Here is a 144,179-nt window from a genome sequence, read left to right as displayed (position 1 = left end):
CTGTGCTTGCTGCGTTACTCACCAGCCAAAGCTAGTCCTGCTAAGAAATGCCAGGCACCCAAGGGATGCCTCAACATCTTTTAACATGGCAGTAGGGACTGGATGTCCACCAGTATTTGCTCCTTAATGCAAGGGTCTTGGGGTTTCGGGTCCCTCCCCCCCCATTTTTTCCTTGCCTCTGAAACAGGAACAAATTTCTAGAGGTCACTGAACAGTTTCACGTATTCAGGAATACAGACCTTCACAGTTAGTATTTGCAGATACACACGCACCCCTGGGTCACTGAGGGCTGGCTCCGGGGCTCTGCCTCCCTTACGGCACACGGTCCCAGCTCCTGTTGATGCACCCCAGGTCCCTCAGGTGCGAGCCGTTCTGGCACAGGCAACCCAACAAAGGCAATCGGCCCCGAGACAAAAATGGGACACGAAGGCCTTCACCTGCAATTCATACACAGGTTGCCACAATCACATTTCCGACTTTACCCTTAGTTGTTTTCCAATTAGGTTTTCCAGTTTTGCTACTTAACGTGGGGTGAGGGCGACTGTGGGTTCGGCTTTTATTTCATTTGAGATTTTGCAGATGGGATTTTCCAAAGAAACCAGGCTCTTCTACCAAAAAAAAAAAGTAGTAAAAAATAGTAAAAAAAAAAACCAAACCCAGTCTAATTTTGATTTCAAGACTGCCTTCAGACTGTTTTTACATAGGTTGGATGATGCATCATTGAATTTTGTTTGGACGAGATTCCTATCCTTGCAGTAACAAAGAACTATGCACTGGACTCTAAGTGGTCTTCCCTGTGGAAATGTTTCACCCGGACAGTTTCACCCTGATCATTTGGTTTTCTTTCTGCTTTCCAATATACCAGCACGTTGTGAAAAGTACACAGGAATCTGCCTTCTTGCCAGTAGCTGAATGAATCATAATCGCCCTCAACAAATAAAGCAGGCTAACTTTAGGTGCATAAACACAAACTTGCAGTGAATTAATTTACTTGCACGTTACACAAGATTAAACAACAAACAGAAGAGAATACATGGAAGTGACAATGATTCTTTAAAAGCTTAAAAAGGATTTGGGCCGAGTCCTGTATCGTAGTTGGAAACAACACTGATTCTCATGTGAACATCTTACTTATTTTGCAAAAATGTCCTTATTTTGACTTGCTATAACCCAAGAACTTCTTGTTACGATTTTTTTTTTTTTAAACTAGACACAATTAAGTGATAATTTTTTACAATGGTGTGGAAGATTCAGATAACTGTTCTATATCTGCACTCTCTTTGGCTGGATAAATAGTTTTCCATCTCTACAGGATATTTTTTTTCCCCTCCTTATAAAAAGACGTCTCCCCAGTTGAAACAGGGTAAATGTAATTAATCTCCTGCAAGGCTACGTATTTCAAGATTTTTTTTAAAGTTGCCTATTTTTATAAAAATGTATCAGAATTATGAACCTATTACCAGACTGGTTTTTTCCCCTAGAGCTAAAAGTGTGAACAAAGTATATGTATATGCGAGGCTTCATTATTGGTTTTCCATGCTAACTAGATTAGAACGGATGAAAGTCTTGATCCTAAGATGAGACAGTTAGGAGTGTCTAGGTGAATCAGAGCTGATCTTTAGCTGGAAGGTTCAGGTGAGTGATTACTTTTTACGAATTCTCTGATTACTGAGCTACCCGAGGTACAGATCAGCGTCCTGGATTATTTATCAGTAACAGCAGAAGCACAGGAGAAAATCACCCACTTCTGTCTGAGCTAAGGAAAAGAAATAAGGTTCCTGCCAAAGCCACCTCCAAGTCAATGCAGAATGGCTGGCAGTTCTTTAAAACACTATTGGATGTAACTTGAGTTCAGATGGAGGCAGGAGAGGAAAAAAAAATCCAAAGATGAAATAGCAAGCACCTTTCTTCACAGAGTTATTTTGTCTTGTGTATGTATATGGCTTTTCCCCTGTCAGTCTTTTGTTACCTCCCTGTTTTGTTACCTACCTCCCTGTTCCTTGCATTGTCTGGTTGGAATTATGTTCAAAAGGTTTTGAACCAAACACTGCACATGAGTCAAAATTAGTAAAGCCTCTGTATCCTTGCTACTTATACTATATATGAGCATGATATGTCAGCTAAAAGGAAAAAATGTCTTGTCTTTGCACAGAATAAGTTCTTTATACAACCTAACATCTCAATGATTCAGAGGCAGGGCCTGGGTTGTCCAAATAATGATGGGCCAAGCCCTAGCTTTCATGTCACCGCTACACGTTAGCTGATACAGGCTGTAGCACTGTGTGTCGGATTTGCAGCTTATTCGTATGAACCCCATGGAGCTAAACCAATTTATAAGCTGACAGTCTCGGTCCATGTTATTTTTTTCCTTCACGTGAATACTACAGTATGGAAACATGACATGCTTAACTTACAGAGTGGTAGTACTGAATTATATCCTTTCCTGCTTAATATTGAGCAGCAAGGGACTGGTGTTAACCACAATACCACGTGACGAGGATGTGCGATGCTTATAGCGAGTGCTTGCTGGTGTCTTAACCTAACATAGCACTGAGGAGATGCAATACTCTTTAACCACCTTGTGTTAATAAACGAGTTAACCAGAAACACTAAAGAAAAATGAATGCCTGGCCTAGCCAAAGCAAGCAAAAGGAGCACCGTGGTCTGAGCAGACATAAGGAATCTAAATACCCCATGTGCAAAAGTTCTGCCCTCTGGCTATGTTACAGGGATGACAGATTCACACTGAGTGCCTGAGTTAGAAGCCCGACTCTCCTTAGTCAATGGGGAGAGACGGGCAGCTGCACAGGGTGATGCAGACCTGAGTCACACTCTGGAGCCGCTTGCTCTCTCCCTCAACTGTATCTGGGACCTAGGAATCTGCGCTCCAAACTTTAGCACCTCCTTTAAGCCAACTAAGGGAGTTCTCCTTCCCCGTATGCAGAGACACTCAAATGAACTTGTTCAGAGCCAGCTCAGACACAGTTTCACTGCAGCTCTGTTGGTGCAGAGCTCTGTCCTGGCTAATTTACTTTGCATTATGCAGATCCCAAAGATATCCAAGAAGCCAAAATACAAGATTTTTAACCCTTTCAACCTTTCTGCCGAGGAACCATGTAAGTGGAAATATCCAACTCTGCACAGAGCAGTGTAGACAAACATAACCATTAACAGATACCTTATCTGTTAGCATAGATCCCTTGCCCTGAGTACCAGGTAGGGGTGAGGAGTACTGTACAGCAGAGCACCCGCAGCAGGGGGGCACGGTACTGGGACCCTCAGCTACTTCCTGCCCAAAGCAAATCATAGATGTGGTCACAGAGGCTACAGATGCTTTTATTAACCATGATAAGACCCCCCCCCCTAAATATATTAAAGCATCCTCTGTGCTTAGAGAGCACAGCTTTGAATTTCTAAGTTCCAGCTGCTGGACATACTCCGGGGAGTAGTGTCACACAGACTTCTGCAGCAACTGATTCTCAGCGCAGTTTTCTGTCCCGGGCTCGTCCCAGGATGACTGACCAGTTTAAAAGCAGTCAAGACGCAAGGTCCCACACAGCAGCGTGGAAAGGGGTACTTGTCACCTGACAGGTGTCTTCCTGCAAGACATCTGATGGTACGAAGCAGTGTTCTCTGTATAAACAGAGTGGGATAATGGAGGTGGGACATTGGGGAGGGGAAGAGAAAGCTGCAGCTCACGATCAAGTCTTTGTAAATCACTGCTTCACACTGAGAAAATAACTGAATGGATTATAACAAGTCAATATTTTGTCGTAAGTTATCGGACTAGCGTAATATCAGAGCTCTGTGGCAAAGACACAGTCCTCTTTCTCTGAAATGCCTGTGCCTTCTCTTCCCCCGCTTCTCACTTCCTTCTGATGCTCTTTCCAACGCGTGCAACAAACCAGAGAGGCATCCACGGAGAGCCTGCTTGCTACATAAACTGCTTATCTCTAAGCCTGGCTGTCTTCTGCACAGAACGATACCAGAGCCCTACAGAAATCCCTGTGGCAGCTGTGGAACAGAGCATCTAGAGGCGTCAGCACAGGGAGGTGAATCGAGGTTGCATAGACCTCGTTATAAGAAATGAGAGTATTCAGAAATTGTTGATAGTATTCAAGAAATAAGTGCCAATATTTAATCATAAAATTATTGCCTAACTTTCATCTTACTTTCTACTTGTAAAACTCACCACACTTTTCAGAGAAGGGAAATAGCATTAGTCCATTTTATTGTGGGGAAACTGAGAAACAAAGCAATAAAAAGATTTGTCTATAGTAATCCAAAAGACCCATGACAGAGCTGGGCATCATCCCATCATCCTTTGGACATCAAGTCTAGACTGGGCGCCCCAAGAACGCTCCGAGTCTCTGGGTGTTAATGCTCGGCCAGCTGCATCCCGACCCCATGTCGGCGCAAGACCTGCGGACACACCAGCCACCCCACGGTATCCTCATTTCCACCAGAGAAGGAGGTACTCAGTTCCTTGGGAGCTGCAGGGCAACCATGAGGTGAAGATCTCCAACACAACACACCCCAAGTAAGCAAATATTGTCAATAGTCTCAAAATTAGAAGTAGAAGAAAGCAACAAAATCCTTACTCGGGGCCGGGGGGGAGGGGGGGGAAGTGTGAGTGAAATTTTCACCCACATGTTGACAGCCAAGTCCTGCTGGTCACCCAGGTAAAAATATTACTGTTGTGTACAGGAAGGTAGAAATATACTTTATTATTAGCAGTTGCTGAGAGGCAGCTGTGTAAACTTTCTCCCGATTACTGATGGTGGGTTGAGCAACAGTTTGATTTACAGCATTCAAATTTCCACAGGAAAATTCTGGCCTGTCTTCACTTAAACTATTAGTGTAATACTTTGACTCATACATCTCTCACACTATAAATGTTTTGTTAATGTGATACAACGTTCAAGATGAGGATAAATCGTGGCTGTAAGAAGAATTTGCATTCCACTTCCAGAATCACCCTTTGAGTACCCAGACAGCTTTTGTTGTGTCATAGGTCAATATTCATAGTAAAAACTAATTTAATAAATGCAAATCTATTATTAAAACTGGGCAAAATGTAGTATGAGCATGTTCACCTTCTCCTTAGTTTTTTCATTGCGCCAGGGACAGAACCGAGGATTAAGGCTATGATTACTTTGCTGCTGCTCTCTACACCAGTTCATTTCACACGCTGGGACACTGGGACTTTGAACACCCGTGGAACAGTAATCATCAACAGATCATCAGTGATTTAAGCACAAAATTGAGGCAGTCGCAAACAGCTGAAAAGCTCAAGCTACTATTCAAAGCTCAGTCTTTGTCCATTCTGATCTGAACCAAAAAAAGACAGCTGGTTCTGGGATCAATTCAGAATAGTTTGGCCTAGAATGGTGCTGGAAGCAGGAGCTGGCTTGCTAACAAAACTTGTTTTTCCACAGAAAAAATAAATTGTAGAAAATTTTCCAAAGCTTCTGCATGCATTGCTAGAATAGCTGGATTACTTTAAACCCTTTCTCTTATTAACAAACTGTTTCATTAGCTTCAGAAACCAAGACACATTCTAAAGTAGTTATTTAAAAACCATATATATATGAAAGGGGGGGGGGGGGGGGAATCTTCCCTACTTAACTATTTACTATCCAAACATAAGCTTAATTTCCCTCCCTGAGTAGTATAATTTTTCTGCAAGATAGGAAAACACTGGTGGCTGGTCACAAGTTGGGATCTTGGTAACAGCAGAAGTCAGCATTAAATCATCTGAAAGCAGCTCAACTGACCCAGGTTCAACACATTCATTAAAGACTTATATAAAACTATCTGCATTCAAAACATGAGCCAAAGTTTCAGTTAAACTGGGTAAAACCAAAATGTAAGTTTACTGAAAGTTCTTGCAGAAAAGCAATTTGACTGATGGCGTATATAGGGTGAATGTGGCTCCTTTCGGACGCAGGGTAACCACACTGAACTAGAAGAGGAGTACCTGCAGTATTCGCAGCCTGCAGCAAATCAAAAGAACCTGGCTTGGATTCTTCAGGCATCTTGGATTAATTTTAGGAATGTTTATATTCCTACAAAATTGTGACTGCGTCCATTTATTACAAAAATATTCACATATATAAATTTGCCTAAACAATGTGTTGGACGTTTAAGAACTCTGCAATGGTTTTAGCTCTTCAGAAGAAACACTCTTCCAGTTGTGTTATGCTTCAAGCCACTATAGGGTAGTAAAGCACGTCCGGCAAATTCCACAGCCCATAGCGGATGTGCTGAATCAGTATTTTCCAAACCGTCAAAGTCTTCACTGGAAAGCCTTGGTCCTGGAACAAGTTGACCTTACCCACAGCAGAGGTTTTGAGGGAACTTTGCGCCCCACGGATCACCTCAAATTGTGCTTTCAATCAGAGGCTGAAAAGGAGCCTTTGCTCTAAGTAGGAGAAAAGCAAACTCAGTCCTATCCCTGGAAATTTTTTTCCAGTAATATTGGGTTCCTTGTGCCCCCTAAAAAAGGGCAAAAATACTTAATCTGTGTTTAAAGAGTGCAGAGTACAGCATTTTGGAACGGCCTCTTTAAGCGGGTGCACTTTCAGACGCACTAAATATCCACAGATGTAGCTGAAGAGAAACCCCATCTTCTTGCGACCCCACGTTCTGCTTCACATCCACCGATTGATCCTTCACCTTTAGGTAGGTGAAGAAAGTTTAGAGAAACTTTTTTTTTTCCCCCAAAAAAGTAGTGGTAATGATACGTTTTGTGCTTCGTACGAGCTTTGTAGGTTTTACAGTGTTCTCATAAACCAAAGCTCCTGAGCTCTGTCATCCTGGCTGGCAGACGGGGGAAGAGCGGTCAGGGAGCAGCGGGACCTCCTGGCCCTGGGGACCGTAGGCATCTACCCTCTCAGGACCCCGAATCCTTCTCGGCTAGCCTAGCAATCCTCCAGGTGAATTGTGTCAGAACGAGAAACCTTGGAAACTTAGGAGATTGGAAACAGGAGGTAACGGGCCTCCTATGATCTTATCTCCATGTCAAACCTCTTATTTTTAGTTTCAGGACAATTTGGTTTCCCATCTGTGCAGCACAGAGCCTCAGGCAAACTGGCAGGAGCCTGGGCATGCTTCCAGCAGAAGATAGGTTTCCACTGTAGTTGGCCTCTTACTATTGCTAAATGCTTTGGTTTTGATGAATCAGCATTTTCCTATGGAAAAACATTCCTTTGGAGAATTTCCAGTCAGAATGAAACCAAGATTCAACATATTGCAAAATCCCTCCAGAACAGGATTTATTCTGTGTAGCTGTACTTAAGCAATTTTACTCTTCCTTGCTTTCTCTGTATAATAAAAAAAAAATAAACAGATGCAAATATAATTGCTATAGGTATTTATAATGAGGATGTCTATTTTTGCCTCTGGAAAGATTATGAAGGGTATAGACATTTAAATATAGCACCTGGAAAGGAGGTGAAATTCTTTCAGGTTCCTGTGTGGTGAAATGGTGAATTTTGAGACCTTATTTTGCAGTGCAGCAATATCAGAGGTCATGGAAAATAAAAATAGGTTAAACAATTCAGTATTTGCGTTGCAATTTCCCTGTAAAACAGACTTAAAACTAAGCACATCTTAATGAAAATCATAAATTTGATTAGACATTTGTGAACACATGTTTCTATCCAGCTTTGGTTGATTCTGACTTCATGTTTCTTCTGGCTATCTATCCTGGACCAAAACATAGCTCAAGCTGTTGGAAGAAGCATAACCGTAAATCAGTGTGTGCGTGAGTAACATTCAGAGCGATAAATACAGCCCTTCTCTCTTGTGCCTCCGTGAACACGGTAGGTGTGCAGCCAGCCATTATCTCGGGCTTATAATCGTGGGATGGCAGCTAAACACTTGTCATGCAAATTCACATCCTTACTTTCACAAATTAGTCATTCCCTTAAAACGAGCATAGTCATATTAAGTTTGATTGCATGTGTAACCAGCGTAGTCCCTTCCTCTTTGTTGGATTATCAGTTTAATGCTTTTGAAAGCCCCTGCTCCTCCAGGATTTGCACAGCGTCTTTTCCAGTCCATGTCAGCTGCCTACCTAGAATTTGTTTAAGCCATAGCTAATCCTTTTGCCTTAAGGTGAGGTAGCAAGTTAAGGGTGATGCAGTGAGCTTTGACATCTCTTTTTAAGCAGCTGAAGCTGACAGAGGAGCTCCACGCACAGCCTCATCTGGGAAGATCCTCTCTCCGAATAGAATCGAGGAAGGAAAAAGTTTTCATTTAAACAAGTTGCAATTCAGAGACCAGCTCTTGCTTCTGTCATTCTTACTGCAGGCAGAGGAGGCAATGCAACTTGATAAGCTCCCGTGGAGAGAGGTCCTCAAGTTGAGCCTGCAGTAGAGATGTCCCTGCAAGAGGCATGGTCTACGTCTGAGGAGTCTGGAATTACAGACAGACTGGAACTGGGGTGAGTTGATCTATGACTACGCAGGCTCTGCCGCTCGGAAATAAGGGTTTTTCAATGGCAGCACAGTTAATGGGTGGCTGCAAGACTGCTGAGTGCATCTTCTAGAGGTGCAAGAAGATTTCATTCCCTCTCCAACCAGCAGTCCCTTGAGACAAGACTTTTGTGGCATGTAAGACTTTATCCCTTCGCACACTTGAAATAGCTTGTTGCTCAATACCGTTTTATTCCTCCGTATCGCTCCTGTTGGGCCTGCCCTGTTGTTCATGCTGTGTGGAGGCAGAAGAGGAACACTCTAGTTAATTGTGGTGGGATCAGGGACGTGTCTGAAAATGAGCAGTAGCAACAGCAAGATAAAATCCCTTTATTTAACATGTGCCAAACAGAGAGAAAAAAATTGAAAACGGGAAAAGGAAAAAAATTTGCATTATACCTTTTATGGTTCTGAGCCGCAGTAGACAATCATAAACATACCACAGCTACTTGGAATTGTTTAAAGTAGCTGTTTGCTACGCTGTACATAGACCTGGAAAGAATAAACACAGGGAACTGTGGAATACAATTAGCCTTACTTTAATTGGAAATAAATCGGAGGCATTAATTTCCAATTAGAGTTACCCAAAGTCCAAGCGTGTTTAGATTCAGAATAAATGATTCAAGTCTTTTTTTAATTGGAGGCTCATCTACTTAGAAGGTTGCACGCTGAGAGCGCTAAAACTGACTTTGTCCCTATGTAGCAGTCACATAGACTATAATTTAAAGAACTTATTTTCAGCACCAAAACCAGTACTCGGGTTTCCTAAAAGACTCAGCATTTGTAGCATCAAAGAAGCTGACTCAACTTGATCTGTTCAGTTCTGAGCCCGAAAGTCACCAAGTTGACTATATGACTGTTGGGTGTCTTCTTTAGACCTTGGTTAGGAAGACAACATGTCACGAGACAGGCTGACAGTAAAACCTACTGGTAAACAACCTACCTAGCGCCAGCTGCCCGCTAGCCTTGGTGCGACAGGAGAAGTTTAAACTTTCAAAATAAAAAGAAAAAGTTAAATTCAAATACCAACTAAGGACAGCATGCTATTGACTTAACTGAAATTTCCTACAAAAATTGCAGTTTCTGGCTTTGTTTTGCAATTAGATCATGTTTTATCATTTTGATGCGCTAAAAGATGCAATAATGGGAATTACTGTAATGGAGTTATATATAGTTAATAATCCACTGGCCTGTATCTGGGAAAGCATCCCACAAATGTGCAACTCAGCATGCAGCTGAGAGGTAGGCTAGGAAGTACTAATAAGTCTGTTATGTATCTGAAAATTGCCATATGCCGTATCAAACAACTCATAGTTGCCTGTCCTAGCAATAGGACCTGCAACTTCTAACGTGGCATTCAAAATACAGTGGCTTAATTGACAGTTCCTCCTTTTCCTTTTTATCTCTTTCTTGAGGTAGGCTTTCATGCTTGCCCTTTTCCAGTATTCTGGATCCTTGCCTTTCCTCCCAGACCTCAAAGACATTCCCTTATGGCTATCTCAGAGGGGCTGGAGCAAAATATTTTGGAGCTCTTAAGACACTGTGAAACTTCAGACCCACAGGATGACCGTTACGCGAAGAATCACAGTCTGACCGTAACAAAGAAAAGCACCACTGCAATGGCATGAATCCCTTCCAGTCAATATTAGACTCCCTCTACGGCCAAAAGAGATTCCTCTAGAAGAGCCTTTTCCTCTCCGTCTTAGCCATGCAGTTTCCTACTGAAAAAAACTTCTCTCTTTACTGACTGGAGAATGAGGGAACCCCTATATTCGCTCAGCTGTAGTTATTCTTTGTGAAACTCCTCAAATGGAAGCTAAAAGGATAATGGGGGGTTATAGAGATAAGGAACATTTCAGAGATTCACGGAATCTTATCAGAATTTTGTGCAGCCAGAACCATACAGTGAAAACTACAGATTTCAGTTTTCAGAAAACTACAGTACCTTTCATGAGTTACTTGCCACTGATGTCTACTAAGGACACTACTGAGCACAAAATGCTGGGAGGTGAAAGGGACAACAGAATCTAATAAAATCATAATGTAGGATTTCCACTGCTCTCTTCTAAACTTGTCTTATATCAGAAAGTTTGACCTTTGGAGGATTGTTTCTTAGAACAACTCGTTCTGGCGCTCACAGGGGAGAGGACGTTCTGACCCTTGTCCTGAAAACATCTGAGCCTGGCTTGGCGCAGCTCAAGAAGCAGCTCTAGTGGAGCTGCTAATGAACAGTTACCACCATACAATCAAATGCAATGTCCTTGAGGAAGAAATCACGGGGGTTGGGGGCAGAATATATCAAAGGAACGTTCAATCTAGCGGAGTGACACTAAACTCTAGAAAGAGGAATTTTTTCGAAACTTAATTTTGTTGAAGACAACCTGAAGTGTAAATATACAACTTGAGGTACTTAGCAAAGATGTTGCTCTTGATTTGTTTGAATCAAAAATCCATCCATTAGAAAAGAGAAAGCCAACCCCAGCTGCACAGTAACCTTAAGTAAACTAGAAACAAGAAATAAATTGTCTGATAATTAAGGCCAAAGTATTCCACATGACTCGCAGGCAGTGATCCAGAAGAACATGATTATCATAAAACTTCAATATTAAATGAGGTTCCCTCTAATCCTGTAAAGTCCCAAGTGCTAATGTCTCCTTTGCTTGTTCAGCTAGATTGTCCAGGGTGTGATAGAGCGGAGCTCAGTTTTACCACTCATATACTGACATAGCCAAAAATAGTCTAGCAGGTACTTTAAGGCATACATGAACTTGAAAAGGACATAAAAATGAGACAGTTATCAATAAGTTCATGAACTCGACTCTCAGGCGTACAATTTGAAAATTGTGTAGACTGTTTGAAAATAGTTTAGTGTATAAGAAAAGGGTTTATTTTCTAAAGCAACGGAAAGTTTGTGCAAAAAGTAACGGAAAAGAAGGGAACTTGCTCAGTAAATAAAACTATATTATAGCCATCTACTAGAGGCTTCCTTATGTCTTCCTTTGAAGACACTCAGATGGTCCTACCATTTGAGACAGGGAGCTAATTAGGTGTGACTACAACTGTCTCTTTATGCGTAGAGGTAAAGATGTGCCCCTAGCACAAATGCTTACAAGGACAGCAGAAGGCCAAAAAGCCACACTATCTTGCAAATTTTTGCAGGACGTTACAGGACTAAGTTCCAGATTTCTCAAGGCTGCAAAGTATCTCTCTCTGTTGAGTACAAGATACGCTGATGTCTTGAGATGTCTCCATAATCACCTTCCTCTACAATCCTCTTCTACAACCTCTTCCCTTGTTTACAGGTTCATTTGCTTATGTCCAAAGTCTGCTCTGACACCACCCAGCTGTATAACCTTGGATCAGAGTTCCGTAAAAACAGGGAAGGTGCGAGAAGCAGGGCTGTGCAAAGTCTCACCTGGGCTTTCCACTCAGGCACCCTCTGCCCATTGGACTGAGAGATGCATTTGGTCCTTCTCTGAACTATGTAACAGGTACACGGTACCTGGCTTTGCACCTTGCTGAACTTTCACTTTGCCTTGACTTCTTCACTTGACCTTGGACCCGTCTTGTCACCAGACTTGTCTGGCGATCACTGGACTCTTGTCTAGACCTGGCCATTCTCACTGAACCTGCTGTGCCCTCGTTCAGGTGCTGTGGGACTGGACCCTTGCCAGAGGGGTTTCTGCCTGCTTGCCACACTGTCACCCCTGGCTCCCCTTCCCTCGCCAGGCGCCCGGCTCCCTGACACAGACGACATTTCACCATGGCCGTTCCAAGCGTCTGCTGAACAGCACCTGTGTACTAGCTCATGCAAACAGCCCAGCATTAAACATCTGCTAGATCGATATTTTAAATGAACTGCTAAGAGTGTCAATGCTGTGGTTGCCTCATCTTGGGAAAACTAGAGAGAGTTGGACTAATATTCATGTTGTGATGGAAAGTTCTTTGGCTGCCTTTGTGGGGGGTGGTTTCCATCCCTTTGTGGAGCCATGGTTTATTTTGTTTCTTGTTTTGTTTCTTGATAGCTTGCCAGCATCCTCTGGGATAGATTATTCCTCAGCATTTTCTGAATCTCTGTCAGTACAGTCCAACGCTTCCTCCTCCCAGCTCTCATCCATGCAATGACTCAGCCCTGGCTCTCACTTTCCCTTTGTTGAACTTTGTGACAATTTTTTCAGCTGCATTGCTATGTGGCCAAAAGAAGTATGTATACACTGTGCCAAAAAGGAATTTCAAACAACAGAAAGAAAAAGCAAGAAAGCTATTTGTTTGCTTCGTATTAGAAGATCTCTGTGTTTTATGTCTGAAAACAATATGCGTAGGGACGCTTGCATTTATCTACCCAGGACTGGTGTGACACATAAGATGCTCAAAAGTTGCTAAATCTGCAGAAAGATTTAGCTGAGAAAGGTTTTGAATAATGGTCTCTTGTTTCATAGGCCTCACATCACGTTATCATCAGAGGGCACGAACAAGACACATTGGAGACGTGAAAAAGTTAAGTGATGGAGTGAGCTGCAGAGATGGAGTCGTGGACATACAAAATGGGTTAAGACACAAGTCTCTTTGAATTACAGGCCTAGAATTAGGTTGCAAGCAAAATAACCCATTATTGTTACTAAAGGCATGGACGACAGAATTAATGACTAGAACTTCGTGGAGAAAGACCACAAGGAACCGGTGATGTCCCCAGTTGAAAGAAAAGGATAGGATGGCTGGAGAAATTGGGAGCCACCCTAAGGTGATTTTCAATTTGCCTTTAAATGGATGGAAGTGGATAATAAAGTCCTTGTCCAGCTAAGCTTGATCCTCTTTTCACAGTTCAATTCCAATTAAAAACATACAAGGAAGGAAAACCCTTAACTAACATGGAATGATGCATGGTATCTTGAGGGGCAGGGAAAGCAACACAGGTGCTGTGGTAAGAGAAATCCTTAATCTCCCCAAATCAATGAAAACTCACGATTTAAAAAAACTTCTATACCGCACCATGTCACTGCATAGTTATTAAAAGCTTGATGCACCAGTGTTTCCTAACTTACAGAATAATTAATTCCTCTGTGAAAGGGGTCTGCGGCACAATTACATTCCAAACTGAAGTCTTGACACAGGCTTGCTAGAATAGCCTGAACTTTTTCCAAGTTTCAAAGTTTAGGGAAAAACTTATAAATTAACCAGAAGGATTTGATAAGCTGTACATGCTTTTTACCTAATGATTCTATGATTCTACCTCCTCTTTCTCAGACTAGTTTTGTTAGAGTTGTGCTCTGCTACAGTATTTTACGCCAGTTGCTGAGTAGCAATAACTTATATTGATCTCTCAGGCAAAGCTCTGGCTCTATTGATTTTGTAAGAACTCACAAAGCATAAGAGCTGGGGGGGGGTTGTTTACTTAGAATTATTCGTACCAGTTGCTGCTGGCCAAGGGGTACACGAGACACCCCCCCCTTTGCTGTATTCTTTTAGACTTAGTTCTCTTGTAAAACTTCACCAGTATTCAGATTCCTAATTCAACGAAGACTTGTTGTAAACAACTCCTCCTATCAGCATCTTTTCTAGGTCACAGTCAGGCTTTCACAGACATCTTCCCCGAGAGGGATGTGTCGTTGCCATGGCCTTTCCTTAGGATATCACTTATATAACAGCGCGGTCTCTGCGGTGACGCAAGCCTCTCTCATTCCCGGCCACAGCAGGACAGTGTGTGAAACGTGCACCCTCCAGGAAATAATGGTTCAAGTTATGATAATGCTCCACTTGGGATCTCGATCTGGAGATGAGCCTGAGCTAAAGCAGTGGACAGATGCATGTGTTCTCTGAAGATCATGCTCATTTATATGTACACGAAGAATTGCCAGGGTTACTACAAGGGTTTTCTTCTACCTCCAAAACAATCTGCTCCCAGCTTGACAGAATCCATTTCTGTGCCACGGTTTAGGCTGCTCAGCCTTGAAAACAAGAACTTTTCCATTGGTACAAAATTTATCTATCCTTCAGGTTGGCTGTGGGGAAGGGCTGGAACTGTGGAGACAGAAATGTCTGTGATCCATTATTTCACTGTCAAATTCTTTAGGAACCAATAAATATGGATTCTGTTCCTGCCGTCTAGCATTCAAAAACAAGTTAAACTGTTTAAAGTAAATGAAGTGAAGGAGGAAAATAGAGGCAACTCCTTCCCATTCTAGAAGCTAGCTAGCAGACAAGCTCATGTTGTACTTACTGTGACTAAATGGTATGGTTTCTGTCCGCTTCCTATAAACATTAATAGTCTCGAGTGGAACAGAAAAAAGCGGTTCAAGAAACTATGATGTTTATACCAAAATGCCTTGCTCTTGGTAAAGCATGTAGATTTTGATAAACAGAGTAGTTTCAATAAACTCCAACATCATACAGAAGCTTTTCTTTTCTGACTTTTTTAAAATTATGATTTGTAGCACTCTATACAGTCATATTATAGCACCGTATGCTATGGCTTAATAGAGATCAAATTTAAGGAAGATAGATTTGTGTTTGTTAAGCTATGGATGGGCTCATCCACATTAGGCAGGATTCTCTACGTCTTGTCTGATTTTAGGAGTTTAATAATATTCGGCTGGGAGACTCCCAAAATCCTGGATACCCCATGCACAAGCCAAGCAGGTCAGCAGTTGGCAAACATAAGACCCCGGGAGTCAGATGAGCTGGTGAACTCCGCTCTGCCTCACTGCCAGTCCTGAGCTAATGGATGGGGTGGAGGCGGGGAAGGAGAAGGAAGACGACAGTGAGTAAAGGAATGCGTTATTTATACAGGCTGCACAAAAAAAAAAAAAAAAAAAGGAAAGAAAGATGTTTGTGGTGTGACATCAGAGACGCAGAAATGGTACTTAGCACTCAGTGTGGGAACTTCTTGTCTTCACATAAAGGATTAATTCTGGCTCCCAGTTTACCCATTAGGAGCATTTGGGGATATTATTAGCTGCAGTTTTGAGGGAGCTGGTTTGTTTGGTTTTTAAGAAATTCTAATGCATCTTTACAATTTCTATTAGATGATATGAAGGGAAAGCAGAACAAGAAAAGGGAAACTAGAGAGATGTTAGATTACAAAATGGTGCTGTGTCAGGGAAATGATTTATCTTCATCTGATGGAATAAGTTATTCCCATTTAGCTTGAGGCTAATTTTCCTCCTAGTTCTGCATAAAAGAGCTGAACTACATTTTAGGTGTATTAGGTGTATTCCCCTATTCCAGGGCAGAGTGACATCAGTTTTAGGCACAACAAAAGCGAGAAAGACAATTCTGTCCTATTCAGGCATGAAAAAAAGTTAGAAAACGAAATCCACTAAAAATTTACAATTTGCTATATAAGATGAATAAACCACCAAGTAACATGAAGACAGATCTATTATTTTTCTAGGGCAAGTCCGGAGCAACTTCAACGACTTTTTACTGAGGAAAGGGAAGCTTTTTGCAATACAGCCTTGCATGGTGAGCCATTTCTATTCCACTCCACGGATTTCTATAAGAAATCAGTGAAGCTGCAACAGGTTGTCTCCAGTACAATGGAGAGCAGAACCTGTCCTGACTGTTTTTGCTATTCTGTTCATTAGCTTTATACTAATTTTATTTCAGAAGTGACAAACAGCCTCTAAGACTTTCACATAGGCAATGCATAGCTGGTACATCATTCCATTCTGCAATGGGGCAGCTCAAGTTTTCACATATGTATATCTGAATCTGCCCTGCTTACACATAAGCATTGAGTTTTGAACATAATTCTTATCGCATACAAGCCAGGAGACCCTTTTCAGTGGTCTGCAAGCTACAGAAATTCAAAGAACATTTGAAAATACAAATGGCAGCGTTTCTCTTCTGGTTCTGAAAGTGAGTTTTAAAAACTAAGCAGTATAGAGAACATACAAGTGGTTGGTTTTTCCAGCTCTTGCCAGTTCACAAGAGGGAGCGTGATGCATCAAAGGAAGCCTTCCTCAGAGGCCTGTATGGATATAAAGTGAGGTACTGATTCCAGGTGATCTAGAGAGGCACCTTCCCATCTAATGCTTATTGCAACCGATGGCAAGGATTGCACGGCCACAGAAACAACCAAAGCATTTTGCATTTATTTGCAAAGCCTCCCTCAAGAGAGGCCTTTCTCTGGTCTTAAGTTTCCCTCTCATCATCTCCTTCGCCACAGCAAGATTACAGAGCTCCCCACTAGAGGGTCTCACATAAAAATTTGTTCTGAGGACTACAGCCCACCATAAACTTGCCTATGTTGAGTGACTTTGATGACTGACAAAGCCAGGAAAAATGGAATAAATCACTACGATGACTTGCCATCCTCTTTTAGTAACAAAGAGCCAGAGATTTTACTTTGTTGGTTGCCAGTTCTCATGTTAGCTACCCAAGTTGCAGTGGCCCTGGAAACCCTCTCTAGATACAGTGGGCCCCACTGCGATGGGCACGGTCAATAGGGAAGGCTGTAGAAACCACAATGAGAAACTCTTCTGGAAAGTTCAAGTTACAGCAAATATGGGAGCCCAGGGAACTCTTACTACATTGCCAAAGATGTAATTGAATGTTCAGACTGAATTCATTGCACTGTGCATTGGGGAGACAATGTGGTCTGGAGGTTATAGAAGAGGGCTGGGAACCACAAGTATCGTCTTGGGATCCTATCCAAAATGAGCTGCTCGCTGCGTGACTTGAAGGAAGTCACTTAATCCGATTTCTGTATGCCTTAGTCAATTTAGATATAAAACTGGATAGAAAGCAGAGCAAAGCTAAAATTTCCTGGTGCTGCAGTCAGACCTTATCTATGCAGAGTAAATAAGCCCTTTTGACCCAATTCATTATGGGAGGGAATACCAGAGAAGGGGACCCAGAAACAGTCTGGTTTCTTAACAAGAAGCAAAACCAGGCACAAAGAGGGGCAGCATTTTCAAATATTGAAGAAATGTATACGAGTAGTACGGGAAACACTGCGATGCTCACAGTGCCTGCAGAGAGTGGCTTTCTAGAGAGAGAAAAAAAAAATGTCTCAGAAGTCTCATTGGCATCATATCACCCGTTCATTAAAAAGATGGTATCTGAAGCAATCAGATTGGCTTTGCTGGTGCTGAGATGAGGGTGCACATTTGGAGTAATTTGATCAACAGTTTGCAGCATCCACTTGTGAGAGAGAAGCAGAGAACATCAAAGCTGTAAGAAGATGCGCTGCTCCGCTGATGATCTATGGAAGTGGACAGAATAGTCCTACAGGGTCATATGCCTACACAGTGTCCAAAGCCACTTTGCAGCTAAGTGAAGCGGATCTCTTTTTACACTACTGCCAGTTGGAATGTCCAGGATTTTCTTACTATAGTTGGAATCAGATCATTAAAGGCCTGGGTTTACCACACTCAGGGCTTCCTGGAAGCTGTTTCAGCTCTGAACTTAGAAGATCATGAAAGAAAAGCGGTCTCCCCTCAGGATGGGGGGAGAGCTAGATAACTGTATGATTTTAAAGCAAACAAACAAAGCAACCAACCCCAATCACCCACAAAGCGGCCTACGTACTGAAACTTCGAGTCTGGATCCACATCTCAAACTATTTTGAAAAAGTTTAAAGGGTTTTGGACTGGAAAACTGCTGACAAGAGACACACGTGGAGCCATCACTCCACATACAAATTCAAGAAGTGGAGTCAAGCAGAGGAATTTGGTTCAGGTCCCTATTTTGTACGGGAAGCACTCTGAACGTATCAAAATATACTGACAGCTCATCACCAGATGGAGATTTTAGCCCTGGAATTTCGTTTGTGCTATATTCTAGCCCCATTTTCTTTCTCCTGAGTACAGGCTCCTCAGCAGAGTAACGTGTGCCTGCCTGTGAACAGAGAACAGTACAGGAAAGCTGTGGTGACTGGCAGGCAGATGTTCAATTTGGAAGGTGTGCAGGAGCCCAGGCATCATCCAAGGACATTTTACTCAAGTAAAGAATCCGGGACAGAGCTTGAAACACACCGAACCATTCAGTTCATCTAGCCCAATATTCTCCGAGAACTGCACCAGGATCCAACCAAATAAACTGGCTATACGTTGAGCCAAAGAAAGAAAAGTCTCAGCTACAGCAAGATTTTCCCCTCTCGGTTTAATATGGAACATATCGTCACCTAAAAACCTGTATAATATATTTTAATTGCATTTTTATTATTTCGATGTTATTTTAATTTCTTTAAGAATACTTTTTAATATTTCCTTTAAAAGGCATGTCAAATTAATACGATGGGAAAAAATTCTGCAATAAGTATGCATTCTCTCTCTGCTCACAAATGGCTTATAAAATTCAACAGTAACATTTTGGCAATCAGAACTATTTACATAGGAGACGGATGACTAGGCATGGGAAAGCAGCTTTTTGTTCACATCAAAGGACTACATACAAATTCTCACATGGTACATATACTCATTTTTATTTACAGACAAGAAAGATTGAGCAACTTGATATAAGCACGAATGGGGAGAAGTACAGTAGGTTGAAAGGGGGAAAATGCTGCATTACTTGCACAGCACAAGGAAAAGTTGTCTTATTGCATCATATAGGAAAGTGTTGGCTCAGAGTTCAACCCCGGGGGATGAAAGCATGGCCCCTGCACCCTCTGCTCTCTTTAAATGTCCTGCAGCACAAAGGAAGTTGCTAACTGACGTTTCTCACTTCGACTACCTCAAAAATAGGTCCCACTATACTACTAAGGATTTCAGAACAAAACAAAAGCCACAAAACAAACCAACCTTTAAATCGGAGACCTCCACATTGCTTAAAAACAATAAACCAAAGAGTTAGCCTGAAACAGGAGGCTGGCTACAAGCTACCTCCTATAAACGCTCCCTCATAGCAATCGTCTTTCTCATTACAAAAAAACCAGTTTATTCAAGGAACAAAATCGGGCTTAGAAACCCACTTTTGAAGGTTTGGAAAGAGGTATCTCAACAGGGTATTTTGGGTTTAAGAATTGAATTCTGCAGCAGCACTGAGCACAATAAGCTAACAGCTCCAAACTTACTAGTTCACACCTCAAAGGCAACCTCAGCTCGACTGAAGAATTTTCAGGAACCTGGTTTTGAATACATGTTGTAGCACATTAGTGATTTTAGTGATCAATAAAAGGACCAATAATATACTAGCTGATAATACAAATGTTGTACATGCTACTCATCATTACTACTACTACTATTCTTTTCTTTAAACTCTGCCATTTTTTATTTTTTTTCTCCCCTCAAATGGTTGCTGTTGTCTTTGAAAAACGTCGGCCCTCCCACCTCCAACAAGAATTGCATCAATTTCTAAACAGCTGAACCAATTCTTTCATGGCAACAGAATGTAGCGTGAACACATATGTGGGGTTTTTTTCAAAAAAAAAACTGAAAAACTGAAAGTTACACTGGCAATTAGTGAGCAATGACAGTTCAAAATCCACGGTATTTCAACAGTAAATTACCATCTCTGCATGTGCGTGCATGTACACATTAGTGTGATGTTTAACTGAGAAACATGCATTGGGGGTCTTATAGTCTCAATACTTGCCTTCAGACCCTCCACAGTTTTCACCCAGAATGTCTAAAAGGTTATTTAGCTCTTGTAAGAGGGACCGTGGTCAACACATTCATTCCTCGGGCATGGTGGAGCTCTCTAAAGTAAAGGCTAGAGTTCATCTTCTCTGGAGTCAGAAGTCTGTCGGGGACAGTTAGAGACCATGGAGAAAATTCCCCTAGGAATGCAGGATCATCACAAGGCTCACTCCTTTTTATTTTCACCGCTTTTCTCATTACGCCTTTTTTAACGCAAACGTGTAGCGACGTGTATTTAATAAGGACAAACACAGCCAAGACACTTCACATCGTAGATGTCTCCCTTTAGGAAGAGGATAACAGACACACTATCGTGTGGCATATGGCAGTCATATTATTTAACACGCTACTGGAAGACGCTGAGCTATTCCTGCCTATGGTAGGATAAGCTATGAAGGGAAGCTTGGCTACCATGTGAAACGAAAACGGCAGACGCCATTACTTCCTGCAAGACCATTCATTTTTTCCTCCCTAGATCTGGTGTAGTCCCACGCGCTCTTTCCCACTGACAAACCAGCACACGTCAACCCCAGTCCGGAGAACTGACTTTAAGGGAGTGATAGCTCAGACTGCTTGCCCACTGAATTGCCAAATTCTCTGTAGCCGTTATTTGCCTGCTGTGGATCTTTCCCAGCTACTCAAGCACAGTCCGAGACTACTGAACTCCAGACAGGTACATAGGCTGCTTGATGACAGCACTTCTAATCACTGACCACCCGCTGTATGCGGACTAGAAAGCTACAGCCTATTTTCTAACTTGCTGGCAATAGTAATTTTTACCTATTATTTTTACTTATTTTACCAACTGTAAACCAACTTCTCAAAATAAGGTTAAAAATAACCCGTGGCTTTAAATTCCACTTAGATAATACGTCAATATTGTTTCAGATAGTTTGACCTTCTCTGAGCAGGGATGAGTGACTTGTGGATGGGAGGAGCATTTTAAAGCTAAACATGCATTTAGAAGTAATTCATACAAATTGTTTACTGATGAGATGTGTTTACTGTACAGTCGATACCACTTGATCTTCTTAGAGGAAAACAGCTTGTAAGGAAGGAGATTAAATGATTCATTAAAAGTTGCAGTATGCATTTTTTCTATTCCCAGGGAATAAAAATTTCTCTTATTTTATAACTGATACACAAAGTTCTGGACATGGATACTTCTTTCTTTGTTGCTAAATTTTTTTTTTTTTTTTTTAAATGCAAGCTACTGATGTAGGAAATGAACTTTCTATCTTTACTGCATAGACATAAGCATCTGGAAACAGTCAAACAGTATCTCAATTTCTGATAAAGAAAGCCCTCAAAAGTAGAGCTTTTATCCAGGTATCAACTGCAGTAATAAGGTACAACCGTTGCTATAGAATCTCTTCTATCAGATTGAAGATGCTGCTTTATATGCAGGTCACTTCTTTGCAGAAGAGTTTTGACTGGAAAAACGTTTGGAGAAGGTGGAATGCTAAACTTGCTTTTCTCACATTGGTGATGGCTGGAAGTTCAAGGGTTAGCTAGACCGTTCTGCCACCTCATAAGGGACCCAATGTTTAACTTCTTCAGCTGACTGAGGAGATCTGTACTTCCAAAAAAGTTTCCCAGACATTACAAAGTATTCTACGCCTCCTTCAGCCCTTCCCGTAGGAGCCATGTTGCTTTGTATAACATACTTAGAAAAACAAAGAGCATAATTCTCTTGGTGGTCAAGGAGGTGTGATGTATGATTTGAGCTCAACTCCTCCAGAAGAGTTGTGAACTGAACCGGAGTGGGTTGGACAAAAAGGGGAATAGCAGCTCCTTTTAAGATCTCCACAACCATCATGGGGAGACAATTATCTTAACTTAGTCCTTATTTCAGAAATGTTTTCATTTGAGACCTTTGATTCAAAAGGAAAAATTTTAATTATTGTTTTGGCAAATAAAAATCAAGATATTTTAAGTCTAATTTGATCTATATAAGAATTCTTTCCAGCTGTCAAACTTCAATGATTGTTCACACAAACAAGAACGTCCTTTACCCCTTTGAGATTGTCCTGCTACTGGGGAAACCCAGGCACGTGTTAAACAAACTTTTCTTAGACCTCAGCAGTTGTTCAACATGAGTAAACAATGCCTTTCCTCTAGCTTTACAAGGAACCTAAATTTGTTCCTCTCTTTGCTTGGCCTACATGGTCAATACCTTTGTCTTCAAAGACCAGGATTTGAGCACTCTGGGCTGTTGCAAGTCTGGGTAAATTCGTAACAGTCAGTGGAGTTAGGCTTGTTCAAACCAGCTGGAAGCCTGATCCTTTCTCTGCACTAGTAATTTGAAATGAGTTTAGGTGGTGAAGGTTGAGAAGTTTTAAGTCCAGAAATAACACCTGATGCAATTTGAAACCGAGGCGTTATGACTCGGTGCATTACTGGAAAAAAGAGATTTGGAGATGCATCCAAATTCAGTGTGGGAGGATGATTAGGTCCAAGATTCTTTTTTTCCCCTAAAATTTCGTAAACCTCAGCTTTTGGCATGACACTCTTCGATAGTGCCGTGCTTCAGCCTGCTTGCCCTAAGTAACGCCATTGGCTTCCATACAGGTGGAGTAAGGTACTTTTTGGCAGCGAAAAACATTTTCCTGGCTGAGATAGATAAGTTTGTGACAAAGCAATCTCCTCTTCTTTACCTTCTGTTAAGGAGTTTTATGTAACAAATTACAATGCAAACGTTTTCCTAAACCAAGAGAAAGGTTTCACAATTTTGACAGTGAAAAATGTTATCACTTACTTTCTCTTGCTCAGTGAAAACATTTTATGCAAGAACCAATCAAGATAAAAAACTACAGCCAGGAAATCAAATGTTAAATCATGCTGACAATTTAGTCAATTTTACATATTTTCACTGAAAACAAAGACAGCAGCTAGTGATTTAATTCCACTTAAAAATATATTAGTATGCTAAATAAAAAATGCAGCCTAAGATAAATAAGATATAAATAGAATTTCTAGGATAGCCCAGCCATTTTTTTTTTGCATCATTTAGTATTTTTATTGATTTTTTTTTTTCCTGCCAGCTATTTAGTTCTGTTGTTTCTTCAGACAAACACTTCTTTCTTTCTTTCTTCTTAAGAAGAAAGACTTCTTAGGTAACTGCAAACAGGGATTTGAAGAATTTTGCTGACGATTGGATACCAGTAGACCTTATGTGAAAATCATTACTCACTTCCACCTTAAAAAATATAAAATAATGTGAAAACATGTATGTACACGATCAAGAAACTTGGAAGTTGAACCTTGTTATTGATTCAGAGTTGGACAGTAGTGCAGTGTTCTTGCCTAAACTGTATTTAGTACTAGTTTTAGCTAAGCCTGAAAGCACAGATAATGTGACTGTTACGAGCACTCTTTCCATAGTGCTACCCCATGCAACCGTTCCCCTTAGTTAAATTCCCTCTTTCACATGCCCAAGCCCATGCACTGTTGCCAAAGAAAATATTCAGAAATCAGCTGCAGTAATTTCTCAATGGAGATAAAGTTTCCTTTGCTGTTTGAGCAGTGAAGTTTTGCTACCTTCTCCTTAATTTTTAAGATATCGTCTATGTCTATATTATAGAGGAAAAAAAGGTACAAAAGAGGGTATATCATCCTAGTTAGCTCCTCTGAGTATACAGTAACCCAACTAACTCAAGCTAAATATTAGTTAAGACAAAATACCTGAGTTAGTGGATTACATTCAAGGTAAGAGGGAGGCAGATTTTAAACACAGGCAGTCTTGTCTCCTCTGCTAGTTTATAAAAAATTTTTTTCCCTGTGCAATGCGGATATACCTTTTCATTCAGACTCCAAGCCAACAGAAAATATGCAAGTTCATTCACTGTGGACCAGCTCTTTTTACATTATTTTTTATTTTATTACTAATTAATCTTATAGTTAGTCATAGACCATGACTCCAGATGGGTTAGCTACCACTGACTAGGAAAAAAAAAAGCCTACCCGAAGAGTTCCAAATGGACAATCAAGTCAAGATCCAACAGCAGGGTCCCGAGAACCAGGCACAGAGCAACAACTGAACAGCTTTGGGAACAACACCCACAGGCAACGGTAAGACACAGAAAATGGAAGAGAAGGCACGTGCAAAACAACTGGTTTCCAAGTCTACAGACTATATTGATTTCCTGCCATACAGAAGTTTGATGACTAGCCTAATTCAAGGTAATATAAAAATAATTCTGCTTTCCTGCAGAGCAGCAGATTAGCTCATTTCACACCTGGAAATGGGAGAAAGACAGGAGTATGTAACACGTGCTTGCCGCAGTTCCTGATTAGGTTGTGTTGCTGACCTGCCAGACCAAGTTTCAAATCTGGTAAGCAGGCTGACCTCCAAGGAACACCCAACACTGTACCAGGGCAATTACTGCAAACGACTGACTACTTAACAACTCCTCCGAATGACAAAATGTCAGTCTTGGGGTAACCACGGTTATGTGACGCTTTCTGAACGCATAGAAGGTGCTTATCTTGCCTCCTATTCCAACTTCACCTTGAGTACGTGCATTCAGCCTCCGTAACACCTCTCTGCTGTTGAATTTTAGGACTCTAGTCATCCTAGTCATAAATCTAGCCATACTGTTGAGAGGTCACAGTTTTGGAAAATAAATCTCAGGGTTTTCCTCCATAAATTAAACAAAAGGAAGCTGTTCTTCACATGAAGAACAGTTAAGCTGAGGAACACTACTGTGGGATATAGTGGATGCTAAAAGTTTACAAGTGTTTAAGGAAAAAGTGGACATGTTCATGAGAGAGAGATTTATTGAATGTTACTAAATGGATAGAAGCTCTGTCTGGCTCGGGAAGTCTCTGAGCTGAAAATGGTGGGAGCCTGGGAAAGCGCTCGCAGGGAAATTGTACACGTTCATTTTGCTCCCACACTCTTCCCTAGACAGTCATCTGTGTCTCTGAAACTCTGACAGTTTTCAGTCACTGTCAGAAACAAGATGCTGGACCGGGTAGGTCTTTGGAGTGAAATGAAGGTTCTCATATTCTTGTTTCTCATAGACTGGGATTTCTTCACCTGCTGTTTTCTTAAGCTGCTGTTTACTGCCATTATATACTAAAAAAAAACCCATGCTCCTCTCAGAGGCTTCTGCATTTAACTGTTGGATACATGATGACCACTGGGTATATAATCACTACAGTATATTATCAAACTATTTTACAGACCTATATGCAAGGCCCAATCAGGAAATAATGAAAAGCAGGATCTACAGATGTTATTCCTGGACTCTACTTCAGACGCTATACATAATACAAAATTATGCATGTGCCTTTCCAAGATTGTAGAAAATTGAGCTAGCTAATAATGAACAATTCAGCTACACAATGTCTACCATAAAAGCTAGCTGTGTTTCATGTTTTGCACAGTATAGTTCATTATGCAATTTCCATTACTATCACTGTAATTCTGCCTAAGAAGTGTCAAAGTTCAGTCTAGTTATCCCTGGCAAAAGACACTGTTCAATTCATTTCACAACAACAATTGTTTATTTCTCCTTCTTCCTAATAACATCAGCTGCTTTCAGCTCTGTTGAATGATGTAAATTAGTTATTCCATGCTAGAAAGTCAGCAAGCAAATTGGCCTTTGTTTGCAACAGCCTCTCCAGCAGGAACCATTTGCCAGAGATCATAAGACGAGCAGCTAATTGTGGCTTTCTAAAATGCCTTTCGTATTCTCCACTAAAGAAGTTCTATTTCTGCTTTATTTAACTGATAAACAGTAGCAGAACTGTCCCCGTGGAGACAGGGTTAGCTTCAATGCATTGATCTGAGCTTTCTCAAAAGCTCGGGCATTTTCCAATCTGAGATTTTGGGGTTTTTCCTTTGCAGATATTGAAGTCAGCTTCAAAACTTCAAACTTGATATGCAATATTTATCGTATTTAAAGCAGGACATTATATTTCAGAAGCATTTTGGGAGACTATAATATTAAGGTGACATATTTTCTAAGGATGACGACAAATCTTCCTAGTGGAAGAGGTCACAATATATTTTAAACATTTACAGAAATCAGAAAATGGATGCTTCCATCCATGCCACAGGGTATCTCTTCTTTGAAACACTATTCCTATATAGACTTTGCCTACAGCGTCTAACTAAAGTATAAGTCATAGAATCATAGAATCATTGAGGTTGGAAAAGACCTCTAAGATCATCGAGTCCAACCATCAACCCAACACCCCCATGCCCACTAAACCATGTCCCTAAGCGCCTCATCCACACGTCTTTTAAATACCTCCAGGGATGGGGACTCCACCACTTCCCTGGGCAGCCTGTTCCAATGTTTCACCACTCTTTCAGTAAAGAAATTTTTCCTTACATCCAATCTAAACCTCCCCTGGCACAACTTGAGGCCATTTCCTCTCGTCCTATCGCTTGTTACTTGGGAGAAGAGACCGACCCCCACCTCGCTACAACCTCCTTTCAGGGAGTTGTAGAGAGCGATGAGGTCTCCCCTCAGCCTCCTTTTCTCCAGGCTAAACAACCCAGGTCAAACCCAGTCAGGATGGCAAAAGTGACCACAGAATGCTGCTGAGGTTTGGAGAGGCCACAAAGACTGACAAGATCGGGAAACTTCAGGTACCTCCATACTGACTGGATAAAACTCATGTGGCGGCATGGTTCAGAGCTTTGAATAAGCTTAGAAAGAACCTTTTAAATAACCTCAGAAAACTCACCGAAAGCGATTCTCAAATCAGCACAAGGTCTGGTTCCAGCTGATTCACAGAAAAATTGCTGTTTGATGACCACAATATAATCAATTCCAATAACATTATAAGAGAGAAAACACTTCAGAATTCCACCACAGGAACGTTAAAGTTTATAAAGAAAATTACAGAAAAAAATGGAAACAATAGTTAAAAGAAAATTCAGAAGAGCATTTACAAGAGTAGGGTGATTGCACGCAGCAGAGAGGCTATTCAGAAGTATTTCATAAAGGCGCTCAGTTCACAGCCACTTGACAGGAAAAAAAAAAGACTCCAAAAGTAGCAGTAAGAAGAGAGTCGGTGTGGTTAAACATCTGAGTAAGGACTGTATTAGAAGTAAAAAAGACATTTCAAAATGTGGAGGATACGGCTAGATGGAGAACACAGAAAAAGGAATTCTGTCAACTTAAAAGTAAAAGCGTATTAAAAATCTTTTCTTCGTTGGCATAAAGTACAACTTGCTATAGGTATAAAGATTACTAATAAAAACTTTTTCAAACATACTGGAAGCCAGAAGCCTGCCAGAAAGTTTCTGAAATGAACAGATCATAAAGATATAAACACTTAAGAAGATAAGCCCATTTCAGAAAAGCTAACGAATTCTTTCCATTTGTGTGCAGTACAGAGGAGGTCAGGCAGGTTCACCCACTAAGCCAGCCTTCCCGAGGAACGAGTCTGAGAAACTGCCTCAAATCAAAGTGTTAAAGAGGCGGCTTTTTCCCAGCTCTGTAAAATGAACAGCCATAAATTGCCAAGACCAGAGAGTATTCACCCAGGAGCTGTAAGGGAACTCTAATACGAAAATTTGCCGAGCTACTACAGCGCGTAACTTGTCACGTAAATCTCCCTCACTTGCAGACGAGTGCAGGGGGCAAATGTCTCGCAAATCTTGTAAAATGGCTCAAGGGTCTTCTTGCAAATAAAAGACCAAGGAGTTTAACTTCTGCTTTTGTAGGCCGGTAAAATAGACAGGAAAGATGAGAATCAATAACTACTTGGATAAACATGATTTAATGAGGAAGAGTCGATGAGCTTTCCTAACACAGTGATGCCTAGTAAATCTTTCGGAATGCTTTGAAGAATTCATCCCTATGTTAATAAAGGTAACCCACAGTATATGGTGTACTAGGATTTTCCCCCAAAGATGCTGACTTAGGTTTCTGAATGGCTTTGACAGCCACTACCTTTCTGTGGGCCCTCTGACTTTGCTCTAGGATAAAGCAGTGTCTTTCAAGAATTAATAAGTTGTTAAATGACAGAAACAAAGATACAGTTTTCAGAATTGAAAGACGTTATAAGAGGGGTCCTCCAAGAATCTATCCTGGGACCTGTGCTACTCAACATTCTCTTAAACAATCTGAAAAGGTGAAATGGGGAGAGAAACACAGACCAAGAGAGTTTGCTGATCAAAAAAAAAAAAAAGAAGAAGAAATCCTCATTCTGGATAGTTAAAACCTAAGCCTAACTATGAAGGATCACAAGTTTCCCAGTATTAGCTAATTAGGTCATTAAATGGAAGATAGAATTTATTGTCAATAAAAAGAAAGGAATGCACATGGGGAAAAGCAGCCTTAACTGTTCTGTGCAGCAATGATCTCTGTTTTTGCTGTTCGTATTCACATCCATTATCCAAATTTTGCTGCAGGTATCACCTAAAATAGCAGATAGATTGTCAGAAAGTAGCTAAAATACCCAATCAGGTGTTAGGCATTTTTTTGAAATAAAGAGGTAGAAAACATGTTCTATTCAAAACCCACTGTTCACATGTTGCACATTATATTTAATTCAGTATTCTCTTTCCTTTTTACTCTCCCCTATCTCAAAAAGGAGACAGAAGAATCAGAAAAGGAATTGGAGAGCATTTCAGGCGAAGGATCACCTGATTTATGCCGGGGGGGGAAAGAGTGTTTTGTTGTTGTTTTGGTTTTTTGATTTTTCTTTGTTGTTGGTGGTGGTTTGGTGTGTTTTAAAATACTACTTCCACAGACATTTATTCCCTCCAGTCATCAGAAGATACCAGGCAAGGCAGACTGGTTCTGGTTTTCATGGCAGTTCCTATGCCCTGCTTTTGTTTTCTGGATCGTGCACACAGGTATGGCCAGGTCCACACAGCCCTGGTTCGGCCAGATACATCTTCCAGGAGGAGGTGGGGGGTGGCAAGAAAGGAATTCCTCCTTTTTCCTCTAATGAATGCATTTTTGTTATTTATCAGATTCTTATGTTAAGGGTGACTGAGCAAACTGAAATACGAGTTTCAGTACAAGGCCCCTCTCTGACTCAACGCACTTTTGAGCAAATAAATATGCCTCATCTACTGTGAGATTAATAGGTTCCACTTGCACTGCATTTAAGTAAGTACTTGCTGCTCTTTGATGTAATCTGTGAATTCAATTATTTCTCAAAAAAAAAAGCCAACAAGAGGCGAATTCTCTCAGCAGACACTAAGCTTGCACAGGTTAAAAACCTCTTTTCACCATACCAAAATGTTACTTATGACTAGGGCAGACAGCCAGTCTCTGTAGCCTCGTGAAAACATCTCTTAACATCTTTCTCTGGTGGCTGCACTGTTGACTTCACTGAGACACTCAGATTTTTTTTTTTTTTTTTGGGGGGGGGGGGGGGGGCAGGGGGTGTTGTCTTCATATATAAACAGACATTTTCCGAGAGGTCCTCAGCAATGTCAGAAACAGTGCATTTCAAAGGTTACCATCTTTTATACACAAACTGCAACTCACACAGCACAGAGCCAAAAGCAGTTACCACCATCTCTGTGGCAGCAGTTGCCACCATGTCCAAACAAACCAACTCCTGGAGCATTTTGGTGTAAATAAACAAAGCAGCACAAGATACCAGCCAAAAAAATCTTGGAAATCACAAAAGCACTGTCCACAAAAGCTCTGTTTCCCTGAACGAGCTCAGCATTTCTAATTCATAAGCATCTTTGGACAAGGAACAAACATGAAAATCTTAAATAGGGGAAAGGGAACACAGCCTTAATTTTGGAAAACCGCAGTAGTACAACAGATACACAGATAGCTTGCGCTTTCCTCAAATAACTTGGCAGCAGGCTTTCTAGCTGTCAACAAGCAACTATCCCTGAGCCACAGCACAGCCCCACCAAACCCCACTTAGAGAAGTACCAATCCAGGCATCTCTTCCCAGCCCCAAGACAGCTGTTTGACCACCACCAAACCTAGCTGAGAAAAAAAATCAGGTTTATTATGGGCCTCAGAGACAATTACAGCTTCATTCCTGCCCCGTGAGCTCTCTCACACTGGAGCCAGAAGCACTCAGAAATTTGAGCAAAACCTCAAGTGCTTGGAGCCAACTCCTTTCTTCTCCCAAGTCTCTCCAAAAGCCCCCAGCCCAGCCGGGTCCAAGCCACAGCATGGGTGCAGCAACTCTCCCCGTGACTGTCCCTCTTCAAATGAAGTTCTCTAAAGCATCACTTTTCCACACCACCAATAGAGAGTCAAAATACAGCGGAGCTTCTCAAGTGACTCCTATTAACAGAAATATCTGTTAAGGAGACTGCATTTTTATTTAATCTGCAAATACTACTATAACAGAGGTACAGTAACTAAGAACACACCCAGCTTAGCTCCCTCCCTCTGCATACCAAAACCAAGAGCAACAGAGATGGCAAATACGAGTCGTATTGCTGAAGTACACCATCAAAGCCATGATGACTGGGATACAGAAGTCAGAACAGATTTGAACCATGAACCTGTGTGTTCAGGCATCTCATCAAGGGTCTGGTGCGACAGTACACGAGATGGATGGGGAGGGAGTAACACACGACGAGAAGCTTTTTGCTGGGAAACTTTTGTTCACCTTTCATGCAATCCCTAGACCTGGAGGACTAAACGTGGCCTTTTGCCAGCTCTTTTGCACAGTTGTGTTTACCTGCTGCCCAAACGCGATTACAGCCAGCTCTCTTGCACCACCATGCTTACCTACCGGCAAAGCGGGATCACAGATCAGTCGCCTCTCGCATCCTTTGGAGAGGTACTCGCTCCCCCTTTCATCTAGCCAAATGCAGGAGGGAGGGCTACCAAGCAGCAGCAGCAAGCCAGGGGCTGCAGTTCTTGAGTTTAAGACACACAAATATAAAATGGGAGTGCCTGGCAAACAAAGGAAACCAATATCTTTTCCCTTTACCTTCAAGCGTACAGCTAGGACGACAGGCACAAGGAAGGCAAGGCTGTCTGTGTGCTTTGGGGGAAATGTCTGCAGACCGTGTCTCGGTACAGCAGAAGTTTCATGCATAAATACACCTCACTAGGGAAGACAACCTGCAATTTAGATATCTTCTTAAATAAGCATCATTCTTTACAAAACCCTGTCAAACAACCAGTGAGGAACTATCTCTTAGAGATGCTGTATAAACAAAAACTATACAAAGTAAAAACGTTTAAAGTTGGTTTTGCTTCCAAAAGAAAACCCTGCTCTGCTTGATTCATTTCCCCTTAAGCTCCAAACCCGTGATATTTATAATTTCAGTTGGAAACGGGGAAGTAGAGCCTTTCAGTGCTAAGTCGGTTGATTTCTGCGGTGGGTGATACAGTCAGGCTTCCCGAGTTTATAGCTGCCCAGAGTTTCCACGGCCTCCCACCCAAGAGGCGGGCACAGCACCTACGGCTTCGCGTGCCCATTCCAGCTCGAGACCCCAAGCACAGAATTTGCCCTTTGCAGGAAGAACACCACAGCTTCCAGGCAACAGCGCCCGAAAGCTGCCATCTGAAGGCACGGTCACGTACTGAGCTAGCCCACACGCAAGCAATCAGAAAGATATTCTCTTCCTGTCGGCTAATATTCTTTGGAAATTTGGGGTATTTGCCCAGGGGAACTTCAGAAAGAACAGCGGTAGTACAGATTTCCTCAGCCCAACTCCGACCAACGTACCGAAGACTACCTGGGAGGGACGCCACCAGCCTGGGAAGGCGGCACAACTACCACACTCATCAAAACTCCTGCTCGTTGTCTTCGCTGCATTCCCATCAACACCACGCTGAGCATCCAAATGCATAGTAAATTAAAACCGTGTATTGGATTCTGTTCCCAAAGATAGCAGATCCAATTACTCATCTGGTTTTGATTTCCACAGCTGTTCACCGAGTTTCTAACCACAGCACAGATGAATTTTAAGCTACCAACTTAAACATTTTCCATATGGTATCCAACTGCGCAGCTTGGATTCTTTTAGTTTGAAGCTGGGATATTTGAATATTATTAGGGCTTTTTAGGAATAGCACATGGGAAGCAAAAGCTAATCTCCTCAAAAGTCAGGGACAAAAAGCAGTCTAATTAGTCACCTGCCTCAACGAATCCGCATAACTATCACTAGTGCGCACGAAAACATCATGGCTCTCAGAAGTCCCCGCTGTGCTACACGCTGCTATCATATCTATAAAAACACCATTACTATATGAAGATTGCAAAATCCCCGTGTTCATCCATGCTTAACTTTGCTCAAACAACCCTTTTTGCTGAAATTTTCCATTTTTGGATGTTGAGGCAGAACTTTTTCGGGAAAGTCTGAGAAAACTCCTTTCAGCTGTTTCCGAAACACATGGGAATTAAATTCCCCCATTTAAAAAAAAAAACAAACAAGAAAAACCAAAACCAAAACAACCCCACACACACTCAACTGCCCACAAAAATACCCCTTTTAAATTATGCTGGACAAAACAGCAGCATCATAACCAAGTGAAATAGCTTGCATACCCTTCAGTTAATAGTTTGACTTTATTATTAAGACAGATAATAAACTTTTGCCATGATTATTGTGCTGGGCCTCACCCCTAGGATATATATCTCAGCAAATCTATAATTTGGGGATAAATAAATTAAAAAATCAGCTGGCAGCATAACCTCTCTTAAAAGGGTACGTTACTGAAGTAATCAGACATGCTGCAGGAGCAAACTGAGAAGCAAACAGGTTGGCTGTGCAGCTACTGGACTAAGGGAAATTCCACCGGTGTGGAACACCAATGTGTTTTATCACATTGTATTAAGAAACCAAGAGGTGAGATGAGCTGCCTTCTTTTGTCCTGATGTGTGAGGAGACCTGGCAGAGGACGCTGAAAATCTCTTGCGGGAAATAAGAAAATTGCATTTACTCTCTTGCCTTTACATACGTCCACGGGAACCAGACTTTCACAGGGCAGAAATCTGGAGGACGACAGAGGCTTCCTTGGAATATACCAGGGAGATTCCCCAGCAACACTGCACGTACAGGGTCGGGTCAAAGATCCATCTAATCTGCCGATTTTCCCTCGCAGCAGCTGGGATGCCTAGAGAAAGTAGCGCAAGTATACAATAATATTTCCCTAGTGTATCCTCCCAGCTCTGAACTTCCTCAACCAGAGACTGTATCTACTGTTCGGGAGCCCTTCACGGATTTTTTTCTGCCATTGATTTGTGTAATCATGGTTTGAATCGTTTGGCCTTCAAAACATCCTGTGGCAAGGCATGCCATCGTTTAATTATGTTTCTATGGAAAAAGTAAGGGGTTTTTTGTTTGCTTTAAACTTGTCAGCTGATTATTTCATTATGTACTTATAGTCCTCGTGTCATGAGAAATATTGATTATGCCTTCACTAGTCACCTTTTCCATACCTCCTCCGATTCTATAAACTGCCATGATCTGCCTTTCCCACCCTCTAGCTCACGTCGTATCTTCCGAGTTTAAGAATTGCATGTCACTGCTTCCTACATCTTCACATAAAATTCTGAACGCTGTGAGAGGACCAAAACCACACCGACTAAGCGAGACAAGAACAAGCTATGAAGTTAGTGGCATGATGATGCTTTCTCTTTTATTTTCCCAGTATTTTTCCTAATTTTTTTTTTTTTTTTTTTTTTTTTTTTTTTTTGCCTTTTTTATTACTGCCAACCGCTCCACTGTGAAAAACTAATGCTTTACTCCCAACTCAATCTCGGTAAGGAACTTTGAGTGTGTGTTTTGGGGCTTTTTGCTTGTTTGTTTTGGGTTTTGTTTTGTTTTTTTTAAGAAGTTCTAGTACTCTAACGTAAGTCAGACCAAGGCCTAGTCACTTAATTATTGGGACCTTACAAAAATATGATAGATGCGAGGCATGATGGCTTCTTTGTGTAAATGCTGTGTGAACATCTCCTCTTCAGCGTATCCGTATGTCTGCTAATTCTGTTATTTACTATAATTGCCTAATAGCTTTCCCCTGTAGAAAGTCATCCTTACCCAACTTAAGCTTCCCAGGTCCCCTTAAGAACCGGCATCCGTTTGCTCTCTGCTATTCCTTTGGCATCAAGGCTAATTTAAGCCATATATTATGCACCACAGTTAACAGCTCAGTAATTTCATATCTGAATTCCTTCAAAACACCTGGGTTATACCATTTGGCCTTGACAGTTTGTTACCGCTCATTTTTATGGAGTTGTTCCAAAAACTTGTGCTGACATCTCAATTTGAAAGCATCGCAAAACCTTTGCGAGAAACAGTTCGAGTCAGTTAGACCACGTCACACCAGCACACACGCAAGAAGGAGCGGAGATTGTCCCACAGGGAAGGATACGCAGAGAGGGCTTGGAGCCATCGCGATGTGTCATGCAATTAAAAGACAGCATTAACCGTAGACGTGTAAATGCCACATTCGGAGAGAGTCAAAGATCTTTCCCTTCACCCACGCAAATATTAATGCCGACACCATTTATAACTCACCAGAGGAAATTTTCAAGCTGAATGGTAAAACTTTTTGCTAGTCCTACGTACTACAAGAGTTTGAAGACTAGACATTACCTTTAGCTATAAGCAATACCTAGTAGGATCACATTACTTGCGGCTAGGGAAAGTACAGAACATCAAGATTGGATGCAATACCTCTCCAAAGGTAAGCAAACTGGTTTGTCATCGAGGGTTTTTTTTGGTTGGTTGGTTTTAAAAGATTGCTATGCTTAAACGGTGTGTTACCCGAAACAACATAGCAAAGCCAAAGATCACACGTTTTCAGGTCTAAGCTTATGTTGTAATATAAATGCCTTTTAATACGAAAGCAAAGTTTCTTAAGGTTATATAATGAAGAGTATTTCAGACAAGAAAAAAAAATTGAGCTCTGTTCCCACGGGCATCTTTCTTTTCCTGACACCCCATTCTTTCCACCTCCCTCTGTTTTTCGTTTAAGTTCCTCCTGCTTACAAACATATCTCAAGATTGTTTCTTTTGCTTAGTCATGGGGTTTGGACAGAAAGAACCAGCGCAAGCAGAGCAACGGCCATGCTTATTGCAGAGTTTTAATTAATGGAACGGTTCCTGCTAGAGCCCCTGTTTTCCCAACGGATCCTCTAGTGTAACACTCCAGTTTAGCGTTGTTGCTGCCTTTTAACTGATGTTTTAGTCCATTGCTGAAACTGATGTTGTAGTTACTTACTGTGGTAGCTGTCACGCTCCTCATCAACAGGTGTGGCCCTTAGCTCTGTCTTTGTATGAGACTAAGGAAAAAAAAAAACTAATGAGGGCAACCTAGCTAACAGGTAATAGTTAAATATCTAGAAGCAAAAAGAGCAGTGGGGTTTATCCCTTGACCTACATATTTGTTCTCCAAATGTCATAGTATCCCTGCCCGAAGCAAAACCACTTTCAAGCACTGCCGCTCTGCCTGATGCCATGGACAGCGATGCCTAGTCTTCAGAGGAAGGTGACTGCCAGGAAGGGCAGGAAAGAATGAGTTGCCAGCACTGAATAATCCCTTCTTAAGGGATTCCACCTTAAGGATCACAAGTAGATCTATGCAAGAAAAACAAACCAAACAAAACCACCCTAACACAAACCCCAGAACTATCTCCACATGCAGAAAACTGCGTAGTTTCACTAAATCTAAAAGTCTCAATCCTTAGCAAAATAACTTTTCACTAAGGTGAAATGGCATTTGTTTGCCCACAGGGGAGGCTGGGAAAAGGGAGAATTTCACATCCTCTGACTTATTTTGTCAGGTTGAATTTGATCTTACCCACATCATCAATTCAGACAGTGAACACGGAGAGCTCCAAGGGAAAGGGAGCCAGACAGTTCACGAGAAGAAAAAGTATCTTTTAAACATGAATACCACTGAATATCCCATCCTATCAGGCACGTACATATGCTAAAGGTATATATAAAATATATACCTTTATTAAAAAAATATAAAATATAAAATATATACCTATATAAAAAAAGGTATATATAAAGCTCCATCCTCAGCCTGATGGAGCTTCTTCTAAATCGCTGCTGCTTAAAAAGCACCATCTCCTCCCCTAGTCCATACACTCTCATTGTCTTCCCTGGTGGGTTTCTAAAACCCCGAGCCCCAAATGAATTGCTTCATATAAGGGTTCACAGAACCCAGGGCTAAAGCTACAGCAGCTCAACACTAACCAACATCCCACTCCCAAACAGAATCCATCTCCTCTATCAGAGGGGCTGTAAAAAGAGACCAAGCAGGGAGTACAGAGTGCAACAAACCAACCAGACTTACTCCTTCTCATTGCGCTCATGTACCAGGCCTGGCGAGCGGAAGGCTCAAGTTTGACTCTACGAGCATTACGACAACCTGAAGAGCTGCCATCTTACAGCTCTACAGGGACTAGCTGGCAGTGAACGGGTGATCGGGCCATTGTATCAGCAATGTGCATTCCCATGGCACGCACAACGCACTTCTCCTTCCCCCCCTTGGGAATTCAGCAGTCAGGGCAGGAACTGAGCGAGCGAGGGAAAGCTCAGAATACCTTTCTATTCCAACCTGGAGATAAAAAAGCATCATCCAGCTCCTTTCATTAGCAAAGTCTCAGACCTTCAAATACCTTAGCGTGCTTAACTCCTGTTGAATTCTTTATAGGTTAGGCATTTAAATACCTACAATCCAGTCTTGATTGACTTAGGTGATCTATAGGTTTTCTTTAGACATTTAATCGAGTCTGAGTCATAATACAATAGAATAAAGAAAGAAAAACATATTTGCAGAGACAGTTCAATTTTAAAAGGAAGCAGGAACTAGCAATCCTAAAAGCCAATGACATAAGGCAGCAGTGTCTCTGCACCTATTAACACACTCTTCTTTTCCACCCTGAAAGATAAAGTTAGTGGGGTTTTTTTAGTTATTTTTGCTCAGACTTTCTGCTCAGCTAAAAAAAAAGTCAGATAGGCATAAGTTACAAGAATCTTTAAATTATAGCCATAAAATACACCAGAAGTGCAGCTTTGTGTCAGGACACACAAATCATATCACACAGGTTAGCAGGATATAAAGTCTCTATATACATAGTCTACTATGTGACCGCACAATCAGGCCGTGTGGGCCATTATGAAGAATAAAATGAACTGAAGGATTTTGCATAGTCAGAGAAGAAATGATAGAAGTGTAAGGAGCTTTAACAGACTGGAATTCAAATTTAGAGTGCTTTGGGATTGAACCAGAATTTTAAGATTAGAACTACATTTTTAAGACCTGATAGGACTGCAGAAAATGCCTGTTAGTGTTCCCTATCATTGGAGAAAACGGAGCACCAGGAAACCAAAAAAGAGTTGCTTTCTCAACATCATTCTTACATTTCATAGATCTGGGCTCTCAATACCACCTTTTTTTAGAGAGAATACTAGAGACATCTTAAGAGGGCAGGGGGCCCTGACATCCACAGTCACATACCTGACAAGTCAGAAGGGTCCTTTTCACTGTGTGTGCAGTGAACCTGATTGCTCTCCACGAGCACTGGATGTCTGAAGAGCCTGCTTTTGCGACTCACGCGCAGTGACCCCATCCCACAAGAGCAGGGAAACCTGGTGTTTGTCACGTGCATGTAATAATCAGAGCCACTCTCGTCAGGCCCAGCAAATTGAATTCTTCAGGACTGCTGCACATGAGCAGAGCAATTTCACAAACACTGGCTTTGGGGCAAATTTAGAAGTACTAAACCAGTACACCAGGGACCTATAGCATAAGCTTTAAGTTACTATGAGTGAATACCACTTTGAGTAGCCCTTTCCCAATTCTGCCTTGTGCTTACACAGTGCACAGTCAGTGCATCCTGCTTGTTCGGCACCGTTTATACCCACAGAACAATAAACTGTTTGGAGGTATCCAGAGCTTGGAGAGGTCATGGCCACCTAAATTCAGCCCCTTTGCTCACCTGAGAGCCTTCCCAGAGGACCACCCAGAACCTCTCTCAGCATGCCATGGTTTGCAGCGGTGCTAGGACACACCAAGCACTTGGCAAACAGACCCAGACGACATAAGAGTTGTGACAGAGGGCAGATTTTAGCAGTCCTCATTGCTATGGTAGTCTGAGCAAGCCAAGATCTTCTAAAAATAACCTGACCAGCAATTTCAGAGCCTTTGTGGAGGCAGAGCTCTTTAAATTCTGTCCTTAAGCAGACCTGAAGGTTTTCACTGTAGTGATATAAACCCCTTTTATAGCAAAAATAGATATCTAGGTCCTTTATTTACATGCACATGTGATACACAAACCCAAACCCAAACAATCCTTCTTCTTCACTTTTAAACAATGATTTCAATCATGCTGAGGGCAATAAGCTTCAGCTACTCCTTATGACTTGCATCTCTGGGAACTGATTTCTATTTTTGAAGGTGGCACATCACAAGGAACCGCATCCCTTTTTGGAAACAAGTGACTAAAAAGGAACATAACAGTTTAGGCAATCTTCATAATATAGACAAGCTAAAAATCAGTTCTTAATTCAGACAGTACTCTTCCCACTTCTAAAGCTCTTTATCTAAAAATCCTTTATCCACTGGCCTACCAGTGGGCTAAACTCTAGCAGTGTCACAGCCTACCTGCTTTTGCTACAAATGCGACCAGCTTTTTTTCTCCCCATGACCTGTTTATTGTTGCATCTGCATTTCTGTATACCTGCAAAAGGTCAAACTGTTTGAAAGTCATGGTTTACTCACGTAAGCGCTCATTTGCAAAGCCAGTAACAGCTTGTGGGTCTCTGGCTCATGCACAGCAGTGCTTGCACGAGCTACTTTCTTCTCATGGAGATACAATTTTACTGTCTCACATGTGCTGAACCTTCAGCCTTTTTGAGAGTGACTCAAAAGGTTGTCATTCTGTGTTTCCATGCATATCAGCTCAAGAATTTCAGCCACCAAGTTCTGCTCAGCCTGGCAGTACAACGTGAAGAATAAATGTTTCCTTCTACTTTCGCAGAATAGAAGGATGCAAACTGCACTAGCGGAGAACAACCCCTTTCGAGTCTAAGTGTAATACCATAACATGAGTATCCAAGAAATTTTAGCAGCTTACAACATCAATAACACAGTATCTTGGTCCATTATTGTAAATATTTTAATAAGCTTTTTCTGTGTAAGTAGGTTTTTTCCCCCCCTAGATAAGGTATGTCTGTAAAGCTTAAGAAGATAAAAATGGCTATTACTTGATAGACCAAAAGAGCCATCTCGCACAGTATCTCCAAGAATACCCTATAATGGATGCGTAAGGAAGACAATAAAAGCAAGAGAAGCACAGAACAATACTTGCCCAAAATAGTCCCTCAGCATCCTGATATTTGTTGCTCAGCATCTTTCTCAGCCAGAGACCACAGTGTTCAGTTTAATAACTTCAAACTTTAATAAAAATCTGATTACAAGAATAAAAACAGGGAACGTGCCCCTAGCAAACTGGGATTTCAGCTGTGATTATGGTTCCCAGAAACTACACAGTGCCTGAAAACAAGAGGAAAACCATGAATGCAAGTCAGTAGGAGCACCAGGACCCGCGTAGCGCCTGGCCTCTGTGAGAAGCAATAGTTTCCCAGACTGGAGAGTCTTGGTGGCAGCTCCTACTCCAGACAGGGACAAAATGCCAGCCAGGGCTGTGCTGCCATTAGACAGTGAAAGGGACAGGGAACAGGGAGGTTACAAGAGCAGCAGCCAATTTTACTAAATCGTCTCTAGCACACCTCGATGCCAGCTTATACCTGCGTGAAGCCACAGCTCTCCTGTCTGCAGGGACTCCGGGGGAACGCGGTGGGACTCTGCTTGCCTGCCTCAGCAAGGGCAGTACAGCGTATCGCTTTTACCTCCACATACTGCTCTAGCGCTATGGCAACACGAACAGCACATAAAAAGCAAGACAATATGAACTTTGAGCAGAATTTGCCATTTTTATAATTTATGATGAAAAATAGCTTTGGGAAATTTTTAGTTAATTTCCCCATTTCCTCGAGCCTCTTTTGCCAGTAATTCAATAGTTCCCGAGACTTGGTCTCTGCCTGTGCATTGCTTTTCACGGGCAGATCCCCAGGTAATAATTATGCTTTGGCAGTTCTTTCCAGGCAACTTTTCATATATCTTTTATAAAAAGAGTGCCCAAAGGCCAATCCACTGCTGATGACTGTTCTTTGCAATTTCTCCCTCCAGTTCCAGGTGGCAGCTGCTGCCCTGAGACAGCAAGCAACGCGAAGGACCCATTAATATGCCCCGCAGCTTCCAAGGAACAGATACTTGAAAATAAAGCTATGTGTTCTTTCCACCTTCAGTTTGCCATGTCTCAGTGCCTCTGCTCATTGTGCTCCAGAAGACTTTTACTTCCAATGCCTCCTAAAGGCAGTATGTACTAGAGACTCAAAAAATTTGCACTCTGCCCCAGAACTACCATTCTCACAAACACTGATATTCCACATGAAATATCAGAACAAAGCAGCGTACTTCACTTGCCACCCTGGTTCTCGGATCACCCTTCAGCTTTTTGGTGCAACCTTCCCTGCTATCAAACAGAGGTTTTATTCTTGCCCCATACGACCATACATACATATAGGCAAGTGCACACGCATGCACATACAGACAAACACACATGAGCCAAATTTACTGAAGAATCTGAAAGACTGTAACACCTTTCACTGCCTTTTCTGCTTAGAACATTTCAAGACTAGTGAAATATTTATCCACAAAGCCTCTGTTCAGGTTTAGTGACGATAGCAGGGACTGTCAGTGAAAAGGAACTCCTATCAGTGAGTTTGCATGTCTTTACAGCTTTCCGGAAAAAAACCCAACCAACCAAAAAAGCACCAAAAAAACCGCACCCCAACTAAAGTTCATCTTACATTTCTGGAAACTGGGCCTAACCTAGCGCAGTTGTGGCAACAGGGGTTATTGTGCCTGTGTTGTGGTATCTGCAAGTCTGCCTCCTGCTCCCTCTTGCCCTGCACTTTACTATTCAACTGAAGCAAACTTCAGAGCTTTGAGTGCACCACCATGGGACGTTTTGGCCGAATCAAGGATTGAAGCAGTGACCCACAAAGCTCAAAAGCATGAGCTCTTCCTGCTAAAACACCAGGCTCTCAAGCAAATGCGTCCCATATGCACACATCCTCTGTGAACTGGGCACAGCTGGGGATACACACCACACAACACGCCCACGCACTGGTCCGTAGGTCACCCAGCAAATACGTGGGACGAATGACTGAACGCAACATTTGACTGTGGTGAGTCATATCACAGTTTTCAAACCACGGGTTCGCAGCACAAAGAACGCATTGCCCTGCAAAACACTAGAAACTTCCCAGCCACCCCAGACAAACCAGGGGCAGAATTCAAGTTCCATGATCTCCTAGGCTTGACCCATCCTAAACAAGCTACCAGGGTGACCCCTTCCACCCCCTCTGAGCAGCCCACGAGGTGGAAGGCACCTTTTCCTGATGTATCACAGGCATCTACAGACAAACGTCCCTAAAGCTGCGCAGGACTGGGAATCTGCAAAGCTCTTGTCCCACGGAGATGGTTTATTACCTGCTAAGGTACCACAATCTATCTCACCACACTTACAAATTCATCCACCAAAAGAACCTGGCTGCTTTCTTACTGCAACAAGATATTCCAGTCCACATAAGACAAAAAAATATTTGCAAATGTAAGATATAAGAAAGAACCGAAACCATACCTTCCAGCCACAGAAGCAGTACTTAAAGTAACGCCTTCCTCCCTTCCATCTTCTGAGAGCAAACAGGAGAGCTGTGAGAAAAGACCTCAAAGCCCTGGGGGTGCTAATAAGCCTTAATTGCTGTGATCAGCCTTACCTGGGGCCTTACCCACACCTGTGTCCATGGCCCAGGAGCTCCCTGACAGCTTTGGTTGGGGCCATCAGTCCCCGAGCACACCACAGGGAACAAGCCCCCCCAGTCGGCCCGGGCTGTCCCAGGCCCTGAGCCCAGCACCCACAGCCTGGCCTAGAGCTGTGCAGGGCCTGGGGGTCCCAGCCGGGGCTGGGGGGGTCCTGGGTCGGGGGGGGAGGAGGAAGGCCCCCAGGGAGGCTGGTTGGGGGGATTAAGGGTGACTAGTGCCCTGGGGCCCTGGAAGGAGAAAAGCAACTGTGGCCTCTGGAAGACAAAAAGGAAAGGATCTCACCTGTTGATATTGTCTCTGAGCCGTGTGTCTTAGTTAAACTCTTCTGTTGGGACAGATCCCATTAAAATCGCCCTTTGACTAGGTCGTTATTCTAGGTTTCTCTTGAATTTAAAAAATAAAAAAAAAAAAAATAAAAATAAATCCTGTGCAATCTTTGCGACGCACCTGTAAATCACTCCTCCAATGGGGTTCGTACTTTTAATCAGACAGGAGTATTAGCTACACAGTGCTAGCAGGTACATGCATTTAGTGAACTTCTTCACTTCTGTGGTGCCATAGGATCGGGTACTGTCAGGGGTCTGGCAGCTCGTAAGGCAAATCCTGTGCGTTTACTCACTGAATTTATGAGAATATCTCCAGTGCAAGCTGCTGCTTTTCTCTTGCCTATATTCGTTTACAGAGAAGTCCTGGAACTGCTGATTATGCTGGCCCCTGCGTTCTCTCGGTCAACCAGCAACTAAAGGAAGCCGCCTGTTCACTTACAGATGCAAAGCCAGAATTTTACATGTTTCCCTTCAAACATCAGCACATCCTACCATACGCAGGGATTAGAGTTCAATGGCTGGGCATTAACCTGCAAGAAATCTGAGGTAGCAGATAGTAGATATCAATTACTATGCAAAATTCGGGCAGACGCCCGTGTGCACGTGGGGAATGATTAGGCACCTGCTACTTCCACTAAGGCTAAAACTGTGTCATAGTTTCCTTGAAGAGTAATGATATTTTGCATTCATATGCAAAATATACAAACTGATGAGCTCTGGACCGTCTTAGTATCTCAATGAACTGTTTGTCAGACACCGACCTGTTACTGTACGCTGTGGGGGTAAGATGGTTCTGCTCCTGACACGTGCAGATGACCTCTGTTTCTGGTTAACTATCAAGGACAGAGCAGGGGCTGTTTGTTTAAACTGAAGTCTACTTCTGTTGGCTCTGGTTCAACTTCCCGGCTTCTCTAGCGATCAGACTTGACTTTGATGAAAGACTGAGATGTTTCAAAGGCTCAACCCAAGATGTCCAAACCGAGAAGACCCCTTTTTGTCCCGTTCACTAGAGCTTCATCAAGCTAGAAGGGCTCAGCACTTGTATAGGAGGCCTCAAAATGAAGCAACACGTTGTAAAATGAGAGCAGATTTCCCACTTCTCTCACACTTCTGCTTTTGCGTTATGCCCCATCGCCAATTCACAGCCATGGGGTCCACCTCCTCACAGGTCACAGGTGCCCAATCTTCCTTCCAGATCTGGCAGCTCAGACCAGTGTCTTCCTTTCTACCCCGTGGTGAGATTGAGTGTCTTTGTCCTTCATAAAGGGATGCAGAGTATATAACCCACCATATAGTGTCCTGTTTGCTTTGCCACCATGCTCTGGGCCATTCTGCCTCTTCTTCCCAGTGTGATAGTGTGCAGGCAGGCCCTGCAGGGATGCAACAGTCCTCTTAAAATCTGCCTGTGAAGTTTCCATTCAGTCTCTACTATACCTCTCATGGGGCAACTTTTCAGCTGCGTGGATCGGATTGGACAGGGCAGAAAAGGACTAACACTTTGAGATGTTGCTGCAGCACGATTAGCTGGCCCCATTAACTAACTAGAGACACCTACAGAGGTGCATCTGAAATTTAAACCTTCTTGTAGGTTATGCCCAGTATTTTCATCCTTCCTGACTTTGAAAGGCATTTTATTTTTCCCCATAAAAACGGGTCTATAAGGAAATGAGCAAAACTGCAGGGACCATTGAGAGCAATCTCTCTTTCCTAAACTCATCCAAAAGCCTTAGTTTAACAGTTGGCGTTTCACAGGATTTTTCCCCCGACACTCTGTCCACTGCACCTTCCCCAGTACTAGCAGCTACTAAGAAAAAGACACAACATATTCTCATCAAAACTCTTAGGTCTGTTTCCAGTTAAGGGTGCAGTAAAATAACATGTCATTTATAAAATCAGATGGAAAAACCCAAAGAACAATTTAAAGACAGGCTGGTTTCTTCTCAGAAAAATAAATGTCAGCCTAGCCCCACCTTTTCTTCTATACACAGGACAGACTGAGAAGAAAAGAGGTCAAATGGTTCTTTCTGTCTCATGAGCTGAATATTTCCCTTACACTTGCACTGGAAAAGTTTGTAGTAGCTAGCAGCACCTTTAAAAAGCACATTGAAGCAGTGAGTGAGATCCAATTATTGTCTTCAGGTTGTTTTTAAATAATGGCACTGTTGCCAAATGACTAATGCCTGCCTATAGTCCGTTGCCTACACGACCCATGTCACCCAGACTGCATACCAGATTACTTTGTCTCATCTCTCTGTTTACCACATCTCCTCTCCTAGACTGCAAGCTCTATGAGTTAAGAGCTGCTTGTTTTATCCCTTCCTTTAGCAGCTAGCGAATGAGGCCCCACCTTGACAGATTCATGAGAGTAACTGCTTTTAGTCAAAAGATGATTTACAAATTTAAATAAGTTGATGTTTCCTCACTGAAGTAAACAAAGCCAACATGGCTTTGACTTGAAACACAGTTGTTTCAACAAAACATTTGCTTCTCATAAACAGCAAAAGAAAAGAGAGGATTAGGTATTTAATTCCATGACTAAATCCAAGAAGCAATGGATGCAGGCTGATTTCTACCCGGGCCCCGAGGGAATCCACATCTCATATGAGAGCACTATGGCTGCCAGGCTATAGGATAACCAAATCTTACAGTGTCGTGATGTTACCGTACAATTTTGTACAAGTTACAGTCACCGGAGCAGGAACTGAAATCCAATATATTCTTGCCTCTGTGTATTTGCTAACCACTGGGCTAGGGAGTATTTGTCATTTCTTTTTCTCTGGCTTAGGAAATACATATTTTATATTGTGGGGACACAGGTCCAATGGAAGAAATTGTGAGTGTACTGCCCTTTCGTCCTAAGATACTCAAAAGCGCTGGTAATTCAGTGGGATTGGATTATCCAGCCCCACCCAAGTGCAGACTGGAACTGGCTGAGGGATTCCCAGTTTCTGGGCAAATGCATTAACCCCTGAGTTAAGTAAAAGGGAAAAATGACTGTCAAGAAAAATCCACTCCCGGAAAAAAATAAAATCCCAGGAGTAACGAGTTAGAGAATTTGACCTGAATTCATAAATAGTTTCACTTAGGATGACCTAAATATAATTTTCCCAACAAACTTACTATTCACCAGAATTTTTTCTTCTGATTTTGCAGGTTGGTTGGCTCGCCTGGGGTACCTGTCCTGGTTTCAGCTGGGATAGAGTTAATTTCCTTCCTAGTAGCTGGTACAGTGCTGTGTTTTGGATTTAGGATGAGAATAATGTTGATAACACACCGATGTTTTAGTTGTTGCTGGGCAGTGCTTACACTAGCCAAGGACTTTTCAGCTTCCCATGCTCTGCCAACTGAGAAAGCTGGGGGTGCACAAGAAGCCGGGAGGGGGCACAGCCAGGACAGCTGACCCCAACTGGCCAGAGGGACATTCCATACCATGGGACATCATGCTCAGTACAGAAACTGGGGAAAGCTGGCTGGGGGGGCCGCTGCTCGGGGACTGGCTGGGCATCGGTCGGCGGGTGGTGAGCAATTGCACTGTGCATCACTTGCTTTGTATATCATCATTATTATTATTATTATTATTATTATTATTATTATTATTATTATATGTCAATTATTGAACTGTTTTTATCTCAACCCACGAGTTTTTCTCACTTCTACTCTTCCAATTCTCTCCCCCATCCCAACCTGGGGCAGGGGGGAGTGAGCGAGCGGTTTTGTGGTGCTCAGTTGCTGACTGAGGTTAAACCACGACAGTACCTCACAATAGGCATTGAACAAGAGTAAACTTAAGAAGGTAAGGTTGTCTTTTTATACAGCTTGGCTAGAAAGGAACTCACTATGGGCTTCCTTAGTCCACACTTAGAAAGCTGTAGTCTGGTTTTCTAGAGTGGCCATCATCACAAAATTATCATTGCGAGGAACACAGCAGACAAAATCACCACATTCATCCTCAAGAACAACATTCTCCCAAATTAAAGGTCACAAAATGCCGGACAGAATTGCCCTTTTCATAAGTCACTAGAAATATTAAAAGTCCTGAGAATAGAGGACGACACGGTATCATCCTCAGACACAAAGCAAAATGAAAGGGCACCTAATTAGAGGTTTCACAAATATCAACAAGGCAAAGTTGAAGCAGACCTCAGTCTGTGGGAAGGAATTGCTTTCGATTACTCCGTGCTTGAGACCACGGCTGTGATCTCCACCACCACCACAGACCGGCCACGTCCCTCCTCCGCCTCCGTGAGCACGGCCACCAGGCAATAAAAACCCCATAACGGGGAGCATTCACCGAAGTTCTCCGCGCTCGTTTTTATCCTTCAAAAAGGAGCTTTGTAAAGGACGAGTAGATGTCAGAGCTATTTGTATTAAAGATGCAGCAATGATAAAATATTCATTGGATAAACTCGGCGCATCTTTCACCAGGCTTTTCAGAACTGGAAGGCAAACGCTATCGGTTAATAGGGCTTGACAAGCCTAGCAACCGGAGACGTTACTCAGACCGGGGATATGTAATTAAGCAATTAAGTGTACCGTGCCGTGGCTGCTGGGGAGTAATAACGTGCCTCAGGGGGTATGAAAAAGCATAAAGCTGTGAGCAACGGCACCCGAGAGGTGCAATTATGGAGAAAATCACAAGGTTTGTTTTTCTTCTTGTGAGCCTGGCAGCTGGTGGGCCCGCATGGCGCCCTCCACCCCAGCCTGGCCTGGCGGGACCTTCCCTCAGCCCCACGGGGAGGCCTCCGCCGCCGACCCTCGCCATGGCCCCGGCCCCACCGCCGGCCCCGGGCTCCCCTGTTGCAAACAGCCTCGGGTGGAGACATTGGGACACTCCCGTGGGCCCTAAAAACCACTGGCGCAGGTTCCCCCCCAAAAAAAAACCTCTCAGAGATACCCCATGGCGGGGCTGCGAGCCCTCTGCGGCACTCGCAGCCCCTCTTCGAGCTGCACGCCGCTCGCTACCCTTGCTCAGAGGCAGTAATTCTCGTTTTATGGCTTTTATCACCTGACAGTTTCTTCTGAGAGTCTATCGACGCAATTAAGAGGGAGTTTTTCAATAACTGCCAGCTGCTCCACACATGTAAACGAAACAGCCGGCGGGCCGCATGGAAACACTGTGCGAAGGCAACTGCGTGGCCATGACACGTGTCTGCCCTGTTTCTGTAATGGTTTTCTTCATCCCCAACAGATTCATCCCCCACGGTGGGTGGAAGGGGGTGTTGGGGTGCCCCAAGGCCCCCAGCCCACCCCACGTTGGGCAGGGCTCTGGTTTTCGGGGCGGCCCGATCCCTGTCCTGCTGAGCCAGGGCAGAATGGGAAGAAAAGCCGGGGGAAAAAAAAAGCATCTGTGAAAGGCAAGTTAAAGGCAGGCTGCAGCTTAACCCACCCTCGGGGACATCTGTGATTGAAAACAAGGAAACTGGTGTGAATTGGACAAAAAAAACCCAACAGGTTCAGCGTGAGGAGACCCCACTGGCAATCCTGAAACTCTGGGGGGGGTCCAGGGCCACTGGAGCTTTTTTGGGGCCGTTCATAGGGGAACCCCCCTCCAGTGAGATGAGCCAAGAGCAAACCTGCTCCTTTTATCATTTTGGCAAGAAGTATACAAAGCTAAAGAAATAGGGGGTTTTTTACTACTTTACTTCTGCTTCTACTATTCTACACAGAAAGAGAGCCATGGTGCTGAGGAGGGCGGGGGAGCCCATGGAAACTGGAATACTGGGGGAAAGATGCTGGATCGAAGGTAACGGAGCGAATGGTTATGTGTGCGAGGATGAGCTGTCCTAACAAATCTTCAGAGCGTCTATTTTAAACCCTTAACGAAAGAAACCCATTCCTAAACAAGCAAGCTGTGGCGTTACAACTCTAGCATTCATTTTTCGGCTCTGTCTGTGCTTTAACACGCAGGTCCCGCGATTGCATGGGGAAATAGCGAACTTCAGCCAATTTTCAATAATTGGGGGAACAATGACGGCAACTGTGCATGTTAACTGCGTAGCTAACCTCACAACGCTTGGGGTACACGTGAAGTTATTATTTCCACACACAAGAAATATCACCAATAATGAATCTCGTGAAAAAGTTCAGGAGAGAAAAAAGGCCGCGCGGGGTAGCTGACGTGAGAGCAGGGTGCTGTTTTCACTGTGTCACGGCTCAGCTGGCTGTTTGCAACCCAGTCTTTCCCTAGGGCATTGTAGTACAGCCACTTTTATGGACCCGTGCTTAAATGGAACAGTTTGGCCTTAAGATGCAACAATAGCTTACGTGCAGGACTCCCTAAAAGCGCAGGTCCCTGGAGAGGAACATGAGGATGTCTACAGGAATGAGCTGGCTGTGGCCCGAAGCGGCGGAGCAGATTTGTGTAATCCTATCCCTTATAGACCAAAGAGAGGAGTTAATCATTTTCCAGGCAATGCTTCAAATTGGATCACTAGGGATATCTGTGAGGATTCCAAAAGAAATGTTCCTGACGGCCATTAATATGTTCCCAGTGACGTACAAACAAAGCAGCAGCTAGCCTGGAAAAAAAAATCAGCTTGTGTGCAAAGATGCACTTAAAGCAAATTACATCACAAGGGACTCATTAATTTCCAGGACAAATAATGACTCCCACTGCCCTTCCACGTGTGCCCCCAGCAAAGGGGTGCAGGAGCTGGATGCAGGGCATGTGTATTGCCCAGCTTCCACCCTTGAAAACTCCGAGGGGCCACGCTCTGTTTCCATAACACTTTTTACATGCTTACTTTTATGGGTCTCTTGATGACAATCTAAATCCTGCCTGTTCTTCAATAAACCATTAATCTCCCAGATAGAGTTCAGGGAAGTTGCTGTGTAGCAATAAAGTGCATGTTTCCAGAGCCCAGAGGGAACAAAAAGAAAAAAAAGTGAAAGGGAGTGACATTGTTTTTGAAAGACAACTTCCTGGCTTGGAGGGGGTAGGGGGCACGCAGGGTTATCGCCCCAAATCCTACCTGGAGCCTGCCCCTCCCCTCACCGAACCCTGATGCCACTTTGCCTGTAACATTTGTGAGAAGAAGATCCGCCCCTCCAAAATCAGGGTCAGCGTAAGAAAGGGGCTGGTCCCCCCATGTACCTTCCACCCTGATGGCCCAGGAGCCTTTTGTGAGTGGTGCCATCTGGGACTGTGCTTTGGTGAGCAGATACCAGCCGGGGAGAGGCAGTGCCCATCACTGCTCCCCCCCCAGCCCGCCAGACCTGGCTTGGAGGTCAGTGGGGAGGGGACTCCACCGGTTCCCCACCAGCCAGCGATTTCACTAGCTAACTCACATCACCCAATTTACAGCCTTGCTGCTGCTTTTGCTGCTGCTTTTGCAGGCTGAAGCATAAAATGTCTCCTCTTTGTCCTCAAACTGCTTCCTTTCGGTGTGCTGAGGGTACCAGTCTCACAGAGCCAGCGTCGCAAAAGCCATCAAATCCCCACGCCAAGCTTGGGTAGCCCCGACCTGGGTTTGCATTTGAACTGGTGACCCACAGTAGAAGTAACCAATTCTGTGCCCCACTTTATAACAGGAAAAATTAACACAGTGCCTTGCGCTTCCAGGCCCCTATAAAATTGATGTTAACCATATGTCAGTGTGTGAATTGTGTATAGCTGTTAGGAAAGCACGTACTGCGCTCCTCAAAAGAGATGGTAGCAGTCAGCATTAGAAAGTGCCAAGGAATAGAAAAAGTCATGTTCAGCCTGACTTAAGTGCCCTAAGCTATGTCTTTTATGCAGAAAAGAAAAAGAAGATAAGGAGAGGCCTGAAAAAATAAATTCCCTGGGCTACAATCCTATAGAAAAATGGTAGCGAGGGGGAAAATAATAGGCACGTCAGGAACATACATACAGATAGAAGTCCATTTATTGGACTCTCCCAGTTCAAACTGGCACAGCTCGCAACAGAAGAATAAGGGAAAATTCACTGTCTGTCTAGACATCGTAAATACAAAAACTCAAAGAGTCTAGTACTTTTACTCTAACCTCCTGGGTCTGTGATCCTTCCCTGGCACACATGTATCTCACAAATATTCCTATACAGGACACTTTTAATCCCAAAGCTCTGCCTATTCCATATGAATGTTATGTTCTCCTCTTTCCATATGAATATCATGTTCTCGTCGTTCCTGATGATAGTACTTCACAAGACAACCTAACGGTCATGGAAGAGAAGCTGTGGAAAAAATTCTTTTCACTGACAAAAAGAATCCTGTGATATTTTGGATGTCCTTCGTGAGTTTTATTATCACAGTAATGCATAACTAAGTATGTAAATATCCACCCAAACATTAAGTACAGTATCTATAGCTCACCTGAAGCAGTAAAAACCTTGAGCAGCCGGCCCTAAGGGAACATTTTTGCTTGCCAGTGCAGCACGATGACACCGATGCCGGTTAGCTCTGCCAGCACCTCCCTAATGATGGCTCCCCACAGGGCAAGCTGCACAATCCTTTTCATCTGGTGTTTCATTCTTGATGAATATAGGAGAAAAAAAATTTACAGTGAGAATCCGTCTGAGATACACATCCTGGCCGAAGAGCAGCTAATTAGATGGGACTGAAGTTAATTATGTTTAACGCTGAACAGCTAGACCCCGAGCGACAGAAGGTGACAGAGCTGTTGCTGCTGTTTCGTTTGGTGAAGGCACAACGAGCAGTTCCTCGGCAAATATGGGTAGGTGCTACCATCACATCACCCATGTGCCTCACTGTCATCTCCTAGATAACACTCACCCTTCTAACCAAAGTCAACAGCACCCTTTGGTGTAAAATCCTGTGCAACTGATCGCCATTAACACCTATGCACAGGATGCGTGCGCAACCCCAGACTTTCCACAGTGCTCTCATACAGTGCTGTGTGGGGAAAGTCACACCTGGAGAAATGTCCCAGTGGTGCTTGGGCTTTCAGCAGTCCCAGCACCACTCCATGCTTCTACAAGCGTCAAGAGTGTTCCCTGCTTCCCAGTGCGGCAGAAGCACAGCGCAAGCACGCTGAAAAGCAATTAATGACACTCATTGGCCTGCTGTTGCTGACAGGATCGGCAATAGCAACGGGTCGTTTTGTAGCATCAGGTATTTGTAAGGAAAATGGCGAGATGGCGCCCCGTTAAGGCCTTGAAAGAGGCACCACTGGGGCTTGTCTGTGTGACATTCAAGGGTAGGCTGTCTGCTACTACATAGCTCCATACCTATTATTAAAAAATAGTAGCAGCAACACTCTTTTTCTCTTCCTCTCTTCCCTCTTACAGGAAACCTTGCTCGATCAGTTTATCGTGTTCTGAAGAGAGGGAAGGGGGATATTATACATCCTTAGAGGCGCACGGTTTACATTTCCTCCTGCAGAGAAGGAAAGTCTCGTCTTCTTTGTACTCTCTAGGACAGAATTCAAAATCTCTTGCGAACATTGTGCGTCTCACATCCTCTTGCCTGCACTGTTCAGCTAACATTTTCATTGCTGGGATGAGACGACTGTCCCAGGGAGGGCTAGGCTGGGGACCAGCACCACGGCAGGCTTGCTCCAGGCCCAGCATTCATAGGTAAGCTGCAGGGGATGGAAGCATCACACGCTGGCCCCGGCTAAACAGCTGGAGTTCACACCAGAGGAAGTTCTTTACTTTTGTGGTTCCTTCTCCAAGTACAAAGAGTGACAAATCATCTGTCTTTTCTCACTTTCCATCAGAGCTCAGCACCCTGAGAGTCTGAGCGTAGTCATTCTCACACCAGCCTTAGGCAGCGAAGATGTGCTTTTCTTTACAGTTCATAAATGAGAGTCTTAGCCAAAGCAAGTAATTTTCCAGAGCACCGCGGTGAACCTGGAGCAGAAGAGGGAACTGAATTTAGTCTCCCACATCCCAGGGCTACTGCCCTGCTCACCGGCACCTCCTCTCTCATATCAACCGAGCGAAAAGGCCCTGTTACACGGCTTCTGCCGACCTGAGGAGGTCCTGTGGGATGAGCTGCACTCTTCCATGTAGTCACAGATGCTAGCAGTTTTCATTTGTTGCCAGTGGCTACTCTAGCATCTCATAGTATTAAGGGGGACAAAAAAGTTTGTTGTTCCTAGGTGGGCAAATGCTTTGTATTCATACTGTATCCTTCATCGGAGAATCACAAGCATTTCACGTCTATCAAGAACACATCGTATTCTCACAGACAGGAATATAAGTAGTATCATCTGATAATCAAGTGAAGCGCAGGACAATTAAACAGGTTACCCAGGGAGAGAGATGGGAACATAGCCTGTAATGCACCATTCAATAGCCTTTATTATCCTTCTTCTAGTCACTTCTTTGGATGGCAAAAGTCTCAGTCTAACCCCGTCTAACATAAACTGGAACCCTACCCAAACCCAAACTAAAACAAAATTAAGCTTTGAAAAACTCTGGTGCTCATTGATTTTGTATTATTTTCCATTTTCTTCCATAAGAGGTGGATACAGAAGTGTCAATACACTAAGGCGGCAGCTCATCTGGCAGCTATTTTTGGCTGTATGCAGTAGGAACTGCAGAGGCGTGTGAAAATGGAAAGAATACGAAAGCAAATCAACCAAATACACAGAGGCAAATATGATCAGTGCTTAAAAACCAATAGCCTAAACAATTTCATTAATTTTTATGCCTCTTAGATGCAAACCTTGTATTTTAAATCTAAAATGCAACTGTGAACTCAGGGAGAAATAATCTTCCCGCTAGAACAACAAGGTCCAAAAAGATTATAACGCGAGCGTGGTAGATCGTCAACCACAGGTGAGCGTGGTCCAGCTTTGGCACAATTGCATCTGGTGCAACCAACCATACTGTCCAGCACCCCACTTTGAGCATCTCGGAGAGCGCTCATCTATCACGTGGCGGGGACTCCTTCTGCCTTTGCAGGGTCTTGAAATTTTGAGATGAAAATTAAAGGCAGGTGGTTTAATCTTCTCTTGGTTGCAACGGCTGCGATAAAAGTGCAGTCTGCGTTGGGGACCTGTGTGCTCCTTGTCCTCGAGCAGTACACCTATCCTTGTCCCACGTCATGCACTGAGGACTTCGAAACAGAAATGACTGTTATAGTTCATCCGTTTCCTTCCTTTCCAACCCTGTGAGAATTGATTTGATTATTTGGGTAGGTGTGGGTGCGTGTCTGAGAAAGGGACAGATCCAGGGGAACCCACTGTGAGAGGGCCAAGCTGGGGAGAGAAGTTTTGCAATGGGTTGTAACACATGAGGCTCCTGGCCTCACTTACCATCATCTGTGACCTGCGCTCCGGCCCTGGGAAAGTGGATTCTCTCGTATTCGTTAACCTTCCCTCCCTGGTTAACTCTTTCCCCGGTCCAGAGCACGGCAGTCCTGGGAGAGCCTGTGCCTGGGGAAGAGAAGGGTTCTGCATTTCCGCTTCAATTATTCAGCAGGTTCAGTCTGTTGACTGAGTAACCTCACAGGTGCGTCTGTACGCGATCCACCGGCGGGATTTAGGATTGTAAATCAGCCAGCCGCTATCACAGATCCCGGTGTGGTAATCTTGAGAGTTGGCACTTATATTTACAGTAGGTCCTGGAGCCAGACCATGTGCACATGCCACATGTGGCCCTCTCTTTCTGTTCTGTCAAAGGTGATATGCATTAACTATTCCAGCAAACGTACGAGGTATAGCACTGCCGAGAAATGGGAGCCCAATTGCTGTGTTCTTTTAAGAAAGAATGCATTTGTAAAAATAAAATCATCTCCATTCAGTCAAATTACAGTCAATTATCATTGCCCTCAAGCCAAGATTTATTAGCTCTGAATCTGATTTAACTCAGTTACTGAAGCACACTGGAAATGCCTGTCATTTTTTGAAAAAAAAAATTATTACCACCTTTTACTCCTTAGTAGTCAAAAGGATTTTAAAACCAGCTTAATGGGGGCAATTTTCTTCCATCTGTAGCTTTTCAAGATTAACAACGCTTCTTTTATTTTGGAATAATAGCTACCTGTTAGTCTTGGGTCACTGGGCCGTCTTCAAGGCATCATTGCGTTCAGTTGCACATCCAATTAACTTTTCTAGCTAAAATATATTTTTGCTTCTTTTTTTTTTTTCCCCTGGTGCCATCAAAATACTAATTTGGACAAAGACAAATACATACCAAACTATCACGCATGCTTTCTCGAACCCCACGGGCCAAGCATAGCTCCATCACAGTCTGCAAGAAGGTGGCCACATTTTCGTGCTTACTAGCTCACTTCAGTGTAAATAGACCCCAAAGCACACAGTGTTTCCCTTTATAGCAGCTCCATTTAACACAAGAAACCGCTGGAATAAGCTAGCTTTTTGATCCATAAAGCAGAGCTATAATTTACATTTTGTTCTGTTTTGCCTTCTTATCACCAGTGCTGTCAGAAGTCTCTTGATTCATTGTTGTGGCAATGGAAACACTGAAACGCTGAGACAGCAGCATGGGTAAATGTGGAAGATGCAGCATTACTGACCCGCTATTCCAGGACACTGTGGGTGTCCCAGGAGATTACATTGCCGGAGGGAAACGCAGTCTTGCTGATGGGTAGCTTTAGGTCCACAGAAGCTTGTGAACAGGCCCCAGAATTATTTAATAGGGAGTGAGTGAAGAGAGCAGAGCACAGGGGAACAGGTTTGTGTGGGAAAGTGAGCGGATATAACTTTATAGCAACCTGAGTCTTGAAACAACCTCAAATTACCCCATGCAAGTAGGTCTCAGCCGGTGCCTGTGTCCCTCTACGTACTGTCACAGCTTGAAGGAGATATGGAAGTGCAACATTGCCTCTAAACGCTTCTGCCCTGCGTTGGGAGCCAGAATCCCAAAAACCTCCCCTATCCCCAGTGCTGGGGCAGAGCAGCAACGAGACCCAGGGTCAAAGCTTGTGACAAAGCCGGCTACGTACCGTGGCCAAGTACTGGAAATCCAGTGGGAACAGAGACCTGTGTCAGATACTTGCCCGTAACCTCAACCCTAGCCCACCCAATTTGCTACAATGCAAATTTAAAACCAAAACTCAAAATGCAGACTTTTCAAGAGGCTGAATAAGTGACAAAAATGTTTTCATAGCAGCTTGTCGGTTTTTCCGGCCTCCTCGATGGCTCGCCAGCACCCCCGGCTCTTTGCAGGAGGAACTCTGGGTATCCCTGCGGCCCTGCCTGCCCATGGGCAGGAGCTGAGCACGAGGAAGTTGCCCAGTGCCCCAAAGAGCCAGTACGGACCCGAGGCAGATCCGGAGCGCCTGGCTCAGCCCTGCGGTCAGCCCGCAATGCTGCAGTACTGTCAAACACAAGGAATCATTTAAAAAAGAGGCTAAGAAAAGGATCCTGTAGAAATTTTGCGCAGTCCCCTTACTGGAAATCTATTTGATGTAGTGAACCGACATGGAAAATTTTCCAGGAAACGTGTTTCTTTATTTAAATAAAAATTAGTGCCAGTAGAAACAATAAACTTTAAATACATGAGACAATTATATACAACTCAATGTTAGGAATTATATACATCAGCTTTTTACAGATACAAATACATTTATACCAAAAGTAAAAGGACGAAGGAGAAAGCAATGGAAAATGTGACAACTCGCGCATGTCAGTCTCATTTGGAAAGTTTCAGGATTCAAGTGATTCCAGGCAAAGTGCCAAACTTAATTTGGCTTCTTTCAAACTTAAAACAGCCCCTTTTGGAGTAAATCTACCAAAAAGCTTTATATGGTCTGATCCAAAGTTCACTGAAGTCGATGGAAAAACTCTCACTGCCTTCAGTTTGAACTGAATCAGGCCCTTTCTGAGCACAATGGAGCCTTTGTTCTGCTGTGTTTAGAGAGAGACAGCGATACCTCTGCCGGCTCCGTCACATCGTCACATCGTATTAACCCTCCAAGCCAAAACCAGAGTTCTCCCTTCCAGACAGCAGAAGTACAGCAGACTCTCGCCTCGGTTCATTTCTGCCGTTCAGCGTTCATGTTTTTCAAGCTGTCTCTCAAGCTCTGCTGCCAGTGGATAAATCACAGAGCTATTTTAGCTCAGGAAATATGTGGAGACATTTTGCAAACATTCTGCTGTGCAATGCTTTAGATTCAGGCTCTTTAGCCCTCATGGTTCAGAACTAATCCAAACATTGTAATAAGTTATTATAAAATATAAGGTATGACTGAAATAATCATACATTGCTACAATATTAACATTACTTCTTTTAACAGTGCAATAATTTAGTAACTAATTTCATGAGCATTTGAAAAAAATCACAGTACCCTTAAAATGGGGGGGGGGAAGTTTGTGGTGGTTTTAAAAACTAGTTACTAATGACTTTATAGAAATGCATGTGCCACATGCGAGCTGATTAAAAAAAAAGGATGTAATGCAATGTTTATCTACACTGGCTTAAATAGAGGAGAAAGGCCAGATTCTTTAATGATGTAAATAGGTACAGTTTTACTGACCTCAAATGGAGAATTTAACTCCAACAGAGAAGCACAAAATCTTGTGCGTGTCCCCTGAAGTCAGGAGGACTCAGCTGATGACTTCAGTGGGGCCAGGATTTCACCCTTGCTAGGTTAAATTCTATTCTGAATTCCACCTATTTTTCAAGGGGGCGTAACAGAGCAGCATTTGTTCAAGCCTTTCTACGTCTTACACCTTGTAACAAAGATCTTTTAATGTCTTTTTTTAACTTACAGATCTTTGCCTTTAGTGATCAAATGTACGTGTCTTTAAAAAATACAAAAGCAAAAAACAAAACCACTTTCCCTACTAGTAACTCAGTCAAAGGCTGGATTGCAGCAGAAGTTAGTGAACCTGACCCAGCCAGTACAGGTACAACTTAAGCAAAGATAAATATAGTGGCGTGGATCTGAAACTGGGCTTTACAGACCTCCGAGAAATTCCATGCCTTCTTTTTTTCCTTTTCTTTTTCTTTCATCCATTCTGTGCCTAAAGTCAGTCTCCAGCCATGCTGCAACCTCCCTTCAACTACAGCACTGACAAATTTTCAGCTTTTGAGGCCTTATTGAGCAAATCTGCTGCTGACTGTGGTTTGCTATAAGAAAAACACAGTTAAAGTACTTCTAGTCTATCACAGTTTTGCGTGAATGAGCATTACCCATCGTCTTTAACAACCAGGCACTTGCGTGAGGGTAACTTCCCTAAACATTTCCCAGATATTTGCAGAATTCTGAAATATGCAGAGACATGCCAGTAATAGTTACCTCATTAGAAAATATATATATATATTCTCCTTGTTCTTAGCTCTTATAGTAAGAAATAATAATGGAAAAATTAAAATTAAGCATCCCAATTATGTGCAAGTTACACTTCGGTGTTGGGTACCACCGCTTCCTTGTCCTGCCAGCTCTCAGGAACACCTCGGGCCCGAGGGCACAGATACCTGTTGAGAGTTCATCGGAGAGCAGGGAAGTAGAACCACAAGTTCTTAGTGGGAGCTCCACTCACGCTTTGGCAGCTGCTCAAGGGAGCCCTGCAAGTGCTAGGAGTTCTTGTGGATGTTTTCCGCAGATCCCTCGCTGCTCTCGTTGAGGAGCGTTTCTGACACTTCCCCCAGTTCAGCATCCAGCACTTCCTCCTGGATGGTGAAGTGCACGTCTGGGGAGGAGGATTCGGAGCTCACACTGCTGCCTTCCATCGAGCAGATGGCGCAGGACAGGGACGGCACCATGCTCTCCTGCAGCATGTTCAGCATCATGGGGATCTGGACAGATTTCAGCCCCGATATGGTTGGTAGAGGCTTCACGGCTTCCCCCCATTCTCTCTCCTCATCTTTGTAGAGCAGAAGCAAATTGGACTTCTTCTCTTTTCTTTTGGATTTCATGTAGCCCAGCATTATCCCTATCAGGAAGATCCCGTAGAAAGACATGACGATCAGAATGTAAAAATACTCGTTGCTGTTGTTCTTCTCCGTGTTGCGGGATTCAGCATCAAGCATGGCTTGGGTCATGTTTGCATGGTCCATTTTCAGCATGGAAAGTGTTTTACCACAGCTAAAGCCTGGAGGAGAATGTATATGTATACGTAAGATCAAACTTCAGATCAAAGATGTAAAAGAAACATCTGAAAAAAAGACGCCCCCAAACTATTCCTTGCTACTCGTAATTTGTAAGCTTGCAGGACACACTTGATTGAAGCTTGCAGTCTATCATATTTCTGCATTAATATTGTAATTGAATGAACTCTTATTCAGATACAGAAAACATTAGAGGAAAAAAAATACGTAATATTAAATCATGTTGAGTTCTACGCTGAATTACAAAACCCCCAATCCACATGATTAAAGAAAGAAAACTATATAGAAATACTCTGCTAGGCACATAAACATAGTTTTGTGCTACTTGACCGTGTTTCCATAGGGGGGGGAAAGTTAGAAGTATTATTTCATTCAATGGTGCAGGAAAAAAAAAAATCAAAAAGTAACTTACGTCGGTATGCAAATAATTCCTCCTTTTGCAAAGCTCAAAAGACCTTTCCTCTACCAAATGCCGGGTGTTCTGAAAAGTTTCCTCTGCTGCAGTTGGAATAAATAGCTCTCAAGAAATGTTTCATCACGTGTTTTAGAGGCACAGTTTATAATAGTTTTGTGTTGGAGTCAACAGATGAACTTGAAGGATTGCAGTTCAACCCACTGAACTCTTAACAGCTGTGAAAAGAAAAAGAGTTGGGAATTCAGATTTTACTCTTTCCTAACCAGTTCAGCACTGGCTCTTTCGGCTTGTGAAGCTGTTCCTTTCACTGCCATCCCAATTGCTAAGTCTGACCTGTTACCCTGAGAGCTGCTGTGCAGAATGGAAAACCTGCAAACCATTATTCTGTGTCTGTCATAAAACATAGAAAAATATACATGTGAATTTTATAGTAGATGCTATCAAGTTATTTACATGCCTGCTATACATAGTTTTCCCTGAAGAGATGTGGGAGGAAACAGGTTATTTTCTTTGTCTGGGACTAGTGACAAAGCTTTACAAAGTGTGTGCAAAAGAAAGTGGTGACTCAACTCACGCTGCAGCTCCACTTTGCCACAAGGTGTGGGGCTGTGGAGAACCGGGCCCTGGGTCTCAAGTGAGTTTTGGATGGAGGGGTGCTGGTGCCACCTAACTTCGGTCATCAAAACAGCAACTATGGGATTTTGGTTCCCCACATAAGGAGTGGAAAGGTACAGACTCCTCCAGGGGCAACTTGGAGCTCCCGAAGTTAGCAGCCCCCTTCTGCCACTGTTTGTAGAAGCAGCCAAGAGTTACGTGGTCTGCATGCTGTTTATACATAGACCAGGACCACTGAGTTAATGCAGATTTTAGTACGAAGGGACGGTAACAGCTTCTGGGCAGAGGGAAGCTCTCTGAGTGACTGCTGGAGGCTGTTGCAGCTGGCTGCCGGCCTGAGCACGCCGCCTCCCAGACCGCTGGGAAGGGCAGAGTTAGGATGCAGGCTGGGTTGCGGGGCCCGCAGAGTTCCCAGTCATCAGCTCGGTCATACAGGAGGCTCTGAGACCCCTTTTCAACACGTAAGCAACAGTACAGGCCATGGGAAGAAGGAGGCCCAGCTTGCACCTTGGGGATTTCACTTCCTTATCCTCTCCATCCCCGTTCTTCACACACAAAGCCCAATTAGTCAGGCCCCACATACATGATGTGAATGTCGCCCCTTCTGCAAAGCTTCAAGAATGTTTATGTAACAGGACACTCCACTTCCAGAAAGTAGTCGACTGGTGCTGGAGTTTCCCAACGGTAGGTCTGGGTTGTTTTTTTTTTTTTTCCCCTGCAGTCAACTTGTGGATTCTTTGCATAGATGGCAAATTCCTTTCCAAACTCTGCCCTCACAATCCCTCTGAGGTAAAGGCAGATAGGATTAACCTCTCTTCACATGTAGGAAAGAGCGAGAGAGAGGAGTTAAGCAACTTTTCTTGAATTCTTCACCTCATTTAAAGACAGAATCGTATCTGTGTTTGGAACCAGCATTTTCCATCATTTCTCTGAAGGACTCCACAAAGAAAAGGAAAAAAAAAAAGTTACATTAGCCAGATTCCCTTCTCTGCCCCTTAAAATAGAGGACCCACCCTTTAGGATGTTCGTTTTATCTCCTTGCGCATTCCCATGTGATAGCTCAGGAGCTGTTGATGTTGGACTAACGTCTACTGGGATTTCATCTGACAAAATCTGTCTGCAGCACCAGCTTGCCAAGTCTGGATTCTTCTTCCCTGTTCCTGACAAATTACTGAGCAGGCAGCAAGAGCATGTTAACTGGTAGGCTGAAGCATAACCCAGAGCAAGTCTCTGGATTTTCTAGCTAACTTTGGGGAATTTTTATTTCACATCTTTCTCAGCTCCATGTGATATTTGCTCCCCCATTCAGGTCCAGAAATTTGAAATTTGAAAAATTAAAGACAACGTGTTAGGTTTTACCAACACCCTTTTATGCAGGACTTTCACGGAATGGTGAGGAAATGCCCAGCATTGTACTGAACCAATTTTCATTGACCCAACAAGGAGAAATCCTTTCTCTGTACCCACGACACCCTAGGAAACCAGCTCTGAAGCTGCTTGATCCTGGGAACGAGAAGACCTGAAGCCTGTCCTGGTGCCTCCTGTTGCCAGTGCTATAGACAGGTCATCACCCACCTTGACACAAGGAGCACTTTCAGCCATCCAGAGGCACCGACACCCCACAGCTCCCACCAGTGAGCCAGCAGAGCAGAGGCAGACTGGCTCTTGGGCCTGCAGGTGCGAATAGGGTCTCTTCTTTGCTCCAAAAGCCTCATATTTTTCAGGTAGGTGAAGCTCTGTGCAAAGCTCCCAAGACGAACTGCAGCACCCAACAAGAGCACAGGAAGACTGGTCAGGTACATCCATAGATTTTTGCAGTCCCCTGAAGTTCACCTGAAAGATGACTGAATTGCATAATTATGCACAGTTATTGCTGAAACCTCTTTGCAACTATATTTACTTTGGCTAGCTGATGACAACAACTGTTCTCCATCTGTTAGCCCATGATTCTGAAAAACAGTTTAATTTTAAAAAGGCCTGGAAGGAATCCCTGAGCCTTCTATAGACATGAAGAGGAGGGATAGGAAGACACTGGGGAATAACCACCTGAAAAACATATGCCACTTGCGTACTGTTGCCATAAGTCAGCTTTCTCAAGCTGTACCCTGTAGAAACTGTATTTTTGTCTAAAAACAAGACCTAGAAAATTGAAAATTGGAGCCTTTTAATTTTGTGTTTCAAAATTACTTCTCTTGCAAATTATATTATGCATTGCATAATGTAAAACCATTGATCATGGCAAAAATACTTGCTTAATTTGGAATAATTTATTATTTGGAGTTAAGGTTACTAGCTGTCTCTTGTTTGAGGTTTCTTTCTTCCTTTGGGATCAATTTTTTTTTCCCAAACTTCACAAAATTTCCCCTGAAATTTCACTTACAGGTTTCTTATGCTTTCAGCAATTGCCTCTCACGTGTTCCTCTTCACCTTTGCATCACTCCCAACCTAGGCTATAACATTTAAGAATAATCCTCATGCTGTTGCTCCCAGCTTCCAGATTCCCCCTTTGGAAAACATTCAGACTAATAAAGCAGAGCAACAGCCAGGCACTCCGACGATGAAAAGGTCACAACACAGTTGCCGATGCCAGATTTTTTTTCTCAAGGTCCCTGTCTCCTAGAGAGCCTTTTGTGGCAGCAACCTCCGTCACCAAAGGACGCAAAGGTTGAGGCTTGAGGCATCCCATGGGGCAGGAATTCTTCACAACATGGCTTAAGGCATAGTATAATGTGAACCCTTTCTCCAAATAAAAAATTGAGGACAGTCAGAAAACTGAACAAAGACAGAATCCATTATGAAGACAACATGAAACGTCCTTAGAGACTCAGATGACTCTCTGCAGGCTGCCATGGAAAATATATGCCTAACCCTTCATTACGGGCATAATCCATGGTCTGATGCTGCATTTATCTTTCTTTTTCCACTTAGTGAGTTAATAAGACTAAAGATACAAGACACAACTGTTAAAGGGCTAGCTCCTACAGGAAGCTGAGCCTGCTTGATAAGTGTATGCTAACAGTATGACTTTAAAGAGTATCTGAGCATGTGCATTTTTGGAAGTAATCATCTGAATATCCGAAAAAAATTGAAAGAAAAGAGAAATGGGAAGGTCAGAGGGGTTGGGGTTTTTTCCTCCTGCACATGGACCTTTAGTGGAAGTAATGGTTGGGAATTTACCACTAGGGAGAAAAAGGGGGAGAGAGTTTTGTCGTGCAAATATTGACTTAGTTATGACTTAGACCTTTCAGACATTGCAGTTGGAAAAGGACAGCAAAGGTGATCAATATTTTTCACTCACATATATGATTTCAATTAAAGCAAAATTAGAGATCAAGAGCTGGGTTTGACACCATAAAGGAAGACACAATGAAAAGGGACGTTTGTGCCCTTGATTCGGTCTTGCATTTAAAGACCTGCCATGCTGAGATGTACGTGCTGACTTTTGGTCCCGCTGCAAAACACAAGCCTCACAGAGGACCTGATCCAAAGCTCCTTGAAGTCAAAGAATCATAGAATCATTAAGGTTGGAAAAGACCTCTAAGATCAGCGAGTCCAACCGTCAACCCAACACCACCATGCCCACTAAACCATGTCCCTAAGCGCCTCATCTACTCGTCTTTTAAATACCTCCAGGGATGGGGACTCCACCACTTCCCTGGGCAGCCTGTTCCAAGGTTTAACCACTCTTTCAGTAAAGACATTTTTCCTCACGTCCAATCTAAACCTCCCCTGGCACAACTTGAGGCCATTTCCTCTTGTCCTATCGCCTGTTACTTGGGAGAAGAGAACGACCCCCACCTCGCTACAACCTCCTTTCAGGGAGTTGTAGAGAGCGATGAGGTCTCCCCTCAGCCTCCTTTTCTCCAGGCTGAACAACCCCAGTTCCCTCAGCTGCTCCTCATGAGCCTTGTTCTCCAGACCCTTAAAGTTAACAGCAGTGCCTCGCCTAAAGCAAGCGTCAGATCAGGAACGGCACCTGTTCCTTTCAAGTTCTGTGCAACTCAGAGGCAATTTTCTGTGAAGCTTGTGAGTGTGTTGGAATACAAGAGCTAGTTCAAAAGCAGCAAGCAAGTCATGCGCTCATTCCCAGAGTAGGGAATGAGCAGCAGCCTGACACAAGCCACATGCCTCCTCACTAACAAGCCCACTTACAGTATGAAATTTATGAGCTTTACTATATGCTCTTAACGCTTCTATGCCTCAGTTCACTCACTTGTAAAATGAATCTAATAATACCTACGAACAACACGTGCTGTGAGGGTACAGCATGGTAATGCACTTGCAGATCACCACCTGAAAAGGTAATAACCGTTGTGTTCATAAGCACAACAGTATTACCACGTGGCTGGGCTGGCATCTGAGCAATTCTCACACAGCTCTAGGTTCAGCGTCATTTTCCATCCCTCTGCCCTATTTTTCATACTGCAGAAATAGATGACATTTTTTACATACTTCACGCAAGCGCTTTCTAGAGGAAGGCGGCAATTTTCTCAGTGTCATCCACAATATACCATGTTACCATCTGGACACCAAATGGAAGTAACACTCTGCCTAGTTATTAGCTGTGAAAAACTTAGTAAAACGCTCAGCTCTGCCTGACAATGTTCACTAGTGAAAACATGCAAATGTAAGTCCAGAAGACGCCTGCAGCAGCCTTCTTTCCAACTTCAGCGTTTAGTTTGCTTTAATTCAAATTTTATTTAACCTTCGTAGCAGATCCCCGTGTCATGAAACTTCAAGTTTCTCAGGTGTTCCCTGCACCCAGAGCAGCAAAAACTCTCTATAAATAGTAGCAAACATGGGGTTCAGAAGCACCTCACAGCCCCGAGGTGCCCTAGCGCTCTCAACTCTAGCAGTGGCAAGAGATTTCCCAGAAGTCACGTCCAGAGTATTGCAATTGCCCTCCAAGCACACAACAAAGATCTGTAAGGCAAATTGGTTTCTGATCCTGAGAGATGACAAGCAACAGAAAATCTCAGTGGTATCTGTAATAACAGGTTACCCTAAATTTAGTGTTTACTGTAAGGCACGTCTTGTGGGAGTCTTGGAGTTTTGGGATAGGCATTTCTTTTCAACCCCTAAACTGAATTTCAGAAAGCTATGAGTGACTGGAAACAAATAGAGTGGAAACAGGTAACTCTTATGACAGCAATAACAAGAGATTACATTTCAAAAATAAAGATTTTTCAGTGGCTGATATGAGACTCTGCGTCCAAAGTCATCACACCCTCAATTCTCTTTCCTGTAGCTGAGACATGTTACAAAGTTATTTTATCAATATATATTTCTATACAATAAAATGAAACTTATACTTCATATTACCTTACCTTTTTCTTTTGATGTGGCACGGAGGACGTAGGTATGTTTGATTTGAAAATGCTTTTTCTTTTTCTTTTCTTTTTCCTTTTTTTTTTTTTCTCCAAACAGAATTATCTGTTGAATGCGCTACCTTTAAAAACAAAATAAATTAAAAGCTTTCTTTGCTCTCAGTGTCAAACGCCAGGTTCAGTTGCACTGTATGCGATCAACAGCGTTCGACATATTTACTTCTACTTGGGATTTAAAACAGCAACATACCAAAATTTGTGTGCCATTAAAAAATAAATCAAAACCCTCTAAATTTGATCAGCAGTATTTAAAAGAAATTCACTGACAAATCCAAACACACATTTCTGTTTCTTCAGTGAACAGACAGTGCTTATTCTTCCAACTATGGAAAATCATAGAATCATAGAATCATTGAGGTTGGAAAAGACCTCTAAGATCATCGAGTCCAACCGTCGACCCAACACCACCACCCACTAAGCCATGTCCCTAAGTGCCTCATCTACTCGTCTTTTAAATACCTCCAGGGATGGGGACTCCACCACTTCCCTGGGCAGCCTCTTCCAATGTTTAACCACTCTTTCAGTAAAGACATTTTTCCTCACGTCCAATCTAAACCTCCCCTGGCGCAACTTGAGGCCATTTCCTCGTCCTATCGCTTGTTACTTGGGAGAAGAGACCGAAAGGTGCCTTATGAAGGACCATTCATCTTCTCTCTGAACTGATTCTGACCCTAATCAGCTCAGAATTAGCACTTTGATTTACATTAGAGAAGGCTTCTAACAAACAAATTGTAGGTGAAGGGATATGAACGAATATTTAGAGGGTTTTTGAAAAACTCCTCTGCACACAGCATGAAGATCTCTCCTCAGTATTCTTTTTTGTTCATTTTAAGCTTCTTCATGATCTGAGAAATTCCGCATTCGCCAGTAATTGAGAAGCATAAGAAATAAAGGGGACAAAAACACTTAAAACATTCAAGTGCTTGACTTGAACCCTCACCTGACGACGGATCAGAAATTAAAGATCTTTGGGAAAAGCTGAGAGATGCTTGCACAACGTAGGGCAGAAAGCTTATAGAGACATTGATAAACGTCTGGCTATCCAGTTAAACGTAACTGAAGTTCAAATACGAAAGCAGGCACTCATTCCCTCGCGCCAGGAAACATTTTGCTAGGTTGCATTCGCTTTAGTCGGGACTCTGCTGCCTTCTTCACATGGAGCAGCTACCCACTACCTACTGTCACTCATGCAAGTTCATGCCTCCCGCTAGTTACTCTCCTTCTGCTTCTCAGTTGTGCTGGCTGCGTGGAAGCCCAGCACAGTTCGGTCATTTTGCTTTGGGCTATCTTGAAAATAATATTTGGAAACGAAGAAGGGCAGGGGAGCAGGATGCTGTCTCATGAAATGAACGGGGCAGGGTTGACACACCCAGTGACTTCCCCTGCACCGGCGCAGAGGTGTAGCAGTTCTCAAAGTCCGCCACACTTGGAAGAATTTGAGAAGAAAAACAAACAGACAAAGATTTAACAACTGGGGAAGCCACAGCCTCTGAAGTCAAGGAGACAGCGGTTGCTTAGTCTTACTAAACTGCAGCATTGCCGTTTTCATTTTCACACATCAAGAAATGGTAAAGATCCCAACATTTAGGTAAGCGAGTTCCACCTCAGACTCGTGCCCAGAACTCCCACTGAATCCAGCAGGATTTTGGCGAGTGCGAAGAATACAACCGCTAATAGAGAGCAAGGTACCAGGCTGGCTGCCTGCATGGACTGTGTCGAGTTTTCTGCCTTGAGATTAAGGTACCTGCCAGTATATAATGGGCATTTCACATTAATATCTACTAACGCTGCTCTTGAGGACAGGGTTGAATACAGAGTGTTCAAGAGAGATTGAAAAAAGGGAAGGGAGACCATCATGACATTTACCACAAAAGCAATTCTACCCCTTTAGGAACTCGCGACAGCACACAATAAAGAATACAACACAAGTGTCACAGTGATCTTGCATCTCTCCCGAGGAGAGAAAACACACGCAGAGGTAAGTTCGCTCTCCTCTCCCAGAAATCGGTGTACAGCGGAGGTGAAAGGGACAGGTAGTGCTTTCTCAGTGGCACACATCCAGTCCAGCTGAAGCGAAAGCACTTGCAAGGCCTTAGAGGAACGAGCCACATTTCTATTCATTATTATTTTTTTCCAATCCTGGAAAATTTGTTCGCAAAGTGAAAAGCAGCCCATGCTGTTTCACAGCCATGTCAGCGTAGCATCCCAGGTCACTGTGACCTTCAGCGCATATGAAATTTTTCACTTTCACATGGATACCAGATGTTGATCATCTCCCTCTGATGTTCAAGGCCCTCAGGCTTTTGTACAGCATCAGGGACTCAGCATCATGTGCGTTTGTAACACTCCCTTCGAGTTTTTGTTGTGAAACCTCCGCATTTATCGTAGCTGTTGCAGCAAACATCACACTCCATTAATTTCTGCTCTCAACCCTGTTGACCTGAATCTTTACGGGATTGCAAATGCAATTCAGATTTCATCACTGCCTTTTTCTACAGCAGTCCCCCTTCAAGCTGAAGCAACTAAGACAGCACTTCAGTTTGATTTATTACATCTTGGCATCTGTTGACTGTGCTCAGTTTTAGAGCATAAAATACTCAGAGCAGCTATTTGTATTCTTATTCCAAAAGTCTGCTTTGGAAAACACAACGCAAGGCACAAAATAGCAATCGGGGGTGTAAATAGCATCAATTGGAAGAACCTCAGGTGTACAGCAAAGAGGACAGAAAGACTACGAAAGGGGCAGCAACAGCACACGCGTCCTCTCCGAAGGGAGGGATTCTGCATGGCAAAGAAGGGAAAGCCCGAAGCCGTGATTTCTGAAACCCGAGGCCGAACGCCCAGTCTCAAATGATGAGCCCATCTGCAGTTTGCCTTTGGTTCCTGTAAGGTCTGGATTTCCCGTTTAGTGCCTGGATACAAGACGACGATTCCTGAAAATGAGCTGAGATCTATTCCTTTATTTCAGTATTAGCCCACGGAGCCACAGATGTGAGTATGCAGAGGATGAGTCCCTAAATGCGTAACGCAGAGAATGGGTTGTACACAGTGCAGGGTCGTGCCAGCTTGAACAGAACAGGATTTCTTCCTCCTCAACTGATAGAAAAGCTTCATTTCTTTCAGTTAACACAAGCACTCGTAATCCAGCCTTGTGTGGACAACTGATGGAGCTTAAATGATGTAATCTTCCATTACCAGAACCCTGACTGATGTAACAGCCCCTCGCACCCTCCCATACCTCCTGCGTGAAAGACATTTCGAAAGAGCTTGAAGAGACCTGGAAAAGCCCAAGGAGAAGCCCTCCTGACATTTCCCTCACCAGCGCAGCGAGTTCGCACCCTGCAGATTAGGTGCGCCCCGGGGGTGCACGTGGCATCAGGCTGAACAGACAGAAAGCGTGCAGCCCTCTGGGAACCGCTGCCGTGTTCCCCATGGGGTCCACAGCCACGCCATCCCGTGGAAAACTCTGCCCGTGCTGTGTGCTGAACAGAAAGAGGGGAGAGAGCACACTCGGACAGTGCAACAGTAAGGATGATCAAAGGAATCAAATTTGACTTCCCAAATTAATTTTTAAAAAGCGATACCGAAGAAAAGAAACTTAGTAACCCGTAAATGCCTACTTTAAGCAGGGGCGGCTTACTTGCAAATGATAAAAGAAACCGGAGGGGATGTATTTTTCAAGTGCAGGTACTTATACCTCAGTGGGGAGACATCACCCCTTCTTGAACGTATTTTGTTAAAGCAAAGACAACCATTGGTTTGATGGAATTATGCTTTTAGAACCGAGGGGAAAACAGTCTCCTCTCTTGGCTGCTCATAACATGTGAATAATCAGCCCAAAGTAAACAACATGTGTTCTTGTGTGGTCTTTTTGCTCTTCGGATGAGGCCGGTATTTCACTCGAATCCAGGAAGCGACAGGAAGCGGGGAATTCTGCACAGATACAGGAAATCCTGCGCTTGCCGAACAAGCTCTGGAAATGCAGCGTGTTTGGGGAAAAAGCATTGCTGTTTCAGATGGGAAATATAAAAAAAAATACATCTAGACACATAGGATGAATTAATACTCCTTTGCGTCACATAACTGAAGAATTGTGATGTACCCGTATTCACAAGATCTCCCAACTCTTTCATAAGCATTTGAACGTTCACGCATCAATGGAGTACTAATCAATTCTTAAACTGAAGCGTTAGAGGAATTCCTGAAAGCAACATAGCTGCTGTATTATTTGTAAATATAGTTCATGGTGTGCAGTGGTTGCTCACATAAATCATCCACTTAGGGAAGAGAAATAGTGCTCCGGCAGATGAAAGGGCTCAGCACAGCAGGGTCTGCGTTCCCTTTGCTGTTGCACCGCAGGCAAGGATCCTGAAGAACGACGACTGTTTAACACACTGCTACCCATTTTCAAATTAATATGGGGGGTGGAAAGTTCGTGTTGGTTTTCTTAACCGTCACTGGCTCACTCGACCCCAGCGCACCCTTGCCTACACCCGTCATGGCGGGGGACGCACACAAACCACGTACTCCGCCTGTTTTCCAACTGCCCGCTCCCTTTCCTTACCACACAACTTCTCTTCCACGTGACCCATCCACGTCCCCAACTCTCTTCACTCTTCCTCCGCATGGTCTTGACCTCCACCCCGCCAAGCCATTGAGCCCAGCTCAGCCAAAACCCAGGAGAGGTTTGCTACCTCCACGTAATTTTGCTGGCTCCCTCTGCCCCACCGGCTCAGCTCCATGCTCCGTGTGTCGCACAGGCAAGAGGACACAGGCTACTCTCATATCAAGTCCTTCAACTGCGAACTGACAATGCAAACTGGACGCTGCTGCTTTGAAAGCTGGAACTCCTGTAGTCCTTACCTACATTTCAGGACGTACCTCCTCCTGAGGTAAAGCTCCCACCCACCTTCTCCATCCACGACTCTTGTCCCTCTCCTTTGATTTCTCCCATGTTATCTCATTTTCACCATCAATGTCCTTCACAAACCAGGCTGACAAAGCATCTCCTTCAAACCCCTCTAAAACTCACCTCCTTGGCTATAGGGTAGGGGGGAAGGGAGACAGGAAAGAGGTTTTAAGGAAAGTCTAAATAAAAGACAATGAAAAATACCCACATGCACATGTTACTCTGCACCCCACATCCATATTACTTGTCCATAGCCCTTATAGCTTTCCTCTGACATTTCTGTTTGTAGACATACTTACCATGTCACATCAAACCACATCGCTGTGTTTTTGCTGGGGCAGGACTGTGTCTTTAGTGAGATACCTCGCATTTTTCTGAGCCCTGAAATAGCAATCACACCCCATACATTTGTGAGCGTCCCAGCTCAGCTGGGACAGCTCTGCAAAGCTTCGAGTGGTTTCCCCATATCTCCCTCCAAGAAAAGCTGCCAGAAACGGTTCCTTCCTTCTCCTGAAAGATAAACTCTCTTTGCCGCATCTCCCTGGGGGTGCAGCTCAGCCCCTTGCCCCCCGCCGGCAGCTGGGGCTGCTGCAAGGCGCATTCTGGGAATGCTTCCAGCCAGCGCACCCTGTGCTTCTAACTCTCCTCCTTTTCCTAAACGTTCAGCCATGGTTTAGCCAGACTTAATTTTTATTTTTTTTTTTTTAAATAGTTGCTCATTCTCGAGCCGAGACGGGTGCATCTATTCTGGAAGGTTCCCTGCCCGAGTCCTCGTTGCCTGGTATATCTGACTTGGATTAGAGCCCAGACCTAGAAAATGATCATCCGAAATCATTTGTGTTTGTAAATAACAGATTAAAATGAAAAACTGCATGCAGATTTAATTGCTGTGGGTATAATGATCGCAGCATTAGGATTAGCTAGCAGCATAAACAAAAAAAAACAAACCAAAAACCAAACAAAAACCAGTTATCTGGGATTAAGGAGCCTTGACGATTAAGCTTTATGATTTGCTGCTGAACCAACCAACACGTCTAAAATACATCATTATTTTTTGCTAAACCCAAGAACTAACGAGATAAAAAAAATTCCCATCAATGTTTTGGTCTGTTCTAAAGTCTTTTTTTAAATATCGCGCTGACTCTCTGAAGACTACAGAAGATAACTAAAGAGTAGGCAGCACAAAATCGCCATGAAACAGGGTGATGAGCTGTGCCAGGCTGCAAGCTTGAGGCAGCGAGGGCAGAAGAACCTTGTTCTGGTCTCCTGCGTGATGTGGGAGTGAATAAAACAAAATTAATCTCTTCCAGTTTTGAGAGGGATAAAAAGCAGCTGCAAAATCATTCAGGACAGGGCACAGGTCGGAAACCCCTGAGGATGCCACACCACTTTTTTTGAATCACAGTTTCTAGCAATTCTGCAGGGGTCCGACTTTTGTGGCTGCTGACTGTTGAACTTGAAAAGCACGCTACTGAATCAGGAGCTCAGTTGCCGGAGAAGCAGCAGATACAATGGTCGATGCAGAGGCCGATTACCTTCGGCGTTGGCGGGGCTCTGCCCTGCCTCTGCTGCAGCCCGCGCCGGCTCCCACGGCTCTCTCCGGAGGCAGGGCCGGGCTGATGGACCTTACCGGATCCTGAAAGCTCCTGGTAGGAAGCTCACAGCCCCTGCGCTCTCTCGCAGACTCCCACTACGCTTGATTTCAAGGAAAGAGAGTGTCTGTTCTATTACAGCCAGTCAACAAGCACAGGCTCAGCCTGTGAACTGCTCGTTTCCGTTAGACACAGCAAATCCTCACAGGGGTCATTTCCCACTGAAGTCGCTGGGTTGGTTTGTTTTTCTATAAGGTGAATCATATTCTGCACTTTGGGCTTAATACCTAAATCCTTTTCTAGTAAGATTCCCACTAACTCGGCTCTGTAAGTTTCCAGCCTCATAACCTCGTATCCCATCGACATCACTAGCAACGAGGCTTGGGCACCTCTTCCCAGTGCCCCAAAACCACCATATTTGCGTCACTACAAATCTGCCCCCTTTGCAGACATCGCTGCGGCACCTCCCGGTCTCAGGGTTTAATGTTTGCCGGTCCCTGGTACAACCCTGCCATCACCTCCCTCTCAAACACAACTCGTCCGGACCCTCTCTTCAGTACCCAGCAAACCGCAACAGGCTTCAATACTTCGTACAGAGGAAAGTCGTAAAAGGTCCTATCTCATCGTTGGAAAGCTCAGTGGGGGGAAGCCGAGGTCATCACCGAAACACTGAGATGTCCTTTTAGGTGTTTTGGTGTTTGGGTTTGGTTTTTTTTTTTTCCCCCCTTTCCCCCCTCACGACTGGTTTCAGGATCTGATCAATCTCAAAAAGGAATAAAAGATACAGACACTGATTCAGGTACCCAGTGCTCAGGCACTTCAAATAAATTGCCCAGCTCCTCTCTGTAAATTAGCTCAGGAAAGCAGCCAACTTGCTAAATTGCAGATTTTAGAAGTTTTATGAGTAAAGCGCGCCTAGGCTTTGCCCCCTAGTTTATTAGCAGTTTCATTTCATTTCTCTTTATCTTCCTCAGCCCTTCATTTCAGAACCAGTCAAGTTTCAACCAAGTGGGTTCATTATCACATGGAAAAACCCACGTGCTTGACTAGTGCTATAGACTGCACCAGCGCCCTTAAAAATAATAACTACAGCAGGAGCGAGCAGCCACGTCCCTAACGCCGGCCAGCTCGGACTTCTCTGTCGCCCCACGTTGCCATGGCTACGAGCGATGCTCAGAAACCAGCGCTGCCACGGAGATGAGATTGCCATGACACCGAGGCAAGCGGGAGGCTACGCTGGGCAGGTAACACACTCCGAATACTGGCTGTCATTATTTTAATTAATAAGGGAATATAATGTAGCCACTTACAGGTGGGTAATGCAGAACTTTAGTAGCGTTTCTGCCGAATTAAACTAAAAGGAGAGGTTTTAGTCTAGCTTTAAAAACAAATGGCAAAAACGCAAGATCTCGTTAATGAAACAAATCACAGAAAAAATATATTGGATTTCTATTGTTATAACAATAAAGTGGAAACAATTAATATGCACTAAACAAGTAAAAACCAAATGAGGATCCCTTACATCTATATTAACTACATATTACTGCCTTTCTAAAGATGAAGGGTAAAGGCTTCCCAGGAGTCAATTACGGTGCAAGAGAACCCAAGCAAGAAGCAAATTCCTCTGTACGGGGATTTTTAATACTGTAAACTCGTCCGTGACTGGGGGGGTGCAGGACTCAGCCTGTGTGATCCACAAGCACCCTTAAGCAGGATCCATGTTATCAACTCCCATTTCACTAGGTACCTTGCGGTACCGAGATACTCATCTCATGCTATTCAGTTGTTGCCAAGACACCGTTCACACTTCTGATTCCCCATTAGCATCAGCTAATAACCTTCCACTGGCTGGTTTTCAAGGAGCTCCAGAAGGATTCAAGGCTGCTACAAGAAAAGAACAAGGCAGGAGAGAAAAGCTGCTTGTTCTTGCAGTCCAAAGAAGTATAGCCCATGGCTTTTGCATGCCTCAGATAACCAGGAAACCAGAAAATAAAACCCCAAATCCGTTACTTTCTTAAGTCTAATCATTTGGGGATCTGAGTTGTGACTTTTGAATAATAGCTTGCTTGGAGTCAGCAAGAGCAATAAAACTTTCAAAAAGCAGACATGACCACAAGTTCCGCTGTTTCCACCCTCTTCTCCCTCAAGTGTCAAGCAAGCTTTCTCTCTGCTTACATCCACAGCTGGGTCCCTCCTGCTTCCCTGGAAGCCCACAGCACAGCCCCCACATTTCTCAGCCGCTTTCCCTTGTTCGAAACATAGGTGATTTGAGTAGAGGTTCAGACAAGGGCACAGAAATTGTTCACCCTGGGCAAAGCTTCGGTGAGCCGCGTCCCAGCGCTGGGGTTGGGGGAAGCCCTGCTGCCGAGGCCAGCCGGTGCTGCTGCCACGTGCAGATGGTGGGGTTGGCGTGGACGAGGTCAGGGACACCGAAAAATTCCAGCCAGCCTGATCTCCCCCCATTATTTTGCTCTGCCTGAAACAGAGACGCTGTTATCTTCGACCCTACTCTCCTTCGAGGATGCAATCAAAGCGCTTCTGAAATGCTGCTGCTTCTGCAACAGTAAATCCACAGTGGGGAAATCGGTCCCATAGACCTCAGAGCCCCAGCAAAGGCGAAACACATTTAGTAATCACCATGTTTATAGGGCTGTATGTTCTAGGCTTTGCATTGGCGTAACACTCCGTACATGTGTTTTCCACTCGGCAAGGAAGGTAACGGTGGCAGAGAGAGATTAACACCAAGGCTAGCAGGAAGCCAACGACACAATAAACGTCCAACTGCCCAACCTCTACCGGAGCAACAAGACTATCCTTACCCTCAGGTGAAGATTTGTTTCAGATCTTATTTCAGCTTCACTTGATATTAGCCTCCAAAACAGTTTAAAAAAAAAAAAAAAATCCTTACGTGTGTGAAAACAATATTGCAGACAAATGAAAGAGGTATGAGAACCCCAAGCCAATACATCCTGTTCTGAGGCTGGTGGGAAGATACCCGGGCTTGCGAAGTGGAGATTTCTTCATTCTGTCTCTGGGCAAGTCACTTGCTCCAGGATTGAGAGGCAGAGGGTGACTGGGTCACTGCCCGGGAGGGAGACGGCCTCCGGGGAGGTCAGGAGTTCCTCCCTACAGCAGGAAAACTACAAAGGATGGATTAGAAAGAGAGGAAGTTTTGGGGTTTTTTTTACTTTGTTTTGCTCTTGTGAAGACACTCAAAATATTTTCAAAATAAATAAAGTAGGACTGGGGAGATAATTCTTCACAGTAGAGGTATTGCTTTTTTCTAGATCCAAAATGCGAGGGAATCGGGTCAGAACCACGGGTCTTTGCTCTTGTAAGAGCTTCTCAAATTCACAGGAAAAGGAATGTCACCGCTGTTCACCAAGTCACCTGCTGCACACAAGTGCGATTGTAACCGAGTCACTGACAAATTACAAACATTTGCCACAATTTATTAGTCCCGTAAGTTTGGGGGTTTTTTTCTCTAGTGGCTGAAAAGAAAAAAACTGAGTCAGCTCCGGCACAAAAATCTCCTCTTCAAACGCTGGTGAATGGGATGAGACTTAGGCCCTTGCAGGGTTTTCTTGTTTACCCCGAGAATGTAGGTCTACGGCTCTGCGAAGGCAGACACCAAGGACCATGATCCCTTTGCCGGCCGGGCCGCGGGCACGGGCTGGGTGCAGCTTCACACCGGCGACGCAGCGCGCAGATTCGGCTGGAGAGAGAACGGAGCTGCCTGCATCCATCCGCGCAGCCGGGCGGAGTTTGCTTTACTTCTCTCCGCTCACCTAAACCGCCAAGGATTAGGTTTTACAGATTGGGCTGCAGCAGCATAAAGCCTCCTTTCCTCTACAGGAGGGTCACCCACTCGGCTGCTCTCCTTTGCAGCCCCACGTAAGTGGGACCTACCAGGTCTGGATGAGAAGATCCGTGTTGGTCGTGCCCGAGTCTCCCCTTTCTTCCAACGGGCTCACAGCGCTGGGACAGCCCCGCCGCCCGCTGCCACCAGCGGTGGAGAGAGAATCCCGCTCCGTGGGCGCAAATCTCCTTTCTCCCTTGATACATTCCGCTCGCTTTCATGGCAATTCTTAAAGCTGATTTTTCTAGAAACAATTCAGTTGTTGCCTGCGTAGTTAGCGGCCTTTCTTGCTCAGCCGTCTCCCTGTGAGATTCAGAATCATCCAGAACTTGTCAAGATTTGGGGGGTTTTTTTTTGGATGTTGATGTACATTTAATATTTAGGTACATTCCTCCACTCCCAAGAGCACACTCGGTGGGAATGCGGGAAGATGGCTGGTTTGAAGGGGCTAGGCACTTGGGAGCGATTTTTATGCCTGAGGAGCATCAGCTCACCAGCCTTGCCCACCCCTTTCCCTTCCCCATCACGGTTACGATTAATCCTCCCACGTGCATTCTCCTGCACTCTCAGGCATCGCTGGTTAAAAAATAACTCCCACGGCCCAATTTATACAAGCCCGCCAGCCCGTTCCCCGAGCACTCGGTGTGGCTAACACAAGGGTTTTCCTTTGCCCCCCCAGACAAACGTGCCCTTCTCGAAGCCTGTGCCGCCCAGGCTCCCTTCCTCCAGCAGAAGTCTCGCCTGCAGAAGTGCTGGTTATGCTCCACACCCGGGTCTTCCCGGGGGTGCTCCGGGGATGATCCCCGAGTCCCGAGGGCTCTGCCTCGTGGGCAACTTGCAACTATTGGAGTATTTAGCTTACGGGCATTTTAAGCGAAAGTTGAACACAAAGACGACTTATTCTTATTTGCGTATGCGTAAGCCCCCCCTCAACCTTGAAACACAGAGTAAGTTGTTTAGGATCCTAAACAGTGTGCGTGTGTGCCAACGTATTAATAAATAAATAGGCAATTTGCAAAAACCCTACCCCAAAGTGACATTGGCAAAGAAACTGAGCTCTTACCCAGAAGAAAAGCAAATATTGGTCAACAATGAAAGTAGGAATCTTTGTACCCGGCAGCAGGGCTCTACAGAGGCGGGTGGGAGGTGGTAGGGCGGCAGAGCTCCTGCCCGCAAGGGTCCGGGCGGACGGCAGGCCCTGCCACGAGGCTGCGGCCAGGGCATGGACCCTGCTCTGCCGCACACCCGCCACGCTCCCCGGGACGGCCCCGCATCTGGGCAGCACTACAAGGTGAAAGCAGGACAGACACTGCCCTTAGAAGTAAAACAAACCAGAACAAAGCGGGAGACAAACGCTGAGCATTATGCTACGCATGGGAGCGGGGCGAAGCCAGTCACGGCTTTCCAGGTGCCGCAGCGAGGGGCTCCCAGCCGCTGGCACAGGGACACCGGTACGTCCCGCTGCCCCCTGCACGCACACCTCCTCTCACACAGCCGAGGCTAAAAATCAAGACAAAGCTGTGAAGCAAGCAGCATGAAAATTACCCCCCCAAGTAACATTTTAAATATCACTTAAATTATATTTAAATAGTATGACTATCTATTGCCACCCTTTGTACCTATTGCCAGCCATATTTTCTTACACTGGAGTTTGAGGGTATGAACATACTCAGACTGTGCCCTGAGATATTCATTTAAGATCATCACGCGGACCAGTGGAGAAAAATCAGTAGAGATTTTTGCTTTGAAACTACCAACACTTCAGTTTATTAGCCTGGGAAATAAAAACAACCCAACAACAAACCCTCAAGTTAATTATCCCAACCTCAGATGGGCTGAGTTATCGATTCCCTCCAGTGCTACAGGATTATCCACTCCCAGAGGAGCTGCACTGACAAGGGGCTCCGTCACACTTATTTGCTGATCTCTCCAGCATCAGGCGCTGGTTGGGGACCCCGACGAGTTAAGGCTCCAGCCCACAGCTCCTGCGTCCGCAGCCACCTCCAGAAGCGATGCCCGGTCGTGTCACCAAACTCCCAGAGACGGTGTGAGGTATCAGCTCCAGAATAAAACGGGCCAGCAGATGAAGAAAGGGGGTGACGAAGAGAATTAAAAGTTTCACTATACTTACGAAAAAACATTTACAAGAGTTCTGTCTACTCAGTTAATACAGAACTGAAAACTTTTGCTGCAGTCCACACATCCTTCCTAATTTCAAAAAATTTATAAACTATGGGTGAAATGCCAGACGTGGAGATGCTGCAAGTGCTTGAGATTTATCAATCGTTAAAGCCGTGTGTCTCTGCAAACTATGAGAAAGGTCTTGGCAACAAAATGGAAAAATCATAGTAAGAAAAAAAAAAAAAAATAGGGCAAACAAGATGCTAATGGGTTTCTTAAGTGGAGCTGGGATGAAAACCAAAGCTGGACTGTTTCACAGTGGAAGCGGGGTATAATTTTCTGAAGCCTCTGCTAAAGGTTACCACACCAGCGTCCTTTGCTATATAAAGTCACTGTTGATGAGTAAGGAGCCCTTGCAGAGCTTAATCCAAAGGCTCCCGACGTCAGGAGGAAAAGCTCCCTTTGCCTTGCTGGGCTTTGGCGCAAGTCCTGACTCAGCAGCTGGCCGCACGTGGGGACACGGACCGCGGCGCTTCGGATGGGAGAGCATGCCATGGCTCCGCTTTCCCCGCCAGAAAGCCGGCGTCACCGCACGCAGCCGCTCTCGGCGGCGATGGAGGGCAAACTCATGGGCAAACTCCTTGAAAAGAGAGGATCGTGAGGACAGCCACCGCCGGTGTTCCCCGTGACATCGCCAACGCGGCTGGACCCGGAAGGCGAAGGGAATACCGTAGGAAACCTGGAGGTACAGCCAGATGCAAAGAGAAAAATAAGAGCACGGAAGAGAAACAACCAAATGCTTTTAAAAATAAGTCTTAATTGAACAAAAATTGAAAGGAGCCGGGGAGTACGCTGTCGTCTCAGCCAGAGGTGGGAAAGGAAACATCAAACGGTGTCAGCCTGTGGTCTTGAACAGACTTTCTAAGGCTTTGCTGCTCTGAATCAGCACAAGAATCAGCAAAACCACAGTGGGCTAGAAATTTCTAGCACAATAAAGCTGTTCTAAGTACTACTGGAGCTTTCTTGAAAAAGTAAACAAAGACAGACAGATGGAAATAATTATAATCCGAGTGCTTGAGATTGTTGGAGTGCAGTTTTCAATTATCCCACATTGGCCTGGGCCCTAGAAAGCTATCCAAGCGGCTAAAGCTACAACAGGGGGAAAAAAATTCACTCCTGGCGCAAGCAGGTGGGAGGCTCCTGGGCTCCCAAACCGGGGCTGGTACCAGCAGCAACACCCCCCAGGCACACAGGTGGGGCTTGTGCAGGGGCACTGGTGCCGGCACCCACGGGGCTGCAGCGGAGCGCTCCGTGCCGCGAGTCCGTGTGACACAGCCCGGGACCCCCGGCACCTCCCGCCCCACAGTAGGGCCGAAACCACGGAGCGGGACGTGGCTCCCTGCACGGGGGTGAGCCAAACTCAGGCGGCTGCGGCGGGTTCTGGCAAATGCCCCCCTGGCTGGGGGCGTCCCAAAGCCCATCTCCTCCTCCTGCCTGCTGGTCATCCCTGGAGCAGGACCGAGAACTGATCTACCTGCATATCCTTCAGCTGCATCAAACAGGGAATTCTTACTTAAAAAATAAAAATTAAACAGTTAATAATACAAGTTTAAAAAGAAAACAAATGCCATGAGACTTCTTCCCATATGCAAGGAAGAAACCCCGTGTTGCAGATTTCTCACCCAAACCAGTTACCTCCAGGGTGCCCATCGCTGTTGCTGCTGTCGCTGACACCGGTTCCAGAAGCCACCCCAGACACAAGCGATTTTGTGTGGCATTTCCACAAAGTCACGGCTCTTGTCAGGTGGCAAGTAACTCTTAAAAACGGAGAGAACTGGACACGTGCCTGACGGCTAAGGGCTTGCTGGGGATCAGTATTGGGGTGGGGGTTTTTTGGTTCACGATAAAAACCCATGAGCAGCATCAAATGACCACAGCTTTCTGCTGTGGGTCCTCAATCCCCCCGAGAGCCGGCCAGTGCCACCAGCCCTGCAGCTCCCCACGCCCGAAGCTTTGAGGAGCGCGATGTCTGTGAGCCCCTGTGAAGCTCGTCCCGGGCTCAGCATCCCCCCCCCAGCCCCAGGGGCAGCCCTGCCCTAAGCCACAGCCGAGCCACCGCACGCGTCCCTGGGCCGGGGCACGCCGGCGGTCCCAAAGCACACGCCCAGCAGGTGAGATTAGACAGATTTCTCTATTATTCAAAGTAGCTCAGCTTCTTCTTCCCCAAGGAAAAGAGAGTTGCTGTAAATACATTTCTTCTTGCACCTTGGCCAACCCTGCCCTTCAAAGAGCTCTGTCAAGCTGCTCAAGATTGGATAACTATCTTCTGCTAACTCTCCACTTTCTTTAAAAAAAAAAAAAAAAAAGAAGAAGAAAAAATCTGTAGCTGATCTAATTATAAATATTGAAAGGTTTATTTAGGCATATTTTCCATTGTGGAAAACACAGGGAAGCTCTGAAAGATTGGGAGGGGTGGGGGTGGGGGTGTCTGGTTTACCGCCATAGACTGGCTACTTATTACAACTTAATAATTTAACGTTTTTTGCCTACCTGGCATTTCCCAATTCATCCACATCATTCTTGTGCAAGAGCCTGTCACATTCCAGTAATTTAAATAAACTGCACTCCGTGACAGCAGGCCCAGAGGTTCAGAGCGCAGCAAATTTCCCTATATACCATTTTTGGCTAGAGGAATAAAAAAAGATCTTTAGGGAGAGACGGCAACAGCAGCTCGTATCTGGGATATATCAGCAGCTCCTTCTTCCCTGGGTATGTGATTCACGGAGGAGGCTGCGTGGCCGCCCGACTCCCTGGCTGCCGTCGTGGACGATGGCAGCGAGTCCCAGCCCACACCGCAAGTGCCACGGGCCAGGGGACGAGCACGGCCGACGCCGACAGTGCCTTTCGTGAGAGTCCAGCGCAGTGAGACGCCGATGTCGGCACCGCTCGTCACGCCCGTGCCCCCGCGTAGACGGCTGCAAAACACGCAGCGGGACGATAAAGACGGGCTTGGGTTGGACTTGCTGAGCGTTAATATCCCTGCTCGGCCTTTGAGCCCGCTGCAGCCTCGCCAGCGGCGCTCCGGCCCGCTCGCCCCCACGCCCGGCGGGGAGCTCGGTGAGGAGGAGCGCTGGCCTGGCACCGAGCCTTGGCAGGCCGGCCCGGGAGCGGGGAAAGCCTCTGCCCGGCTAGGCCAGGGCTCTCCGTCCCTGCTCGCCTCCGAGGCCGCCTGTTCCCGCCGAACGCCCCATTTCAACCGGGAAAGTGATAAAGTTAGACTGCCCTCTGCTTGCTGTGCCCCTACTTACATATCGCACAGCAAAACGTGGGGGGGGGAAAGCGGGAGCGGGGCAGGGCGGTGGCAGAGCGGCCGCAGGCGCAGCCGGACAGCGCGGCTGGGACAGGCTCAGGGCAGGGAAAAAAAACAGAGGCACGGTAGTTCTGCAAAGACGTATGACAGCGCTGGGAGCGAGGAAAGTCTCTAGGGGAAGAGGGGGGAAAAAAAAAAAAATATATATATATATACATACAGGATAGGAGAAAGCCATAAGCCGGCAAAGCCGGCAGGTCCCCGGGAGCACGGTGCAGCATCATCCCCGCGCGCCCAGGGAGCAAAACAGCTCAGGAGCAGTTCTGGAGGTGATTAACCAAGTATTTACTGTTGTATGGAAGGGCAACGGGCAAGTGCAATGGTTTATCAAACCCGTCAAGGCCGCTGCTGTCAGCAGAGGAGAGGGGCAACTGGTGCCCCCCCTCAGACAGCGCAGGGGATAGCAGAGGAGGGGGCGGCATCCTTTCACCAGGAGCGCGTCTTGTAGCCAGTTAAACCCACTGCAATTCATTCCCTTGTTTAATATTAACCACGGAATATTTAGACCAATGCGAAAAGAAAGGCGTCAGGATAATGTAAAAGTTGATTTTTTTTTTTTTCTCTCTTGTTGTTTACTCAAGGTTTTCCATTTCCCCCTGAACCGGGGGCTGCTGCAGTCCAGCAGCACTGGCTATTCACAGCTCCTCGAGCTGGAGGCTGAGGACGGCGAGCCTTCGCTTCCACTGCAGGCACTTCCCAAACGGGGTCCTTTCTCTCCGCCCAAATTAGCAGTGGGCCCAGCCTTCCACAAGGGCCAGCAAAGGCAGGGTGGGGTACGCACCCGCGCGCCGCCCCGAGCGCGGTCTGCTCCAGGCGTCAGCCACGGGCTCACCATTCCAGGATTTTATAAAAAAAAACTTAGCTAGAAATCTCTGCCAGTCAAGATCTACAGAGAGCGTCGTGCCTCCTTTGCAACCAATCCGTTGTACCTACATCTACTATAGTCCAAATTTTGCAAAACAATTAACAAGGATAAAACATCGGCTATGGAAAAGACCGCGCCAGAAAGATCCGATCAGTGCGCAGTATAATGAAAAGTTACTGGCAGAAAATAAAGCTGACAGAAGTAAATGGGAAAGAGATTTAAACGCAAGTATCCCTTCGTACCATGGGGGAAAAAATTCTGGAGAGCATCCCAAATCTCATTTATTTATGAAAACATTAGGAAAATTACTGCAAAACACGTTATCAATGGCCCATCGATGAATATAAACAGAAGCAAATGCAAAACAAGCAGATCCCGGGTACTGGAGAGCACGTGAGGGCACGGAAATTTTTCTGCATGCTCAGTGGAAACACCATAATTGCAATTGGAAGGACAACTAAATTTGAGCAAACTAAAGCTAGGCTTATCCAGAGCCCGCAGCGGCTCCTCGGGTTTAGGATCTGAAGGAAGCCAGCCCTGGGGAAGCACACCCCATCGGCCACACAAGAGACCCATCACCTGCCGTTCCTGGAAAACATCCCGTAATCCATTATTAGCCGCGTGGTGGGATAACTACATGGGAGATGCTTTCCAAGAAATATTTAAATCGAGGTTATCAAGACTTCAAACAAATAAAACTAGGTCTCTGAAAGAAGTATTAGGACATTTTGGTCAGAACGTCCTTGGTGAGAGGTAAAGCAGTTAGACAGCCACCGCTGCCCGAGCGGCCAGACTGCCCACAGGTTGCCTCTCAGGAACCGCCATCCCCCAGAAGCTCCGTGCTGGGGGTCTGCACCAGGCAGGGACAACCCAAAATCTTCTGGCCCTAAACACGGGCTCTGCTCCACCTTCCTGCCCTGTTGCAAGTCACCTACCCGGGCGTATCAGCAAGCGTGAGCACATACGCACGTGCAAATATCCTAGTGGAGTCGCACTAAATCACAGATTTATCGGCCCATTTCCATACAGAAATTATTCTTGAAAATCTACCCTCCCCCCCGCCCCATTGTTATACGGCTTTTATGCGACTTTGGCAAGAAGGGGCAGGAAAGAGGGTGCGATGCCGAAGAGGCCAGATTGCTCGCTGGCATTCTCAGTTTTCCTGATAATTTTGTTAACGCTACCAGATTGCTCGCTGGCATTCTCAGTTTTCCTGATAATTTTGTTAACGCTACTGTAGCTGGAACAGACCAAGTCGTGAATTGCACCAAAATGAAGCAAAACCGTTTACATTTCCAAGAAGCCTGGCAGCAATACCCAGCAAACGTGGGTGAGATGCAGAGAAGCCAACTGACGAGACAGAAAATTCTTAACGAGTTTTAGCAACTCGTTTCCTTACAGCTTGTCAAGCGTCCACAACCTACCTTCCCACTACCTCAAATAATGGAAACTCTGCTTTCCAAGTCATTCTTAAATCTTGTAAATAACACACTTAAGCTTTAAAAACAACTATGGATACATATGTACTAGGAATAGTGTCAAAAAGAACGAGTTTGCAGCAAGATCCTTGAGGTAAATCTTATTTAGAAAAAACTGAACAGCATCTGATCGGGGTCATTAAGGTAAATCTCTAAATCAAAGTCTGTGTTAATTAGCTAACCACCCAGGACTTTTTACCAGGTTGGGATACAGTGAATTTTATGGGCATTTGATACAACAGACACTCTCTTTTGCTATTAGTATTTTCATATTTCAAAACGATGCTACTTTCTCCCTCAGCCTCTCTAGGAGCCTGAAGTAGCAGAAACTCTGTGGAAACGTAGGGATCTGTATCAAGATCTTGCCCTTTCAGAGGGATTAGGGGACGCTATCCACCAGGCCTGTCGCCGAACACGGTTACCGCGATTGCCTACCAATGGAAAGCCATATGAACTCTTCCATTAAAGCCATTTACATTATAAAGTCGTCTCTCAATTACCCGGAAATAATTACCAAACAGAAAAAAAAAAAAAATCAACCCGGCCACTAATAGAGAGCATTACAGTTTTAGAGAAAAAAGCCCAACTAAACACACACACCACTCGTAATAAAGTGGGAAAGGGCGTACCAGAGCGCATGGATATTCAGGGGTTGGGGATTAAAATGCGGCACGTGGCTTTTTCCTGCTCTTGCACTTGGCAGTGCTGCATGACCCTGAAGTCTGCAATAAAGCATCTTTTTGACGTTACGCGCATGGAATATTCCCTCGCAGAGAGCTGTGCCGCTCTTCCAGGTAGGTGTGCTCACGGCCAGCGTAACCCACCTACCCCCAGCAGGAAAACCACGTTTGCTTTCCTACCAGCCACCTCGTACGGGGGACCAGGCAGCAGTTTGGGGATGCCCGTCCAGGACCGCGCGCGGACGCGAGTGGTCCAACGCCCAGCCGCGCGCGAAGGCTGCAAGGTCTTTACGTTAGGGAGACGGGCGGGTAAAGCTAAGCAGCGTTTTCCACGTACAGCAGGAATGAAACGCTGAAATGCTTGCTTTAAACAAACTTATAATGAAATCTGGGATTCAAATCTTGGATGGCTACTTGCCGAAAGTTGCAGGTGACTGTTTTAATACTTAGTAGCTTCAGCAGAGAAAACATTTACAAATTCTCGCCGAAATTCGAGCTACCCGCACCCGCTGTCCCCCCAGCCGCAGCAGTCGGATCCCAGCCGGACAGGCACCGGCACGCAGACGCCCACCGACATCAGGTCTGGCCCAGGAGTCCAGCTTCAGTTATCCAGGCGCAAAAGCTCTCCCTCCTGGGAACATTTAGTGCTTTCCCCATTTTCGCTGGCACCTCAGCAGGCAGGTGAAAACTACTCAACTCTTTCATCCCCCAAAAGAAGTATTTCTACCACCGGCTCCCCCCTGCACAACGAAAAGGCGTGGTTACCATCTGTTCCCCTAGCTTGCCAAGGGCAGAGAAACCCACTTCATTCCTATGATTTCTAGGGGGAAAAAAAAAAAAACCCAGCCGTCATCTTCCGCACCGTTCGCCTTTCGTCTGCTCTCGCCTGCAAGAAAACTTTCCGAAGGGGAGGGCGGGCAGGCTGCCTCCGGCCGCGCACCGGCGGCTGCCCCCCGCCCGGCGAAGAGCAAGGCCCCTTCTGAACCCCCCCGAGGCGGGGGCACGTCAGAGCGGGTGCAGCTGTGGAAGGGTAGCACAGGCACTGCTCTTGGTTTAACCTCTACTGCCAAAGATGGAAATTGTGTATACACAGAAGTATCAAAAGATTTTCAAATATATTATTCCTAAGTATTAAAATTCTATTTTTTTTTTTTCCCCCCCCAAATCACTCACTTTGGGTACTCCCTTTCCCTGCTGTCCCCCTCGATCTTTCTGGTGCAGACAACAATAGCAACTCGGGACTTCCAATGTTTTTATGTGTAATTCTACTGTATCTAGATCCTACGCCTCTCTAATCGCTCACCTAACACAGTATTTTCTGAAAACTAAGGCTCCTAAAATGGTTACATGCTTATCCTTTCTGAAATTAGTTGCTATAATAAATTACGTACTATAATAGTTCAGAACTTGTTTACTTCTCTATTTTATTAAAGAGCCCCCTAAAGGCATTTTAGCAGCTGTGGATGCCTAAGGGGGGAAAAAACCAACCAACCAACCAAAAAAAAAAAAAAAAATCAATTAAAGTGTGTCATATTAGCCTAAATGAATTTGAAATTAAAAGTTTTCAGTCTTAAAAAAACCCAGTATTTTTGAAAGAAAGAAAACAAACCACTTTTTTTGAATACAACTGAAAATCAGGAAGAAGCTGGAGCCTTCTCATGGCTGATTAAAGGGATAAAAACAAAGATCAGCTACGCAGCAGGGAGGGCTTGACATTTGGCCAGCACCACGCCGCTAGGCATCTGGGGAACCTGTAAATAAAGACCCAAACCAAAGAGGAAAGAGGCATCTGCTAAGCTGAGGAGCCCCCAGGTTGGACGGTTACCAGCAACGGTTTTGTGAGCTTGTAACCAAACCTTAAGCGCTCCAGATCTCTTCAGCGGTCCAACCGCAAGCAGCTAACGCCTCTTTGGGATCTGACCCTTCAGCCCACAAACTTAAGGAAAATTAAAACACCAAGTAAGTCCTAGTACGCCTGGATAGTGTAAAAAAAAAAAAAAAAAAAGGGGATAATAATAATGTCAGCAGCTTACGGCTTTACAGAAGGCGTTACCACAGCCGGTGCTCTTAGACAAGGGCAAATGGCAGATCACATGCAAGTAAAATAGACAAAGCAGGATGGTAACTTTCCTCTAGTGGAAAACCAGGCCAACCTGCTAACTAGTGTTCCTGCATGCATCTTGAAACCGTCACGTTGATTTTGAATACCTGACAAGGCTTGAAATTATAGTTTCAGAAGAGACACGTTGGCTAAATTCCCACTGTATCAGGTATCGTTTCTACTCCTGAATTGGCAAGTCTCGCGCATAAGGGTGATTATTACCCAGTCCAGATACGTGAACTCACCACCAACAGTATTAACCCACGGAAAAATACATCAGCAACACCTGTATAGCACGAGCGGCCGAGTAGTCGGCCGGGATGTTCACTACCTGCGAAGCACAAGCACGTGGCTACTAACATAGAAAACTGCCAGGACACCAAACACGAGCAATGCAGGGATGGAGCCTTTTGCGAAAGGTTACCGGCAACGCGGGGCAGGGAGCAAACCAAAAGGACGTGCCCACCATCGAACAGGTTTCCCTGCCGGTGCAACATTTTCAACTACCCGAACCCACTGCCCTTCCTAAACAGCCACGCGCTCAACTAACGTGATTTAAACTCACTAATTTACAACCGTTAAGTTATCCAGGCTCAGAGAGAGAAAAATGAAATGCCACTTAAAAAACCGGACGTATGGGGCCTGATTTGTGAAATTAATTTTATTTTTGAAACATGATATCCAATTACAAATAAATAAATCATACTATTTAACTCAATTAGGATATACAATGTTCAGGCAGTTCATAGTAACAACCAAGATCACATTGAAAATGAGTTTACATTAAATAACCAATTACAATAATATACAACTGGTCATTAATCAACGTTTCAGCCTGGCCCAAGGTGTATGCGAAGTTGAAGATTGTTCCTCTTACCAGTAAAGAAACAGATGTACGCAACTTTATACCGAGTCCAAAGTAGTTAATACATCACATTAATAAAAATTAAAAATGCTGCACTGCGTCGCCTAAATGTAGTTTTAGTACAGAATAAAAGCTTGTGAGTTTTAGGATAAAGGTTATTGCAAAGGAGTCTTACGTCCTATAGCAATTTCCACCTAAACTTAGAAGCTTTACAGGGCGGTTTTGATGTATGGTTTCAATTCCATACCCTTCTCTGCATCCTAGCTGTAAAACCGGTAGGACGTAGGTGTGCATTACATTCTTCCTTTCAGTTGCACGTTGGCTTTCTCTTTTATTTCAGCAAAATATTTTATTTCAGCAAAATATTTTACTGCTGAGATACAGCTTCCCATTGAGGTACGGTCCCGCTTGTGTGAACTGCGGTTGCAGCAGCATCGGTAAGCTTGCAAGGTCTTTTCTGACATGTAATTTTTTAGTTTCCTAACCTACTCCCGAAACACTGTTCGCTGCAAAGAACACTTAGGGCATCTAGATTGAATTTAGCCTGAAGTGCTGAAATATTTTTAAGTAATTGTAGGGATTTAAAGGAGATTCACAGCATCCCTGGAATTTCTTGGTCAGTCATTTTTTGTAATGAAATATGGAAATTTTCACAACAGAATAAGCAGTTACAATTTCCAATGACTCAGAGTCCTGGGAAGTTTGTATTTACAAAAGCTTTGTTAAAAATCCCCCCCTTTTGGGGGCCCCTCAGGTGAGGTATATGCCCCTCGTTCTTCGTTTGAACTCAGAAAGACTGTTTAAAAGCTACGGCCCTCTCCGTTACAAAACGCCCCCCACGTGACAGAGACCATTACCTCCAACCACGCACTCTTCCTAATTTACTCTACAGCCGTCCGCAGCCTCTGGGACACGCGCGATACGTTCCAGCAGGTGCTTTTGTTCTTGTTACACTGGGCACGGGCAGACACCAAACAAAATTAAAGAAAAAAGAAAAAAAAGAAAAAAAAAAAAAAAGGAGAGAGACCAGGCAAATTCCTGGCTGGCACGCAGCGCATCTACGCGGGGTTTCAACAAACTCCCCTAAAGCTGCCTTTCTGCTCAGCAATGCAAGAGCACAGGGTGAGATCGCGGCGGCAGCCAGAAGTATCTGGCAGGCGTAGCAGCCTGCAGGACCACGGCTGCCGCAGCAAGGAAGCCCTACATCTGAAGGGCAACCGCGACTTAACCGTCCCCTTACAGCCCTGGGCGACGCGTGAGCAGCGCGGGCACCCACGGGACAGGCGGCCTCAAGGGGACGCGGAAGGACCCAGAATCTAGCGGTATTAAAGTCTGTCTTTTGTTATTAATCAAAAGAAAAAACATACTCATCACAAGTATTTTAAGCCCATACAAATATTTCAGAAGTCCTTCTATCTTCAACGCTGAGGCTAAAATGAACGAACTGCTTTATTTTCACATTCTGTAGAAGAAATAAACGTCCACAATGAATCTGATGTCTAAAGAAGGAGGAACCATATATATCGACATCCATTTTAAATATTAAAAACCCCTGAACTGTAAAATCAAATGCACAGTCAGACTGCAACCCAGTCTTGTGACTGGATTAGAAGAAAAATTAGAACTACTATTTCCAAACCATTTTAAGAGTTTCATTTATGCAATTCATCCAAAGGATTTAAACCCTTTGCAGAATACTATCTTCAGATTTCTTCTGAATTAACCAAAAGCAGATTTATTTTATTAAATCTGCTGCACAATGCACCAAGTGATATACATAGTACTTCAGCAATTTACTATTTTTCACTAAAAATCACAAAAAATATTTGAACAGTGTACATCCTGTGCTGAGCGCAAACTATTTAAGAACCTGCTGATGGAGCACAGCTACATATTTAAGTATTAGTAATGTCTAATATAAGGTGTGACACTTCCCTATGGACTTGGCAATTTCCACATTTGGATTCTTCAGTCATTTTTCCAACATCAGTCTTACCTCTATTTGCCAGCAGGTTTTAATTTACGATTTAGATACCTGAAGGCATTAATCTCATAAACGCGGTTCTGATTTCTTTTTGTTGCTTGTATTTCCATTTGACTAGTCACACCAGAATTCACCAAATGGTAACAGGTTTTCATAGACAGCAGCGGGGGAAACCCATGAGTAGTGGGAGAGATGGTAAGGTAACATAAAATAGAGCACAAACCATCTCGTCAAAACTAAAGTACAGGGACCCCACTTGATAACTTTCGACTCCTACGAAGCTGCTTTCTATAATCAATGGGAAGTGTTAATTTAAAGAATATTTCAGAATTTTTAAAAATGATAATTTGGGTATCAAACATCTCCCAAAACTCCCATGTCACAAATGCCAACAGCAGGAACTCCTTCCTCCAAACAAAGCTTCCGCCATTCAGAATTGCTATATGCTACCATAGTAGGGTACTAAGTGAGCATCAAGACCTTAATTTTTAGTACTACAAGTAAATGATACACGAGAGAATAATCTCCAAATTAAAGCCATTTTAATATTTGCTCCATCACAAAGTTGACTGACATCACAAAGGCATCCATGCCTTTTCACATTCTCATGTAAGCCCGATTAAAATGTTCTTTCTAGAAATATTTTGAAAATAAAATTCACATCTGAAACAAGTCTAAACACTCTCACTGAAGAAGAAAAGATCCCCCATAGTTCTTTAAACAATATTCACACATCTACAGTAAAACAGAAATTGAGACTCCTGCCCAAAGTAAGAATTGGGTGTAACAAACCAAGCAACATAAATAACTGCGGCTGACAAAGACTTCGAATATCTGTTTTTAAAGCAAAAAAGGCTAAACAAAAGAACACAGAATTAAAGGGAGATTTTTAATGGCACAAAGGGCAGCTAGGCACTGTGTGAGCTGAGAACGTAACTGTCATTATGACTTTAAAAATCCCCCCCAGTAAGATTTGGGTTGCGGCTAGGGCAGAACAGGGGTCTTGCCAGACTTTCACAAGCAACGGAAGAGCAAACCCAGTGTAATGGCCAAACCTAATGAGAAAAGACAACAGTCGGTACAAGTCCCTCTGCTAAAATGACACTGTCAACCGTCATGACACGGAGAGTTCTTCTTAGCTCTACGCAATTCAACTACTGGATGAAACGGTCATGAGCTATTTAAAAACAGGAGTTTCTGTATTTGAGAGATTATTCTTAGGTTTAGCGTCTGCTGTGGTAATAGCATCTTTTGTATTAAACAAGCTTTAACTAACACCTGCCAGAGTACCTGCCTTTATGCAGAGCTGTGCCATGACCACCTCTTCATTTTCAGATAAAAATAAAAGCAACCATTAGGCACGTATTGAAGGAGTATTACACAAGCTGGAATGTCAAACATTTTCTCCCTCACATTTACACAGAAAAACAGCACAGCAGCAAATAACCTGGTCCTCTGTTCAACAATGATCTCGTTACAAGCATTTTCAATGTACATAATGTCACAACATCAATACCTTCTTATCTTTAAATAATTAGGTAAAAAAAGGCCCCCAGTATAACCATTTCTTATATAGCCAAGTTCTCTCTATATACATCAAAATTTTAAAGATACAAATAAAACATTATACAGGATTTATAAATGTTTAAAAACTCGAGGCTTCAGAATCATCGTTTCCCAAAAAGACTCGGGAAAATCCAGAGACTGACAAGGTAGCAGAGAAAACTGGAAAAAAGGAGACAGACACAAGTTTGCTGCCGTAACATTTTACTAAACTTGCCAGTCATCATGGTGATGTTATCAGAAATAACAGTTTAAGCTGCAAATGAGGAATGGTGATTTTGTGGGTTGATCTCAAGTGTTGAGACAGGCAATTCAAGTATTTCCTATTTGATCCAAGCTCATTGTAGCAAAGTGGTGCAGAAAAAAAGAATTATTTTACATTTTTTCCATACATTCGATCAATGTCCATTTGATAGTATGCCGTAAGCTCTTTGCGTTTTAGTTTGAATGCGTCTGTCACTAGACCAGTCTCAGGGGTCCAAGGATCAGGGCTCAAACGAATTTTTACTGGTATTTCAAACTTCTCCAGATTAGCTGTAAAAATAAAACATTTTTAATACAAAACGTAAATGTAACCGTTCTACAATTAAGGAACCGTATTCACACACAGAAAAGCACGTGACCTAGATGAAGAAGTGCTCCTCAAACCCCCCATGGTTAGCTTTGAAAACCCATGTGGTCACAAGTAGAGTGACAGGATCCACCAGTAACTGTTCTCCAGTTTCCACAGAAATATTGAAATAAACCCCAGCTGTCCGGGTATCTGTCCTGCTCCCTAACTTGAGAAAAACCTCAGTGCATGGAAGTGACATCCTCAAAACATACAGTGTTGTATCACTGTTACGATACTCATCTTCTGGAGATAAAAATCTTAAAATCCACACTACTTAAGCTTGAAAAAACAGGGGGGGGTTGTGTTTTTTCCTCATAGTCCTAAATTGTTCAAGGAAAGTAAGTTCATACGGTAGCTGTTCCCCTCACTGAAACAGAACAGCGCTCTGCATGTTATACCTTCAGCACAAAACACTGTCTCATTAGCGAGAGCTTCTGCTATGGTTTCAGACATCAAGAGAAGAAAAACAAATAACTAAGAAGAGTAATCAATAGATGGGCAATATTAAAAAAAGTAATCTATTTTCAGGTTAAATAAAAAGTTATCCAGAAATGTATAATTACCCTGTGCAACCTGCCATTTTTAGATTTTCCTGCACCTCTTACTCCCCTTGACGTTAAATCACTGGGTTTGGGCCAGTGGTTTGTTTTTTTTTTTTTTTTTTACAATTTAGCACTAAAAAAATCATAATATTACTTTAAAGTAAAGCCTATGATACCAAAGTGAAAAACAGAAACAAACATAAAATAACATCAAAATGTGTAAAAATGCCTCAGGGTTAAATCAAATATTCCGTTTCATTAATTTTAACAACATATTTAATTCTCTTTAAAATAGTTAGTGCTGCACAAAAAAAGGAAAGCAACTTCGTACACGCTCTCCATCGCAGCAGCTTCTTAGAATGACTTTGCCCATATGCTCCACGCAGTGAAGAAAAATGGACTAGAGACATGGGGCAAGGGAAAAAAAAATAGTCTGCTGCAGTATTGAGACTGCACACTAAGAGTATGCTCCTGTAACAGAAGTCTGCAAATATACTAATCGTAGAGTTTAATATATTCACAAGTAATATGGAGAAGAGATGAAGATTAACGAGATTGTTGGAAGCGTAAAGTTATCCAGGGCAGAAAAGATGAGGGCAAATTGCAAAGAGGCGCAGAAGGACATGATGATACTGAGCAATTGCAAAACAGACAGCAGAAAAACATTCATTGCGGAAAAGTGTAAAAGAGAATGCATATGAAAAACAAATTTAACATCCACCGTGACCATTTAAAAAACATTCTGTGGTCATAACTGACAGCTTTATGAAAAAAGTTTAGTGCTTAGTAATGGTCAAAAGCAAAAACAAGGCAGAAATTATGATGAAAGAACAAAAAATATCACTGTGCCGCTGTTTAATTCTGCACCAGAATAGCTAAATAGACCATGACCAATTAGCATGAAAAAGATACAGCTGAGGGGGAAGTATAATAGACACCGAAAAAAAATCACGACCGTCATTGTGACTGTTCACTGCCTCTTCCCATACCAGAGCTCGGCAGAACCAAACTCAACTCACAGATGGCAGGGTTAAAAAAAAAAACCAAGAGGTGTTTCTTCACATGAACGTGGCTGAGCTGTGCAACTCCGCCACGAGACAGTATGGATACCGATGCAGAATATTTACGTAACTTTAAAATGCAACTAGAAGAGTTAACGGAAGAAAAGTCTACTGAAAATTGTTAACCACAAAGACACTGCTTTCGGTTTAGGAGATCCCTCAGATGCAAGTCACTGGAAGCTAGGAGAGCCCCTGTCACCACGGGCTTATTTCAGCTATGCATAGGTATGTAGCATGCGAGACTGTATGATACCCACACATATCATGGGTCTACAGATGACCCACATTCTCTTGGACCAGCAGCTAAGGCCAAAAAGATACTACAGGACATCTTAAAGAGTGCCAGACACACACACACACACATATATATATAGGGAACTGAACTGAGAGTGTTGAGTTTGCCCTGTTTTTATATTCTTTCCTCAGCTATTGGGCACAGTAAAAAAAAAGCTACATGAACCAAAAGGACTGACCCAACTCATGTTTTGTTGTTGGGTTTTTCTGTATGAAAATTTCACTTCATATATGTTCTATCAAATATACACGCTCAAGGAAATATTTTTAGGGCCTACGCTTATCTGTTTCACAGACATTACAGTCCACAAGGTCAATACTATCTCACCAGCTACTCACCTGCCATGGCAGCCTCAGCGAGCACCTTCAGTACCTCCTTTTCCATCTCAGGACTGTTACAGATCTCTTCCCAGGTTCCTTTAAATCCTTTCTTTCGAGCTAGTTCTGCGAGCTCCTTTTGATTTGGCACAACAAATCCAATGACATAAGAATGGAAACTGAGAAGTATAATGTACTTTAGTATGAATTTTGTAAAGTTAACAAGTCTTCAAAAACAACATTTCGAGTTGGGGAGGGTTTGCACTTCATACAGAGATATTGCTCTTAACAGTTGGCTTTTGTTCACCTGATAATCTTTCTGAAACAGTACACAAATTGCCTCTGCCTGCTTAAAAATAAGTAGAGAGAGAAGCTACTTACCTTACAGCAACTGGACTGCTTCAAGGTGTGCTGTCCATATGCATATTCCACTGTGTCTCATGCTCAAAGCTTTGGGGAAGCAGTACCCATACGATGACAATGCGCCCTGCCTCTCCTCATGTTTTGCATCCCGGTATGAAGACTGGTGTGCGGCTTCCCTACCTCAGTTTCCTCTCAACTGCAGAATCCAGTTACTGTAGAGGAGTAGAGGACTGCAGTGAAGAGGGGTTGGAGAGCAGGTTGTGGAATGAGCATATGCACAACACATCTCAAAGAACGCCTGCTTCTGTAAGGGAAGTGACTTCTCTTTCTCTTTCAAGTGATTGTCCATACGCTCACTCTACTGTTGGCAACCTGTCTGCTTCGGATATGCCTAGAACATACGAAGCTGTGATCTCAACGTCTTTGGAAAACACTGAAGCACAATTCGCCGTGAAACAGGTATTCAAGATTTTTCAGATGGCGTAAAGTTTAGGGAAAATGTGAACAGAACCTCACATAGCAACTCTACACATTCTAACAAAGCAGATCACCGAATCGGAGAGCTGAAAGCGATCTCAGAAGATCGTCTAATTCATTCACCTGCCTTGAAGCAAGGTCAGCTACATCTAACAGATGTTTATCTAACCCTTTCTTAAACACCAGGCAAACGTTAATGCCAATGCTTCATTACTCTTAGCATTGGTAAGCTGTTCCTGATGGCCATTTCTGACTCTTCCTCTCTGCAGTTTACATCAGTTGTATTTTCATGCAGCCAATAGTCAGATGTTCCTCTCCTTTCCACAGAAGCCAGTTATTCCTTCACAGACTGTTACTATTTTTTTTTCCCTTCTCACCTTTCTAATCTTCCTTCCTTTCTTAAGTTTCTTTAGAATTTAAGCAATGCCCTTTCCTCTTAAGTCATGCATCACAGACCTCTGCCCAGGCGTTCCCATTTTTCTCCTGGACTCTTCAAGAGGTCCACCTTTTCTGAAGCGTTGCATGTGGAACCCAGACCCTTTAATGCTTGGTAGAGCAAGAAGATCATTGTGCATCTTGTACGCTGTACATCTGATTATGCCATATTATTTACCTTCTTGTAACAGCATGGCACTTGTTGACTTGTGTCAGCTCCTACAGAACTGCTACCAGCTGGTGGTCCTCATCCTGTATTTTTGCAGTTTATTTAGGTGTAAGCATAATTTACATTTCCCCTCTTTAAACTGACCGCTGTTTTCGAGCAAATCTCCATCTAGTCAAGCTTGCTCTGTATTCTAATCCCATCCTCCACTGTACCTTTGGTCCTGTCCCACCTTAACCATCTACAGATTTATTAGATCTTTTCGACTTTCTCTTTCACCAGACAGATCATTAATGCAAAATACAGAACTTTACCCCCAGTATGGAGATTACTTTAGCTTATCCCTTAAGGTCTCCAAGATAATTTTAAAATGCTAACTCTAAATACCCTTTTGGTTACTGTACATTGCAGTTTTCTCCTTTGTTACTGATATGAATTATAATGGGCATCTGACAGCAGCTGTGAAGACTGCACAAAAGTCCGTTACATCACAGGCTTCCCTGGCATCATCTGTCAACAAGCTTTGCCTGTTGGCTGACTCGAAACCATTCTCATTTTTCTCTTACTAAGAATGTACTTACAGAAAGACTTCAGATTAGCCTCAGTATCACCTACTGCTTGCATCTCACCTTCTTGTCTTTGCCTCTCTCTGATTTCACACACACACACACACACCCCCGTGCTATGCTCTGTACTGAACCCTTGTAACTTCATCTAGGGTCTGCTCTGTAATGTATACGTATTATGTACGAAGGCATCCAGAACACAAAGGACTTTCATCCCTGGTTCCTGTAGTCTTTTGACATGCTTAAGGTCATGTCCAACAGTATCACCAGTGTCTCCAGGGATAAACAGCACATAGAAGTAATCACTTGGCTGGGTAAGCCTCAAACTTTCGGTTCATCTAAAATTCAGCCTCTTGAGTAGAAGCATACTTCCTCTGGACAAACGGTTTCATCCAACTGTGCATTTTCCTGGAAAGAGCACCTTGGAGCCCACAGCTCCTGGAACGCGTATAGCTTTTCATTCCGTACCACTAAGTTAAATCTTCACTTGTTGCAGTTCAAATGCTAAAGCACTGTTTGTCTTGAGAAGTACCCTGAAGACTGCATCTTCTCTCTGGAGCAGCTATTTAGCTTTTCACTACTGCTCCTTCTGCAGATCTTTTGACCTTGCTAGCTTCTTTAGTCTTGGAGGTCATAACAACAGCATGAAGGAAGAAATTTTCAGAATTTGGTCCTCAGGACCTCCTTAGTGATCTCCTCCATGCTAAGAGATTTTGCCAAAACGTCTCTCCTACACTAGGCATCCTCATTCCCTTGCTGTGCTTGAGATCCTACCCGAGTACGTTCCTCAGACCTATGGTACGAGACATATACATTGGCACTACACGTCGATATCACCATTTCCATTCTGTAAAGTCTGGTCCTTATCAGCCCTCCTTGAGCTTCCTGCTGAGAACTCCCTTGGGTTTTCTGCCACGTTTGCTCATTCCTCAGGTAACCGAACTACTAATTTTCCTGACATGATGCTTGAGACCCACTGAATGCTTCTTGGATGGGTGAAGTGCTGATAAAGCAGTAGGAGCCTCCTCTGAAGGAGCTCTAATCATGATTCCTTTCAGCAAACATTTTATTCCTTATCTCACTGAGTATTTCGTCTGAAGTGGACAATTAACATAGCTTTTGAAGCAGCGATATCGTGCAAACACTTTTGATTCCCTACTACCACGTTCAGAGGATCTTTAGACCCCAAGATCTAAGGTCAAATCACAGATTTAACCCATTTGTAAAAGTCTGCCCTCCTCGTCCTTTTGCATGTGGGAGATAGAACAGCTACAAGTGAAGGACTCCTCTTGCACACGAGATCACCCAGGCAAAGTATAAGGAGAGACAGGATATAATAGAGGTCACAGGCACTGCTAACAAAAAGTCTCCGAGCTCACACTGCTGAGGTGAGTATATACCCACAATGAAATGTGCATATGGACAATCATGCAGAGAATCTGTATTACGTGCTACTTGTGCCGAATTACACACAGGAAGAGTATTAAGAAGAAATACAGCAGCAGCAGAAAAACCAATCTGGAATGTACTTGGACTCTGTTTGTAAATTACCTTTAAAAAATGCTCATAGGTTTTCTTATTTTTAAATAATAGACAAGACACAGACTATCAGAGTCAAGTGCCTGTTAACAAGTGCATGTTAGCCTCCGATGTTACGTTGACCTGGCAAAATTAACACAAAATTTGATAGTACAATTCCAATAGTGAACTTCAATCCTAGAACAGCAGAAATCACCATCTGTAGGAACCTCTTTCTCCAAAGGCTACTCAGAGGGTGCTCAGAACAGGCACATAACCTCAGGCAAAGCAAGCAAACATGAGACTCACCCAACGGGTCAAAACCACAAATAAAGCTTAATATAATGGAATTTTTCTCAGCAGTGGCACGCCCAATGCGTGTTAGCCTATTGATCCAAAACTGTCAAAACTGAAGTTACAGGGCGACTACCATTAGTTAAGACAAAAAGAAATACCACAGAGAACCAGGTGAACAAACCAAAAGTTAATTTTCTGTTTATTACCACTGAGCAATTCTCTGGTATGCTTGTCCTGGCCTCTTTCAATCAAAGTTATCAAGTGGGGCTTTTTTGGCCATACTGGAAATCAGAATATTTCCGATTGTTCAGAAGCTCCAAAATGACTTTGCAAACATCAAATGACAACAGGAAACAAAGATGACCTGATGTATATTTATACATTTAAGTCTGTATTACACACAAGCAGGAAATTCTAGAAATAGAAACTTCAGACATGTTTGAGCCCTTATATGCCTAATTCAGTAGTACACGTAGAAAGCAAAGAGAAAGGACATCTGATCATCATTTATTAATTGTGTGTTAGCATAGTATTTACAGAGTGTTTTCTCTCAAGCTTCAAGGCTTCTGCTGGTGTACTGCAGGGGTTAAAGAAAAGTATTTTTAATGCGCAAACCAGCTTCTGGGTGGTTGGTGGTTTTTTCCCCCCGCCTTCCTCTGAAGTACAACAGTACTTCTCTGAAGGAGAGATCACAGCTAAATACGGCAGGGAACGAGGTGTCCTAGGGCTTCTACAGGTAATAATCTCTGAAGTGCTCGAGTGATGTCTGTTATGAATGCAGTCAGAGCTTAGCTACTTTTCAGATTGGGGAAAAGGGAATGAAAGAGACTCATTCTTGGCATTTTCCAACAAATGATGAAAAAATGGGAAAGGAAAAATAAAAACATACATTTCAGATTTTTCAGTTGTGATAGAGAAAGGTATTCCATTGTATTATAAGTAAAATCCTTTTTCAACTGGTTTAAAAAATACCACACATTGAGTGGCAAAAAAATTCTGCTTAGGGCTTCAGTAGGACAGACAAAGAATACGGCAATAACAAAAGTATCGGCTGCCTCTTACCTGCTTGCATACGCACAAATGTTATCCACCAGTGGAAGATTCTTTAGAGCTGCTTCTACTTTGCCAAGAGAAACGTATTCTCCTGCCTGGAGTTTTACAAGATCTTTTTTACGATCTATTGAGGAAAAAAGGAATTAAACGTTAATTACGGAACACAAAACTTTAGACATTGATTTTATACTTTCCTGAACTGTATGTATAAATGCCAAAAGGTAAGCTGACTCATGTTTGGTGAATGTACAAGAAACATTTAGAAACAGGTTTCCAGACTTTGCATTTTATCAATCTGTCACTCACATAAAAATGAGACACATTTCAATTCCATGCATTTTCTGCCTTTAGAACAGCATTTCCTATATGACAGCACTGTCATGTGAATGGAAGACAGCTAGGATTATGCAAAAGCCAGTGTTTGGCTAGAAGCACACACTTTGTGCTGTCTGGTCCAGATGTTTAAGGCAGGAGAAGCACCGTTTGGTGACATTTTGTTATCTGCCACGTTTGCTCATTCCTCAGATAACCGAACTACTAATTTTCCTGACATGATGCTTGAGACCCACTGAATGCTTCTTGGATGGGTGAAGTGCTGATAAAGCAGTAGGAGCCTCCTCTGAAGGAGCTCTAATCATGATTCCTTTCAGCAAACATTTTATTCCTTATCTCACTGAGTATTTCGTCTGAAGTGGACAATTAACATAGCTTTTGAAGCAGCGATATCGTGCAAACACTTTTGATTCCCTACTACCACGTTCAGAGGATCTTTAGACCCCAAGATCTAAGGTCAAATCACAGATTTAACCCATTTGTAAAAGTCTGCCCTCCTCGTCCTTTTGCATGTGGGAGATAGAACAGCTACAAGTGAAGGACTCCTCTTGCACACGAGATCACCCAGGCAAAGTATAAGGAGAGACAGGATATAAGAGAGGTCACAGGCACTGCTAACAAAATATGGCTAAATCCATATTTTAAGAGTAACTGTCCACCTGCTATTTGAAACCCAACAATAGGAACGGAAAATTAAGCCCAAATTACTTGAGCTTATTGTAGGTAGCCCAAAGGCGGCAAAGGTGACTACAGGGCCTCACCCACCTAGCTATGATGGCAGCCAGGAGCACCCCTCCTCTGCTATATACCTTCATGCTGCTTTGTGCAACCAGGCAAGGTAGTTTTGTAGCTGACCGACCTGTTTGACCAGTGCAAGGCAGCTGCAATGGGACCTAAGAACTTTCTCATACAATAAACCAAATAAGCTTAGCTTTCAGGATTAAAGAGCACCCTGAACCACCCAGTGACTTCAAGAGAGACACCTGGTAGTTTATAGGGCACCTATTTTTGTGCCTACGGGTGTCAAAGGATTATGAGCCTATCACAGGCTTATGTATAACACCTTTACCTTAGTATATTTTTCCCCTAGTTCCTTTATGATAAAGGAATATTCTTATTATAAAGAATGGCAAGATTAAAAAAGGCTTATTTAATTCCTGAGCACGTATTACCAAAAGAGCCCTTTCACTGAATCAAATTCCACGCTTACAAAATTATAAAATCTAAGGCAGCTTATCTAGCTCAATTAGCCTGTATTTAACTCTCTAATTACTACCCTGTCTCACTAAGAGAGTGGAGTCAATGTTAAGACTGTTTTAAAAGGAAGCAATTATTTTAAAAATCAGCTTTTAAACACACAATCGAGATTATGTTAACATATCAGAACTTCCCTGGGATACATGGTAGGGCTTCAGACTGCATGTCAAGATATGGAGGGTTTTTTTGGTTAATTACAGTATTTAGCAGCTCTGAAAAATGTATATATATGTTCACCTGAATTTATTAACTCACCAATAATTTTTAGACATCCATCTTGATGAAATTCTCCAATGTCTCCAGTATGAAGCCACCTCTGCCCATTCTCATCAACAGTGAAATCTTTTTTGGTTCGTACTTCATTTTTGTAGTAGCCCACAGTCACATTTTGCCCTCCAATAAGAATCTCACCTCTAGGATATGGTTTATCAGTGTTGTAATATCCACCTAAAAGTACATTTTTTATTGAGTTAACAAGAATTAAAATATATTCCAAAGCAAGAATTCCTATTATTTTTACTATTTAAATACAGAACTAAACACTTTAATAAGTCCTTAGCTAAAGTTACCACTTGCCTAAATAGTTCAGTAAGAGAAGAGGTGGTTCCAATTCTTTTCAGCCTATAAACAGCTATTTAACATGCGTGTTTACAAACGGGGAAATTCACATACATGCAGAGGGCAAACGCCACCTCTGTGCAATCTTTCTGCCAGGACTAACATGCTCCACCAGTTTCATACAGGCTCGAATTAAAAAAAGAAAAAAAAAAAACCATAAACTTTGCCTCATATTTTAGGAAAGAAACAGAACTGTAAGGTTTCACATTAGCCCAAAACACCTTTAAGTATTATGCATTTCTACTCTACAATACATAAAAGCCTACAGTGAAAGGAAGTCACCTAAATACATTCCAAATGTCATTAAATATCTTTTATATAGCACCCATTAAGCTTCCATTCCACATGCCAATTTTTTAATGATTTTATTAACAATAATATCATGAAGACTATTTTAAAATAATTTCTTAATGGCAACAGAAGGTATCATGCATGTACTTCAACTGAAGTCTCCCGAATCCAGCACCTCTAAAGACACAACATACAAGACCTGCACCCTGTCCTGCAAGAAGACTGAACTAGATCAGAAAGAGGTGCAACGCTGTATACGTTTACACAATATGCATATACAATGCTAGTGACTGGAATAAAAGAAATAGTATAGCCAAAGAGAGTCATAATACAGCCTAGTCAAAATGCCACTCGCATTGATAGCTTCTGTCTAGGTATTTGTAAGTTTAAAAACCACCGAGGAATTTATTTTGCCTTTTTTCTCCCTCAAGATCAAACTTTTATAGGTAAAAGTAGCATTTAAAACTTTAAAAGCCAAGAAATAGTCTTCCAATTACTACTACTGAGCAAAGCCCAATAGAAAAGTAGCTATATAAAGTTCTTACAAACACACTATAATTTAACCACATACAGAAATTCTCACCTTCTTCCCAGTTCATTAACTTGATTTCACAACAGACCAAAGGTGCTCCCACTCTCCCTGTAGCGTAGTCCCAAACTAGAATTTAGAAAAAGAGCGTTTTTCAGAAAAAAATTTTACCAAAACCGACTTGTTGTCATGCATCTTATTTAGTGAAAATTAACTGCTATTTATTTCTGAACTTTAATTCGTAGAACAGAACTTCCAAGAAAACCAATGGATCTATCAAGGTAATGCAGGTAAAATCCTTATCCTGCAAGAGAACAGATGGCTGTATTTACAGATACCCCCAGTCGTATCGACACAGCTTTGATAGTAAGCTGTCCATGTGGGATCACGCTTCAGAAGCAGCACAACAACTTTAAATAGTGTTTGCTGGACTCTGAAATAAGTAGCAGTATTTCATAACAATTCAGGGATTCTATATTTTGATTCACTTTCCTGAAGTCTCAATCCCAAACACTTCTGCATCTGGGTGCCTTCCCAAAAGAGCATCACTGGAGACTACATCATTTGTATTACAGTTCCACTATTTTTTTTTCCCCCCAAGCTACTGAAGAAGCCATTTCCAAAGACCTCTTGGAATAAAAACCACATCCCAGCAGTTTGTGGATCACCAAGGAACATAATACATGTTCTACAATCTGGCATAATGTAGCAATGAACCTTAGATACTCCTCATATGATTCCTAGGTAGATCACACCAGTGCCAAAAAATAGCAGCTCTGAGCATTTCTGCCACCACTGAATATGAGTGAAATTTTAGGACTAAAAAGCAACTGAAACCATTAAATTCTGTTATATGAAATTGAAATCTGGTGCAGGCTTTTGCATTCCATTTTTCGTTTTCCTAACGTCCCAATATACTCACCAAAATTAGAAATAATTTATTCAGTTCAACTGGTAAGTGCAATAACGCCAAGATCCCATTCACACTGTTACAGGTTTCTCTATCACAACTGAGAATATTCATGTTACATGTAGGTCACCAGCTTTAGCACAATGTGTCAAAATTAGTACTCCTACTGTTTTATACATTTATGATTACAAGTAATTCCCAGGATTCCCGAACTATGTTTGGTGGCATGCACCGAATGAATAGACTGTCAAAGATGATACACGCAGAGCGCTCGGCACAGATCACAGCGCTCAGCGGGAGGCACCGACACCAACCTTCTGTGATTGTTCCAGCTCCAGCTGATTCAGTTAGTCCATACCCCTGTCCTACAGGGCAACAGAAACAAATGTTCATAAACCGCTGAGTTGCTGCAGAGAGTGGAGCTCCTCCACAAAGCAGGATGCGAATTTTTCCACCTAGCAGCATTCGTACTTTCCGGAAAATAAGGCTAAAACACAAAGATAAGAGTATGTATTTGTTGCTTAAAAAAAAAAAAAAAAAAAGAGTACCTAATTTTGTATCTGAACTGAAAGTTTCCACCATCTTCAAATAAACTTTTATGGCATTCAAGGAAAACTCTGAAGGAGCACATTTAAGTTTTCAAAAACACAGGCACAGATTTCTAAGCTTGTTTCCACACTCTAATTTGAAGATGGGTTAAATATTTTGAGAACGTAGATTTAGTAAGACAGTAAAGTTCTGTGATTTTCTCCTCAAAAATATTTTAAATAAGCTGTATAAATTTTGCAATTATATTATCCTTTGGTCTCACTAAAGTTGGGAGTTGGACTTGATGATCCTTATGGGCTCCTTCCAACTTGAGATAATCTATGATTCACTTCTGTGAAAATGTAAAGTCTATGGTTATCTATAGGAATAGAGTTCCCACCTTACCCAAGAATTGTATAAATCCATTATAAGTCCTGATAAAAACAATGCAATGAATATAAATCTCCAATCAGTTTCAAGTTAAATAACACTCACTTAAATTATACCAGTAAATATTTAAAACCATCACACGAACTACTGATTTGTTGTTTCAATTTACACTTGATTACAGACTTGTTCATGTTCAAAGTGTCAACATTAAAACAAAGAAAAGCACAAAAAAAAAAATCAGATACTGCTCATCTGGTAAGACTTTGATAAGCATTTTTTTGGTGCCATTAAAAATAAAATTAAAATTACCTATCGCAGAGCGGGGTAGTGTAACCTTTGGAAATCTGTTCCATTTTGTAGTTGTAGGCCAATATAAATAGATTCCGCTGGAAACTAGTCATTTCATTCACTTTATTCATGACATTTTTGTAGATCCGATCCATAATTTCCTAGTCACATCAAAAGATTTAACTTTAATTCAAAGAAACAGAAATCCTAAATTCAGTACGACAAAAAAGGAAACATGATCTAGAAATTCTAGCACGTTTCAGATGACAACCCACCCCCAGGTTGCTTCCTCTTCCATTGCTAAGAGATAGCAAGATGTTCACAGAAACGAGGAAAGCAAACATCTGAGCAGGAGCACTAGTTAACCCCAAGCTGCCTGCTGCCAACTATCTTTATTCCATTCACTTACTGCGATGAGCAACAGATGACTAATTAAAATTAGATTAAAATCTAATCCCCATAGCTATTTAAACTTTGAAAAATGTTGACACTCATGATGAATCTTTATCCCCAACATACAAATAAATACTAAAAATATTACTTTAAGCTAGCTTAACATCAAAGTTTCTACTTTTTTCATTTAAATGACCATTGCATTAATTTTGCTGTTAAAAATTTGAATTATGGATTATATTTTTAAAATAATTTTTAAAATTATTTATCCTTCAGTTACTTACCGGGACAGCTGCCATTAGGGTTGGCTTAAGCGTAGTAACATCACCTTTGCTTCCTTTCTTTATTTTAGAGGACTAAGGCAAAGAACAAGTTTACTAGCAGACACATTAAAGATTTTTAATATGAGAAACAAAATGACATAGCACATCTCAAACAATTATTTTCATTTAAATTATATTTTAACAATTAAAACTAGTCCAGAGTACCAGTCATAACCACCAATACCCTGTTTCATGAATTGTAGAAAAGAAGATTTGTTGTAGTATTTTTTAAGAAATATTACAAAGATCTGATGTAATTTTTTTTTTTTTTTTAACCATAAGGGCTTACATCTACAACATACCTGGTCAGCTAATGTCTGAGGCGAAGAGTAACCGATGCGGCATCCATGAGACAGACACACAAGTTCAGCACTCAGCTCCAGAACATGGGCAAGAGGCAAATAGCCAATATAGATGTCTTTTTCCCTGTAAAGAATTTTTAAAAGATAGCTTTGTGGTGTACTGTTAAGAGTCCTCAGATGAGTCACTAAGCTAAATTTACGCAGAGTTTACTGCGGAACTAGAGAAAGTGGAAAAATGCCTTTGAGCTTGAGAACGTATTTCAAATAATACGGGTTTTGTTTCAAAAGTTGCGTCCTACATACTGTAGGTTTAAGGCACGAACAGAGTGTGATGTTTACTCATCCCAAGACAATTACCTGTGTATTATGGTTGCAAAGGCAACTCTGTGGACAAGATTAAAAACTGCACCAAACAGAAAGAAACCACAGAATTTAACACTAACCAAAGGAAGTACTGCCTAGGGAAGCTTTCAACCACTCTAGTGCAAGGCGGCCTCACAGGCTTTTGTGTCCCGATCTTGCCCACATACAGAAGACGAAAGAACAAACAGCACATGAAGTAGTCACGTCATTTAATGCACTACTGGAAGATGCTCAGACATCAGTGTGTAATGTGATGTGTCACAGACAAAGCAATATAAAACAGTTAATATATTACACAGTAGTTAATCTAAAATTATATGCAACTACATGACTTCGTTATTTGCTGGTAAGTAACAGTTGGTACGTACCCCAGATTTGGAATCCTCTCAGCCATCCCAGTTATCCCAGCAATTATGTTGCAATGGGAGATCATAACTCCTTTGGGAACTCCTGTGGATCCACTTGTGTACATGATCACCGCGATATCCGAGGGCACAGGCCTGGCCTGCTGTTTGTTTCCTGTAATTTGTGTTAAAAAAAGAGAACGTATAATGTGTGGAAAGCCTGTCAGACTGGGAGATCTGATATACTAATGCATTTCAGCAGTCATTCCAATATAACACTACATGACTATTGCTATTACATTTTGCTTTCGGTTAAGAAGATTATGGTTAAGCTTAAGTGCCTTCACAAAGAGTAGGAACTTCTTTGCATTAGCTGAGCAATGCTTTGAGTGATTGTCCTAGTCTACCACGACAACATTTTTTCTATTACGTTTCCCATATTCCTGCAGAGGAGAGAAAAATGGGCAGAGCTTTGGCTTCTCCAAAATGCCACTGAGCTTCACATCCTTAGGAAGGTATGCTGCCCTGGTTCCACGCTGCCGCAGGGCCAATCTCCGTTTGCAAAGCTACTTTCTCATGCGCTCCCCGGCAGGGGAACACCACGCTGCCTCATTTGCGACACCTGCAGCAAGGCGCTGCTGAGCCACATGAGGTCCAATTTCTATAAACATTTAAAGGAAGTCCAATCGCTTTAATAGGATTAAAGTGTCTTTTTAAATACTTGCACTGAGAGCAAGACAATATGAAAACAATTGGGTTTATTCAGAGGAAAAACTGCGTAACGCACAATACATGTGGCACAACATACATGCTGAATGAGAAGAGTGAAAGCATATTTAATAATTTCCCACTCACTGAATCCTGTCCATCCTGCACGATGAACACCACAGAGGAAAAAAATACAAGCAGCCAGTTCATGTACTTAACATAATATTAATTGAACATGCTTGACCATAAACAATTCATTGTACTATTCCACAATTTATGAATGGTTAACTTGACAAAGATAATGTTCCTTTATTACAGTGTATAGTTTGTGATATGTAAAAGACTGAAGAAAGATGAGACACTTTTTTACCTAGCACATAGATTAACAAATCTCAAGGAGCTAATGAATTACAGCCATAATTTTTTGTTGGTGTTGTCTGCAACAGTTTTAATAGTACATAAAACTGGTACCTCAAAAAGGGAAAACCATCTTTTAAAGAAATTGAGAGGTCATGATGTTGGGAGCAAACCTGCCGTTCCCCTGAACATCAACAGCAGATGGATTAACCACCCACCCTACTCCTAAACAAAATTCAATCCAACATTCCTGTGCTTTCAGTGGTTAAAAGATTCTGAAAACGCAAAGAATAAGAACAGAAGAAAGTAACTACTGAATATAATGAAATCTTAAGATACTAGGTTTAGCCGCTCTTCAGAGCCAAGAATAAAAATCTGTTATGATAATAGCTAAAACACCTTCTGAAATTCTGAATTCTAAAAGTGTTACATAGATTGGAAATAGATTTCAAGAAATTTACATAGTAGATTGATACTTTCAGAAACGCAATACAAGCAACCGCATTCTATCAGGTTTAAATGGCTATTTTACATTTTGTTATTTGTGAATTTAACAAAACTTAATAGTAGCGAATTACTGATGTCTTTTGCTATAAAATACACAATAATTTTCTCTGTGTGCTCTGAATAACCTGTTTTTAGTATGTCTGATCATAAGAATACTTTCTAAGTTTCTATCCTGGCCTAAATGCTTATCCTAAAAAATTATTCAACATGTGACACTTGTTGTGGAGAAGACAGTTTTGATTAAAAGCACTTTACTCTACTCTGTTGAAAAACAAAACCAAAAAAACCCACCCTACACCCCAAAATCAACCACAACCAAACCAAAAAAACCCCAGATCTTATTTAAAGAAAAAGCAGATGATAAAAGGTTAATCACTGCATAATTTTTTGAGATCTGCAATTTCCCCAAGTTTACTCAATAGGGTCAAAGCAGGACAACAAATGAGACGATCCAAACAGAAAGAAGAGAGAACCTACCAGTATCTGCCTTGGCCCCCATAGCTTGCACAGAAGCCATAGTGTGAACAATGACACCCTTGGGAAACTCTGACCACGTTGTTGGTTTGCCATCCACTGTAATAATATGTCGCAGCAGTGGAACTTGAGAAACAATTTCCTGTGGAAATGCACATGTGTTCAGAAACCAAACACGAGGTTTGTGCCAACAAGAAGAAGAAAAAAAATAAATCTATCTACTGTATACATTAAAAAAAAAAGCATTGACATAAAATATCTCAGGATTTAAAATATCAGAGGATAAACTTGTCCAGCTCAAATGGCTGCAAAGCTTGAAACTTTCCACATTTAGATTCACAGGACTAACTGAACTTTCCACTTACAAGTCCAAAAACTTTTCCAACCATTTACTGATCTGGGTCTTATTTCAAGAAAAGTCCACAAATAAGACTGCAAAGATTTGTGGAGATAATTGACTTTCCACTCTCATAGAACACTGAGAAGAAAAGGTCCTGGGCAGCTGGCAACACTGAGCTCACAATAATTCTTATGTTGCTCCTTGATTACTATGCTATTTAAAATAAGCAACAGCTAGCAAAAATACAGAAAATTATTAGTTAAGCACTAGTTAAGCATTTCAAACAAAATGTGAGTTCTAAAATAATTATCAGTGTTCTAGTGGAAGAAGAGATGATTATCATCTCTAGGAGAAGAAACTCATTCTCTTACTGCAAGCTGAAATAAATGTGCACTGTATATATACTGTCATTCTAGAAACTTAAAAAAAAGGTTTGGGAAATTCTTATTCAAAATTCAGCAACAGCGCATGGATTTTAATTAGAACAATTCCCTTATGTGGAAGGTCTAGTTCCCCCAAAACACATCATGATGAAACTCATGCAGATTAGTTGTTCCACTTGTGTATTCAATCTGGGTCAGTAAGTCAAAAAAGTTTTTTTGTCTGTTCTCAATGTTTAATAAGCTTTCCCCCGTGCTGGAAAACAGCTCTAACTCTTCCAGCACCCATCTTTAGATTTAAGAGCCGTTCTCTGCTGGGAAAACATCCAACAACAAATCAGGAGGATGATCACATTTAGCTATTCATATACAGTTTATACATTTTTCTGTTCTTCCCATTTGCTTCAACTGTTAAATTTATAGGCACTAAATCCACCCAGAAACCATAGCAGTTTCTTGTAAAGGTGTTGTTCCAGGCAGCAGTGCGGCTCTTCAGTACCGCAAATTGCTTGTCCTGTTCTCCAAAGTCACCGAGGAGCCTAAATCCCACTGAAGGCTAACTATGTTTTTTTCTGTACATGAAGACAGATACATAAATCTTATCCTAAAAGAAGTGTCTGCCCTACAGAAAGGCAATAAATCATTGTTCTGTACAATGGGACCAGGCCTTTTATCAATAATGAACAGATACGCTGGAAAGAGGTAGACAACAGTTTTCTGACCTTCAGTTTTGTTTGCATCAATTCTTTACTAGTAATGATGGTGGTCACCTCCGTTTCATTTAGCCCATGTACTATTGCTGGGCCTCCCAGAGTAGCATACAGAGTAACAACTGAAACAGAAAACAGGGGGGGAAAAATGGTGAACCTCTATTTTACACTTTCAAGTATAGTTTACAATAAAGGGCTGAGATTAACCTAAGTTAGGCAAAACAGTAAAAATAGTTGTCAACTAACATAAAGGTGGTATAGTTTTGTGCTTTAAAAAATACGTATTGCATGGATTTAAATACAGCGTCATTTTCAGTTACTCCCAGAAGGAATAAAGAACAACCATTGTCTATGCGACCGTTTACTATTTTTCAACCATTTTTCAGACCATTTTTCAAGGTCTAACTAGAGATACCAAAACCACATTACCCTATGCAATTCTCTTCTAGATCGACTCTTGTACATTCATGGCTTTTACCGTTTTAAAAGTAGGCATCAGTTCTCAGTTTCATACGCTGTTTAACAGTCCTCTTGTACACAGGAAAAAAAACCAGCTTTCATTTACGTGACTTCTCTTTTCAGAATTCACATGCTCTGTTACTAGGCTTTTACAATTGACTGCTAATAATAAGCAGATTAAGTCTCACTCTCAGTAATAAATCTGTCACTATCATATTCTCCCATCTATTTAAAACAACATAATAAAGGTTTAATCATCACAATCATTAGACACTGAACTGACATCATGAGAATACAGAACAGCAAGGAAAGAAAATATTTAGGAAATTGACTATTAGAAACATTGTTTCCTGTATGTAAGGACAGTTCTAGCAACAGAGTGTTAAACCACAATTATTTCATATTAACAATTTTAAAATCATATTTCATTTCCTGCCATTTTTATGGGAACTGTGTGAGAAAAGACAGGAAGAGACCGGGGAAGAAAAAGGCAGCTCAAAAAGGTAGAGAGGTATTGGTCTCAAAAAAAATTATTTCCTATTTTCCAAGCAGAATGCTAAACAGGGGCATCTCAAAAAAGCTGTAAGGTCAATCAACACAATCGTTAATAATTACAACATCAGCGCTGGAAGTTTTGTTCACATTAGGTATCCGAATTTCTTTTGTATTTTAGTCTGGATTTAGCTGAATATTTAAACAACCATTATTAAAACAAGACACCCCATTGTACGTTAGGGCTGTAACTATATTATGTTCACTGCAGCAAAAATAAAAAATGAAAATAAAATCAAAAACTGTTGTATTCTAAGATTCGAAATCCAGGGAGTTACTAACCCAGTGCAGCATACTAAGGAAGAACTCAAAAGCAGTTTTCCTACACAGAAAAGTAAATAGTTGACCTCTACTTATTTTTTCCTTGTTAAAACAGTCCATCATAGTTCAGAACTGTTGCAGGGCAAACGCACATGCACTGTGTTTTCTTTAATTTGGTGGGAGCAAAGTCCAGAAGAGTGCCTCTACTAGTTCCCACGAGCTCTCTCCACTTACTGCAGTGACCCCTGTTATATAAACATCTAGCAGAAATTCAGCTTCCCCAAGCCAACAAGCACAACCGAAATGACACACCGCCCGGAAAGAAAAGTATAATCTCCGAAATAACCATTTCTGTAGCTAATTACTCGCCTCCAAATAAGTACATCAAGGGCAACTAGAGCTATATGACAGAGCCAAAGAGAAATATACCATTTATATGATGGTGTACTGATGTCATGGAGAGAAAAAAACCTGAGCAATGACTCTGATCTGTGAAATTCTCACTTCTCCACATTGGCACCTAAAACTTTTTCAGGCAAATCTGAAAGTTTAGGTAATTTTTTTTTCTCTCCTTTTTCTCCTGAAGGCATACCGAGAAGGGACTATCTTTTGTGTTCATCTTTACGCATGCAATAGTACAAGTGAGTCTTTGATATCTGGACTTCTGCTAGGAATACCGCTCTGAAAGTCTCACAAAAAGAAAAATCTCAACACCACTACATTTGCCAGCTAATATACAAGAACAAAGCCTTGCCCTAAGGAAACAAACAGAACTTTTGTCATTTATTTCAATGTAATCAAATGTTAAACTGAGTATTTCAGCATCCATCATACATAAAAAAATAAAAAGCAAAGTATACCTTTAAAGGCTTCAGCCAAATCAATTCTGACAAAACCACTTCTGCTCAAGCTTCAGGAAGGCACAATTGAAAAATGAAACATAACCTTTCCTATTTATTTCATTATTTGGTTATACACTCGGGTGTTTTATCTGCCCACACTGGGGAAGAGCTCTTCACACAGATGAAGGGGAGATACTTTGGAAGAAAATCTGTTTTCATGTTAATACTTCTGTTTCCATTTTTGAACTACCAACCCCACTCGACCTCCTGCAAATCCAAGACTTAGATAGCTTCAAACAATGTAAAATTTACAATCAAGCAAGTATTTCTAATCATAAAACCACCTGTTTGTGCGAGTAATCCGTAACATAAAAATTACTTTCCCCATTTTAATTCTGTAGTACAAAAGGCATTCTCTCCAACACTAGGTATGAAGCAGATGAACCTGCTCCCTTGGCATCAGTTCTGGGCATGTCCCATCAGACTGAATACATTTCACATTCGGAAAGAATGTCACAACACTACCACAGCAGTTAGCTGTTGCAAAACTTGTAAACTGAAAAATGCTGATATGTGTCATTTAGCAATATCTTGCCACACTCCTTCTTCAACATCATCTGAATGTTATAATTCATTCAGCAAACTGACTACGTGAATACTGCATGATAACATCATCATCTGCCAACACACAAGTCAGCCAAGTTCACATAAGATGACATACAGCTTAGATGCTAAATACCACGTCAGACAGTGTACCGAAGCATGTCTCAATAAGGGATTTTAAAACATTAAGCCAACAAAACCAAAAACACATGCATACCATTCTACACACGACATCCATCCACTATCTCAGATTCCCCCCCCCCCCCCTCAAATTACAAAATCTTCCTAGGATTTGTAAGTGTACTTCACTTCCAAAGAAGAAAAAAAAAAAATTGATACAAGCTGTTGTATTCTATTCCCAGGATAGTCACTAGGAATCTAACAGATCCCAAAAGTGATAAAAGGGAACTGACACGGTGTATTAAGAGACACGTAGTTTAAAAGCCACACAGGCATCTCATCTGAGAACAGCCCGTGCAGACCTCTGCTCTGGCAGGCAAGTTAGCAGCAGTCACTCACTGAAAAAAGTACCAAAAATATCACTGAATTTAGGTTGGAAGGCACCTGGGAAGATCACCTGCACAAAAGAGTTCATTAGAGCAGAGCGCTCAGGGCCATAGCCAGTCCGGTTTTAAGTATCTCCAAGGATGGAGATTTCACAACCATTCTAGGCTCCTGTTCTGGTATTTAACCACCCTCACAATGAAGACGTTTGTCCTAATATCTAATCAAGTTTTCCTGAGTTTCAACTCGTGCCTGTTGCCTCCAGTCTTATCAAAACACACCTTTGAGCAGAGTCTGGCTTCATCTTCTCTGTACGCTCCCATTACATAGTTTTAGAGGGCAACAAGATCTCAACTCACTCACCTTAATGCTGAACAGACCCCTCTCTATCAGCCTCTTCTCGTATGTCACATTCTCCAACCCCTTCAGCATCTTGGCAGCCCTCCACTGGACTCACTCCAGTACGTCAAGGTCTTCTTTTCTACTGGGAAGCCCAAAACTGGGCACAGTGCTCTAGATGTGGTCTCACCAGCGTCCAAATGGAAGAGAAGGACCACTTCCCTGGACCTACCTGCTACACTCATGTTACTACTGCCCAGGATGCTGTTGGCCTTCACTGCAGGAAGGCACTGCGTACTCATGGTTGACTCACTATCCACCAGGACCGCCAGGTCCTTTTCTGCAAAGCTGCTCTCTATCCAGTTGTCCCCCAGCCTATAATTGTGCACGAGGTTATTCCAGCACACACACAGGAATTTGTAATCGCTTTCGTTGAACTCCATGAGGTTCCCGACAGCCCACTTTTCCAGCTGACAGGCCCCTCTGAACATCAGCCCTGCCCTCCAGTGTACTGGCTGCTCCCACCAACTTGCTATGGGCTGTGACCTGCTGTGTTTGCACTCTGTCCCATCATCCAGATCTTCAATAAAGACATTAAACAGTACTGGACTCGGTATCAATCCCCGAGGGCCGGCAGCTAACTTTGCCCGGCTGATCACAACCCTTTCCACCAACGGACCAATGAATTTTCCATCCATCTTACCAGCTACTTGTCCGGTCTCTATCTAAATAGTTTGGATATACAGATACTACAGGAGACCATGTCAAAGGCCTTGCTAAAGTCACAGTATACAACATCCACTCTCTCCTTGTCCGCAGAGCCAGTCATCATACAAGGCAAGCAGGCTGATTTTGAAACGGCATGGGCTAGGGCAGTACATCTTGTAACCACCTCCACCCTTAAAACTGAGGGAATAATACAGCGTAAGGGTATACACAAAATAACCACACAGACGCGCAGTAAAGACTTATTTAAATGAAAACTGCTATATAGTCATGAACGTATGGCTTCTCAAACTGAGACAGACTCGTGCTTAGAGCAGAGAGGGACCATTTAAGACACAATTTTCTTGTTAGGCTTGCTTCCAAAAATCTGAAAAAAGTCTAACTGATATACATCTTTACTGTAGGTAGGTAGCAACTCATGAATTTCTGAATATCTGGGTTTTACAGCCCATCTCTTATTGAAGGAGGGTAAACATGGCATGGGAGAGAAGAGTCCAAAGCCTGTGAGGAACAGCAGCTTCTAGAGTGCCCTGTGAGAAAACGAGAAACGCCCCCACTGAGAACATCACAAAACCCAGCCAGGCTGGGCTTACAGTTAGGTGAATGACATAGTTAGGAGTGATGATGAAACAGACATTTGAAAACAATTCCTATACCAAGTTGAGATCAGCACTCAATAGGTTTTTCTCAGCAAGAAAAATAGGCCTCCTACGCATATCCTTGTGCCTAGGCTCAGACTAGGTTAGGGTATACAGCAGGCTTTCCACCGTGGCAGAGATGTACCTCGGACACAGTTGTGGCCCTCTACATGACTCAAGTGAAAGGGGAGCAGACTTGGCTTTGCATTTGTCTCTGCCCTGTGCTGTGAAGCTGTGCAAGGACACCTCCAGCCAGTCTGTCCCATTCTGCCACTCCTCAAAGGCACCTCCAACACAGCCTGCAACTGCCCAGCGTACACATCCTGCCAAGAAAGCACCTTCTCCTCCTTGAGCAGACTCGGCTCTGCCCCACCACAGTCAGTGGTCTCCACAATAAAATAGCAGAAGACTAAAGGGTAACTAGAAGTTGCAGAATGGGACTAAGACTCTCATCGGACAGAAGAGCCCAAAAGACATTTCTCTTATGGTCGCTCCGTGAGAAAATGAGGAGGTATTGTCCAGGTCAGAGAACCTGGTCTTGGTCCGCTGCCAGGGTTAAGGATCCAGTTAGTGTGTGATTAAACCAGATACTATGAGTGAGAGTGAGACTGACTTTAAATAGCTCACCAAAACTAAACATAGTCTAAAGGTTTCTGAAGTAATAACGAGGACTCAAGCTTGTCCTTGAGCATAGTCTCAAATCAGCACTCAAGTTAAATTAGGATGTATTAAATGACATGCAATAGACTATGAGAAAGTCAAGAGGCAGAGAGAAGAAAGAAAAATATAAAAATATAAAAGAAACATATCAGGCTCAGCCTAAGGTTTGAGTTAAGGAATGACTAACAGTTTGGTAAAGGAGTTACTAAGCAACTTTCTAATTCGAAAGAGCTGTCCAAAGTAAGTTCAGGACTTACTGGTTCCTCTTCACCTTTTAGAGATAACAATACGATAAACTCTAACCAAAATCAAAATTAAAGAGTTGACAAAATATCCAGTTAAAACAAAACTTACAGGCACAGATGAAGGTTTGACGTCAACTCCTGAAACTGAGTCAATGAATTCATGTGTGATTTTTGTTTGTTTGTTTTTAGAAACTTGGAAATCTGTACTGATTTGAGATTAAAAGAAAATAAACCTCTCACAAATTCATTGAGCAAGATATACTTACTGAAACCATACTCCAGCTGCAAACAGATACACATTTCTCCACCCAGTAAGGCAAAACACTGCAAAGTGCACAGACTCTACCTTACGCAGTATTTTATATTTGTAGTTTTAAATGCTCCATATAAACTTTTCATAAAGTTTTCTTAGTGTGTAAAGTCAAGTACGAAAAAGGTTTGTTTTCAGATTGTGTTGTAAGATCCAAAGACATAAATATTTTAGGAAAGACGCGTACTTACGCTGGTAGTTGCACATAAAGCAGGCCTGTGCTGCAATCATCCACTCAGCTCTGGTCTCACAAAAGATAGCAATGTTAGTCTTTGGTTGCTGACCCAATACTGCTAAGCCGTTTCCAAAATTAACAGCTTTAATGTATACATCTTCGTATGAAAGCCAGGTGTACTTGCCAAGGATGACCTAATAAGAATAATAAATTCAATTTAGAAAACGAAAATCCTTAACACGTGTCCTACTACATCTTTATCCACGTGAAGAAACCACGCATATTTGACGTAAAAGTTGCTTAAATTCTAAGAGCAGTTTATTCAAGATAACTAATATTCTTGCCAAAAACTACAGGGACTGTGGAAATTCCAACACAAATACTGCAATATCTCCACACGTTAGCACCTCCGTTTCTGTTTTCACATTAGGAAAGCACACGATTCCCACCGTATTTCGTAGCTTCAGAAGCCCTCCGAAAGGCCGTGGTTATCTGACCCATATGCCTTTGGATTTTTAACAAAGGTTTGTTTTATTTTAAATAAAGGGGGAAAAGCACTAGCTAGTGCAATACATACTCTGTTATTTCCTTTCTTGGACAGTTGGGCTATGATTCTCCTATACAAATATGATACTTAGGTGTTCATTCTTACAAAAAAACCCCAAAAAACAGGGAAACTGGAATCCAGAAAGCGATGTATCAATGGGTCCTCAGTCAGAAATTGTGAAATCCCCCTCCCTTTGTTTGTTCCAAAACAAATGTCAGGGGGAAGAGGAGTTATCTTTTTGCCCTTTTCTACTGTTGAACGAAAGTGGGACAGAAGACTGGACTGGAAATTACTGGCAAATCTCAGTACTGAAAAGTCATGTGGAGAGAGTTAAGCAATCTCACTTTTCTTCTGTATGGGAAAGCTGGTGCACAGTAAAATTGGATTTGAATTTACAGTTCACTATCTGTCATAGATTTCTATGTGTGCACTTGCACCTTACAGTACTATTTTCTCACTGAGTGCTAGGTCATTTCTTTGATGACATCCTAGAAGTTTTCATATACAGATGTAGTACAAAGAAGATGTTTTGCACTGAAAAACCAGACTCAAATTATAATACCTTACCTGTCTAGTTATACAAGCACCTTGACAATTTTGAAAACGAATTTTTATTAGTCAAGTATTTTGGACATTTCCTTTGGCTACATAGCACTAGTAACAAACGCAAGCAAACGATTAAAAATGAAAAAAAAAAAAAAAAAGCTAGAAAAACAAACTTCTCCCTCCTCCCTCCATTCTGTTTTCCAGATTTCATTTATCAACTTGTAACTAAATTTCAAACTTGTGGGCTGTAAAATCTAACAACTTTTTGGCATGTAACTACATTTCTACTGAGCCTGTATTTCCACATCCACTTCCTTAATAAAATTAATTTGAAAATCTCTCTCAAACTCTAATAGCAAAATAAAATCTAATAGATTTCTTTTATCAAAACACTTTTTCAAACTGCTGAAGTTTACTATTGGGTAACTGAGTTGTACCTACTACAGCCTTGCTGCACGTTGCTCATTAACCTACTGTTAGCAGGACAAACCTTTCTTAACTCAGGTTAAGACTTAACTCAGGACAGGTATATGTGCACCTGCTTGGAAATTTCACAAGTGTTTTCATGGGAAAATATCATTTAACAAAACCAAAAAAACAATACTTGCCAACAATAGCAATACTTAGCAATTTCACCAGAAAATAAACATTTCTCACACAAATATCCGCCCAGGTTTTCCCGCTGTATTTACAGAAACTCAGCTTCATTGGCAAATAGACTGTTACAGAGCCAAAAACCTTACTGGAGAAGAACAATCACATTGAATTTCTCTGCTGTAACCCGGGAGAGAACCACAGCAGAATGGCTGCCTGACCTCAGCCGCAGCACCGCGGGGCGGAGGGCTCACGGGCTACCCGCGCTCAGAGGTACGGCCCCCGAGGAGGAGGACCTGGGAGCTCCTTTCCGTTTCGACACACCAAGATATTTCTGGCGTGGAAAACCTTTGCTGCTTCCAAAGAAAATATTGCACCTCTTCCTCTCCATCCAAATTTCAGTCATTTGGAATTTTAATTCCAATTTGGGACATTTTTTCCCCCCCAAACGCAGTATTTTTGTCAGACTTGGAAATTCCTGACAAGCTCATCAGTTGAAAACAATTTACAGAAATGAATCAGGCAACACCTTTCCCACCATTATACTCTACCTACAGCGTGGCCTCAGGGATGCTGCTCTCAAATAATTAGGCCAAGAAATACAAGCAGATTCTTGTTACTGTTTCTGGTAAGTTTGCCAATCCATAAATTAACAGGTTTTGGTAATTTCCACCATTCACTACGTAACTCACTAAAGTTGAAATAATAAATCATTAAAGGATCAAAAACGGATCTTTCTGAATAACACTTGTGATTACGATTTTTCCCTTTTTTTGTTCTCTTAAATAATTTATCCTTGTTGCTTAAACACGTTTGATACAAAGTAGTGAAAGAAGGCCTTATTGGTGCTTTCCCTTCTTAAGAGGTTAGAAAGCGCACGGAAAGGAAGTATAGCACTGTTAGTAATATTTTTCTATCTATAGAAATATATTTCTGAACACTGACATGTGAAAACAGATGAGAAGACCTTTTTCAATGCAGCTATTTTGAGTTTTACTTTTCCCACCGCCGTCCATATATTTAAATTCCCACGTCCCCTTCCTCCCCATGCCCAGCATCTCTTCTCTATTCCCTCCCTATGGCACATTAATATACTGCCTCTGTCCGTTATGTCCCTTTCTCCCGCATTTCCCTATATACTTCTTTCGCAGGACACAGAGCAGGTTATGGTTTCCCTCATCCTTCCTTATGTTTGAGTATGCCTCCAAATCCATCTCCCTTCTTGGCCCTTCCCTCAGTAGCTTTCACTAATATTTTCCAATGAACAGTTTCTACTGTAAACAGCTGTTAAGACTGATGTTAAGTGCCAGCATCTTTTAAACGTCCACACACGTTTAATTTTACAACTTTCAGAACTTATTTCTGCTAGATAACTACTTACACATGTAAAGAAAGTGACTGTCCAAGAGTGTGCAAGAGAAGGGCCCAAGAAGTCAAGATTATTGAGAATTTAAGCAGACACATAAAACCAAACACTAAATCAGAAGAGACAGCACCCCTGACTGTTTACTTCGAAATACTACATTAAATGGAAAAATACTGCCCTCTAGTGCACCAGCTTTTAAACATACTTAAACTGCAACATTAAAAATACTTGAGTTATCTATTCAGTGCACTGGAAAATATTATTAAATATCAGTACTGTATTAATATTGCAAATCCAGCATAGAGACTAAATACTTGCTGCACAGTGAACCTTTCTTAATCTGCATTTTAGGGCAACCATATTCAAATTTTTAGTGTGAAGGTGTCATAAAATGCTCTCAAAAAAGCTGCAGGCACATGTACAGTCGTTAAACTACCTGACCTCAGTTAGCTTTCAAGGTCTTCCTAAAAGTAGCTTATAAGGCTTGAAGAACCTTGACTACAATTTGGAAGCCAGCGATCACGAGTTAGATACGTCTCCTTGTAGAAAGTATTTTACAAATAATACAAAGGAGGTTATTTGAAATGTCCATTTTTGGCCTTTTTCACATGAAAACATGGGACTGCAGCTGAACACTTCTGAAAAACCCCACCCTAAAATATTATTTACATAGCACCCTATGTTTTTCAACATCATAAGCTACTCTCTTACTGCTCAATGACGTGGCATGGCAAAAACCTTCCCGCAACTTCACGGGAAGTTTCAGGACCAGCTGTGATGAGCACTGGTCTGAATTCCCAAGTGCTTGCCCGTGTGCTTGCTGTTTCACGTAAGTCTCACAGGCTTTAGATGCATCACTTTCCCCTACCAAAATCGTGTTTACTTTTCCCCACTATGTCTCATTTATTATGTTTCCATTAATTCTGTTCTTGGTTACAAACCCTTTTTAAAACAGAACCAACCAACCAACCCCCAAAACAAACAACCCCCCCAAAACAACAAAAGAACACACACACACACAGAGCAAAATCCACGTACCAACATATATAAAAGCAAGCACGTGATAATATAACCTATAACTAAGATGACATAAAATAATCAACCAGCAGAATAAAGTTAATCTTTTGGGCATCGTACAATTTAAGCTCTGCTTAAATTAATTATTTTTTCCAATTAATTACATCTTAATCTCTGAAGTATTTTTGACATTATTTTATCCTGACTTAAATACGTATTTGATGAAATTAGTATTAGGTATGCTTTCCAACTCATGTATTAAAGGACACTACAGAAGGAAACAGGAAGAACTACCTACCTATGAAATATTATAAAATGCAACAAAGTGAGCAGAAGCAAGTATTTGTATTTTATTAACATCCATGAATTTCTGCTACTTTGGTAACTACACAGGAATAAATAAATCTTTTGAACAATATAGTATCATAAAAATTCAAGAAATTACAGATTATCTGGGATATCATTGCGCTCAGAACAAATTAATGTAGTATCTGATCTTAAAGATGTTAAATATCTAGCTTTAAATAATTTTAGCTAAAGTGTGAGCACTTAGTTCTCTTAAGAATCAGAAGCTTAATATTTTAATTTTTTGAGATATATATTTACCCCATTAAGGAATCATTAATTAGACTAATCTAGCCCATTGCAATTTGCACAGAGAGACATCTTCTAATAAGTAATGCAATTCAGTACACAGAGCCATGATCTACGTTCAGATCTGCCCCTGACTTAGGTGACCTCAGAAAAATGCATCAATGATTCCCACCACTGAGTTCAATTTCTGAAAGGGAAAAAAATAATTAACAAGTTTTGCAGCTCCTCTAAGGTATAGAAGTTATATGCATTGTATCTACAAATTAAATTCCTCACTTGCTAAAACATGTTATGAGGTATTAAGAAGCACTGTATTCCTTAATGGAAAAAACAATTTCAAAGTAGACTTATGTGATAATGCCACAACTTGGAACAAAATACCACGAGGGCAAGTATGGCAATCAACCATAATGAACTGTTGTGTCAAGCTTAGACAAAATTACCTAACTTAGGTAATTTCTAAGTCTAAATACTTAGAAACAATTAATTTAAGTAGGTCAACACCAACATTTTTCAGCCTTCCAATATTCAGAACACTTTGCTTACATAATGGAAAAGGCTAAAACCCCTAAGTTCTTAAGCCTTACATTACTAATTACGTTTAAAAAACAGAGCACAGATCACGGGCAGCCAAAATTCTGATTTGTGCTCAGAAGCCTGCTTTGTACGACATGAACTTTCTGTTTCTTTACAGGGCAATGAGGCAGGAAAATGTGCATCAAGAAAGACTGTATGTACCCATTTCCCCCAGCATTTCCTTCATACTGAAAAATTAACTCCATAGCTGGGAGGAAGTTTCACTAGCAATTAAAGCTTCTATAAAGACTTAAACAGAACTAAACTTTGCCATGTATTGTGGTATTAATCAAATTCTACTTTAAACATTATACTCCTATATCAGAATTAAAACTAGCAGTATTTAAGGAATCCTTTATTATATGAGGAGATAAATTTTTCTTCTGCAGGAAAACTAATCTTAACTAAAAATTGTTTTTATAGCATGTAGTTAACAACTGTATTAGATATATATCACATGTAACACATATCCGCACATATATATGCGTATCCTGTTAATGGTATCTTGACTTGCTTCTTCAGGCAAAACTGCATTTTTAAATGCCTCTGAACAAATACAAAGCAGCAACTGACAATACAGGCCTGAACTTAAAAGACTATAAAAAGTCAGTCCCTTGAAACAGAGTTTTAATATTGAAGTTGCATCTCACACACACCCCACGATTACAGATTAGCAGAGCAGTAGTTCACCTCAAAGGAGGTTGAAAGGAAAAAAAAAAAAAAACCAACTCTTCCAATTAAAGTCTGCGCAATCCTTTTCCAAACAAACGTTTCATTTAAGCCCTGACTTCACAGGGCAAAACAGTAAATCCTTAAGTTACAATTAAGTTTACTGGAAAGGCACATCTGAGTATAGGCATCTAGTAATTTTTCTGTATTTGTCTGATGACAGTGCAGAATAACAGAAAGGGAGACTTTTTTCTTAATTCACCTAAAAGGCAAACTTCAAAGCCAGTTACATCATCAGCTAAATATTAAAAACAAATACCTAAAACACATTTGTGTTTTTCCTTTGGCTGAAACCATAAAAAAGGATATCTACTCAAGAATGCAAAAAGAAGGTTTAGATCCGTTTTAAATGCTGAGTAATGAAAGGTTGGGAATTAGATAATGTAACTCGTTTCACTACTACTTAATCTAAGTAGAGAAATTTATTTTTCCTCCCGATTTGCTTTACTGGACTAGAAGTGCTGCAAAAGAAAGTAAACACACCTTGAAAAAATTCTCGAAGGCAGACTGCAAAAAGACTTACCTTTTTAAAAACTTTTCCTGATGGCTGGATTTCATCTTCCTCTTTTAGGATTTCACGTGTTCCCAAGAGTTTTTTGTCCTTAAATTTAGTTTTAGCATATTTAAAAACTTTGTCGAGTGTATCACACCCAGGATATAAAACTGAAGCTAAGCAATGTAGACTGTTAACAGATCTGTACGCACCCCCAGGCTTGTTATTCACAGGTTTAGCTTTAACCTGCTTGGCTTTTGCTATAGCCTGCCTTGATCCTGAAAATATGTACCAGGGAATGTATGTTACAAAGGAGTACACCAAGATCATAAAGTTTATAAACTGTAGAAGAATAGGGTTGATGTTATGCTTCAACTTCATTTTGGCTGCTTGTGAAGGTTACAAGGAAGAGTTCGGAAACATGGATCAATTAGACAGGGATCCAAAAAGATCTGAAAAGAAAAAAGAAAATGTTAGTGGTAAACTCTATAGCTGTTGGCAAGGGGGTTATTTTCAAACATATTCTTGCAATCCATACCAAAGTAGGTCTTTTTATGCAGAAATTAGGCTAGAAGTCTTAACCCCTAACACAAACAAAACAAGACACCGATACATGAAGAAAAACTCTTCCATTCCCATTGAACAGACCGCAGTACTTACTAATATTTTTATTTCTTTGGACCCTACACAACACAAACAGAGAACCTAAGGAATTCAGGACCTGGGTTTTTAATTAAATGGCATGTAAACGGCATGTATTTATCTGAAAACGTTATGTGATTATACAATTTAAAAGATTCTCTCCAACCACATCAGAATACCTACACGCGTATCTTCACTAGCAATCTTTATGACCTTTGATGACTGTAAATCATCAACCCCCATACAAGCCCTAAGAACACAAGTAACGCCACCGCTCTGTATGTGGGAACCCCGATCACTAAGTTTGTTGAAATGCTTTCCAAACATTATACAGACTGGGACACCTACATAAGAGAAGGAAACTCTAACCTTCCTCCACGAAGGCCCCGTACGTGACAGAACTTTGCTGGTTCTTTCATTCCTAGGGACTTTCCATCAGTCCTACGATTTCAGCCTCAGTACCAGTATGCAACGGGCACACTTGTTATATAAATAAATATGACAGTAAGTTAACTGATGTTTGGTAAATACTGGAAAACAGCTTAGAAATATCCCCAAATCCTAACAACAGCACTATGAAGAGATGCATAACTTTCTCCAGGGTCCCTAACGATGCCAGGGTATTCACTTTGACTTTTTTTAAAGCATCATTTATCACACCTAAAGAACACAAAGATGCAACTTTCTGATGTATTCTACTGTGGAGGCAAGAAATTATGCCATCTATCTAAAAGACCCCCCCAAAAAATCAACAAAATAATTAAACTCATTATGGAAGAGAGGGACGCTTGTCATAATGGCTGAAGATGAATTTCTGCAATGGTGAATGAGCTACCAGTTATAAAAATCAGTGTTTTGTGCATAAAAGCAAAATGAACTATAAGTACACCTCACTCCATTAACTCTCCAAATGTATTGATACAACTGTATTAAAAGCAATACCATAAATCAAGCAACTAATAATGTGTATATAAGATGTACAACTTCGAAAGAACTATCAAAATTAAGTAAATTTTCATTCGTAAGATACAGTGCCAGTACCATATCATTCTTTGCTGTTGTCTTACATTCATTGACTCTTTGAAAACCCTAATGAAAAGAAATTTTAGTTGAAAAAGTAATGTTTAAATCATGTAAGATCCTTCAGTAGTAATGGAAAGAAACCTTGCTTCATGAATCTTAGATTTGTAGGTCCTTTTGGGAACAGATCAATCCAATATCCTTCATTTGTAGGATGATATTAATTCCATCCTTCTCTAAACCATACCATTTCTTAAAACTCCAAGCAAAATTATTTCACCATCAACTTCTTCCCTAACAAGCTGCTGTAACCTCATCGTTAACACGGCGTCATTACAGGCAGTTTGAAGGAACCAAGCAACGTCAAGGTCTGTTCTGCAAAGCACCCAGAGACCCACATTCAAAGAAGCATAGGAGCTCTTCACAGTAGGGACTTACTGAATCAAGCAGCAGAGAGGGAAAGGGATTTAAAACCTAAAAAATTGAAGTGTATGTATTTTAATTCTCAGATCAAAGGCAAAAAGCCATGACAAATAAAAACCCCAAACTTAAATAGGCTAAAGGGCAAATTCAGTAATCGTTTGAAGAGACTTATGTTCTTAGGCTGTCACTGAAGGATACTTAATGGAAATCATCATGTGCCAGCCAATAAGCTACTCAGTCCAGAAAAATTATGCTGTTGTTGATAGCAGCATAGAACATGATGTTTTAAACCTGAATCCAGAGTTCACACAACAAAAGTTTACCCGTTTTTCAAAAAGTTATACGTTGTACTATAATTTTGTCTGGCTGAGCCACAACACAAAGGAAGTTTCTTGGTGGCAATGTAAAGGCTCCACCTCTTTCCTTGTATAACTGAAGAACACAAGACGCATTTTAACTCATCATTTCATTTATTTGTTTGCTATGTTGCTGAAGAGAAAAATTCCAGGTAAGCAAAGGAGATGTCTTGTTTCAGCTTAAAATGCCTTCATCCAACAGATTTATCATTGCCATTCCCAGCAGAAGAACATCGAAGTCAGCTACATGGATCACTAAGCATCTGATAAAAAAAACATTTCGATGACAATGTAGAAGCAAAACTTAACCCTAACTTGAGACCGGAGTGCTAGCAGTAAGACAATTATCTTTTTCTTTTACTACAAGCAAAGTCAAGGCAGCTGAACATGACAGTACTTTTTGGGGTTTTTGTTAAGTCAAAGGTCATTTAACCTCCAAAAAAACCTGGTTTTAAAAAAAGATTGTTTTCATCAAGATACAACGTTTGTATGTGCATTTTTTTCTATGACAATTGCTATTTTGAACCTTTAATGTATGGTATTTTAAAAACTCAAAACGAAAATGCATAATTAATAATCAATTTGCAGAACTAATCTGAAAACGAAAAGTTTCAGGGAAATTTTCAAGGTTATATAAAATTTGAAAGGCTTGAAAGGGATGCACTGTTTGCTGTTTAATATTCCGCCCTTAAAAAGTACCAAACAAAAGAAACCCTCCGAAAGACTTAGTGAAATACTACACTGGGGCTTCAAAAATTTCACTGAAATACAATTTGTGGTCACCTTGTTAATTTTGGAAGTATATGACTGCTTTTGACCGTAAAAAGAGGGTAAGTAAACCCAACATTTTGGGGCAGGGAATGGAAAGCAGAGAACAACGGGATCCTAAGCAGTTTTAGTAAGTATTAGTTAGGCTAGGACACCGCGAGAAAGTCCACTGCCTTTACAATATTGGAATTTTGTTCTTGGGTAACTCCTGCTTAATCACTGACAAATAAAAAAACACGACACATGAAAATATCTTTGACTTAGTGGTTCGGTCTGCAGATTAGCTGTGAACAGTCGGGTTCTTACAGAACATGCATCCATTCTGTTTTCACATAATCCTGTTGGGGTTTTTGAGGAATCAGTGTTCAAACCCTGACTAGTGATGCAGGAAAGGCTGGCAGATTAAATCCTGAAGGAAAGAGCTGCTAATCTATGCAAGAATACAACTTAACAGAAAAACTGTGCAAGTGATTGTTTCTGCACACACATAACAGCTGTTCAGTTTACAAGGAATTCTGTTTCATGAAGTAGTCACCAAACGGGAAAGGGTAAGACCACAAGTAAAAAGTTACACGCTTTTTTTAACAGCAAAGAGAAGAAGCAACTGGCACACTCATTCATGAGTCTGGAGAAGTAAACCGGCAGTTTTTGGGACTGATCCTGCTTAATACATAATCAGTGATTTGGCCGGATATACTACTTATACTAATACTGTTATACCTTTTAGTTTTAGAAGAAAACTTTTGTTAAATGAGAAAAAAAGAAAATCCTTAAAGGAATGTGTTTACTAATTGAGTTGCTTATAATAATTACACTACAATAAAAGCATGCATTAACAAGAAAAAGAAACCTTATGCAACTTCTCATCGTGGCAGGTACAGGTACAACAGCCGATACAAGATGTCCCCGTCTCACTTTACTCAACAGGAGCTGTCACAGGCAACTGCGCGAAATCTAAGAATGGAAAATCCCCATTAAATATGGCAATTATAAAACGCATCCTCCATTCTTTCACTTGTCTTTTATAATAAATAAATAAAACCTTTTGCTCATCTAATACTGCACTGTATCACCTCGGAGAGTCTAGGCCCACTACATCTAAGTTAAAACAAAGCCAACGGTAACACACAACATAGTCGTGGTTCGTACTCAAGTCCAGTATAATCAAGGTGGCTGGAAGAGCATTAGTTGAAGTCAGCAGCTCACGCTACTAGCCTCCCTGACAAACTAACTCCCCCCACATCTTTCAGTGTAACACCAGTTCTACCATTTGGGGTGGAAAAAATGTACCTATCTTTGTACAGCTTTCTACGCAGAGAATACGTTTCAGTCTGAGTAATAAATTTTCCTGGACACTTTATAAAAAGACTACATAAAATAGTAATCATTACATTTATTGACTTTGCTCTACTATACATCAAGGTTTTCTTTATTGCTCTTTGCAGAAAGAAGTCTTACTTAAAAACCTGTGCCAGTAATTCACATTTAAAATATGCAGCAAATGTAAACATTTCGTACTTATTACCTGTGGGCAAATATTATTTACACACCTATTCAGTTCTTACGCAGATAATCTTTTCCAGAAAACAGTTTCAGGGGGTTGACTATTTGAGCCTGCTGCTTGAGGTAAGTACTCAGGGTGCTCACTGCCCCATTTCTTGACTTCCATGATTTCACACGTACTCATTAAACAAAACCAAACTCAAACCCAGAGATTCCGAGATACCCTTGCAAAAAAAACTTTCCGTCAACCATTTATAGTCACACGAACACACATTGGATTTCTCTTATCAGCAAATCTTGCAAAAAGAAACTGATTTGTTAACATTCGCAGAAAGGATAAAAAGGTTATTTACAGGGTTAGGCTTTATTGGACAAAATGGCTGAGTATCTTCATGTATTGCCTGATATCTTCATTATAAAAACTAACAATCCGAGTACTCAAGACAATATAACAAAGCCCATAATATAGAGTTTTAACTGTATCAGAAATTAGCCTTTACTAGTTTACATCTGGACTTAAGCAACATTAACAACCCTAAGGGAGCAGGTTTTTTTACTACATCTGGAATTTGCTATATGAGCTGCCAGTGATAACATTTCTTTGCGAGCATTCAGCAAGTGAGCTTTTCTTTTACAAAAAGAAGAGATCTAAAAAAAACAAATTACTATTATCCATTTCTAAATACTCATGTACTCAACTACATAAAAGTAGAAAAGAAAACCAAATGTACACAGAAGCAACAGCCTATGCTTCACAAGGAAATTCCCTTGACTATGACGCAAGGTAGAGCCTGAGGTAGCAAACAGTGCTGAGGAAAAAATCCTAATGTACAGCCATCTAAGCGGAAGATCTGTTTTGCACTATGGATTTAAGACAGTTATATTTGAAAACAGATGTTCCTCACAGCTACAGCAGAAGTGTTTTCACACATTTCTTGAAACGGAGAGGACCGAAATCCCGACAAGCCCTAGCGAATGGTGGAAACGATGCTTTGGTCCCCAGAGAAGAGTCGGTGCTCAGCACGTTTTCCCGAATTTGAAGCGACTGCAGAGCGAGCACAAGGGCCCACCTCAGCTCCCCAACTCACCCTCCCTGCTGCTTTCTGCAGCAAGCCTCTCCTCCCCACCACCTCCCGCATCCCCAGAGAGCCGCTGCCCTGGGACTGCTGATGGGACCTGTGTCGCTCCCCAGGGCCCAGCTCCCTCCAAGCCAGCCTGGTGGTCCCCTCTCTCCCAAGCCCAGTGGTTTCCACGCTAGCACAAACGTTGTCCTTGTCCCCTGCTTGCTTATCTTCTAGCCTCTCCACCCCTCCATGCCACCCTTCCCCAGGCTGGTGCCGGGGTCTCAGGGTCACTTGTAGAGCAGGGAAGACCTTCCACGCGCCTCTCAAACATCCAGAAAGCCCTTCACCAGGCAGACCTGAAACCCTGTTCCAAAATGGACTGCCTCTATTGAGACAAGCTGGAAACAGATCCACAGCTCTGTCCAAAAGGACATCTGCTTGCAACAGGGAGGAAAAAAAATGCTCGGTGCACCAACCCTTCGGTTACCACCACCCGCTGGAAACAAACCTAGCAGCGGTACCTTCCTCAACAGCTCTACCTGACCACACAGGGCTTGTTATGGTTATTAAAAAGCCTTTGCTAAAGAAAGATCTAGGAGATCAGGACTGCATGGCTGTAACAGTCTGACCTACGCTCGGCTAGAGGTTTCCATGAAGCCTTTTCAAGCAGGCAGACCCAGAATGAACTTAATTCCCACATCATCTCCAGTCCTTGATTTCTCACTCCAAGTCCTGAACAAGAGATATCTGTCTCTCCCTGGACTTTGTCCTCCTTGCTGCTATACATGTTGTGAACTGCTATTAGCTTGCACAGAAAGGTATAGTGGGAGACCAGAATTACTACCTATTACAGCTTTTCTCTCAAAAGGACACAGATTTTCTGGATGTGGGGAGAATAACTACTCTCTGCATGCACATCTAGGGTAATTTTGAACTACCTTGCTCAGATTGCCCTCGAGCCTCCAGCTGTGACCCACCTCTCGCACAACCCTGGGTGAATAGTCAGGTTTTTTAAACGCTTCCAGTTGCTCTGCTGGGGATCACAAACACACACAGGCGGATTCCCGGAGCCACCTACAGCACTCCCACTCCTGCTCACACAACTCACCCCCCGGGGAGGCTTCAGCATAAGCAAATCCACAACTGAACTCCAGTCCTGACGGCAACTCAGGCGCTTCTGTGCACGAGCGTGTTTCCAAAAAGTACACGAGGGCACACACAGGCGTGTGTCTTAGGAAAGACACATCATGACCTGGAACAAACCAGTTTCCAAGGTAAGTGTTTAACAGACCGCTGGGGCAGCCAAGGTTGCTCATGAAGTGCCTGGCCTGAGGGGTATGGTTTCAGTTTGGCTCAAGCAGATTTAACACTGGGCTGCTAATAAAAAGAGTGTTCATCTCCAAAACATAATCCAGCTCTTTCCCTCCATTGTACCAACACACGAGTGCCTGTGTGGCTAGGAATGAGTCAGATTAGCTTGCTGATCCAGTTTAAACCCTATCCTTCTCAGGGCAGAAGGGTGGATTTTCCTTTGTATCAACTTTGGTACTTACTTGAGCCTAGGGTGAGTCATTGCAGGCACCTAAATCAACAGAAAATTAGCACTACAAAAGAAGTTATTCTTCTGCTATCTCAAACCGGGTAACCATGAATAGACAGGCGTTAATGCCACTGCAAAGAAGGAACACACAGCTGGAGGAGGAGAGGGCAGGAGCCTGGCAGCCATGCTGTAAATCAAACCCCTGGCAGTCACGCTGTAAATCAAACCTCTGCTCAGCTGTATGAGAACCAAGATCAGCATAGACGGATACACGAAACGCCTTGTGACTTGGTCGCCACCAGTACACTGCGGGATCAGAGAAGAGCTGTGGTCTGGACGATCAATCTTCTGCTCTCACTACTCGTGATCTCACTACTTACTTTTTTTTGGAGCTCACCCTTGGTGGTTTCAAGTGCTACAGCCTAAACACCTTTAAACTTTGGATGTAGGCTATTAAACATTCCTATAAATACAAAGGGGTTTAATTTATGTCCTTCACGTCTCAATGTTACATTTGTAAACGATACTCCTATTTCCTTAGGAGGCAGCCAGAATGCATGTTATTAGGACAAATACATTATGTACTTGTTAGACACCAAGATAGTATAACACGAATTACATGAACCGAAGAAGTCCTTTACCCTAAGGAGAGACTTTCTACTATATTAACTAAATCTTGAGACAAAGGAAATAGTTTTATTATCTAGAAAAGTTTGCAAAACATTAACGTTTTCTTTTCCTCTTAGTAGGCCCATTTACACCAAGTGTAGTGGTGGCAGACAACAGGGAGATAAATGTGTGTAGCGCAGAACTAAAGATAGAAGCAATTGACATTTCTTGAGGGCAAAGCCCTCTGCTTTCTCTTAAATGGATCCTTGGTATATCCATTTATTTCGAAAAAGCTAATGGTAAGTGGGTGTTAAAAACGTCCATTTGCCATCAACCTCTTCTACATACTTCCATGCCCCACTTGTATGAAATATCACTGCATGTTGCAGGAGAGCGAGAGGCTCAGGTTCGTAAATCTATCCTCTGCTTTCTAACAAAACAAAGACAGTAATATTTATGAGGACCTGAAAGCTAAAGTGACAATCACAAAGCAGACAAACAGCTTTATTTTTCCCAAAAACCTATGCGACTTTCAATGCACAGTCTGACTGCATGGGCTAGAAACTGAAGTTTAAACATCTGTTACAGGTGAAAAGTAAACTACTTTCACTACATCAAAACTACATCAAAAGGGGTTCAGCACTAATTCAGGAGCAACACAGGCACTCCTAAAGCCACCATTACCTACGACACAAATACCCTCCCAAGATACTAAAATCAGCTGAAAACACAAACCCCATTGCAATGCTTTAAGAGCACTTAAACAAGACGACCAATACCACTGCACACATAGTATGAAAAAAGTCTGCATAAAACTAAACCAGAAGTTTCACCATTACCCCCAACCTTTGGCTACTGGAGAAGTGGAGTAACAGCCCAGTTATCACTGCCAGTTTATCACTGTCCAAATTCCTACATTTATCTTCCAATCGTTTAAGACAATCCTCCTAAGTACTTCCACTGGGAGGCATACTTTGCTTTCCATTTGAATGGAAGGGTTCGTTCAAAATGACCAGAATGGTTTGATATGCCATTTTCTACTACAGAATACAGCCTTAGATCAGTTCTCCAATTTCTGAGAAATCTGAAATGCTAGGGAGTGAACAGGTCTGGTTTGTTTGTTTCTTAAAAATCAAAACAGAAATAGATGTTCTGCTGCCGTATATTCAATCCGGTTGTGTGCTGTATTCTAGTCATGTATTTGTCAGAGCAGAACAAAAATCTAACATAACGATACCAGAGATTTTTAGCAGTAAAGGTACTTCTGTTTTCTTCTCTAGCAGAAGCTACACATGCATAAAAATGTTCTCATTTACTTTTAGATGAATTGGAGTTCATGTAGTCAGACAGTAAAAATTATTACCCATTATCCTATATTCATTTTTTAAAAAATACCAAGTGGCCAGCTCCAGAATCTGGTAAGTCCATGTATTTATATTGTCTTTGCCTTCTTTCAGTAACATTTCTTCTTTATTTGATGGGCTTTTGTTAGGGATAACCTTAAGCCAGAACCTCTGTAAAGAACAAGCAGCAGATGAATACACTCAAGCAACAAAGCAGATCTGAGAGCACAAAATTATGACACAGACCTCAGCAGAAAAAGTAAAGGATTTGTTCCAAGTCTTTAGAGAAGTTCCTCACAAGAAAAACATCAGCCAGATGAACAATACTTTCAAGAGGAATTTTACAATACCTTTCAAAGGAATAAAGGACATCCACGGCATGATCAAAGCTATCAAAGTGATAAAGTGGGATGTTTCACCATTTAATTTGAAAGGCTGAGCTGCTGACATTTTCAATACACTTTCTCTTTTGAAGGATAAATACATTTTCAGGTTCCAATTGCTTAGGTTTTGGTGTGTTTGTTTTTGGTTTAACAACATCATTGTGTCCAGTCATCTACAGGGATTTACTACCTAAAAAAAAATTTAATGAAGAAGTTCCCACAGGAACATCTGCTTTTCTTCCCCCCGACTTTCCGCTGCGGTGACTGCATCTCCAGAACAGGAGCAATCCCCTCTCCTCTGGCCAGCGACGGAAGTCACAAGTCCCTCACAGGGGACCACTGCCTTTTTGGGGAAAGACTACTGCTCCCAAGCCCGCATGCGTGCTTCAGACTGTGTTTTGTAACATTCACTCTCAATACAGTGAAGAGATCCACCCCAAGCCACACAGCAGACAAGCAACAGGAACGCAATTCATAAAAATCACAGACCCGGGAGGTGTTGCCTCAAGCCAACACTTGCACAAGACCCACTGGGCGTTTCAGACCTCATGAAGTGAACCTCTCCACAAGGACTAAGCAAGACATATCGAAAGCAGTACTTCACTCCAGCAACTATATAAATGCAGAAAATAACTTGTGGAGCTTTTCCTGAACGCAAATAGAAAGGGAGAAATGAAATTTGCTCATTCAAATTTCTGTGAACATGCAATTTTCAAGTACGCTTTTAGTAATCTTACCTCTGCCACAAGTTATAAACCTATTCTCAAAAACATAGTCTTCTGTTTCTTAGACTGCTTACATTAGTACCTGTGAAATCCTACCTCCTAAATACACAGGTTTACAGATTATTACCCTAGACTCCAAAGCTGTATTAACAGAAATACTTTGTTTAAGATTAGTTATATTTGAACATATACCCCAATTGTACTGCAATGCACAGAAACTGCCTTTCTCCTAGTATTTTTCAGAACCTAACACTAATTATCCGGCTTATTTAACTCCAGATTTCAAAAATGCTCAAACTAAACCGAACTGTGATTTATAAGACACTAGGAATGCTGCACGTGTAGTCAACCAGCAGAAATAGGACTTAAACAAATGTTTCCTATGGATATAAGCATGGCACTATAAACACGGAGTTGCCAAAAGGAATGTCACCTGGAAGCCACTTACTCAGTAACTTTTCCACCCTTGTCACAGACGCACGGTCCTGTTCTCTGCAACATCAAAGCTGGCCAAAACGGTTCCTGAACTGAGCACTTTATAAGTCCAGGGAAGGCTACCAGAGAAGCAGGTTTCAGCTGCTAGTGCTTCAACCTCATTCCCCCATGTATTTACGGGCAGACAGCACTCTTTCTTTGCACTCAGAAAGTGGGGGGTGACCCACGGGGAGTCACACAAAAGCTTAAGTTACAGAAAGACTAGCAGGCTGTTTTACTGCAAACCACTTGATAAGGTTTTTATTTCTCTTGGCTGCTCTGAAATTCGAGGGACAGTGGGGAATACAATATTACAAAAGAAAGAAACAGCAAAGGAAAAAGAAAATATTTCAAATGCAGTGTTTTCCTAAAGAGCTACTTTATCTAGGTTTTATATACACACTGCTTGCGGAAACGACTCCTTTGTTCAAAATCCAGCACTGGAATTTAAGTACAGCGTAAGGATGCCTACCCTGCTCATTTGAGTTATCATCCTATTTTCTAACCTTAGAAGTAACAGAGTATCAGGACAACCTCTCTCCTCCATCACAATGGAAAAAATATCCTTTTCTCTCTTTTTATTATCCTCTCTCTTTTTTGTAAGCAAAGCAAGGCAGGATCACTTATGAACATGCCCAACAATTGCATAACATGAAACAAACGCAAAACAAGGACTCATTAAATTAGAGGCCATTTTATTCTATGTGAAGAAGCACGGCCCTCAGCTCCAAGCCCTTATGTGTCACCCTTAAAAATAAAACTTACAAACGCAGGTGTTGGAAATCAGAGGACAACATCCAGTGCCCACTGATATGGACTGGAGGGGATGAAGGGGAGGAGGTAACTAAGTCCTCACAGGAGATAATTCAAGTCAGTAGTTCAGAATCCGCATACAAATACTACGTAGGTAGATGGAGTTCTTGGCAGAAAGGAATCCTGTTTTTCCATTCAGGGAAAACAAACACACCCTTAGACTCTGATTATCTAAACACGACCAAATTATTGAAGTACCTGGCTGGATAGAGCCTTCACCGCTAAGTTTTTAAAACAAGAACATTGACCTTTTTAAAAAAAAGAAAGGTGCCATAGTACCAACAGCATTTGCAGGAATTTGGTGATTATTCTCAGGCAAAATTATTTTGCCTATGTTACACAGATGGTCAGATTAGATTAATACAAGTTGAAAGTCCAGAATAAACTATTAAATATTTCTAGAAGACTAGAAATAAAATATTTCATGTTTCATGAGCCACTAACATTTCAAAAAGCAAAAGAAGTCTTGCATGTAAAAAAAAAAAATCCCCAAAAGAATCATGAAAGATTAAGCTAATGATGTAATTGAAATATGTACAATTTCCACCACTGTACTCTTAGACTCTGTTATATATACATATATATGTATATAGATACTCTTAGATGTATACATATCTACAGATGCATCAAAAAAAAAAGTCAGGCTAGCAGATCTCTCCATTCTTTCACACCCTGGCCCAGGCCACAACTGCATATGTGAATACATAACACAGGATGTGGACAGAGTATTTATTTTTTTTTTAAATTAAACTTATTTTATTGGTAAATGACAGATTTTTGAAAACAAAAGTTGCCACAAGTTTCTTTATGAATGTCTATTTTAGTTAGCACTCCTGATCAAAACCCCTCGCACCACCTTCCAACACCCACTAACACCTTGGCTTTGTGGCTAGGACACTCACGCACTAGCTCACAGCCCTGCTACGCTTGATTGGGAAGCGGATTTGTACCTTGTTCTTGAAAGTATTGCATGTTACCAGGTTAAGCTATTTGTGCAGATTGTAAGAGAACTAGATAAAAATCTCCATAAGCATCTTCCTTCCCCCAAGGCGGGGGGGCGGATAAAATCTACATGGTTATCAGCACTGCAGAACTGGAAAATATTTTCTAGGCATCTCAAAGCGGTCCATTAGGAAAATCATTTCTCTACTCACAGCTTCCCTAGAACAATACAGTGCAGCAATACTTCATCAGAACAATTAAACTGCAGCTATAAATAACTGACAAGCCCTGGCGACAGAACTTTCCAAGTAGTTTGTGGACTTACTGCTGCGGAACAGACTGACCCCACATTTTGCCACATCGACAATCACGCTCCCTGCCTGAGCATTACTGGGACCGCTGTCTCCCTCCTGTGCCTGTTCCCTTACCTCTCTCCTCTTCAGCACTCACCAAACATAGAATTCTTACAAAATCTGCAGACAAAAAAAAGCAGATGCATCTCTCTGTGTAACTACTTAAATCCTCCTGCAAAGCCGTCACCTCCTGCTTCTCCCATTCCCTTCTGCCTTTCTCCATACCCACATACTTAAAACACAAGACTACAGAACAAATTACACACACATCTAACTTCTAAGAACTAACCATAGATGCCCCACTTCCTACATTTTTCATAGGTTCTCACAGAATGAGACCATAAACTTTGATTTTAATAATGCTTCAGTGAAACAACCGCAGACCATGCTCCACTGTTTCACAGACTATATTCTGATACTGTCTTAAAACTTTGGTTGGTAGAAATCATCCTGTATGTCCGATCCAATAAACCTTATGTCATCATGCACACTGATGTATGATACAGCACAAATTGCTCTGAAGTCTTCTGGTCAAGAAGCAAAGAACCCATGCAAAACCTTCCTGCAGCTGGTCGAGGTTTCTCACACGTCTTAGTAGTCAACCTGAACAAAGTGAGGCATGTTCCATACCCTGTCCCAGACAGCAGTAAGGGAAAGGCAGAAGTGTCTTTTCTCTAAAGATGCAGAAAAACTGTTTTTATATAGCGTTCAGTTCACAGGATCCTTATGAGTTTATCACAGGAGGAGAGAACGTTCTACATGGACAGTAACATAACACAGCAAATAGATGGGGAGCTGGATCTGGCAGTGCAGTACTACTGCTATTCTGCTGCTTAATCTTCAGCAAGTCACTTCTAATCTTTATTACCTATTTTCCCCTTCCAGGTCTCATACCGGTTTCATCTAGTAGATACAAGCATTCGGGGTAAGAACGATACTTACACAGTACCTGAAAAAACAAAGCACTAGGTTTCCAATTTTTAAGTGAAGTGGGAAAAGGCTTGCAGTTTGTTATTGCTGTTTTCCACTATCAATAGTGAAAATCCCTAAGTCAGTAACTTCCGATAATCCTATCTTTCCTGCTTTTCAGGAAACTCATAAAACTTGAGAAGCCAGCTTGTCCCATTTCAGATATTGTAATTAACTAGCACATCTTCGTAATTAGCACGACTCATGAACACTGAGAGAAACGTGACTTCCCAATGCAAACGTCTTGACAAACTGCCGCCGCCGCCTCCTCCTCCAAGATCACAGACACTAAGTCAGCACCTTGACTTCCCGTGAGCTGCAGGCTCACTTAAGGAACGAGAGGACACGTGTAATTCCTTCCCAAAGATCAGTAAAGACTGTTGGAAGTTCTGAAACGGGCTGAGTCTAAAACTATTTTGAATTTTGAACAACTTTTCTCTAATTGACTTAGAAGGTGATAGAGAAAGAGATTTCAGCTTCATTCAGAGAGCTGTGCTTCCCCCCCCCCCCCCCCCGTAGTCCTGGATTTAGTAATAGCCATTCAGGAGGTGTGATTAGGATATGGCCTTGTCCAGGTCATCTCTTTCAACAACCTCAAAATCATTAGATCCCAATCTGTATCTCAAAGCAAAGTACTGAAACCTTTGAGAGCCCTTCAGGCCCTACTACATGGCAAACCCTGATGTAGATCAGGATCTCAGGATGAAGAGCGGTTCTTCCAACTCTAACTGCATAATTAAACAAATAAAGCCTTAAGCTGCTTAAGATTGGCTTGAGTGCTCGCTATATTCCTTCAAGTATGGTGAGTAAACCTGCACTGCCAGACCACATGCAGTCCTCAATAAGCTGGCTCAGAAACTTCCGCTGCAACCGCTCCATGGGCAGAAACTAAATAGAGCCACAGGATAATTCAGATGGAAAAGGACCTCAGGGGGCCTCTGGTTCAGCCTCCAGCTCAAAGCAGGGTCACCCATGAGATCACACCTGCTTTCTCAGGGCTTTATCCAGTTGGATCTTGAAAACCTTCATGGAAGGAGACTGCACAACCTCTCTGGGCAGCAAGTCCCACTGCTCGACTGGTCTCATGGTGAAAAAATGCCTTAATAGGCACAGACCGCTCTGACTTAAGCTCATGCCTGCTACCTCTTGTCCTCCCACCACGCACCACTGGGAAGAACCTGGCTTCACTCTCTTGAAAACCTCCCCAAAGGTGCTGGAAGGGCCCCCCAAGCCTCTTCTTCTCCAGGCTCAACAACAGGCACACCTCCCTCTGCCTCGCCTCACAAGGCAAAAGCTCACACCTCAAGACAATCTTGGTAGCTCTTCACTGAATTCACCCCAGTTTATCAACACTTCCCTTGTCCTGGGGGGTGGTACAACTGGCACACGGCTGCCTTGTGCTCGGCTTGCTGTCCACCACGACCCCCAGGGCCTTCTCAGCAGAGCTGTTCCCCAGCCAGGCCGGCCCCAGGCTGTGCTGGCGCAAGGGGTTACTCCTGCCAGGAAACAAAACCAGGAAGCCCCCACCCTTAAATAGCTGGTTAAATGGTAAACTTGCTTAGTAATCAGCAGCAGATGAAATGGATAGAAATTGAAGCCAAGTCTTCTTAGTGTTAATACACCTTACTTAGTACTACTAAGTCGCATCTTAGGGCCATATTCAGATGGCCTAAATTCCACATAAATCCTTCTGCCTCCTATTTCTTATTAGCTGGCTTTCAGGCAGCTCCCCGTTCAGCATCTTACATAAATTCTCTGAATTGCTCTCCAAAACACCTAGATTTCTCCACTGACTGAGAAAAGGGGCTTGAGTGGAATTCAGGCCACCTGAACTTAGTCTTTAAAGCCTGGTAACGTTGCAGCATCAGACTGCATTATTCCTTTGGTTTTGTCACCACGGCAGTAAGTTGCAGCTTGTTTGTCAGGACAGGTTTTAGTTTAGTTGCTCTTCCACTGGAACATATATTTTTAAAGAAAATGTAGATTTCTAAACAATTCAGGATTCAGTTCTTCCTGCTAGCTTCTGGAAATTTACTCCATAGCTGGATCTCCTTGAACACGAATGCTTTACCCGTAGTTCTCTCGCATTTTGTCCTGAGCCATGTGTGCTGTTTTGTTCCAGATGTCTTGACGATTCACTAATAAAAATTTCGTCTTTAGTATGATTGTGGCTCAAACCATTCACTGCTCTACAGAAAGGAGGAATAAAAGCCCTACATCGGCACTAAATGTGGGCTGGGGGAATCAATGGCTTAAATGCTCACCAGCTCAGCAAGAGCACGCCATGCTTTAAGTCAAGCATGAAGACATTTCCTCTAGTTCTTCAAAGACTATCACTTTTCCAATAAATACCATTTTCTTAGGCTTCAGGCTGAATCAGTTCTCTTCATAAATTATTTCTCACAGGCATTATGGTTTTATAATAGTGTCGTAAATTGAAAAGTTACACACACCAGCATACCCAACCCAACGCGCTCTAGTCAGTGGTCTCACGTAATCAGGATCCTCCAACCAAAAGAGGTGGAGCGGGGAAGATGGGAACTACCCATCAACACTTCTGAAAAGAGGAACCAGATTCAACGCACCACAGTCCTGACACCTCGCTTCAGGACATTAATAGTGCTTTTGTCAAAGCTCCAGAGCACTCCAGATGCACAGGTACGGACAGCCTACCCTTGTCCACAAGCTGTACGCTAGATCTCTCTCAGAATGTCACAGTACACCAACAGATACACGACTGCAAAATATACAGAATATTGAGGCTGAGGTTTACTGTCTTCACGATTACTTTGAGTGCAATGGACACCTGGAGATGGCACAACTTTCAGAACCAACCGACAGCTTACTGAGGATCAAACAGGCTATTTTAGAATACATTCGGCAGGTTTGCTTCCTTGCAAGGGATTCCATTTCCATTAGTAAGAAGCTTGCTTTCCTGACCAGCCAGTAGGGACTGGATCCATACCACAGGCTGAACGTGTTTTGTGTTTCAGAAGTCTTGACCACATAGATCAGCAGACCCATCAGATTCACTCAAGTTTGTCAGCCAGCCAGTTTATCAGTTTTGATAAACTGAACATATAAAGCATGAAATTTGGACCTACCTCCTGTCCCTAGGGACTAACAATAACAAACATGCTGAACAAATACAAAGAAAATTAAGTCTTTCAGTCACAACGTTTAGCTTCAGCCGCTCCTGAAGCATAAATCCACAGGACAAGGAGGAATTACCAGGCTTAACAACGTCTTTCCTTAATTTTTCAAAGCACACAGCACAGGCAAATACAATGAGATGTGCTTGCTCTCTCAGTGGTGCAGACGGTTAGGAGTATAAAGTCTTATGAGTGCACCCAGATGATTATCTTTCTCTTAGGGCATAATTAAGACCGGGTAACGCACCTGCCATTTCTGACTTTTACTTTTTACTCTCGGGGCAGGGGGCGGGTGGACACGAAGTCATATGCCACAGTCAATTTTTGCACAACGAGATGCTAAATCCACTCTGGAGAAAGACTATTTCTACAGCAGAACGTAACCAGACGAAAATCCCATTAAGTCTTTTGGTTTCATTTTGTGCTTTTTCTTTACATGATGCTTAGAACAATATAATAAAAAAAACTTCATGTCAACTCAAATATTCCTTAAGACTTCTATAGCACTCCAAAATATTTTGAGTAAAAATGAGTGCCCTTACCCTTAGTAGGCTTTTAAAAGTACTCAAAATAATTTACTATCAGTTTTACTGTTTTTCACAAATTCTGTATCGATAACAGCACTTTTCAAGTTAGAGAATGAGGTTACTTAAATACAAGAATTTCATGTTTGGTGTTATCAAATCCATAGGCCAAAAAAAGCCATGTTCCAGAATCTGGTACTTCTAAACGAAATGCAGTACTTCTCATTTAAAAAAATTATATACCAGTTGTTGTACGTAATTATTACATGTTTTGTGGGGGTTATTTCTTCAGCAAGTTAAAAAAAAAAAAATCTAGCAGTGCTCATAAACTACCTTACAACTATTTTTATTCAAGTCACCGTTTTAATTTTCCTGAAGGCTACTGTTTGCTTATTTCCCAAAGATGTTGTATGGGTCCCACAAACCAAACCTCACGCCGTTTATGGAACTACCTGAAATAACCTTTTAACGCTTGCTCCTCTCCCGTACACTTCGAGGGAGGAATGTTCCTCTGCTACCTCTCCCGAGCGAGTCCACGAAGGGAACGCACCTCAGCACTAAATCTAGCATCAAACCCCTAGAAATCAGAATGAAAATAGCAAAATACGACTGGGAAGTCTGATCCGCGCCTCCTTCAACTGTGCTGCTTTCGCACTGCGTGCACTTACAGACCACGAGCTGCACGTCGAGACCGAAAACTACGCGCAAACGCACTTTCGGTACCAAACCCCAAGATTTGGGACAGCCCCATGAAGCGGCTGGGACACGGTCGTGTCGTGTCCCCCCCCCCCCGCACCGGCGGGCGGTTACCTGCCGGGCGGGCCGAGGCCGCGGCGGCAGCCCTCTCCCCCCAGCCCCGGCCGGCTCCGTGACTCACGGCGTGCTTTCTCCACCTCTTCGTGCGTAAGAGCCGAAACACAAAGAAAAGCAGAATAAAAAAGCGCCTATTATTGCCTATTATTTCACTAATTAGCCGGCAAGCCGCTCCCGTGCGCCCCGGCGCCCTGGGAGGGCGACAATCGCCTCACAGCGGCAGGGAGGCCGACCGGCTGCCGCGGGAGGACCCGGCGGTGCGCGGCCGGGCCGCCCCTCACCGCAAGCCGGGCCGAGGGCGGCACTCGCTGCCCCCCCCCCGCCCCCGCTCCCTACCCCGCCGAGCCGCTTCAGCACCACCGCGGCCCGGATGGCCGCCGCGCCCGCACTCGCCCCCGCGGAGGCGGCGGGAGGCCGCCCCGCCCCGGGGCTGCGGCCCCGGGAAGGCCCGCCGGGGCGCCGCCCGTCCGTCCGTCCGTCCGCCCGTCCGTTCCGGCGGCCCCGCGCCACAGCGGGGCCGGGCGCGCTCCCGGCGGCGCAGGGCCACGCAGCCACCCCCGCTCCGGCCTCCCCGCGCTCCGCAGCCCCGCACTCACCGGGCCCCGGCCCAGAGGACGCCCGCACGCTGCGGGCCGCCTCCACCCGCCCCGGCGCGGCCGCTCCTGCCGCCGCGGACCCGAGTGCGCGCCCCCGGCCGCGCCGCGCCAGTGGCTGGGCTCAGCGGCGGCTCGGCAGCCCGCCGCCGCCGGGCGCCCTCATTCCGTATGCGGCACGGCGCCTCCTGGTTGGCCGGAGCGGGGTGGCGCGCGGGGCCGGGCTCCCGAGGAATGGGGAGGGGAGGGGGGGCGAGCCGGAGCGGGGTTACTACAGGTCACCCGCGGCGGTGGGCGGGGCGAGGGTGCGGAGCCGACCGTTGGGGAGGGGCGGGGCGGGGCGGGGACAGGCCCGCCCCCCCGCGCCGCGTCATCCGCGGCACCCTTCCGCGCTCCGGCCTCGCGGCGCCTGCGCGGCCGCCGCCCCGCTCTCCCGCCGCGCTGAGGCGAGGGGCGGCCGCCGCCGGCCCCGCGGAGCGGCCTCCGGGGCCGGGGCACGGCCAGCCCTAGGCGGGGGCTGCCGGGATCACCGCCACTGGAAATGACCCGGCCTCCTCCTGCCTGAGTCCGGGTGTCGTTCATCTCTATTAAAAACGCCTGTTAATTACCTCTAGTCCGCCAGTAATGTCATTACTTTGACAGGAGCTCCCGCAGTGATGGGTAACTGCAGGAGTGTCTGGATAATGGAAACAGTTATTTTTGCCTCGGGTGCAGCAATATGCACTGTTGCCCGATTTTGGCTGGAGCCCTGACGCACGCGAATACGCGTGTTTCTGACCAGCCTCCTGATCAACTTCGGTGAAGCGTTGGAACTTCCAGAGCTCCTTCTGAAGAGTCAGTCGGAGCCGCAGGGGGAGCGGGCGGCTAGAGGCGTACGCCAGGGCTGTGACCGGGGCACCCACGGCAGCCCGAGGTTGGACCCCGCCTGCCGCAGGTGTCGGGGTGCGCCGGGGAGCTCTGGAGGACGCAGGCCGGGGTGAGGCGACGCGCCGGAGAGCCGGTCCCTACCCCTGCGTGCTGGGGAGAGCTGCCCTCCTCCGCCTGCCTAGCTGCTCGTCGTTGCTTTAAAATGCTGAAAGAGCTTCAGAGTTTGAGGTTGCCGTTAAGATTTTACCGAGCTTGAGGTTTTAAATGAAGGTGTCATTAGTGGCAGTTGCCGCAGAGGTTTGTGACGTGGATCTCTGCTGACAGAACCGAACAAAGACCGCTCATTTCACATCGCCCGTCATCAAAGCTGGCGTCACTTGGAGCAAGTTTTGGTTAGTACTGCTCGAGGCTAGGTTCCTATTTAACAATTACTGAGGACCTCTTTTATCAATATTGACTCATCCAGATCCTGCAAATGTTCCTTCAGAATTAAAGGTTTTAATTTAACCAGCATAATACAATACTGAAAGACAAAAATAGATGAGCACCTGCCAAAGAAAAGTAAAATAAAAGCAACATACGGGAAGAAGGTTTCAAAGCCCAGAAGAAAAATTTAATTACAGCGGGTTGTGTGGTTGTAGCTGCAGTGGTGGCAGCCACCATTGCCAGAAGGGTTGTTTTCCTCCGCACGCGCAGGTCGAGTGCTCCTCTCACACAGCCCTTAGGGCCGAAGAGCCCAGCGATCTGAGCGGCACGGCACAAGGAAGGGGAGAGTAGGACTGAAACGCTAAGGGCAGTAGCCTGAGCACAACCTTACCTACAGATCGTCAGGCAGTGAGTTACTTTGTACCATTTATAAACTACGCAGCCGAGCACCGCACATGGCGTATGTCCCACAAACAGTCCGTCCTCCCTTCCCCTCACAGATACCACGTTTCGGAAGAAGAAGCGCTGGTTGCATCTGTGGTCATCTGCAGAGCCCTTGAGTGGCAGGGAATGTACGGATTCATGCTAGAAGCAAATCAACAGGGTACCTACTTCTAATCCAAAGACCAAGTCGGTCACCTCGGTTACTGGGAAAAACGCTTCCAAGTGTTTAGAACTGGAACAGAAGAGATGGCCACTGACAGTTCTTGAAAGCGGGAAAACATTATTCGCAGGCGTTATCTGAGCTATAAAGGTCACGAGCTACCCAAGCAAAAGTGCTGCTAACTGAAATACGGATAGAAGTATGGAGAGGTTATATTTAAAACAGTTTCACACTCGCTGAAAAAAGTGAAAAGGGATAAGCAGACTTGGAAGGAGAAGAAACTCATTTTTCAAAGATGGAAGATGTAGGCATTTCTGCAACAGGAGAGAACTCGGATGGCTTTCTGCCAAAGGATTCACCTACATCAGTACAGACAGCGTCAACTTAATAAATACAGTGTGAATATTAGCACAAGGAAAGGAGTCCTAGAGTTGCGTCATCAATCTTTCACATTTCATTCAAGGCGAGGAAGGTTCAGGATAAAACTACAAAAAGCGATTTCACACGAAGGAAGATGGGAGGTAGAGCACTGGACAGCGCAGAGCTCATCTGCTCAGCATCGGATCTCACGTTGAACTCTCTGTTCTTGTTTGCTCCCAGGTAGTCACCAGCGACTGAGCAGTAAAATACCTTGGCAAAAGCCTCACTTTGAGAAACGCGTGGAACCCACAACTTGAAATTAAATGTGACCCTTGCTAAACCGCTAGATCTGAATACTGTCGAGTTTTATGAGGAGATTCCAAAGAAACTTGAACTCCAAATACAGATTTGTTGTAAACTTTGTATTTCAGCCTTTATTACAGGCTGCATCAATGTGCATGTTTTAAGTTTGGCTGAACTTTTGAGTTACCTGAAATCCAAAAGCTAACGAACTGTGTAACTGGCTATGTTTATTCCAAATAGACACAGCTATTGGCTGCATCCCTAATAGTCTTCAGCGTAAAAAAGGACTTCATGATGACATACCACCCCAGCAAGATGTTTTTTTGAAAAATTGTAAGGCTTTCGGTGTTGATGTCCCCCAGTTCTGACTGGCTTTGTCTGGAGGGAGATAACAGCTACGTTATCCAAACTGGTACTCCGTGCCTGTAACTGAGGAGCTTGCAAGCTTGTTAGAGACACCAAAGCTGCTCAAGTACTTTCATTGCCCTGCAAATACCAACCGTCCAAGCCCGCCAGGATCTTCCTGTGTGCAGGACCGCGTGTCAGACAGTTCACCACAGAGCATTTGTTATGTCCCAAAAAGCTGTCCAGTGCATTCCATATCTGAAGATAATTTACATAGGAGTAAGCCATTCAAATAACAACAAAAATATTTAGAACTAACTAGTGAATCCTAGTTAGTTCTAAACTAACTAAAGTTAGGCTTTAGTCTAAGACTAAACTCTGTTCAATCCATTAGTCTACAGTGGCATTTCTTAAACTTTCCCCTGTGCCGTTTGGTGCTGGCGGCTGCTGGAGACAGTACGCCAGGCCGGAGAGCCTGGTCCCTGGCAGTCCCTGTGGCTCCTAATTCAGCTCACCATCAGAGGTGAAACATCATCCGCAGCCCACACCGATTACGCAGCTTCAAATTTCGAGACACCTAAGGTTTAAAAATGTATATACACAAACAACAACATATTGATTTAAACAGATTCCTACATGTATTCGGTATTTTCTTGAGCTTCTTTATAGATTCCTGATGTTTACATACAGCATAGGCAAAGCTTTTCATGTTAGCAGGGATTTTACCGCACCTTTTTGCGTAAATGTAGTTTTCTACAGAGCAGGGCTTTGCAAGATACTGGTGTAATGTGTCATTTACACTGCAACACTTTTCTTGTACGAGTCTGTGCTGAGTATCCCGTAGGGAAACCAAAGAATTTGGGGATTTATGGTAGACACAATAGTCAGCTATAAAATGATTGATAACCTACGTTTATAATTGGAAATGTAAACTGCGCAAGACACATACATCAGCGACTGTGGGAGACAGTGACCTTTCTTATACAAGCTACACACAATGATAGGAAATGACAAGTTAAAATAGTAGCTGATTTATATTTTAAATCAAAAGGCACAATAGCACAATTAAAGGCAGGAAAGAAGTTCTTGTATCACCCTAGAGCATTCAGGCAGGGAGGGAGTATCTGTGAAAACATTCATGGCTCCCTCTAACCACATTCATGTATTCAAAAATGCTTGTTGTTTGGTTTTTTTTTTTAATATCCAGAAGGAAAAGCTCATTAACTATTCTCACTTTCCCTTTTAAAAAGTTTCAGGCATCCAGTCAAGGGGAAAAAAAAACCGCCACCATATGTTTTGATCAGCAACAGAATGAATAGCAAGTAGTAAATAGCAGGGAAGATTGCAAGTGATCTTACGAAAATACTGATTTGGAAGTACAGTCAACTGACTCATCAGGAAAGAGAACAGAAAGCCAATGTTCTATTTGGCCAATTCTA

At 42.8% G+C, this 144,179-nt stretch overlaps 2 protein-coding genes across 8 annotated transcripts; both read right to left on the bottom strand.

The window, feature by feature from the left end:
* Positions 1–55,581: 55,581 nt before the first annotated feature.
* On the bottom strand, positions 55,582–58,677 carry KCNE4 (potassium voltage-gated channel subfamily E regulatory subunit 4). Its single transcript, XM_076340871.1, has 2 exons — positions 58,611–58,677; positions 55,582–58,182 (listed from the first exon to the last, which is right to left on the bottom strand). The coding sequence occupies exon 2, from the start codon at positions 58,154–58,156 to the stop codon at positions 57,665–57,667; it is 492 nt and encodes a 163-aa protein (XP_076196986.1). The 5' UTR covers positions 58,157–58,182; positions 58,611–58,677; the 3' UTR covers positions 55,582–57,664.
* A 30,282-nt stretch (positions 58,678–88,959) lies between these two features.
* On the bottom strand, positions 88,960–139,909 carry ACSL3 (acyl-CoA synthetase long chain family member 3). Of its 7 annotated transcripts, none has more exons than XM_076340863.1 (16): positions 139,839–139,909; positions 124,886–124,989; positions 120,857–121,278; positions 114,381–114,558; positions 108,063–108,172; positions 106,624–106,762; positions 104,599–104,749; positions 103,868–103,991; positions 103,527–103,598; positions 102,871–103,010; positions 101,958–102,130; positions 100,788–100,862; positions 99,551–99,742; positions 97,715–97,829; positions 92,852–93,009; positions 88,960–90,536 (listed from the first exon to the last, which is right to left on the bottom strand). In XM_076340863.1, exons 3-16 carry the CDS (start codon positions 121,205–121,207, stop codon positions 90,373–90,375), a joined length of 2,142 nt encoding a protein of 713 aa, XP_076196978.1. In that variant the 5' UTR covers positions 121,208–121,278; positions 124,886–124,989; positions 139,839–139,909; the 3' UTR covers positions 88,960–90,372. The 7 variants fall into 7 exon arrangements, with proteins under 7 accessions (XP_076196978.1, XP_076196983.1, XP_076196981.1 ...); XM_076340868.1 differs by having other exon boundaries at positions 124,915–124,989; XM_076340866.1 differs by lacking the exon at positions 139,839–139,909 and adding an exon at positions 139,579–139,634.
* Between the last annotated feature and the right edge of the window lie 4,270 nt (positions 139,910–144,179).

Source organism: Aptenodytes patagonicus, chromosome 6, assembly GCF_965638725.1.
Source record: "Aptenodytes patagonicus chromosome 6, bAptPat1.pri.cur, whole genome shotgun sequence".
Lineage (NCBI taxonomy): Eukaryota > Metazoa > Chordata > Aves > Sphenisciformes > Spheniscidae > Aptenodytes > Aptenodytes patagonicus.
The sequence above is the reverse complement of the archived record's forward strand: the minus strand, read 5'-3'. Positions and strand labels throughout refer to the sequence as shown.

Excerpts from the sequence above, each read along its gene's own strand:
- KCNE4 (XM_076340871.1), bottom strand. The coding sequence starts at position 58,156 with ATGCTGAAAATGGACCATGCAAACATGACCCAAGCCATGCTTGATGCT.
- ACSL3 (XM_076340863.1), bottom strand. The coding sequence starts at position 121,207 with ATGAAGTTGAAGCATAACATCAACCCTATTCTTCTACAGTTTATAAAC. Across the intron at positions 102,131-102,870 it reads ACTACCCCGCTCTGCGATAG|CCTTATTTTCCGGAAAGTAC; the intron begins GTAATTTTAATT and ends TTTGTGTTTTAG. Across the intron at positions 90,537-92,851 it reads CGCTGAGGCTGCCATGGCAG|CTAATCTGGAGAAGTTTGAA; the intron begins GTGAGTAGCTGG and ends TTATTTTTACAG.